This window comes from Protopterus annectens, chromosome 9.part0 (genome assembly GCF_019279795.1).
Source record: "Protopterus annectens isolate FY-2018-M chromosome 9.part0, PAN1.0, whole genome shotgun sequence".
Taxonomy (NCBI): Eukaryota; Metazoa; Chordata; order Ceratodontiformes; family Protopteridae; genus Protopterus; species Protopterus annectens.
The window spans coordinates 1869278307-1869422485 of record NC_056743.1 but is presented as its reverse complement, the minus strand read 5'-3'; the positions used below and the strand labels follow the sequence as shown (position 1 = coordinate 1869422485).

At 40.3% G+C, this 144179-nt stretch overlaps 1 long non-coding RNA gene across 1 annotated transcript; it reads left to right on the top strand.

Annotated features, from left to right (window-relative positions):
* The first annotated feature begins 37065 nt into the window (after window positions 1-37065).
* Window positions 37066-139226, top strand: LOC122812299. Its single transcript, XR_006366379.1, has 4 exons — window positions 37066-37171; window positions 37254-37275; window positions 87301-87373; window positions 136299-139226. It is a non-coding gene; the product is annotated as an uncharacterized LOC122812299 (long non-coding RNA).
* Window positions 139227-144179: the final 4953 nt, after the last annotated feature.

The window sequence follows — 144179 nt, the reverse complement described above, 5'->3', positions numbered from 1 at the left end:
TATTGAAAGATCGTTTATTTAAATACCAATTATTAGAAACATCATACAATGACAATCACCCAACTAAAACTGTTTCAACAAATGTTTTTCCAGGGGGCCAAGCCCCTTTGTACCCTCTGCATCCTCCTTACATAAATATCCTGAATCCTAGGTCACACAGCTGTGTAGAAAAGTGAAAATACCACACAGAGGGAATCACTGCTCAAGTGCAAATAGAAACTACACCAGCAACATTTATATATGGGTAACAACAGTCACCAAATAAAGCATTGGCATATATTTTTGCATGTTTTATTTCTGTTTTCCAGAACTAGGTCTAGTTATGTCACATTCAGTGAAATAGACTTTCATCCAAATGGTCATTTAATTAAAAGGGCCATCAGTCATGTTAAAATACTGAGTTTCCTTTCAATAAAATTATAATTCAACCCAATGAGAGACACCCATATATGAATATACCATAATAATCATTGCCTTGTCCCCATTTTCCACATGGGGTACTCTCTTACCTTCTTTGACTGTCATGTCGTCTCTTACACAATCCATCCATCTTTTTGATGGATGCCTTCATTTCCTCTCGCCTTCTTCCTGTGTGTCCAAAATCTTCTTCATCAAATTCTCTTTGCTTTAATGCACATGTGCCTGAAGCACCATAATCTCTTCTCTTTGACCTTCTCTACAATTGTAGTTACTTGGGCTTCTGCTCTGATGTCCTAATTTATTCCTCTGTCCTACAGTGTGCATTTATTTTATTTATTTATTTATTTTTATTTATTTAACATTTGTTGACCGGGAATGTCCGACTAGGTTCCACAGAGCCTGTTTTCAGCGGAGGCCCGGGGAGAAATGCATGTTATCACCAATCTTAGCCTCTTCATCTCCCCCACCTCTAGCCTCATTAACTGCATTGCCTTCACTGTACAGGCTTAGGCACCACACAGCAGTATGGGTCACACTACTATTTTATACTCATTTTCACTGCCTTGGCATTCATCTGTCACACACCACCCCTGACACTATGTGATGATTGGCTGAATCCCCTTCTTATTTTACCCTTGACCTCCTCTTTCAGACTTCCAACCTCCCTCCGAGATACTTGAAGCTGTTATCCTGTTCCATATTTTCCTTTCCATCTCAGTTCACAGCTTCTTTAGATTTACCTCATTTGTTGTCATTGCAACTGTTTTATCTGTATCTTTTTATCCTGAATCCTTCAGTTTTACATTTTATTCCACCATTGTTTGCTGACATTCTTGTTCAGAGTCTGCTTGCAATGCCATATCATCTGCATTTGGCAACTTTTTCCCCCCTCCAGTATTAACAGCCATGGGCTCAGATTTGAACCCTTATACACACCCACTCTCACTGGGAAACCCTCTGGGAGTCTGAACAGTGTTTCCACTTTTGTCATTGGGTCCTTGTACACAGCCTGTACTATTTCTACCAATGTTTCTGGGACCTTGAACCATCACAGGACTCCCCAGATCAGCTTTTTTGGACCTTGTCATATACTTTCTCCATGTGTAGGAATGACCAACTGGACTCTTTCTTCTTCTCTAGCTTCTTCTCAACAATCTGTTTCACTGCAAACATGAGGTCAGTTGTGCTGCATCCTGATCTGAATCTGAACTGATTATCTCCCATCCTACTTTCTACTGCTCTGTGTACTCATGTATTACATGAGGTCAGTTGTGCTTCATCCTGATCTGAATCTGAACTGATTATCTCCCATCTTACTTTCTACTGCTCTGTGTACTCATGTATTACACGAGGTCAGTTGTGCTGCATCCTGATCTGAATCTGAACTGATTATCTCCCATCCTACTTTCTACTGCTCTGTGTACTCATGTATTACACAAGGTCAGTTGTGCTGCATCCTGATCTGAATCTGAACTGATTATCTCCCATCCTACTTTGTACTGCTCTGTGTACTCATGTATTACACGAGGTCAGTTGTGCTGCATCCTGATCTGAATCTGAACTGATTATCTCCCATCCTACTTTCTACTGCTCTGTGTACTCATGTATTACATGAGGTCAGTTGTGCTGCATCCTGATCTGCACCTGAACTGATTATCTCCCATCTTACTTTCTACTGCTCTGTGTACTCATGTATTACATGAGGTCAGTTGTGCTGCATCCTGATCTGAATCTGAACTGATTATCTTCCATCCTACTTTCTACTGCTCTGTGTACTCATGTATTACACGAGGTCAGTTGTGCTGCATCCTGATCTGAATCTGAACTGATTATCTCCCATCCTACTTTCTACTGCTCTGTGTACTCATGTATTACACGAGGTCAGTTGTGCTGCATCCTGATCTGAATCTGAACTGATTATCTCCCATCTTACTTTCTACTGCTCTGTGTACTCATGTATTACATGAGGTCAGTTGTGCTGCACCCTGATCTGAATCTGAACTGATTATCTCCCATCCTACTTTCTACTGCTCTGTGTACTCAGGTATTACACGAGGTCAGTTGTGCTGCATCCTGATCTGCACCTGAACTGATTATCTTCCATCCTACTTTCTACTGCTCTGTGTACTCATGTATTACACGAGGTCAGTTGTGCTGGATCCTGATCTGAATCTGAACTGATTATCTCCCATCCTACTTTCTACTGCTCTCTGTACTCATGTATTACACGAGGTCAGTTGTGCTGCATCCTGATCTGCACCTGAACTGATTATCTCCCATCCTACTTTCTACTGCTCTGTGTACTCATGTATTACACGAGGTCAGTTGTGCTGCATCCTGATCTGAATCTGAACTGATTATCTCCCATCCTACTTTCTACTGCTCTGTGTACTCATGTATTACACGAGGTCAGTTGTGCTGCACCCTGATCTGCACCTGAACTGATTATCTCCCATCCTACTTTCTACTGCTCTGTGTACTCATGTATTACACGAGGTCAGTTGTGCTGCATCCTGATCTGAATCTGAACTGATTATCTCCCATCCTACTTTCTACCTCTGTGTACTCATGTATTACACGAGTTCAGTTGTGCTGCATCCTGAGCTGCACCTGAACTGATTATCTCCCATCCTACTTTCTACTACTCTGTGTACTCATTTATCAGTCACCCTCTCCAGAACATTCATGCAGAGTGACAGGAGTTTGATACCTCCATACTGCCCACAGTCATGAATGTCCCATTTGTCCTCGAACACTGGCACTAGTATGCTTATTCTCCTAGGACACGCCTTTCTCTCCCTACTGCTATAAGTACCTCTGGAAACATTTCTCCCATACCTCTCCCAGCATCTTGATCATAGCTGCCTTGACCACATCTGAGCCTGCTTCCTTCTCTGACTTCATTTTCCTCAGTACAGCTCTTGCTTATTCTAGGATGTGATTTCCTTCTCCTTCATTCATTGTAGGCCGTGTCTGGGGCAGTATGACTCTCAGTACAGCTCTTGCTTATTCTAGGATGTGATTTCCTTCTCCTTCATTCATTGTAGGCTGTGTCTGGGGCAGTATGTGTCTGGGGCAGTATGTGTCTGGGGCAGTATGACTTCTGTGATTTTGTTTTCATTCAGAAGCTGCTGAAGTACTTCTTCTGTCTGTCTTAGATGTCCTGTGGAGTTATGAGATGGTTGTTGTTGCTGGTATCCCTTATGAAGGGTGTCTGATTACTATCTTCTGTCTTTGCCTTGCAACTTGATAGAGTTTTTTTGTACTATCAGCTAAATCACTTCCAGAAGTTGGTAGAGTATGTCTGATATCTCATTCGTTGGTATTGCAACTGCTCTCTTAACATCTTTTTTAGTCAACCAGTATTCCTTCTTAGTCCAGTCTGTCGTTTCTATCTCCCATTTTTCCCTGCACTGTCTCTTTCTTTTAAAGACTTTCTGAACTTCTGCATTCCACCACCAGCTTTCCTTATGCACCTTATTTCAATACCTGGCTCAGATGCATATCTGATCTGTAGTCCTCACATACACTGCTGTGAGGCACTGCCATTCTTCTTCAACTCACCCTTTGCCTTTTCTTCCTGAGGTAGCTAGAGCCTCAGTATTTCCTTAGAGTCTTGCACTTTCTTTCTAGTCAACTTCCAGGTCTTCAGTCTGGTTTCTCTTGACCTTAGAGCATTTTGTGTCCTGTGTATGCAGGTGATTGTGACAGCCTATGTTTTCTTACTGTGGGCCAGCTGTTTCACTGGGGATGACTTTGAAATAACTGATTCTACCCCACTGCCCTTTTCATGCTAGAAGGAGGTCTACATGAGTTGCATGTTGTTTATTCTTGTATATGTTCTTGTGACTGTCTGTCTTGCTGAAACATGTTTTGGTCACCATCGAGCCATTTGCAAGACAGAAGTCTAGAATGGCCTCTCCTTCTGCATCTCTGTTGCCCCACCCATGTAGACCCTTGCAGTCCTTTGTTCCCTCATTATTTTTAGCTTTGTACAGATTTCTTATGCTAAGAAGTTAAAAGGTATGATGACAACCCTGCTGTGGGACATAGGGTGAGGTTATGAATATTCCCCTATCCTTATACTGGGGTCTGATTGCCATGAGTCTGACATTAGCTCTGATTATATCCATCACTGTCTTCTGTAGCCTCTGTCTCACTACAAATGTCATACCATTTGTAGCCTGTCATCTGTACTCCCCCTGAGTAGCAAACTGTATCCCAAGCCAAGTGATGCTGCATATCTCTATCACTCTCTCTCTTTATATACACATACACTATATTCAGAATATAGTATAATTATATCTGTCTTTCTCTTTCTCTATAAATATAATTTTATATATATATATATATATATATATATATATATATATATATATATATATAGATATATATATATATAAAGACTTTATAATCCCGAAATTCTGAAATATCGAATTTCAGAATCCCGAGATTATAAAGCCAAAAGCTCAAAACTCTAAAATCCCGGACGTGCGAATTTCAAAATCCCAAAGTACGGAGATGATGAAGTAGCGCTTCTGGTGTTGCACTGTGTGAATGGATAGCTGGAAGTTCAGGTAAGTAATTATGTTTAAATGTTTTGGTTAGGGGCGTTAGTGTGTCTGTCAGTGTGTTTTGTTACTGTGTTGTGTGTGTGCGAGGGGAATGTAGCTTGTATGGTGGTGTTTTCATGTGTTTGTCTGTGTAGTGTGACCTTGGAGTTAGTATATTTAAATAGGGGGGTGTGGGGGTGCAGGGAGGCTTGCCCCCCTGCTTGTATGTAGTGTAGGTTTGTGTGTTTGTGTGTGGAGGGAAGGTGTGTGTATGTGTATGTGTGTGGTGTATGGTTAATGTGGGAGTCGTGATTTTGAAATTCGCTCTTCTGGGGTTTTGGGATTTTAAGGTTTCAGCTTTATGATCTCGAGATTCTGAAATTCGATATTTCAGGATTTCATGATTATAAAGTGAATATATATATATATATATATATATATATATATATATATATATATATATATATATATATATATATATATATATATATATATATATATATATATATACACACACACACACACACACACACACACACACACACACACACACACACACACACACACACACACACACACACACACACACACACATACACACACTTGAAATGTGAAAAATTCAAACCAGGGAATCATAAATGGTAGAACAAAAAAGAGAACCAAAAAACACTGAATGGCGTATAAGAGTGAACACTAAATACTTCTCTTCCATTAAAAAAAAAACATTATAAGTAAGTCACAGATACAAAAGTGTCATCTTAGTAATGAAAGTACAGGAAGGGCAGGATTCACGAAGGCTTGCACGGAGTGTAAGAGACGTGTAACACTCCATGCAAGCCTCGCGATCCAGGAACAGCCCTAAACTCCGTGTAAGAGACCAGCAAAAACGTCTCTTACATGGACTGGGCGTGGACATGCTAAATACCTCACTTGCAGCCAAAAGGTATGCAAATGAGGTATATTAGTGATCCACGAAGCAGAAACCAGTCCGTGTAAGAGACGTTTTAGCTGCAGAAATGTACTCAGTTGACAACTGAGTACGTTTCTACAAATTCCACAACGGAGCCATGTCAGCTCCAAATAAAGGGTGCATATGTCTCAGGCAGCATGCCAATGGCCAAATATGTGGCCATTGGCAAGGTAACCCGATGCAAAAATAATAAAAATATATATATTTTTTTTCGTCGATCGCCGATGTTTAAACCCAGCGCAGCCCCGCGAAACGGTCTGCGCTGTATAAAAACATAAAAAAGAAGGTTATAAACCCACAAATGTGGGTTTCATGCAATACATGGAATGACAATGCAGGGACCAGCAGACCAAAAACAACATGGCCACCGTGTAGTGGTTGCTAAGGGGGGAAGCTGAGTCTAAGACATGTAACTAAGCATTAGTAGGCAATCTCATGTAAATGAGGGTTAGGATACTGAATCTCACAGTCACATAGCAAATGAGCACAGTCTGAGTAGTGTAAGAGATACATAAGGGGGAAGAATAGAGTAGGAGATAGGTGACATCACAGCGGGGAATGGTAGAAAGAAATGCAGTTCATTGGAGGTCAGTGTAACATGACAGATAACAGACACAGATCATGGAAAGAGGTGTGCCACTAGATAAGTCAGGGAAAGTCAAGAAATGGAAGGTGTACACTGTTACTTACACCAAAGTTTCTTGCTGGGCGTGCATGCGCACGTGTGCGTGCCATGAAGCATGAGTAGGGCAGTGTGCGCACGTGTAAGGCAGACTGAGCATGTGGGAGCGTGTTGGGAGATGTTTAACACTGTTTGCGCTGGTGTGCGCACGTGTAGGGCAGGCTGAGCATGTTGGAGGCTGTTGGCAGACGTGTAACAGTGTTTGCGTGGGTGTGCGCGCGTTTTAACCCAAATAAGTAGATTCTGAACCATGTAAGCATGTGTGCGCGCGTGTAAGCCACTGTGAGCGTGTTTCTGCTGGTATGCACGTTGCTCCCCCCTGAGGAAACAGAAAGGAAAAAGGAAGCAACAGAATTAATAGGAAGCTAGCAGGGGTAACTGCTGAAGCTAGCAGGTGAAAACAATTACAAGCAGGCAATTACACAGGCAGAATAGTAGCCCAGCCCAGCCCTTAAAACTCTGCAAACAGTAGTGCAGAATGTTTCTCTTAAGAGACACTGCAAGACAGGAGTAAGCTAATAGAAGTGAAAACTGAAAAAGCTTCACTCAGAGCAGAAATGTTAGGGGCTGCCATAGCTGTCATAATGAGACATAGGCGACTTGCTGAGGGTGGTGACAATGCAGATGGTGCCAGACAACCCACAGTGAGCAGACGGAGAAGAGTGTACAGGCCCAGGGTCACCTACCATGGGTTACATGAGCTGGAGATAGTAGAGCACTATAGAGTGGACAGAGAGCTCCTGCAGCAAATTGTTGAGCTGTGCAGGCCATGCCTCACACACAGAACCAACAGAGGGGAACCCATCCAAGTGGAAACCAAGGTATGTGTTGGCCTAAGAATACTAGCAACAGCTACCTTCCAGAGACCAACTGGTGATATGATGGGGATATCACAAGTATCAGCCTCCAGGGTACTGCACCAGTTCCTGGATGCCATGTCAGCACGTCGGTGATCATGTATATTTCCCCAATGCCCGTGAGGTATTGGCCAGCAATATGCGTCTCTTCTAGCAAATAGCAGAATACCCTGAGGTAGTGGGTGCAATAGACTGCACGCACATACACATCAAAGCACCAGGCGGTGAGCAGGGTAAGGGCCTACATTAACCGCAAGGGCTTCCCCTCCATCAACTGCCAGGTCGTGTGTGATGCCCAGGGCATAATAATGAATGTGTGTGCTGGCTTCCCTGGGAGTTACCACGATTCCCACATCTGGCATTTGATGCAGCTGTACCAGACATTTGCCGATGGGGACATCCCACACGGACACCTAGTGGGGGATGAAGGTTATGCACTGGAGCCGTGGCTGATGACACCCATCAGAAACGCACACACACCTGAACAGGAACAGCATAATGAGGCACATGCACAAACATGTAATGTAATAGAGCGTGTGTTTGGGCTGCTCAAGTCATGGTTCCGGTGTCTGGACACATCTGGTGGAGCCTTGCAGTACACACCAACTACATGTACCCAAATTGTCATGGTATGTGCTATGCTACATAATATGATCTTGTGAAAACAGCTGCAGCAGGACCAGCATAGGGCTGGGCCAAACAGCCCCTCACCATTGCCAAGGCCATCACAGGCAGAGCGTGATTCGGAGGAGGAACAACCTGAGCCTGCCCCAGTAGGCAGAAGGAGGCATGCCCAGTATGCCCTGGCCTTGGCAAAGAGGCAACGCATAGCACATACACTGGCTCAGTAGGAACCCTGGGAATGATACCGCCTCTGACTCACTCAAATAATAACATGGATGCCTAAAATGACATGACCTGCTCACAAACATGTACAGGGAAGTGTAATATGCGCATCCAACAGAGGCAGCCCTGCAGCACCACCTGAGGCATGAATGCCATGTGTTAAGTAATGTAACACCATGTACTATATGCACACCTGAGCACCCTGACTAACATCCACCCTCACCAAGCATGAAGCCACAAAATGACGATGGGATGATCAAGTGCAATAACTGGCTGAAGTAATGCAGTTTGTCAAAGGGGAGCCAATGTGTTTCAGGCTGGGAAGACATGCGGAGCATGACATGATGCACCACCTGCTAGGGGTGTCGTGCACCTATCATTCCATGCCCCATGGATACTGGCAAAGGCTGTCAGTACCCACAGCATGCCCTGAATAGGTAAGTCTCAAAACACAAACCCACCTTCATAGGTACCACAAGGGATAGGAACCTAGATGTAATGCTACCCAATGCCAGAAGTCTAAACAGCAAGATGTGTGCAGTGTAAATGCACACAGTATGGAGAATGTAGATACCAGTCCTGTAATAGAGAACTGGGTCAAGTCTCACATCAGCACCCTAACACTACCAGGTCACACCTCATACTGTGCTGTACAGCCGCAAAACATGGAACAAGCTACAAAAGGAGGGTGACTAGCAATAAATGTCAAGGATAACCACACCCCCATGTTGGTACCACAACAAGAAGCAGCATGGATTAGCCATGGTCAAATACCAATGGCTAAAACCACCTCCCAGTGTATATAGCCTGCTGTAGACTACTGTCCTAATACCAGGAACTGCACCTGGCCTATGTTGGAATACATGAATATATCAAGCCCCCCAAACCACATTATATTGCTTGACTGAAAATACCCAGACATACACTGAAAGCATTATACTAGCACCAACACAGTAGGAGAAAAGTTCTCAGAATCCATAAACAAAATGCCCAGGAACAACGTACCACTCCCACAAGAGGGGTAAGCATACTGGATGTGATAATCAGCAACATGTGTACTGGATGGCAAGATGAGAAGTGTATCACTCACTGGTAAGACCAGACCATAGAGTAATCACACTGGATATACACATCCCGACCCCAGTCCCTGGCCAGAATACCACAGTGAAAAACATGTGTAAAGCATAGGTTGCAGCCCTCCAAACTGATGTTGAATCCACGAAAGGCCCTGTGCAAGTGCAGAATATGGGACACACCGCAGCATGTTATACAGGTATTCCATGGACACAGCCAGGAATGCTTTGAGTATGCAATCACAAATAACAACAACACAGAATGCCATACACGCAGGCATCTGGCATGCTGGACTCCAGCCATTACCAAACCATGGAAGAGAATGAGGAAGCTACCACATGATCGAGCAAACATAAAAAGGGAAGTAATCACTGACCAGTAATATGGCAATAACATATGTCCACACATACAATCCACTAAGTCCAGCCACAACAAGTAGAATCTGTGAATCCAGAGGCAATGTGACACCTATCCCAAGAACACAGACAACCACAACACTCCTCAATAAATACAAATGTATGTGATAGATGCAACCATGTATCCAAACCAGAGGTTGAGCTCCACCAACTCAGTACTGTCAAAACTAGTCAGGAGGAGAAGGTAACCACATACACCACAAACCCGGTCCCACATAGACCTACCACAACTGTAAAACAAACACATAAACACAGAAAAATATTCCTGGAGGCCTTAATTACAAACACACCACACCAACAGAAGCCTCCAAAGCAGATCACAAGCAACCACAACCTCCAAACATAGCACATGCAACAAATAGTACACAAAGCTGGTGTGCCAAACAGTCACAGGCCAGAAGGAGAAACAACATGCCTGATACAGTTGTAATAGGTGTCTGTATATGCAGACACACTGCTGTCCCACCCACCAGACTGAACAAGGGAAAGGGTAGAGTAAGCTGCCTGTAGGCTGCCACAAAATGCCACATAACACAAGTACACAGGTCACCCCAAAGCAAGCAGAAATATGATGCACTCAATGTCCATGCTGGTGTGAATGACCTGAGATGTACCTCCCTGGTCTACATGAAAAGAGACATGGATGATCCCTCTGAGTATGTACCCCAGGCCGGTATGACACTGGCTGTGTGCAGCATCAAACCCTCACCAAGAATGATGCCACAGTACAAACACAGAATGATCATGTTTAACAGCTGGCACAGTTACAGCTGTCAGTCCAAGAGGGTCTAATGTCTGTCTGCTTGAGATGTCAAGCATGACAAGCCATGCTGCCATTCCAGGGATGGCTTGCACCTGTTACCCCTGTGCGTCTGGATACTGGATAAGGCCTTTGCCACCTCCATAGAGCCGTATGTAGGCAAGGCCAAAAAGACTACCCACCACCCTAGAAAACATAAGTGGTAGGAAACATAAGGGTAATGCTGACCAATGCCAGATGTGTAAACTGCAATATGCATGCCTCTGAGGCACTTCCCATTATGGAGAACATCGATGTCTGTGCAGTGACAGAAGCCTGCTGCAAGCCTAGTGATAGCACACCAGCACTACTAGGTGATACCACATATCATGTGTTATGGCCCCAACACCTTGACCAAAACATCAAAGGAGGGGGAGTATCCATATGCAGCACAGACACCCATATGGCCAGGTAACTGACAATGCACAAAGCAGTGGAGACCACCCATGTGCACCTAAGTGTAGTCCAAACTGCTGTACAGTCTGTAGCATGCGACAGACCACAGTCTCACACACAAGAACTCCACTCAGACATCCTGAAGACACTGGACAGTATGAATATCCCACCAAATACCAGACAAGGTACACACAAATTACCACAGGGACCTAGGGACACAAGTTGACAGTAATCTATCATGTGACACTCACAATGCCAATGAGGCTCGGAAGATTGCCGATATTGGACACCGTATCATGAAAGGATTCACATCTACATCAACAAAGGTCACTGTGCCACTGTACTGTTCCCTTATCAGACCCATAATCTAGTACAATTACTCATATGGGATGTACCATACGCGACACCTGCAGCGGATCGGAAGACCTCATAGTTACCCTACCAAGAGGATAAAGGGTGTGAAATATATGTCATATGCTGCCTGGCTGTAGACACCCCAGCTGAATGCAGTCACAGACTGCCTACACAGAGGCATTGTATGTCTGTTGTACAAGGCCATGTCCAACACAGGAGTAATGGACATGCTCCACCACAGGAAATCAAAGCCATTGGAGCTGTGAGAGTGACAGATGTCAGCCTCAACACATAGTGAAATAAGATGTGCAGGAGGGACAGATACATAACCCAGAGGCTCCCCACACCCAGAAACAGGATCCCAATCCATGTTAGGCAGAGCCCCTCACTGACACCCCTCAACAGGAATATTGCCAAGTGGATGGATGATCGTACATGTATACTGGGGGTCTTCACTGTGTCACGACCAGACAGAGGCACAGTAAATAAATTCATAAATGGCCATAATAGAAACATAGCAAGGGGTGGCGAAAGACACACACACTCTGGCTAGGCTTACTAATGCCCTAGGGTGGATAGCCTAGTATGAACCCATGAACCTATGAAGATGCAAAATGTACAGGACACTAAGGATAATCACAAGGCTTACCTAACTGATGGTAGGAACCATGTTGGGCATCCACAGATATGCTCCGAATCATACAGATATTACAAACAACATACCAAACACACACATATTGCTAACATACAACCTGACAGGTGCAGTGCAAACACCCCCCCCCCAGAGTGCAAAATATCTATCCCAGAAGACTGCTGGTCTCCTGACATTGCAGATGCTGAGGTAACACCCATCATCTGCAAAGAAAAACACACATCAGCAAAGGTACGTGATGGTGTCCTGGGCTGAGGCCAACATGGACTCCAAGAAAAATGGAATGCCAAATCACACTACTGCCCAATGCCAGCCTTACCACAGGATATGTACCCAAAGACCAGTGTACAACAACAGTGGTCCTTCACAACAAAGGTGATGCCTGAATGGATACTGCAAACTACCACCCCAGGATCCTGACAAGCTTGGTCTGCACAGCTATGGAAAGGATCAGTATGTACCGCAGACAGAAGGTTATTGTGGACCTGTTGATACTGGACCCTACACAGTGTGGCTGTCATAACTGCAGATCCTGCCCCTAAACATGTTTGACCCATTTGAAGCAGTCATTAAGGTCATTGATGAGGGCAATGTGGTCCACACAGCGTAGCTGGACCGTGCACATGCTTCTAGACAAAACCGTATGAGTTCAGTATGGATAAGTTCACCAGCTTAAATATATACACCTATGTCAGTAGAGGGGTTGCAAACCAGACCAAGGACAGAACTGACATGGTCAGACATGCCGCATCCATGTCAGACTACAAAGCAGATATGAGTGGCATCCCACAAGGCCTGGTCCTGCCCCCCCCGTTCTGTATATATGTCCCATAGGTATAGGCCAACATGGAAGGACTGTGACTGAACATGTATGCAGAGGAGTACAAACAGCCCACCATATCCGACCCCCAGCTGACACAAGCAACCCATAAAAGGGCCACCTACAAACAGACAACTGGAGTCATAGCCATGTCAGCAAGCTAATTGCAGAACTGTGTATAGACAACCACCATGGATATACAGTAAGTGCCCACAAATTACCACACAGGTGTTAACCCATGACGTACCTAACATGTAATGTGAGACCTGGGTACAAAAGGTGATAGATATCCTGCACTGGACAAACATGTGGCTGTAGTGTTCGCAGAAACATATACTATATACCCACCCAAACATGAAGGTTGGCAGATGTAGATAAGGGGATGTCACTGTGACTCTGCAGTCATCCTCCATCAGCGTCACAATTGACTACAATAGCCCCTGTAGGATATACCTCAGCAGACACCTCCATCAACTGTAAAGTCCACAACAGTACCCCACCAGGAGTAGCAAAGAGCATGAACAGATGCCATGTGTTGCCTGAGTAAACAAACTGCAGCCCCACACACTGCCATACTGCCCAGCTACAGGCAAGCTGTGCCTGATGTATGAAGCCATGTCCAACCTGGAATCAATGAACATGCTGCACCTTGTACAATCTGAATGGCAGTGAGCTATGCACATGAGAGAACTGAACCCCAGCACTGACATACATAGGACAAGCTGTACAGAATGATCCATAACACAGAAGGCACCCCCATTCTTCAGTAAATTCCTGGTACAGGTCAGCCAGAGAGTCACTTATCGACACCCCTCAAGAGGAATCCTGATGAGTGGATGGGAGATGGTAGGCTAACCCTGGGTATCACTGTTATGTCAGAGGTAGACGGAGGCACAGTATACTAACCATGACATATGTCATGGCAAACTCCAGTTACAATGTGTGTCGAAGGACAAACACACCCTGTGGCTAGCATCAGAAATGGCCTAGGGAACATCGCTAGTGTTTGCCAATGTCCACCCATGTTGTGGAATACACTTCCAATGTTGGACGAGCCTGGTGTAGGTAGTCCATATCTGAACATAATGCAACAAGGTCATATGTGCACAACTGGCCCCTACACAGTCTGTTGTGCTCACTATGAAGATGTCAAGCAGTCATAGGACTAAAGCCCAGGATACTGTCCACCACAGTGAAAGTACTGAACCAGTACACTATACGGTACTACAGTGTTAGGTCATTATGAAAGTATGTTGAGAACTGTCTGCAAAGTATCCCATGCAATCCCTGCAGGCACAGTATAATCCCTGTTGTGGCAGACATGAAGCAGTTGGCCAGTTAGTACACAACATAACACCCAACACACAGCCATAAACGTGAGATATTGTTGAAGTTCACACACACCCAAATATGTGGTGGACTTCAGTGTGCAACATATGGAAAGCTCACACTGGGCATGCTCGCACACTTTGATAAATGAGGCATATGTCAGACAACATCCCATGAAAAGGCTGAACTGGGCATGCTCACACACTTAGGCCATATCTCCGTTTAGCAGTTGGCCACACATATCTGGTATTTGTACGTGTCAGTCCAGGAACCAACCACAACACAGCAATCTGCCCAGTGCACACAGTAAATGACTATAGAGACATAAGTGATATAGTGGATCGTCGTCATATGCAAACATCTTCCACAGATACACAAGTTGGTCATAGGAACAGGGAATGCTATGGCAATAAAGACCGGCAAACAGTAGAATTGAATAGAAATATTGTGCATCCGACAATTGAACATATGGGTGTAGAGGTCAATACTAGGCTTGTTGCCCTAGGGAATGACAGCTCAGCCAGAGTGTGCTTGGCATCTGCATCCCCAGTACAGTAGGCTACTATGCCACTGTAAAGTAGGTCACATAAGGCAACATGTAAGGCTAGTGAGCTGTTTGCTGAGGATCTCTAACAGTAAGTGTCCATCAATAACAGACATTCTGCATTCTCTGACAATTCCACTGTCAACACTGTGTTGTAATGATTATGTGTGAATGAAGTGCCGTGCCGGAACTGTTCACAGATGTCCTCCCTCTGTGGGCTACAGCTCTGCAATGTATTAGCTCACTCTGTCTGTTGTACGGCTCATATATGGCTGGTGTACACCTGACAGGTGTCTTGTTGTGGAGCAGTCATGGGTAAATGTGGGATAGCATGATCAATGCAAACCATACACATGCTCATAGAATGCAATTGTCAAGGATTATGCTGAGTGGCCAGTATAGTCCCCCAGCATGGGTCCTCTGAAGTCGTCCACCCCAGTCTTCACAAGTGTAGAGTCTGCTTGTGCTAAATACAGTTTGTGTGCAGTGACAACCTTGCCTGGGGGTGGAGATGGGATATGGATGTCCAGGGAAAGGTGGGTATGGTCAGATATCAACAATGGTGGTCTACCTCTGGTGTGGAACAGTGATTACCCACGTTGCAGATGGACAGGTGCAATATGTATTCCCCCATGTGGCTGTGGTGTGTGGTTCTGCCATAGCAGATGGACCCACAAATCGTAGTGGCTGTAGGGTAAAGTGGTAGAGGCCTGAGTAGTTCTCACACACAATATGCCTGTACCTGATGTTAACAACTGGAATGGTGTATGTGAAAACCTGCATATCCCGGCACTGTTGTCAGGGAAGCTAAGTGTGTGTCCTGGATGTGGGTGTGGTGTTCTGGACTGGTTGTGTTGTGTGTTACAGGTCCTGTGGTCACAAAGCATGGTATAGAACATAACCTGCCAGTGCGATGTGCATATCTGACCCTGACGTAGGTGGCTGCAAATGCATATATATGCTATCCCCCACCTGACAGGTAGTACTACATGTACATACCTCTGTAGAAATAAAGATGTCAGCACCCTATAAATACTGCAGGTGCAGAACAGATGCCCAGTAATTCGGATAGTGCGCTCTGCTAATGCGTCTCCCTCAAGTGTCATAATATAGTTAGGTAGGGGTTTGAATCCTGCAACTGCTGTGTGTGTGGGTGAGTGGGGTTTGTGTGTGGGAAAGGCTGTGAGAGGGAAATGTCCCTTTTGGCAACTGGGAAAACACACTACAGGATGCACATTCCCCTTTCTAAACACTGATGATGTCGGCACACTATAAGTACAGCAGGAGAAGAGAAACCTCTCAGTAATGTGAATAGCATGCTCCGCTAATGCGTCCGTCTCGAGTGACAAAACATAGTTAGGTAGGGGTTTGAATCCTGCAAATGCTCAGTGTGTTTGGAGGAAGTTAGTGTGTGTTCAAGACTGTATGAAAGAAATATCCCTTTAGGCAACTAGGAGAACACACTACAGGGTGCACATTCCCCTTTCTAAACACTGATGATGTCAGCACCCTATAAGTACAGCAGAAGAAGGGAAACCTCCCAGTAATGCGAATAGCGCACTCTGCTAATGCGTCCGTCTTGAGTGTCATAACATAGTTAAGTAGGGGTTTGAATCCTATGCGCAGTGTGTGTGGAGGGGGTTAGTGTGTGTGTGCAAGTCTGTGTGACAAAGATGTCCCTTTTGGCATCTGTGAAAGCACTCTACAGGATGCACATTCCCCTATCTCAGCACGGATGATGTCAGCACCCTATAAGTACAGCAGGAGAAGAGAAACCTCCCAGTAATTCGAATAGTGCACTCTGCTAATGCGTCTTTCCCGAGTGTCATAATATAGTTAGGTAGGAGTTTGAAACCTGTAAATGGCATGTGTGTGTGTTTGGATGTGAGGACTCTGTGTGTGTGCAATTCTGTATGAAAAATGTGCTTTTTTGAAATCAGGAGATCACACAACATGATGCACATTACCCTTTCCAAACAGTGATGATGACAGCACCCTATACATACAGCTGGAGAAGAGACATCTGCCAGTAATCAGAATAGCGCAACCTGCTACAGCGTCACTTTCAAGTGCCATAACATATTTAGGTAGGGGTTTGAAACCTGCAAGTGTGTGTGTGTTTGGATGTGGGGAGTTTGTGTGTGTGCATTTCTGTATGAAAAACATGTTAGTTTTGGCAATCAGGAGATCACACTACCTGATGCACATTACCCTTTCAAAACACTGATGATGTCAGCACCCTATAAGTACAGCCAGAGAAGAGGAACCATCTAGTAATCCGAATAGTGCGCTTCGCTAATGCGTCTTTCTCACGTGTCGTGACTTAGTTAGGTAGGGATATGAATCCTGCAAATGGCAAGTGTGCATGTGTGTGTGTGGAGGTAGTAAGGTGTGTGTAAGTGTGAGAGAACAGATCCTTTTGGCAAATACTACAATACACCAGATGCTGCATATTCCCCCAGTAAACACAGGGGATGTCACCACACTCTCAGCACAGCCAAACAGGGCTAGTTGGCCAGTAATGCCAATAGTGCGCTCTGCTACTGGGTCTATTATCATTGTCAGAGTACAGATAGGTATGTTTTGGTAACCCACAACTGCCACGTGTGGTTGTGTCACACATTATTACCTTGTGTGGGTCTTTGTGCATAACAATGCATGCCATTGCCTAAACCAGCAATGGCATTACACACATGATGTATGTGTGTGACACATACACATAAATACCTGTGACCTGCAGTAGTTACCATGTCTGACACATGCCTCGAGTGGATAAATGGTATTTGCAATGTATACCAATATGACTGTGTCTTACTGTGCAGGGGGCGCACGCAGTATGTGTCTATACAGTGTGGGTGTATATGGTAAAATACCTACAGCAGGGGATACACATCTGGTCTGGGCCATATAGTTTACATGTAGTCGATGTACAGGTGCTGCATGTTCCCACCTGTTGTGGGAGTGGTAACATGTCAGTCCACTGCAATTCAGTGACCACATGCTGTGAACCCTTCAACTAGTGTGTTGTAGCTACAGTAATGCTCACGCACAATGTTTGGCTGGATGCAGTCCAGCCATATAAAGACAGTTCTTGAGACTGTCATATTGCCAGTGTTGTTATGGAGGATAGGTGGTTTTCCTGTGTATGGGAGGGTTGTGTGTGCCAGGCTATGAACCAGATGGCAGTCCAACACACTGTTAGCTGCACATGATTAGGCCCTGATGCTTTGTGCTGTGCCAACAACCTGGAGGTGTGTGTATCTGTGGTGCCTTGGGATACCACCCCCCTGTCCATGTGTGTTACATGTGTAGGGGACGACAGGCATGGTATGAGGCATAACCTGTCTGTGATGGGTTACACCTGTGAGCCATGAATCAGGACTCTGGTACTGCACAGACATTGCAGTTCACCGTGCTGAGGACAGTGTCCAGTGCATGCATCTTGCGGTGTACACTGCTGGTGTTGTGTAGCAGCACTGTTAGTGTCCTAACCTGTGTGATACCCGTGGAGGTGGCTATGTAATCCGTGTCCTGCAGCATAAGGCAGTATGTGTGTATCAAGGAGCTTCACCAATATACATCGGGCCATGGGTGTCACGTGCAAGCTGACCCTTGCACATCATTGTGGCTTCCCTAGCATGTAAGCACACGTTGACAGCCATCGGATACCCTATGAATGACATTAGAGACTGAGCAGAATGTAGACATACAACACCCTTCCTACATATAGTGGTAGCATACCTGGTGAGGGTATGTTGGCAACCAATATCAGGCTCATACTGGCCCGTGCCACATGCTGAGAGATCCATTCTATGTTCCCTATCATGTAGTCCCGGGAGGTATGTCTCAGGTCATCCATAGTGGCATGGTCAATGAGTGAGTCATATGTGTCCATGCCTCTGACTGACCTGTATGCATGTGTTCTGTGGTGGACCATAGTGCCCCTGAGGCATATCACTGTGACCTTCACCAGATACAGCCTGTTGAGCGGGACCCCAGTGCAGCACCCAAGACAGGTACCTGACACATCTGTAGCAGGTGTGTTGTGTAGCCCTACATGCTGTGAGTGTGTGGCACACGGGATGTGTGTGCCATGTGTGGCATGTGCTCGGTTCCGACGGAACATATGCCTGTGTGCCAGCTGTGGAGGTGTGTGATGCTCAGGCAGGATGCTATTATGAGTCCCCATGTATGCCCCAGTGTGTTCAGCATGCTGTCAGTGCATGTCTATGTCTGACTTGTATTGTAGTCACTGTAATATGACATGCCACCTGACAGGGTATGGCATTACTGGGTTCAGAGAGCTCAGTCCCCAGATTGGCTATGTGGTGGCATCCCACACATGTGTTGTACATTCCAGGCCAAGGGTGATGGCTAACTGCATACATGTGGCAGCTGTGACATTGCCACATGACTCACATAAACCACAACTGGACCATAGAGGTGATTCACAGGTTACCTTTGCACATGCTACCCTAGTAGTGCAATTGCCATGGTGAGTACCAACACATAGGGCCAATGGGGAACAACATACTGAAGGTGTGTTTGTGTGTCTGTACTGCTACTGTTTCATAGCACTGGCATATATGACTGCACACGTGGGTAAATGCCAGGTAAGACATGTGCAATGTGTCACAGGCAGCGTACATGCGAACAGGACGGACAGTGATGTTCTGTCATGTGTAAACTTGACATACGTATCGTACGCTATGCAGATGTCACTAGGAGTCCACAGAAGCACTGTAACTCTGCATCGCAGGTGTAAGCAGTGTTCCAGGGAACCCCAAGCGAACATGCATACAAACAAAGCTACAGTAAGCAGGGCTGGAAGTAGTTCATTGTACAACAAAGAAGGGGTAACACTAACAGTAAGTAACAATGCAAATATGTAGGCACTATCAACATGTACCCAGGAATACACAGCACAGATGCCCATGGTAGAACTGATATTATGTCATAGTTAATTGTGATTTGGATTGCATTGGTACTGCACACATATCAACATGCACAAACATCCACATTGCATAGTCGTTGTGGGCAACTTGACACCATTACTGTACATGTCCACAATTGCATATCACTACTTATGTTAGCTTCCCCCCTGTGCTACCCATGTATGCAGCTATCTGTTGACATCCTTACCACTGGCATGCAATTATGTGCAGCTGTTACACTTTGGTACGTACTATGGGTGCAGATAACAATTCAGGACATTCATACAGTTACTGCATCAGGCATGCTGGGATATACACACAGTCATATCAGCACACTGTACTGTTACCAACATGATACTACTAATACACTTCTATGTAGTCACCCTGTGCATCAGCAACGTGTTTACCTGTTCCCACAATGATGTTGGAGATTGCAGGATGTGGCACAGTGTCATCATATGCACAGGGTGTGAATTAGGTATGCCTGAGTCTGCCACTGATACCACCAATTGACATGTGTGTGTATGTGTGTTGGTGAGGGGCAGCAGTACAGGGTGGGGCACTGTTGGTGCAGTGTGTGCGTGTATGTGGTCACCCTAGGTGTTAACATTTCGCATGTGTGTATGCACACACACAGTTCCACCTCATGGCTGCCATATACAGGGGTTTGTGGACAGCCACAGACTGCACCTGGCAGGTCATACAGATCAGTGTCTGTGGGCACGGACATGGTACCTGTGCCTGGCAGGGGTGCTATGGACCGTATCCAGTACTAAGCCAGACTGGGTACTGTCATCAGAAGCGGGAGTGTGCTGACTGGACACGGGTCCCTGTTGGGACTGTCCAGAGCCACGTGCACGTGGTCTCCTGGGGCGTTCTGATGACAGCACAGACCCAGCATTGCTGGGGCTGCTGCTGGCACAATGGGGGCGTGCGTGGGCCTGTTGTCATCTGCGCTGACTGCCAGCTGCTGCTGCTGTTGCTGGCATACGGCCACATTGATGCCGCAACCACCCACCATTGCCCTGGCTCATGGACATTTGGTTGTGGAACTGCTGTAATATGTCCCCACAACATCTGTCTATGACATCGGTGAAATTACGGATAGCATCTGCGATGTCATGCATGCTGTCAGTCATGGCTGTGCGACATGCTCTCAGCTCCCTCAGACCCTGTCTGGTGTACCTTTCCATACGCGACTGTGCCTGCATGAAAGCCCAAAACATAGCTGAGGTTGACAGACCTCTTTGGGCACATCTGCCAGAGGCAGTACGCCCATGGATGCTCCCACGAGAACCCATGGGCAACTGTCTGTGTGGTACCATCGCAGGACCCTGCCCATGGCTGCTGTGTGGGGAAGCATGTGCCACAGATACCACATTACCCTGGTCAATGCCCACTGTATCCTGTCCATCACCTAGGGACAATGGTGACAAAGGATGTACTGGCAGGATGACTGTGCGCAATGATGGGGTTGACAGCTGTGTACTGTTAATTGGCTGACCAATGGCGGACCCTGACACACCTTCCTGTACCATTACACAGATATCATCATTACCAGTACCTGTGGCACCAGATTCAGGTTCCCTGCTGCAGGACACCAGATCAGCACCAGAACCTGTGGGAGGAAGACAGGAAACACAGTTTACAGTGTCCACACATTGTTACCAGTGATGCACTTATGCACACATGCACACATGCACACATGGACACATGCACGCATGCACACATGGACACAGGCACACATGCACACATGGACACAGGCACACATGCAGACATGCACAGGTGGACACATGCACACAGGCACACATGCACACATGCACACAGACACACATGCACACATGCAGACATGCGCACGTGGACACATGCACACGTGGACACATGCACACATGGGCACATGCACACGTGGACACATGCACACATGCACAAGTGGACACATGCACACATGGACACATGCACACATGCACACGTGGTCATGTGTACACATGCACACATGCACACATGCACACGTGGACACAGGCACACATGCACACATGCACACATGGACACAGGCACACATGCACACATGCACACATGCACATGTGGACACAGGCACACCTGCACACATGCACACATGCGCACATGGGCACAGGCACACATGCACACATGCACACCCTGCAGTATACACACAGAGCACTACTGAGTTACACTAGTGTTACTAGCACTATCAGGACTATTATAGGTATTGTTAAACACACTCACCAGCATGGATGGCCTGCCTTGCTGTAACCCCAGAGGGACCTGCAGAAATGATGAGATTAATGTCAGTGGGCACAACTGTGCCACTGATACTGCATATGATACAGTGCAGTAGTACACCAGTTGCCTTTCACACATCAGCTGCTGATATTGCCAATATCACACATGCACAATTACATACTATGATGACAGCTACATACCACGGACACAACTTACACATGCATAAACTAACAGTGTACAGAACAGTCAAGTGTACATATGGCATATTACCTGCACGCTCCATGTTGTGCTGCTGTGTGGATCCAGCCTCCATCATGATGCAGGTGTATTGCTGTTGCTGTTCCGGGGCTGGAGCCACAACACTTAGGAGTAGCCCCTCCAGTCTGGTGAGGGGGGGTGTGGCCACCCCACCTCCTGTGGCAACCTGTTGCCTGTGGATATCCGACGCACGCTGATGGACATTTCTGATTAAATCACTGCAGTGATGTTGTACCTGCTCATATGTCCTATTATGCATGCCAATGTCATTTACTCTACGGACAAGGTCTTGCCACAGTGCAGCCCTCTCCTGCTGATTCTGACTGGTGCGGGAAAACAGTATGTCATAGTCCCGCACCAGGCTCTGGTGTATCTCCTCATCTTCCGCTGCAGAGTAGGCGGGATTATGCTGATGCGCCATCTCCCTGGAAGAGAACACAAACAGGATATCAGCAGACTATGTCAGCAATATATGGCACACATACTATACATGATACTCATGTGTAGTGATATACTACTACTCCCATATGTTGCATGTGTGTGTCTCGTGGTGGATACACAAGTACATGGCCAGATATCAGTGCTCAGCCAACACCTGTGCAACAATACCTGCCACATTCCACACAACATAGTAGCATGCCCCATTGGTCAGCACACACTGACAGGTCCAATGCACAACCTCACTCTGGGGGTTCATCCCAAGGTACTGTATGTGGGACACCATCCACTAGTGTGATGTGAACACAAGTTACTTGGCCTGGATATACATATCCCACCACCACCACCAGCACAGTAGACTACTTTGATATGTATGTGATTAGACAGTTATTCACTTGTTAGGACTGAGATGGTATCCATGCAGCACACTGGGCCAGTGGAAGCCACAACCCACACTGCTGACCCCTTTGCAAAAGCTTACCACGGACATCCCACAGATTGCATGGAACTTGCACACACATTTCTTTCTTTTTTTTTTTTTTTTTTCAAATAAATTTTTATTTATTTCCCATAATATAAACCATGCATACATATGAAAGTACAAACAGAAAGAATCACTCAAATATTAATTACATAGTGGTTTCAATGTTATTAATAAGACAAAATAAAAACCATGAGAGCAGATTTACATTGAAAGAAAAGACGAGAGTAAACACAACCTAAAGTATGCATAGTACACTAACTAACAACAACAACCTAAAAAATACAATATTTACAATGCCATGACCAAGTATAAACAGTGTCATAGAATAAGAGACCAAAAAATAAACAGCCCCAAATGTGTCAAACAATAGGAGAAAAAACATACCCCTTGAACACGAGTAATGAGTATAAGGGAAATTTTGTGTAAATTAACTTAAATCTTAATCACACATAATTATCTCAAACAAGCCCTTCCAAAGTTTACTGAAGTAAGCTCTCTTCTTAGGTCCACTTATAATGAATTTCTGAGCAGAGATATACCTGATAGCCATATCTTTAAATCCCAGCCAAGACATTTTGGTACGATCTAACCAGTTATAAGTGATGTAAAGTTTTATGAGGGAACATAATGTTATTAGAATATGAAGGTGTAGCTTAGGCAGACTAGGAGGGGGGATGTTTAAAATAGCCATTTCCCATGAAAGGGTAGAATTATAGTATCCCATTTTTTGAGACGCACTTTGAGAGAACACCATAGTTTATGGGAGTGGTTGCAGTGCCACATAATATGTAGTAAATCAGCTCTCACATCAGGACAACATGTGCAAATAGGAGAACAATTAGGATTAAATTTGTTAATTATTACAGGGGTATAATAGGAGTTATTATTTAACATCAGTTGAGTGTACAGGAGTTTTTTGAAGGGAGATAATTCTATAGTAGTTTTTATAGCTAATAGTTTTTGGTCCTCTGAAATAGGAGGGTTTTGATTATCCCAGTATTTGGAGAAAAGACAGTTTCTTTTGTATAGTAATGGGAATAATAATTTGTATGACGAGGAAATTGTTTTTTTATTGTTAGAAACTGCAGTTATAATTAAGTTTAATTTATCAATTGCCTGCGAATCAAGGACAAGACTATTAGTTTGCCAAGTTGTAAGTTCTCTTAGTTGACGGAGAATAACCGTGTATTTTTTATTGACCTTAAGGATTAGTCGTAACTCGACAAGGGATAAAGAATTATGTTTAATAATATCCCATATTTTAAGGTCTTTGATGAGAGGGAATTCAGTGAGATCTATCATCCTGTTGTTGATTTTAAGGTTTGGATTGAGGTGTAGAGGTTGAAGCAGAGGAAGAATATGTTGAAGATTAATGTCTTTAATCAATTTTTGGAATAATTTTATCTTGAATTTCAATAAGGGGGATAATTTTAAGCTATTTAGAGAAGTAGGTGGTAAAAAAGGAATAGCCTTAGGGTTAATTTTATTAGAGAGAATATGTCTGTGACACATCATTAGCCATGCTGGATGGTGGACTTGAGCTTTGCTATTCCAGTTTGTGATGGACCATAATTTATTAGAGCAAATGATCACGTAATAAAGATGAAAATTTGGAAGGCCCACCCCACCCCTCTCCTTGGGTAGACTTAATTTGGAGAAGGAAATCCTAACATTCTTAGGAAACCAAGGGAATTTTGCTAAAACTTTGTCAATTTGTGAAAAAAGATTATTTGAAATAATTATGTTTGTCGCATTAAATTGATACAAAAGTCTGGGTAAAATATTCATTTTCACAATGGCTACTTTTGAGAGAAATGTTAAATTCAGTAGTTTCCATCTTTGTAGATCTTGACAAATGATAGACCATGGTTTTAGCAGATTATTTTGAAGCATGGAGGCTTGATTATGTTCAAAGTTAATGCCAAGGTATTTAAGAGTATATGATATATGGAAGGAAGATTCAGGGAAGAAGAAGGGTTTGTGAGCCTCAGGGTTAATTGGGAGGATGTGAGATTTTTTATTGTTAACTTGATAACCAGAAGCATTAGAAAAAATGCTAATGGCATTTATGATTTTAGGTAAATCTGAGTTAGGAAGTTGAAAGTATAGATTTAAATCATCGGCATAGGCCGATAGTGCTACTTGTGTGTTGAGAATTCTAGGTATAGAGTGGTGCGTATTTTGAATAATGTATAAAAGAAATGGTTCAAGAAATAGATTAAAGAGAAAAGGAGAAAGTGGGCAGCCTTGTCTTGTACCATTAGTAATCAAAATCAATTCAGATCTTTTTTTATTAATATATAAATAGGTGTAAGAATTTGTGTAAAGAGTTCTGATCATATCAGAAAAAATTAAAGGTATATTAAAATGTGATAATGTAGAGAACATAAAGTCCCAATCAACTCTGTCGAATGCTTTCGACGCATCTAAGGTCAGGGCATACAACGGATTTTTCTCTTTTTTAGTGAACTGTATGAGGGTGTCCAGAGTTAGTGTATTATCCCATGTGTGCCTATTGGACATAAACCCAGCTTTATCCGGTGATAATATATATGGTAATACCTGTCTGAGTCTGTTAGCTAAAATAGCTGAAAATATTTTAATATCGACATTTATAAGCGAGATAGGTCTGTAGTTATGTGGATCTGTTTTTTCTAGATTGTTCTTTAGAAGTAAGATTGTTTTTGAAATATTCCAATGTATGTCAGTGATTCCATTTTTTATAATGAAATTAAAAACTTTTAAAAGAATAGGGGCAATTTTTGTACAAAAAGTTTTGAAGAAATTGGTAGTGAATCCATCTGGGCCAGGGGATTTGCCTATTTTAAGATTATTGATAACATTTTGAATCTCTTGAATAGTAAGTGGAGATGATAAGAGAGATACTTGATCAAGATTAAGAGATGGAAAAGTAATAGAATTGAGAAATGTTTCAATCTGTGTTTTTGGGGGGTTGTGGGAGTTCTTGCTATAAATATCCGTATAGAGGTCCTGAAATAGTTGAATTATCTCAGAGTCTGATTTATATATTTTCCCCTTGTATTGAAGAATAGAGATTGTAGGGGCGCCATTATTGTTTTTGAGTATTCTAGAAAGAGTTCTAGAGGGGATTTGTGCCCATTCAGAGTAGGTTGCAATTTGTTTTTGTTCCTGCAGCGAGTAGTTATGTAAGTGAATCTCAAGTAATTCTTTATGGATTGTGTTAATCAATTTCTCTAGCTCAGGGTCAGGATGTATTTTTAGTTTTCTTTCTAAGGAAGCTAATTTTTGGACTAAATTTGTTTCCTTTTCCTTACTAAGTTTATTGTAGTAGGAGGCTTTGCTGATCAGATATCCCCTTAATTCAGCCTTGCAGGCAGCCCATTGTATGTCTGGCGCAATTTGAGATTTTTCAAAGTTAGCATATAATTCAGACAGTGAGTTGTTGATTCTATTTATAATCTCCTTATTTTTTAGTAGGTTGTTGTTGAGGGACCAGTTCATATGGGGAGAGGTAAAACTTGTGAATATGGTCATAAGGGATATTTTAGCATGATCAGATAATAGCCTAGGCTCACATTTTAATGTGTTTTTAAACCTGGAGAAAAACTTGGAGATTAAAAAGAAGTCTAAGCGTGACCATGATTTATGGCAATTAGAGTAAAAAGTGTGCATGTTGTCCCTAGATGAGTCAATATCGAAGGCAATAGTGTCCATAAGGTTGAAGTCAGACATTAATTCCTCAAGGGCTATGGAGGCTTGAGAATTGTATGAGACAGACTTACTAGTGCGATCTAAACTGGGGTTTATCACTGAGTTCCAATCCCCTCCTATTACAAAAAGATGATTCTGAAATGAGCTAAGTATATTATAAATTTCTAAGATGAAGATATGTTGTTGGGTACATGGACCGTATACGTTCAAAAATAAAACTGGTTTAGTAAAATCCGGTAATATAGATGTAAAATAACACCACCTGCCATTTTTGTCTGAATTACATTCATTTATAGCACCCTGAAATTGTTTCTTAATTATAATGGCTACTCCTTTGGAATTTGAGCTGTCTCCACCCGCTATTATGGTCCTAATCCATTTTCTGTTGGATGTTTTTTCCCACCCCTCTTTTGGTAAGTGCGTCTCCTGAAGAAAGCATATATTGGCCTGAGACTTGAAGATAAGATGCAATAATAAATTCTTTTTTACAGCGTTTTGTAGACCTTTAACATTCCAGCAATCTAGAAACCAACCACTGAATTCCCTGGATTAGTTAAAATATAATAAGGTAGTATAAAATTGAGAAATTATTATTATATCTGTATGTAATAATAATTGTTTAAGGGGAGTTACCTTTGGGCTTATAAGAGGAAAAAAAACGCAAGATATCCTTGACACTGTCCTTACAAAGGAATTAACAATGCAAAAAAAGGTAGCATATAACTTCTTCTGACTAACCCCAGTGCCTAACCACCCGTACTCCTTGTATGAAGAAGTATATAAACACACATACATACGCCAAAACATTCCTGTACATATATACAAAAAATAACTCTTCCAAAAAAATATCACCCTAGAAAACTTGCAAAAGCACCCACTGAGCTACCATAGTTAGATAGAGTTTAAATATCTTGTGGCATGTTCCTGTATTAAATTAGATCCATAAGGAATGTAAAAAATATGTACATGCCTATTCGGAGGTGTACCCTCGGGACGTCTAGGTCTAAACAAAGATTTTAAAGTAGCTAATTTATTGAATGCAATGAGTATACTTCTAAATAGGTGTGCTAGTAGTTAATAAGTTCCTATTCTAATCGAAAAGGTTTTGGCTTAACAATAATAAAAGTCATAGTCAACTTTTAACTGAAAGACAAACTAATGTATAATAACATTACATCTGGCCCTCAGCTGAACATTTTAACATCAAAAACACAACTGCCATTACATAAAAGACCCATCAGATTGATTTAACATGCTATATAAATCAACTAATAACCCTCTACTAATACGCTATGTGACACAAAGATCATTAAAATTGCATGGAATATAACAAATTTCACTAGACTTAGAGCCTAGCAATTTAGGGATGTTTAACATACATTCCTAGAATACAGTGAAAAATGATAGGACTATACCAAAACCAGCGATGTGATCAGACATGTACCAGTTAGGACATACAATGAAAATTGCCTAATGGTGTAGCACGTAATACATCACATCAGTAACATAAAAGGTCAGACTACAATACTCATATAATTATATGAGATATAGCTATTATAATAGATAGGCCAGTAGAAAAAGTAACTGAAACATTAGCGACTAATGTTGACTAGCAAGTACTGCTCAATAAGAAATGTGCCCTTCTAGTGACATGTTCAGACAAGACAACATAAAGTGAGGTTGGTTTACATAATATGTAAAATATGCCTTGCAACCCTGTAGCTGTTAATATGGTGAGAGAAAAATCAAAACAGTTCTAGACCTCTAGTAAAATCAGATTATGAAGCTTTGCTGTGTAAATAAACCTGATTAAGAGCAGTAATAGGAATCTTAAACAAATATTATAAAAATATGTGACTAGTAAAGTCCAAACATTAGCTCTGCACACCACCTAGTTAGTGATGGTCTCAACAACAAAAAACTCAAAGAGCTGACTGACAGAACAAATATCGGGCATATTTTTATCTTCGTGCCTCTTAGGGAACTGTACATGACCTGCAAGCAATTTTACAATAAAGGGATCCGCATTTGCAGAGGCGTGCGTACATATACGCGTTACTGTAGTAGAGTCAACAGCTAATCCCAGCGTTTGAATGAAACTTGTACTGCAGTTACCTTTCGAGCGTGAGAGTTCCAGTCAACATTTCTGTGGGGAGCGCAGTCTAAGCGCCAACATCCGAAAGAGTTGTTTGTCGTGATAACTTAAGGGAAAGTATTGAAGCATTATCTTGAAATACGCACACTATGCGCCATTTTTAATGACCAGAGGATATTACCTTTAAACCAGAGTGTTGCAGCATACTAGGACCCTCTTGTGAACAGCATGTGAGAAAAGAGTTCCTCCCATCACGGAGTCGGCGCAATACAATTAATAAAAAAAGCTTTTTGGATTATTTGGATTATTTTTAAGAGCAGGTAAGGGCATAAACATCTTGATGAGAATTGACATTCATGTTTTCGAAAACGAAGATATAAGCAGAATGAACGTAGCCACAAACAGCTTAACAAACTTGTTTAATATTAGACTTGATGACAGTATTAGCTTATCAGGAGGCTGGTGATTTGTTAAAAGCCTTGATGAAGGCTATTTTTGCTTCATTTTGCGTGTTAGCTGAATATCTAACCTCATTTATGTAAAAGATCAGATTGTTGGGATAGCGCATTTGAAACCGGATGTTTCTTTGTGGCCAGTGGAAGCCACAACCCACACTGCTGACCCCTTTGTGAATGCTTCCCACGGACATCCCACAGATTGCATGGAACTTGCACACACATTTCTAACCCAGACCCTATGCACAAAGGTTAGGCATCCTGTCTGGTGGACCCCAGACAGAGGCAGATTGTATAACAATAGCAGGAGGCTACTGCAGGACAGAACAGATTCACATTAAGGGAAGGCATCTGTGGTCAGCACTGGTACTACGCTACGGTCTCTCATAACAATGGCCACGGCCTACTCTGGGAGGGAAATGGCCACAAACACTATGGATAACCACAAGGCCTTCTTCAGTTATGTTACACATATGGACCAAATGCCTCAGATATGCTCTGCGTTAATACACACCTACTTAACATTCACCAGACACACAGATATTGGCAACATTCTTGCAGACAGGTTCAGTGCACGTATCCCCCCTCCTTCTCCCCCACCAGTTGAAATACTTATCACAGCTGTATGTAACCTCCCTATCATCTCACATGTCCAGGTGAGGGCCGCCCTCAGCAAAGCAGAACACACAGCATCACTGTGACCTGATGGTATCCCTGGATGTGTGCTACATGCACTTCAAGAGGACATACAACTGCATATAAGACTGATAATTAATCTTGGCCGTACTACAGGATATGTACCTGGACACTAGCATACAGCAACAGTGGTCCCACACCACTAAGGAGGCACCTCTACTGACCCTGGGAACTACCACATCATATGCATAACCGGCCTAGTCTGCAAGCTATGGAATTATTCAGTATGAGATGCATATGCAGTGATATCGGGTACCTGCAGACACTTGTTCCCAGCCAGTTTGCCTTTGTGATGGGCTGATCCTACCTTTTGAACCTGGCTGACCTTTCAAAACAGTCACTACAGCCATTGCTGTGGGCAACGCACAGACAACTGCTGCCAGGATCATGGCCTAACACTGATTGACATGTAATGTATAGTCATCCCCTTTTGGTGGAACTACATACACACAACATATCACATGGACATACCTATGGATACAGACCTATGACACATTTGGAGGGTTCGCAGTATGCAGACTATTAACCTGCTACTTTGCATTACCTGTGTTTGTCGCAACTGGTTGTGTTACCACTGCTTCTGCTTCCTGCTGCTACTGTCACTGCTGACAGCTTAGAGTCACAGTGTGTAGCGTGTGTTTTTTTTTCTCTCTGTCTCTGTCTGTCTCTCTCCCTCTGTCTGCTTCCAGACAGTGCAATGAACGTATTGCATGTGTGGAGTGCTAGTACAGGATGCTTTTGTAGGTATCTGCATAGGTCCATGTGATGGCCTCTGCACCAATTGTAAGCCAGCATTTGCTAATTGCATGCAGCCAGTTGTGTACTGATTGCAGTTCTCACTTTGATTTCAGGACAGTGCTATAAAAGGGTATGTGAGATAGGCGTTGCCCTTTCAGATTGTAAGGGCGGGGACCATGCTGGTATGCTGTGGACACTGTTCTGTGAGTATAAAGGTTAGTATCTCTCTCATGATTCAGGCTGTGCTGTAGATTCACATTTCTCCACTCCTCTCTCCTGTTCCCTGTAGTAAGTGTGTATGCACAATGACACCTACAACTATATATAGATCTATATTTATATATATATATATGTATATATATATATATATATATATATATATATATATATGTAAATATACATACATTTATATATGTACATTAACTGACATTATTACCTACAAGCTACCAACTAGCATGGCTGTTTCTGTTCACACACTACTATTACGGGAATCCAGTAGTTTTGACAGTAATTCTAAATGACATGCTTTGTGTACTACACATCCTATATTCCCTTTACATTCATCCCTACTATTACATGTTATATTTATTTTAGCACAATGTTCTTGCATAAGAGTCAGGGCTTAGTGGTAGGTCATACAGACTACTGTTTCCAAGGTCCTGGGTTCGGGAATGACAGTAGGATTTTATTTTGCTTTTGAACTGACTACAGGACCTGTCAATCAGAGTGACTAAGGCACTTTTAAGCAGTTGTAACCGGGTTAGCGCTGGTTTGCGCGGAGCTCATGCATGCGCACTGGCGTTTAGCTCCACGCTCACACACGCACACCCGCTTACAACTGCTTAACAGTGCTTACTCTGGCGCACACCCGTGCCATTTTCTTTGAAAGAAATGAAAATGGGGAGACAGGAAAGTGGTGAAAAAGGGGTCACAAAGAGGGTAAGACAGTAGGGAAACAAGCTTGGGATTTGCAGGAGGGATGTAGGTAAGGCCCATAGCTGCCCATTTCTTCATCAGCAACAGCTGTGCATATGTATGTAATTTGGTGTGACATTTGAAACCTTCCACCCCTGAGAGAGGTGTCAGGACAACAATAATACTTGTTGTACAGCCAATTGTAATTGATAGTTTCCATGTCCAGCAGACATGTGTGCGGAATGGGCAGCTATGTATGGGGCGTAATTTTTTTGTGGGTACAGAGTGCCCTTTTTTTTTTTTTTCCAGGTGAGAGTGGTATGTCAGGTGAAGGAAGTCGGTATAGCTGGGGAGGTAGGTTGGGTAGGTAAACAGACAAGACAAACAAGACGCATACAGGGGTGGTGTATGACACGTGTGGGGGGGGTTACACAATTGACGGGGACGGAGGTTTGGATATCCAGAGCCCATGAGCCCACAGATGGCAACAGTGGAACTGATATCCCCACCCATAGGCAGTTGCCACTGTTCCTTCACTGCCCAGGATGGGGCTGTGCTGGGGGCTGTGTAGGCCGGGCAACAGGCATGCCCGTAAGTTGTGCCACCTGTGCCTCAAGCTGGCGTATGGGCTCGAGAACAGAGTCCAGGATCTCCCTACGCACCACAGTCTGGACACTATGGAGGGTGAGTGGTGGTTCTCCTCTGGCCATGCTTGCAGAGGGGGGACGAGCCCCATCCCCTGCAGTGCTTCCACCCGCAGGTGGCACAGGGCCACCGGAGGAGGGTCCAGACTGGGCACTAGTGCCAGGTGCACTCGCCAGCTGAGGTGGGAGAGGTGGGTCCGCTGGAACCCGCCTTCCCTGTCATCCTATGTTTTGCATTATGTCATGACAGTTTGGGTTAGTGACATATAATACCATTTACAATTAGTTGTAACGGCATGCATTAGTATTCCCATTAACCAAACACCCAGATATTCACACCATTGAACAGCGAGCATAACACATGCATAATTTGAACAGCAATACACAGTCCAACAACATGCAGGGTTGATTGATGGCAACAGGCTATCAGGTTTGGATGTATGAACAGGGCAGATGCATCAACGGACATGCAAATATATATGACCCAACAGGACATATGTCCAGGGGTGTTAATTGTGATTGCACATACCATTTTCACGTGGAATGGGTTATATGTGGTTATAGGGTGGGGTGAAGAAAATAATATTAACACCTTCGAATACCAATACATATGCTGTACATTTCTAATAGCTGCACATATATACACACTACTGTTCTAACTACAGTTTCCAATATGATAACTACTTCAACTTGGTGATAGGACTGTTACTGCAACATCAGTATACATTTTATTGTTCTTCATACACATTCATATCTAGCTTTGTTCAGCTACATCATCCTGCTACATTTGCTTTATTTAGCTATAGACAAGTGTGGATGTTTGGTATATCAGACAATCATACTATCTGCATATTGCAGACTGAGAGTAACATATCCAGATTTTGGGATACACATTCCAGATGCAGCAACACTTTGAACAGATTTTGCTGTTTGGTTTTCATTCTCACATGCATTTCATTCTGTACTGACTGCAGTATACTTTATTTAGGGATTATTACTACTGTATTGCTGGATTCATGACACTTTCTCACACTCTCTCACTTGTTTTCATTTTACTATTCAGGATGGTACTTACTTCTAGGCTTTATTGACATGTTTTACCTGTAGTTATTACAATCCTTTCCAGCAGTCTCACTTCTGTCATGTTTCAGTATTTCAACAGGGATATATTTCACACATGTGATTTCATCATCTTCTGCAGCTATACTTTTCAGCCTGCTGCAGGTTGTGTACTATTTTCTTACAGGTGGGGCATCTTTATTTCAGAATTTATGTCAGACATTTTCATTTTTCTGTTTGGATTACAGACTGCAACACACTTTTGTAATCAAGCAATACTTGCAAACACATTTACACTGTTACTTGCACATTTTATTACTTAGTGACTACACTGCACTCTTTTGCTAACTGTCATACTTTTATATTTCTTTACAGTTACTGGTAGTGGATTACTGACCTGCCTGGTGGTGCAACCGCACCAGCCTATCGCCATAGGCTCTGCGGTTCGCAGAATGAACACCTGCAGCTGTAATATAAATGAAGTAATATTGGAATACACATCTCCATAATATCAGCTAGTTTAATTTCTTACATACATAATTAAATGTAACTTACTCAGTAGTGGGGCGTTGGGCATTTGCCAGGCCTCCTAGATCCAAAGGTTCAATTGGTCCTGCTTGCATCACTTCAGGTCCGCATGGTGGTGACGGACCTGCTCACCAGCCCTTGGAATCCCTGTGGCACTGGTGAGATCATGAGCCAACCGGTCCCACGCCTCAGCCCTATATGCTCCCCACAGGACCTGGCCCTGCATGAGTTGGGCCTCATGATTGTGGACTAGGAGCCAGGCCATGTACCTGGACTCCTCAACGCCCCACCTCTGTGCTCGAAAGCAACTACCCTCACCTACTCCTGTCATTCTGGCTGCAAGTCAGTTCTACAATCGTTTATGCTGTGTATTCCCACCTATGGGGCTTATATAGTCCGTTTTTCCCACACATATCTGTGATTTGCCATTTTGGAATTGTATCAACTTCACTAAATCTGCATTGTCATGCTCCAGTTTGTATTCATTCCTATATATTTGCTATTATTGCATTTATAGGTACTGCTGTCATGGCTTAGTGGTTCAGTACCTTGACTATGGTGTATAGTATCCTGGGTTCGAACCTGGCCACTACTTTTTATTTTTTATGACTGTCTAGACAAGCTGAGGGGTGTGTCTGTGTAAAGGCAGTTTTGATACGGCTTGCTCAACGTTGCCCGTCGGTTAGCTTGTTTGCACGGTGTGCAGCTCTGCGCAAATGGGGTACGCTGGTTTAAGCCTCATTTGGCTATCAGCACGCATATTACACTCAGCTCAGCTAGGGGCACATAGATTCAGCGTGTTAAACCACTGCTCAGCTACAGGCACTCATTTTGCACCAGTTAAACCACTGCTCACCTACGGGCAGATGCACTCACCCTGTTAAACTGTAGCTCAGCTATGGGCACATCTGGCATTTTTTTTCTTTTGTTACCTCACATTTCTTCAATATAAATGGGCTATTTCATTACATTTTACATAAAATGTGATTTTATGTGTACATATTTGTCAGGGACTTGTTTCGTGCTTATTTTGCTAAAAATAAAAATTGGTGTTGTGGGGGCTCAAACCATGAATGCCAGCTCTTCAACCAACATCTCTACCACTACGCTATTGCTTCTTGGCTTACTTTGCATATTTAGTTCTTATATGCTTTCCCACTGACTGCTAACTGTGGCTGCGCTACGGGCACGCCCGCACAAACGGGTGCACTCACGGTTAAACATCTTTACAATTTAAAAAAAAATATGAGATGTTCATTTGTACATTTTATGTTCATAGTCTGTGGGGGCATGTGTTGTGTTGTGTTTATTCACATTTCCATGGACTCTGTTGTGGGTGTTTACTTTGGGCACTTTTACTCTTCTGGGGGCGTGTCCGCTTACAGGGCTCGGCCTACGGACACGCCCCCTACTGTCTTACACGGACCGTGTTAGCCTTAGGTGTGATTCAGCATGCTCTCATGAATATGCAGAGCATGCTGACATCACTCCGTTTAACTGCAGCCTCCGTGTATGAGTTATAACTCTTACACGGAGGCTTCCTGAATCCTGCCCGAAGTGTTTTTAAAATGCTATGAATAGGGGAAGAAGTGGGGTTAGGATTGCAGTTAGGGTTAGCACACGAGTAAGTCAGGCAGTTTTATTTCTACCTATGAACATTTGCATTTTCATTAGGTAATCGTTATTTATTATCTCCATAAGCATCTTTCTAAACCTCACTGCAAGCATAGGAAAAAATAAATAATCTGTAAATTTTTCATGAGTTTATTTAAGTGCTTATAAAATATCACATAAAAGTCAAAGCTCAGTTTTGCAGATTTTGCAGACAAAGGACCATAAAATATAAGGAGTGGTTCAATGCAAGAGAAGTGCTGAAAAACATGTCTGTAGAAATTTGAAGGTACACCAATGGTGCATTTTGCAAGGACAGAAGAAAAGAAGTGTCACAGAAAAGTATATTTATTGCACTGAAATGTACTTTTAATGTCTACTCATACCTGAAAAAAGGTTGTGAACAGTACAATGATAAGCACTGTTTATATTTTACAAATCAACCTGATGTAAAATGTAAACCTAGTGAATTTTGCAAGTTTATTTAGTTCTGAATACTCACCTGGAAAATTACACCCTTGTTCATCTGTTATAAAAGGCAACATTTTTATGATACATTGATCTAGAAAGATTAAAGCACAAAATAATAAAAAAACAAACAAAAATAAAATGCTTCTTTATGCAGAGGGCAAACCCCCCACACCCTACTAATTATATATACCAACTCTAATATTACACAAGTGGGAAAAGGGTGAATTCCCACTCTGTGCTGTACCTCAATAAGCACCACAGCAGCCAGCATTAAGAGTAAAAAAAAAGAGATTTTCATATCTTAATTAAGCTAAAAAACAAAAAAAAAAGTTCTTCCTTTTGAACATTTGTTCTGATTAATGGTAACTCAAATAATATCCTCGGGTAAATAAGTTGTGCAGCCTCAAAGCTGTACTAATTCAGATGCAGGGGGTGTGGAGATGAGTGAAGCAGCACACCTTGAAAATCTATAACTCTTTTCATATATGGTTTGTCTTTTTTTTACAGGATTTATTTACTTGGCATTTTCCAAGCTGTTTGTTCAGTTTTAGTTCAGTTCACCAATTCATTTCAGTTTTGTAATCTTTCAGTGATTTGTCCTTCAGTTCAACATTATGTTCCCATTATGACTCATTATTCTGAGAGACATGCAAAGATTTTATGTGATTTAAGCTGTATTATACCACCAAAATAATCATCTACAAGGTGTGAACAGCATACAGAAATAAGGGAAAGAAATATTTGGTAGGAGGATCCTGCTGGGAAACACAAAGAGGTCTACTATTCCAGGGAAAAAATACTAAGTTTTTCAGATATAACATCTGAAAATTTTATTTAGGCAGAAATAGCAGATACATAATAGTTCATATCAAAGCAGGTGATCCTTAACCACTATAAGAAAAATCCTGTACCTCTTACTGGTTGCATTATTTGTAAACTGTATGATTAGAGATGGCTTTGAAACTCCAAGAGATTAACAAGTGTTACATCCTAATAACTTTCTTCTATCTGTTATCTATTATGATTTAAAAATGTCTGCAATTTGGAAATTTCTTCAATATTTATTCATTTATTCATTTTTGTTCTTTTAAAAGCTTCCAATCCTGCACATCCATCCACAGCTATTATAGTTGTCATTATATGTGGCGCTGTAGCTGTTTGTGCCCTTTTGGTTATTTTTCTTTGTCAGAAAAGAAGAAAAGGTTTGTCTGCAACTTTTACTACAATAAACTATACATTTCATTTTCTTTATTTAATTTACTAATAACTATTTATCTTTTCTAGGGACACCTGCTACTCAAAATAGGTATGTACTAAAATATTTTAATATTAATTACTTGCATTGTATTTCAGCATCTACATTGGCATCATGTATATTAATAATATTGCTGGGACATGAGTGCAGCAAATCTGAGGTAATACTGTAGGACACTAGTACTCCTGTATTTGACTTTTACAATTAAATTGTTAATTAATTTTATCCCATGAGTCTAGGATAGTGATATGCCCACTGAATAAAAACATTTGCAGAAAGCTCATCCTAGTACTATGGGGAATGGCATTTGTTCACAAAGCAGTAAGCATGGTTATTAGAATTTGTTGCTAACATTTTTGCTATTAGACATAAGTAAATGAATGGTTAGGTCTAATTAAAAGTCACTACCATTCAGAATCTATGAGATAAATATTCCTAAGTGCATATAATATGATTTGGTTTTTTGCTACAAGTCTTGCTTAGTATAACAGATATGTGAAGAGCTACCTGGGGGACTGAATCATACTATTTATGAAAATATTTATCTAGAATGTCATGATCACCATTTCAGACTCCAGACTGTAAAACGATTAAGTATTAGCTGATTTTTGGTACAGAAAATAATAAATACATGCACAGGTCTTCAAGGCTCAGTCAGTTCAAAGTTAAATCAACAAATTGTATCAGAAATAGGAAATGCATAGGCATCATTGTTACTTTATCTTAGGATATTCCATGTAATCTAGAAGACGTCTGCATAATATAAAATGGATTGGTATAATAAGACATAAGATGCATTCTTGACTACTCCAGTGTGAGTGAGTGTGGTTAGTCAACAAAGAAATAAATATGTTCATATGTAAATGCACACAGACATAGAAACATGGACAGATGCATAAATAAACACAATCACATGCATTAACAGATTGAAAGCAACACTTCAAAACAAAATTACCTATAGACATAGCCCATTTTTTAGAACATAGTCCTCAATATCAACAAAGAAAGAAAGAAAGAGAGACAGAGAGCAAGTAAACTTTTATTAGAAAGCATAATATATTTTCAGCAAATCTCAGACTATTTAGACTTGGAATCTGTTATCATAACAGGTGAAACTTTAAGTGTAGAGAAAAAGAGATTTCAGATATGCTGCCCCCAAAAAATGAAACAATTTCTTTGAAAATAGCACCATGCACTACAAAGTAAGCTTTTCTGTGCATCACAAAATGAATGACTGAATTACAAAAGAATGGGGCATGTGGAGCAATCATGACACTGAGAAGAAGCAGTTACTCCAGGCTGCTGGAGTCAGCAAACCCTGAATGTACATAAGTTAGTATGAGAGACATGATGTGCAGAACTTGTATATAGATGGGTCAAACCCTGACTGTACATGAGTTAGTAGGAGGGGCATGATGTGCTGATGTTGTATACTGAGACGGGTCAAACCCTGACTGTACATGAGCTAGTAGGAGGGGCATGATGTGCTGACATTGTATACAGAGATGGGTCAAACCTTGATTGTACATGAGTTAGTAGGAGGAGCATGATGTGATGACATTGTATACTGAAAAGGGTCAAACCCTGACTGTACGTGAGTTAGTAGGAGGGGCATGATGTGCTGATGTTGCATACTGAGATGAGTCAAACCCCGACTATACATGACTTAGTGGGAGGGTCCTGGGCCCTCTACTGTTTGGCATCTACTTTTCAAACGTCCAGGCCAACACAGAAGGACAGTGGCTGACCAAGTTTGCAAGTCATGCAGACATCCTACAAAAGGGCCTCTCTAAGACCAATGACTGGTGTCAGAACCATGGCCTGAAGCTTAATGCCAAAAAATGCATTATCATCCCCTTTGGAAAAAACTCAGTTCCCATGAATTACCACATTGATGTGACCCCACTGAATACTGAAGTGATACCTAAGTGATCTGGGCACCCAGATCAACAGCCACCTCACCTTCGAACACCACATTGCCACTGTGGTGAGATAGTCCTTCTGCGTAGCACATCTTATAACCAAAGGTTTTGCATTCAGGAAGAAAGAGGTCATCATCCCTCTCTACTCATCCCTCATTAGACCAATCTTTGAATATAATGCCTTGTTTGGCATGTACCTGACCAGACACCTTCAACAGCTGGAGAGGCCACAAAAATACCTCACAAAAAAGGATCCTAGGCCTTAAACACAAGTCTTACATGGACAGACTCAAGAAACTTCAGCTGTTCTCAGTCTCTTATGATCTACTTCGAGGTGATCTCTGCTTCACTTACAAAGCCATGTCCAACCTAGACCTACTTGAAATGCTACACCTAAAGAAATCCCCCCATGCCACATGCGCCAGAGATCACAACTTCATTACCACAATTAACAGAACATGCTGGAGGGACAGGTTCATCTCCAAAAAACTGTCCATACTCTGAAATAAGCTTCCCATTCATGTCAAGCAGAGCACCTTGCTGGCCCTCTTCAACAGAAATCTTGGTGAGTGGTTGGGTAACAGAAAGTTCACTCCAGGGATCATTCCAGTTGCCCTACTGGATAGGGTTACTGTGAACTAACATTGGGTGGCATGGTGCTTGGGCAATTTTTGGGGGGTTAGGCTTCTAAAGGCTCCAGGGCCATTAGCCTAGTACACACCTATGAACCTATGAAGCTGTATATAGAGATGGGTCAAATCTTGACCGTACATGAGTTAGTAGGAGGGGCATGATGAGCTGAAGTTGTATACAGAGATCTGGAATTGCTGTGCATTTTCAATGTGGACAGAGTGGTACAACCACAAATACTACATAACTCCAATATACACAGAGCAGAACAACTACAACCCCTGTGTAACTCTGATATACACATGCAACTCCAATGCACACAGAGTGGAACAATCACAACTCCTTTGTAACTCCAATATACAAAGAGCTGATGACCTGAAACCATTATGATAACTCCAATATATACAGACCCAATTAACAGGAATCATGGTGTAGCTGCCATATACAAAGAGCCAATTATCTGGAATCACTATGCATATTCAAAGTGCACTAAGAAAAACAACCAAACTGTGTAACTTCAATACAAACATAGAGGAACAAGCACAAACACTGTGCAATTTTAATATACAGAGCTGAACAACCACAATCCCAGTGTAAATCCAGTAAACACAGAACCAATTGTCTGGAACCCATGTCTAACTGCAATATAAATAGAGCCAATTATCTGGTATCAATCTGTAATGCCACTATACAGAGATCCGACTATCTGGAAACACCGTGAGCTCCAGTATATACAGAACCAATTACCTAGAATCACTGTGTAACTCCACTATACACAGAGCTGATTATTTGGATCACTGTGCTCCTCCAATGTACAAGGGGCTTATTGCATGGAGTTACTGTGCATCTTCAATGTCCATAGAGTGGAACATTCACAAACACTGTGTAACTCCAATATACACAGATATCTGGAATCACTTTGTAACTCCACTATACACAGAACCAATTACCTGTAATCATTGTGCAACTCCAAGATACACAGAGCCAATAATTTGGAATTACTCGGGAACTCTAAAATACATAGATCCATTATCTAGAATTACTGTGTAACTCCAACATACACTGAGCTGATTATTGGGAATCACTGTGTAACTCCAAAATACAAAGAACTATTTACCCGGAATCACTCTGTAACTCCAATATACACAGAACTGATTTCCTGGAATCACTGTGTAGCTTCAATATATGCAGAGCCAGTCATCTGGAATGACTGTGCATCTTCAATGGACACAGAGTGGAACAACACACACACGCACTGTGTAACTCCAATATACACAGAGATGATTATATGGAGTCAATGTGTAACTCCACTATACACAGAAACAATTATCAGGAATCACTGTTCAACTCCGATATACACAAAGCTGATTACCTGGAATCATTATGTAACTCCAATATACACAGAGACAATTATCTGAAATCGATGTGTAACTATAATATACATAGAGCCGATTATCTAGAATCACTGGTAACTCCAATTTACAAAGAACCAGTTACCTGGAATCACTCTCTAACTCCAGTATACACCAAGCTGATTATCTGGAATCACAGTGTAACTCCAATATAGATAGTGCCAATTATCTGAAATTACTGTTTAACTCCAATATACATACAGCTGACTATCTGGAATCACTGTGTGACTCCAATATACACAGATTCAGTTACCTGAAGTTACTGAGTAATGCCAATATACACAGAGCTGATTATCTGGAATTAATTTGCATCTTCAATCCATGTAGACCAGAAAACCACAAACATTGTTCACCTCCAATATACACAAAGCCGATTACCTTGAATCACTCTGTAAATCCAATATACACAGAGCCAATTGTCTAAAACTACTGTGTAACTCCAACATACACAGAGCAAATTATCTGTAATCAGTGTATATCTATAATATGCACACAGCCGATTATCTGGAATCACTGGTAACTCCAATTTACAAAGAACCAATTACCTGGAATCACTGTCTAACTCCAATATATTTAGAGCTGATTATCTGGAATCACGCTGTAACTCCAACATAGATAGCTACAATTATTTGAAATTACTGTTTAACTCCAATATATGTACAGCTGACTGTCTGGAATCACTGTGTGGCTCCAATATACACAGAGCCAATTATCAGAAATTACTGAGTAATGCCAATATACACAGAGCTAATTATCTGAAATCAATGTGCATCTTCAATGCACATAGAGTGGAACAACCACAAACATTCTGTAACTCCAATATACACTGAGACAATTGTCTGGAATCACTGAGAAACTGCAATATACACAGAGCTCACTATTCAGAATCACAGTATAATCTAATATACCCACAACCGATTACCTGGAATCACTGTGTAACTCCAATATAAACATAGCCAATATTCTGGAATCACTGTGTAACTCCAATATAGATAAGAGCCCATTATCTGAAATTACTGAGTAATGCCAATATACACAGAGCCAATTATATGGAGTCAATATGCATCTTCAATGCACACAGAGTGGAAAAACGACAAACTCTGTAACTCCAATATATACACAGAACCGATTACCTGGAATTAATGTGTGACTCCAATTTACACAGATCCAATTATCTGAAATTACTGAGTAAAGCCAATATACATAAAGCCCGTTATGTGGAATCAAGGTGCATCTTCGATGCACAGAGAGAGAAAAAAAAACACCAACACTGTGTAACTCCAGTATACACAGAGCTATATATTTGGAATTACTGTGTAACTTCAATATACACAGAACTGATTATCTGAAATAACTGTGTAACTCCAACATACTAAAAAAGATTACCCAGAAGTACTCTGTAACTTCAATATATACACAGAACCAATTGTCTGAAATCTCTCTGTAACTCCAATATACACAAATTCAGTTATCTGAAATCATTCTGTAATGCCAATAAAATCACTCTGTAACTCCAATACAGACAGAGTCCATCATCTGGAATCACTGTGTTACTCCACTATACACAGAACCAATTACCTGTAATTATTAAAAACAACAAAATAACAAAAAAAAAAAACAGAAAATGGAACTTGCAATATTTAACCACACAAATATATAAATGACTAAGCACTTTCACCCTTACAACAAAGGGAGTTCTTGAGAGTCTGAAGAAGCCTGTTTGTTATAAGGGTAAAAGCACTTATTCATATATTTCTGTATATTTGTGTGATTAAACATTGGAAGTTCCATTTTCTGCCACTGGTCGTGTTTTTTTTTTTTTTTTTATGTTACTTTTTGTTTTTAGTAGTTTTTGTTTTGGCTATTAACCATCTATTATGATTACCTGTAATTATTGTGTAACTCCATTATATACAGAGCCAGTTATCTGGAATCAATCTGTAACTCCAAAATACACAGACACCATTATCTAGAATTACTGTGTAACTCCAATAAACACAGAGCTGATTATGTAAAATTACTGTGCAACTCTGATATACACAAAGCAGATTATTAGGAATCACTCTGTAACTCCAATATACAAAGAACCAATTACCCGGAATCAGTATGTAACTCCATCATACACAGATCCGATTATCTGGTATCACTCTGTGAGTCCAATATACACAGATCCAATTATTTGAAATGACTGAGTAATGCATGCAATATACACAGAGCTGATTAGAGGGAATCAATGTGCATCATCAATGTGCATGGAGCAGAATATCCACAAACACTGTGCAATTCCAATATAACATAGCCAGTTATCTGGAATCACTGGGTAACTCCACTATACATAGAAACATATAACTGGAATCACTGTGTAACTCCAGTATACACAAAGTTGATTATCTAAAATTACTGTGTAAATCCAATATATATATATAGACAATTATCTGGAATCATTGTGTAACTCCAATATGTAAAGAACCAATTACCTGGAATCACTCTCTAACTCAATATACAAACAGCTGATTATCAGGAATCACTCTGTAACTCCAATATAGATTGAGACATTTATTACTGTGTAACTTCAATATACACAGAGCCAACTATCTGAAATCACTATTTGACTCCAATATACACATATCCAGTTATCTGAAATTACTGAGTAATGCCAATATACACAGAGTTGATTATATGGAATCAAAGTGCATCTTCGGTGTGCATAAAGCAGAAAAACTACAGACACTATGCAACTCCAATACACAAAGAACCAATTACCTGGAATCACTGTGTAACTCCAATATATACAGAGCTGATTATCTGGAATAACTGTGTAACTCCAATATACAAAAAAAAAATGACTACCTGGAATTACACGGTAAGGCCAATATATACACAGAACCGATTATCTGGAATCACTCTGTAACTCCAATATACACATAGCCAGTTATCTGGAATCATTCCCTAACACCAATATAAACAGAGATGATTATCTGAAATCACTCTATATCTCCAAAATAGACACAGCCCATTATCTGGAGTCACTGTGTAACTCCTCTATACACAGAACTAATTACCTATAATTATTGTGTAACTTCAGTAGATATAGAGCAAATTATCTGGAATCAATCTGTAACTCCAAAATATACAAACATTATTATCTAGAATTATGGCTACAACTCCAATAAACACAGAAATGATTATCTGGAATCACAGTGTAACTCCAATATACACAAAGCCCATTATCTGGAATCACTTCACTGTTTAGCTCCAATATACACAAACCCAGTTATGTGGAATCAATGTGCATGTTCAATGTGCAGAAAGTGGAACAACACAAACACTGTGTAATTCCAATATACACAGAGACAATAGCTAAAATCACTGTGTAACTCCACTATACACAAAAACAATTACCTCAAATCACAGTCTAACTCCAATATACACAGAGCCAATTATCTGAATTCAGTGTGTAACTCCCATATACACAGAACCGATTATCTGGAACCACTGTACAACTTCAATATGTACAGATCCAATTTCCTGGAATTACTGAGTAACTGCAATATGCACAGAGCCAATTATCTGCAATCAATGTGCATCTTCTATGTGCATAAAGTGGAAAAAAAACACAAAAACTTTGTAACTCCAAGACACACAGAGCCACGTCCATAGAATTACTGTGTAACTTCAACATAAACAGAGCAAACTATTTGGAATCACTGTGCAACTCCAATATACAAAGAACCAATTGACTGGGATCACTCTGTAACCCCAATATACACAGAGCTGATTATCTGGAATCACTCTGTAACCCCAATATACACAGAGCTGATTATCTGGAATCACTTTGTAACTCCAATATAAACAAAGCTGATTATCTGGAATCACTCTGTAATTCCAATATACACAGAGCTGATTATCTGGAATCACTCTGTAACCCCATATACACAGAGCAGATTATCTGGAATCACTCTGTAACTCCAATATACACAGAACTGATTGTTTGGAATCACTGAGGAACTCCAATATACACAGAGCTGATTATCTGGAATCACTGTGTAACTCCAATATACACAGAGCTAATTATCTGGAATCACTCTGTAACTCCAATATAAACAGAGCTGATTATCTGGAATCACTCTGTAACTCCAATATAAACAGAGCTGATTATCTGGAATCACTCTGTAACTCCAATATAAACAGAGCTGATTATCTAAAATGACTGAATAATGCCAATATGCATAAGGATGATTATCTGGGATCAAAGTGCATCTTCAATGTGCACAGAGCAGAGCAACAAAGAACACTGTGTAACTCAAATATACACAGAACTGATTGTTTGGAATCACCGAGGAACTCCAATATACACAGAGCTGATTATCTAGAATCACTGTGTAACTTCAATATACATATTAACAGTTACCTGGAATCCCTGTGTAACTCCAATATACACAGATCACATTATCTGGAATCATTGCGCATCTTTAATGTGCACAGAAGGGAACAACACAAACATTGTATAATTCTAATATACATAGAGGCAACTATCTGGAATCACTGCGTAACTCAACAATATACAGAAACAATTACTTGGAATTACTGTGTAACTCCAACATACATAGAGTCGATTATCTGGAATCACACAGAAACTCTAATAAAGACACAGATGGTTATCTGGAATAACTGTGCAACTCCAATAAATACAGAACAATTACCCAGAATATCTATGTAACTCCAATATACAGAGTTAATTACCTGGAATCACTCTGTAACTCCAATGTACACAGTGGCATTTATCTAAAATTACTGTGTAACTCCAGTAAACACAGAGCTGATTATGCGGAATCAATGTGTAACTTAAATATTCACAGAGCTATTCATCTGGAATCATTGTGTAACACCAATATATAAAGAAGTGATTACCTGAAATCACTCTGTAACTCCAATATACGCAGAGACAATTGTCTGTAATTACTCTGTAACTCCAATAAGGAGAGTGCTGGTTATCTGAAATTACTGAGTAATGCCAAAACACATAGGCCAAATTATCTGGAATCAATGTCCATCTTTGATGTGTACAAAGTGGAACAATCACAAACACTGTTTAACTCCAAAATACACAGAGTAGATTGTAATCACTGAGAAACTCCAATACACACAGAGGCAATTATTTGCAATCAGTGTGTAACTACAATATACACAGAACCCATTATCTGGAATCATTCTGTAACTGCAATATAGATAGAACTGATTATCTGGAATTACTGTCAAATTCCATTATATACAGAGCTGATTATCCAGAGTGGAGGTGCTGCGGTAGTGTTGTTGCCTCACAGTAAGACGCTGTCTGGTTCGATTCTCAGCTAGAGCGTCTTCTGTGTGGAAACATGCATGAATGGGCATACCTTCATTGAAGGTTGTGCATTAGGGCTGGTAACTTGGCATGTAAAAATCAACTACCAATTATTAGTGGACCGGAGTTCCGCTGTGGCGACCCCTAACCGGGAAAAGCCGAAAGACACAACAATGTCTAACTGCAATATTTACAGGCATGATTATCTGGAATCACTGTGTACCTCCATTTTACAAAGAATTGATAACTTGGAATCACCCTATTACTCTAATACACACAGAGATGATTATCTAGAATCACCTTGTAACTTCAATACAGACAGAGCTGATTATCTGGAAATAATGTGTAATTCCAATATCCAAAGAACCAATTAGCCTGAAAAACTGTGTAAATCCAATATACACAGAGCTGATTACCTACAATTATTGAGTACCTCACATATACACACAACCAATTGTCTGGAATCACTGTACAGCTCACTTATACACACAGCAAATTACCTGGAATCACAGTGCAACTCCAATGAACTCTGAGCCAATTATCTGGAATCAATGTGCATCTTCAATGTGCACAAAGTGGAGCAGCAACAAACACTGTGTGACTCCAATATACAGCTCCAAACCCACAGATGGTAGCAAATAATTTTAATGAACAAGCAGGATAAGCGCTTTTGTCTTGTGTAAATTTTAATTGAAACTAATTGAAATGGGTATAAATTAAATGTAATGTAACTTTGAGGCATCTGATGAAGTCTTGTACACAAGACGAAAGCGCTTATCCTGCTTGTTCATTAAAATTATTTGCTACCATCTGTGGGTTTGGACCTCTGCTTTACGTATTTGCTGAGTACTCTACAATTATATTCTTCGTTTCCAGTATACACAGAGCCAGTTACCTGGAATCACTGAGCATCTTCAATGTGCTGATTCAAGAACTGATTACCTGGAATTGCACTGTAACTCCAAAATATATGCAGAGCCGATTATCTGGAATAACTCTGTAACTCCAATGTAGACAAAGTTGATTATCTGGAATCACTCTGTACCTCCAATATAGACAGAGCTATTTATCTAGAATTACTGTCTAACTCCAGTATACACAGAGCTGATTATCTGGAATCACCTTTTAACTTCAATATAGACAGACCTGATTATCTGGAATTAATGTGTAACTCCAATATCCACAGGACTAATTATCCTGTAAAACTGTGTAAATCCAGTATACATTGACCTGATTCCTGCAATTACTGAGTGCATCTAATCTACACAGAGCCAGTTATCTGGAAGCCCTGTTCATCTTTAAAGCATGTAGAGCTGAACAACCACAAACACTGGGTAACTCTAATATACACAAAACCATTATCTGGAATCACTCTGCAACTCCAATAAACACAGAGCCAATTACCTCGAATCATTGTGTAACTTGAATATATACAGAGTCAGTTATCTGGAATCACTGGGTAACTCCAATATATGCAGAGTTGATTACCTGGAGTCACTGTGTAACTTCAATATACTTATATATATATTTTTCTGATATCACTCTGTAACTTCAACAAACAACAAACACAGAATGATTGTCTGGAACTAATGCAGATTTTGTTAAATGCCATGGCACCACCAGGTATTAATGAATATATTTCAATAAAACCTATATTGCAAGCTAAGGTGTGATTTTAGTTTTAAAATAATCTTAAACATTTAGTTTATAACTTGTATGCAATAATATATTGTTAATAGTAGTTATTTCAAAGTAATTTGCTTGTATGAGTGAGGTTTTGTAGTATTAAGTTGTGAATGAGTAGAACTAGTATTTTGACGGCATATTAAGGAACTTTTTTGTGCAAGAGGAGACTTGTTCAAGGGATTGTTGGATTTGAAATGAGCTGTTGCCTATTTAAAGTGTTTGTAATATTTTACTATGGTTCTGATGAAGTCTAGTTATATTAGATGAAAGCACTTAACCGTTTTTATTCAAACTATTGTTTTTACAATAAATATAGTTTTTACTTTTGTATATTCAGTCTACTTTTTGTTGCTACAACCCAGCCAGTAGATTCCTGGTGAACTCGTATTTTAGCAGTTTTGTTAACTCCAAAATACACAGAACAGATTGTCTGTAATCACTGAGAAACTCCAATGCACACAGAGGCAATTATTTGGAATCAGTATGTAAATGCAATATACACAGAACCAATTACCTGGAATCACTGTGTAACTCTAATATATACAGACCCCAGTATCTGGAATCATTCTGTAACTCCAATATAGAAGAGCTGATTATCTAGAATTAGTGTCTAGCTGTAATATTTAAAGACATGATTATCTGAAATCACTGTGTAACTCCATTTTACAAAGAACCGATAACCTGGAATCACACTGTTACTCCAATACACACAGAGCTGATTATCTGGAATCACCTTGTAACTTCAATGTAGACAGACCCGATTATCTGGAATTAATGTGTAACTCCAATATCCACAGGACTAATTATTCTGAAAACTGTGTAAATCCAGTATACACAGACCTGATTACCTGCATTTATTGAGTGTATCAAATATACACAGAGCCAGTTATCTGGAATCCCTGTGCATCTTTAATACACAGAGAGCTGAACAACCAGAAACACTGTGTAACTCTAATATACACAGAACTGTTTATCTGGAAGCACTTTGCAACTCCAATATACACAGAGCCAAATACCTGGAATCATTGTGTAACTCCAATATGCACAGAATCAATTTTCTGGAATCACTGTGCAACTCCAATATGTGCAGAGTTGATCAACTGGAATCATTGTGTAAGTCCAATATACTCAGAGCCATTTTTCTCATATCAATCTGTAACTTCAACAAACACAGAGATGATTGTCTGGAATTATAGTTAACTCCAATATACACAGAGTCAATTATCTGGAATCACTATACATCTTAAAGGTGCACAAAGCGGAACAGAACAAATACCATATAATGCCAATATACAGAGAGCTGATTGTCCAAAATCACTGTGGAACACCAGTATACATGGAACTAATTACCTGGACTTACTCTGTTAATCCAATATACACAGAGCCAGTTATCTGGAATTATTGTATAACTCCAATATACACAGAGCAGATTATCTGGAATCACTCTGTAACTCCAATAAGGACAGTTCCGATTAACTGGATTTACTGGGTAATGCCAAAATACATAGGCCAAATTATCCAGAATCAGTGTCTATCTTTGATGTGCACAAAGTGGAACAATCACAAACACTCTTTAACTCCAAAATATACGGAGCAGATTGTCTCTAATCACTGAGAAACTCTAATACACACAGAGGCAATTATTTGGAATCAGTATGTAAATGCAATATACACAGAACCAATTACCTGGAATCACTGTGTAACTCTAATATATACAGAACCCAGTATCTGGAATCATTCTGTACCTCCAATATATATAGTGCTGATTATCTGGAATTACTGTCTAATTCCAATATACACATAACTGATTATCTGGAATTAATGTCTAACTGTGATATTTACAGACATGATTATCTGAAATCATTGTGTAACTCCATTTTACAAATAATCAATAACTTGTAATCACCCTGTTACTCCAATACACACAGAGATGATTATCTGGGATCACCTTGTAACGTCAATATAGACAGAGCTGATTATCTGGAATTAATGTGCAACTCCAATATCCACAGGACCAATTATCCTGAAAATCTGTGTAAAACCAGTATACACAGAGCTGATTACCTGCAATTATCGAGTACCTCAAATATACACACAGCCAATTATCTGGAATCACTGTGCAGCTCCAATATACACACAGCAAATTATCTGCAATCACTGTGTAACTCCAATATACATGGAACCAGATTCCTGGAATCTTTGTGCAGGTTCAATGAACTCTGAGCCAATTATCTGGAATCAATGTGCATCTTCAATGTGCACAAAGTTGAGCAGCAACAAGCACTGTGTAACTCCAATATACACAGAGCCATTACCTGGAATCATTGTGTAACTTCAATATACACAGAGCCATTACCTGGAATCATTGTGTAACTTCAATATACTTAGAGCCATTCTTCTGATATCACTCTGTAACTCCCATAAACACAGATGAGATTGTCTGGAATTATTAACTCTAATATACAGAAAGTTGATTATCTAGAATTACAGGGCATCTTAAATGTGCAAAAAATGGAACAGCACAAATGCTGTTTACCTCCAATATACAGAGAGCTGATTGTCTGTAATCACTGTGTAACACCACTATACAGAGAACCAATTAACTGGACTCACTGTGTAACTCCAATATACACAGAGCCAGTTACCTGGAATCACTGAGCATCTTCAATGTGCATAAAATGGAACAATCACAAACACTATGTAATGCCAGTATACACGGTGATGGTTATCTGGAATCACTGTGTAACTCCAATATACACAGAGCCAGTTACCTGGAATCACTGAGCATCTTCAATGTGCATAAAATGGAACAATCACAAACACTATGTAATGCCAGTATACACGGTGATGGTTATCTGGAATCACTGTGTAACTCCAATACACACAGAGCCAGTTACTTGGAATCACTGAGCATCTTCAATGTGCATAAAATGGAAATATCACAAACACTATGTAATGCCAGTATACACAGTGAGGATTATCTGGAATCACTATATAACTCCAGTATACACAGAACTAATTCTCTGCAATCACTGTGTAACTCCAATATACACAGAGCTGATTACCTGGAATTGTTGGACATCCTCTGAGCATAGAGTGGAAAAAACACAAACACTGGCTAACCCCAGTATATAGAGGGCCAATTACCTGGACTCACTGTGTAACTCCAACATACAAAGAGCTGATTACCTGGAATTGCATTGTAACTTCAATTTATAAGCAGAGCCGATTATCTGGAATCACTCTGTAACTCCAATGTACCCAAAGTTGATTATTTGGAATCACTCTGTAACTCCAATAAAGACAGAGAAGATTATCTGAAATTACAGAGAAATTCCAATACACAAATACAGAGCCAATTATCTGGAAACAATGTCCATCATCGATGTGCATGAAGTGGAACAATCACAAACACTGTTTAACTCCAAAATACACAGAGAAGATTGTCTGGAATCACTGAGAAACTTCAATATACACAGAGGTAATTATCTGGAATCACTGTATAACTATAATTTACACAGAACCGATTACCTGGAATCACTGTGTAACTCCACTATACACATAGTCCATTATCTGGAATCACTTTGTACCTCCAATATAGACAGAGCTAATTATCTAGAATTACTGTCTAACTCCAATATACACAGACCTGATTATCTCGAATTAATGTGTAACTGTAATATTCACAGACTTGATAGTCTGGAATCACTGTGTATCCCCATTTTACAAAGAACTGATGACCTGGAATCACTCTGTTACTCCAATATACACTGAGCTGATTATCTGGAATCACCTTGCAACTTCAATATAGACAGACCCGGTTATCTGCAATTAATATGTAACTCCAATAAACACAGGACTAATTATCCCGTAAAACTGTGTAAATCCAGTATATGCAGACCTGATTCCTGCAATTATTGAGTGCATCAGATATACACAGAGCCAATTATCTGGAATCCCTGTGCATCTTTAATGCACATAGAGCTGAACAACCACAAGCACTGATATACACAGAACCATTATCTGGAAGCACTCTGCAACTGCAATATACACATGACCAATTACTTGGAATCATTCTGTAACTTCAATATACACAGAGTCAATTATCTGGAATCACTGTGTAACTCCAATATATGCAGAGCTGATTGCCTGGAATCAATGTGTAACTTCAATATACTCAGATCCATTTATCTGATATTACTCTGTTACATCAACAAACACAGAGATGATTGTCTGGAATTATTGTTTAACTTCAATATACACAGAGCTGATTATCTGGAATCACTGAGTATCCTCAGTGAACATGGAGTCTGACTTGAAACAAAGCCAATTTTCATTGGAGGCCTGGGGAGAAATGCTCGAGATGCATGTGTTTGTAACGTGGGAGGAAACTGGATCACTGGTAGGAAACCCACACAAATGCAGGGAGGACATGCAGACTACACACAGAAGGCACCCCAGTGAGAATTGAACAGGGAACCATTTTCTGTGAGGTGACCATGCAACCACTGCACCACTGCACCGTCCATCCTTTGAATCTCTGTGAAACTCCAATATACACATTGTTGATTATCTGGAATCACTGAGACAGTCCAATATCCATGAAGGCAATTATCTGGAATCACTCTGTACCTCCAATGTACACAGAGCTGATTATCTGGAATTAATGTGTAACCCTTATATTCACAGACCTGATTATCTGGAATCACTGTGTGCCTCCACTTTATAAATAACTGATAACCTGGAATCACTCTGTAACTCCAATATTCACAGAGATGATTATCTGGAATCACCTTGTTAACCCCAATATATTCAGAGCCTATTATCTGGAATTAATGTGGAACTCCAATATTTGCAGGACCAAATTTCCTGAAAAAATGAATAATTCCAGTATAGAAAAAGCTGATTACCTGCAATTTTTGAGTACCTTCAATATACACAAAGCCAATTATCTGGAATCACTCTGCATCTTTAAGGCACATAGAATGGAACAACCACAAACACTGTGTAACTGTAATATAAACAGAACCAATTATCTGGAATCACTCTGTAACTTCAATATTCACAGAGATGATTATCAGGAATCACCTTGTTAACCCCAATATATTCAGAGCCTATTATCTGGAATTAATGTGGAACTCCAATATTTGCAGGACCAAATTTCCTGAAAAAATGAATAATTCCAGTATAGAAAAAGCTGATTACCTGCAATTATTGAGTACCTTCAATATACACAAAGCCAATTATCTGGAATCACTCTGCATCTTTAAGGCACATAGAATGGAACAACCACAAACACTGTGTAACTGTAATATAAACAGAACCAATTATCTGGAATCACTCTGTAACTCCAATATACAAAGAGCCAATTACCTGGAATAATACTAAGAACCATTTATCTGATATCACTCTGAGCTTCAATAAACACAGAGGCAGTTGTCTGTAATTACTGTTTAACTCCAATATACACAGAACCAATAATCTGGAATCACTGAGAATCTGAAAGGTGCACAGAACTGAGCAGCTATGCTTTTTAATGCCAATATAGAGAGAGCTGATTGCCTGGAATCACTGTGCACCACTATACACAGAATAAATTATCTGGACTTACTATGTGACTCCAATATACACAGAGCCAGTTATGTGGAATTATTGTGTAACTCCAATATACACAGATCTGATTGCCTGGAATCCCTGAGCATCTTCAATGTGCATAGAGTGGAAAAATCACAAACATTATGTAACTCCAATATACACATTGCTGATTATCTGGAATCACTGAGAAAATGCAATATATACAGACCCAATTTTCTGGAATCACTGTGCAACTCCAAAGTACACAGAACTGATTATCTGGAATCATTGAGTATCCCCAATGCGCATAGTATGGAAAAAACGCAAACACTGTATAAGTCCAATGTACACAGAACCAATTACTGGGAATCACTGTGCAACTCAAATATACATAGAGCTAATTATTTGGAATCACTGTGTAACTCCAACATACAAAGACTTGATTACCTGTAATCACACCATAACTCCAATATATACACAGAGGTAATTATCTGGAATCACTATGTAAGTCCAATGTACACAGAGCTGATTATCTGGAATCAGTCTGCAACTCCAATAAGTACAGTGCCAATTATCAGAAATTACTGAGTAATGCCAATATACATAGGCCAAATTATCTGCAATGTCCATCTTTGATGTGCACAGACTAGAACAATAACAAATAGTGTTTAACTCCAAAATACACAGAGCTGATTGTCTGTAATCACTAAGAAACTCCAGTACACACAGAGGTAATTATTTTGGAATCAGAGTGTAACTACAATATACACAGAACCAAGTTCCTGGAATCACTGTGTAACTCTAATATATACAGACCCCAGTATATGGAATCATTCTGTAACTCCAATATAGATAGAGCTGATTATCTGGAATTAAAGTCTAACTGTAATATTTACAGACATGATGATTTGGAATCACTGTGTAACTCCATTTTACAAAGAACAGATAACCTAGAATCACCATGTTACTCTAATACACACAGGGCTTATTATCTGGAATTAATGTCTAACTGTAATATTTACAGGCATGATTTTCTGGAATCCCTGTGTAACTCCATTTTACAAAGAACAGATAACCTAGAATCACCCTGTTACTCCAATACACACAGAGCTGATTATCTTAAATCACCTTGTAACTTCAATGCAGACAGAGCTGATTATCTGGAATTAATGTGTAACTCCAATATCCACAGGACCAATTATCCTGAAAACTGTGTAAATCCAGTATACACAGAGCTGATTACCTGCAATTATTGAGTACCTCATGTATACACACAGCCAATTATCTGGAATCACTGTGCAGCTCCAATTTGCACACAGCAAATTACCTGAAATCACTGTGTAACTCCAATATACATGCAACCAAATTCCTGGAATCATTGTGCAGCTCCAATGAATTCTGAGCAAATTATCTGGAATCAATGTGCATCTTCAATGTGCACAACGTGGAGCAGCAACAAACACTGTGAAACTCCAATATACAAAGAGCCAATTACCTGGAATCATTGTGTAACTTCAATATACTCAGAGCCATTCTTCTGATATCACTCTGTAACTTTGACATTGTGATCTGTAGTGAGAGTAGGGAAGAGGTGGATGAGACCCTGGAGAGATGGAGATATGCTCTAGATAGAAGAGGAATGAAGGTCTGCAGGACTAAGACAGAATATATGTGTGTGAATGAGAGGGAGAATAGAGGAATGGTGAGGATGCAAGGAGTAGAGATGGTGAAGGTGGATGAGTTTAAATACTTAGGATCAATAGTTCAGAATAATGGTGAGAGTGGAAGAGAGTTGACGAAGAGAGCACAGGCAGGATGGAGTGAGTGGAGAAGAGTGTCAGGAGTGATTTGTGACAGACGAGTACCAGTAAGAGTGAAAGGGAAGGTTTACAAGAGGGTAGTGAGACCAGCTATGTTATATGGGTTGGAGACAGTGGCATTGACAAAAAGGAAGGAGTTAGAGCTGGATGTGGCAGAGTTAAAGATGTTAAGATTAGCACTGGGTGTGACGAGGGTGGTCAGGATTAAGAATAAGTATATTAGAGGGTCAGCCCAGATTGGAAGGTTTGGAGACAAAGCCAGAGAGGCAAGGTTATGTTGGTTTGGACATGTGTTGAGGAGGGATGCTGAGTACATTGGAAAAAAAGATGCTAAGGATGAAGCTATAGGTATCAGGAAAAGAGAAAGGCCTAAGATAAGGTTTGTGGATGTGGTGAGAGAGGACATGCATGTGGTTGGTGTGACAGAGCAAGATTCAGAGGACAGGAAGAAATGGAAACAGACAGCCCACTGTGGCGACCCCTAATGGGAACAGCCGAAAGAAGATGATGACGACTCTGTAACTCCAATAAACACAGATGAGATTGTCTGGAATTATTGTTTAACTCCATTATACAGAAAGTCGATTATCTGGAATTACAGGGCACCTTAAATGTGCACAAAATGGAACAGTAGAAATGCTGTTTACCTCCAATCTACAGAGAGCTGATTGTCTGTAATCACTGTGTAACACCACTATACAGAGAACCGATTAACTGGACTCGCTCTGTAACTCCAAAATACACAGAGCCAGTTACCTGGAATTACTGAGCATCTTCATGTGCAGAAAATGGAACAATCACAAACATTATGTAATGCCAGTATACATGGTGATGGTTATCTGGAATCACTGTGTAACTCCAGTATACACAGAGCCAGTTACCTGGAATCACTGAGTATCGTCAATGTGCATAAAATGGAACGATCACAAACACTATGTAATGCCAGTATACTCGGTGATGGTTACCTAGAATCACTGTGTAACTCCAATATACACAGAGCCAGTTACATGGAATCACTGAGCATCTTCAATGTGCATAAAATGGAACAATCACAAACACTATGTAATGGCAGTATACACAGTGATGGTTTTCTGGAATCACTGTATAACTCCAGTATACACAGATCAAATTCTCTGCAATCACTGTGTAACTCCAATATACACAGAGCTGATTATCTGGAATTGTTGAGCATCCTCTGAGCATAGAGTGGAAAAAACACCAACACTGGCTAACTCCACTATATAGAGGGCCAATTACATAGAATCACTGTGTAACTCCAACATACAAAGAACCGATTACCTGGAATTGCACTGTAACGGCGATATATATACGCAGAGTCAATTATCTGAAATCACTCTGTAACTCCAATGTACACAAAGTTGATTATCTGGAATCACTCTATAATTATAATAAAGACAGAGAAGATTATCTGAAAGTACAAAAAAATTCCAATACCCAAATACAGAGCCAATTATCTGGAAACAATGTCGATCTTCGATGTGCACAAAGTGGAACAATCACAAACACTGATTACTCAAAAATACACAGAGCAGATTATCTGCAATCACTGAGAAACTCAAATATACACAGAGGCAATTATTTGGAATCACTGTGTAACTACAATATATACAGAACCGATTACCTGGAATTACTGTGTAACTCCAATATACACAGAGACCATTACTGGAATCGCTCTGTACCTCCAATATAGACAGAGCTTATTATCTAGAATTACTGTCTAACTCCAATATGCACAGAGCTGATTATCTGGAATTAATGTGTAACTGTAATATTCACAGACCTGATTATCTGGAATCACTGTGTAACCCCATTTTACAAAGAACCTGGAATCACTCTGTTACTCCAATATACACAAAGCTGATTATCTAGAATCACCTTGTAACGTCAATAAAGACAGACCCAATTATCTGGAATTAATATGTAACTCCAATATCCACAGAACTAATTATCCTGTAAAACTGTGTAAATCCAGTATATGTAGACTTGATTACTGCAATTATTGAGTGCATCAAATATACACAGAGCCTATAATCTGGAATCCCTGTGCATCTTTAATGCACATAAAGCTGAACAACCACAAGCACTGTGTAGCTCTAATATACACAGAACCATTATCTGGAAGCACTCTGCAACTGCAATATACACAGAGCCAATTACCTGGAATCAGTGTGTAACTTCAATATACTCAGAGCCATTTATCTGATATCACTCTGTAACTTCAAGAAACACAGAGATGATTTTCTTGAATTATTGTTTAACTCCAATAAACACAGAGCCAGTTATCTGGAATTACACTGTAATTCCAATACACACAGAACCAATTACCTGGAATCACTGAGCACCTTCAATATGCATAGAATGGAACAATCGCAAACACTATGTAATTCCAATATACACATTGCCAAATATCTGGAATCACTGTATAGCTCCAATATATGTGGATCCAATTGTCTGGAATCACTGTGTAACTTCCATATACACAGAGCTACTTATCTGGAATCAGTGAGTATCCTAAATGCACATGGGGTGGGAAAATGCAAGCACCGTGTAACTCCAAGATACACAGAGGCAATTACCTAGAATTTGTTTTTAATTATTTATTTAGCATTTATTTACCAGGAAAGTCCGATTTGAAACAAAGCCAATTTTCAGTGGAGGCCCATGGAGAAATGCTCGAGATGCATGTCTTTGTAACGTGGGAGGAAACTGGATCACTGGGAAGAAACCCACACAAACGCGAGGAGGACATGCAGACTCTACATAGAAGGCACCCTAGCTGAGAATCAAACCAGGAACTACTTGCTGTGAGGTGGCAGTTAGACTGCTGCACCACTGCACCGTTCATCCTTTGAATCTCTGTGTAACTCCAATATACACACTGCTGATTATATGGAATCCCTGAGATACTCCAATATATACAAAGGCAATTATCTGGAATCACTCTGTAACTCCAATATACACAGAACCGATTACCTGGAATTACTGTGTAACTCCAATATACACAGACCCCATTATCTGGAATCACTCTGTAGCTCCAATATACACAAGCTGATTATATAGCATTACTGTCTAATTCCAATATACACAGAGCTGATTATCTGGAATTAATGTGTAACCCTTATATTCACAGACATGATTATCTGGAATCACTGTGTGACTCCATTTTATAAAGAACTTATAGCCTGGAATCACTCTGTAACTCCAATATTCACAGAGATGATTATCTGGAATCATCTTGTAACTCCAATACAGACACAGCCTATTATCTGGAATTAATGGGGAACTCAAATATTCACAGGACCAGTTATCCTGAAAAACTGAGTAATTCCAGTATAAAAACAGCAGATTACCTGCAATTACTGAGTACCTTCAATATACACAGAGCCAATTATCTGGAATCACTCTGCATCTTTAATCCACATAGATTGGAACAACCACAACCACTGTGTAACTTTAGTATGAAAGAAGCAATTATCTGGAATCACTCTACAATTCCAATATACACAGAGCCAATTACATTGAATCATTGTGTAACTCCAATATACACAGAGCCAATTATCTGGAATCACTGTGCAACACCACTATACACATAACTAATTACCTGGGCTCACTCTGTTAGGCCAATATACACAGAGCCAGTTATCTTGAATTACAGTGTAATTCCAATACACACAGAGCTGATTACCTGGAATCACTGAGCATCTTCAAGATGCATATAGTTGAACAATCGCAAACACTATGTAATTCAAATATACACAGAGCCGGTTATCTGGAATTACAGTGTAATTCCAATACACACAGAGCCGATTACCTGGAATCACTGAGCATCTTCAATATGCATAGAATGGAACAATCGTAAACACTATGTACTTCCAATACACATATTGCCAAATATCTGGAATCACTGTATAGCTCCAATATACGTGCATCCAATTTTCTGGAATCACTGTGTAACTTCAATATACACAGAGCTGAATATCCGGAATCATTAAGTATCCTCAATGCACATGGAGTGGAAAAAATGCAACCACTGTGTAACTCCAAGATACACAGAGGCAATCACCTAGATTTTTTTTTTAATTATTTATTTAACATTTGATTACCAGGAAAGTCCAACTGAAACAAAGCCAATTTTCAGTGGAGGCCTGGGGAGAAATGCTCAAGATGCATGTCATTGTAACGTGGGAGGAAGCTGGATCACTGTGAAGAAACCCACACAAATGCAGGGAGGACATGCAGACTCTACACAGAAGGCACCCTAGCTGAGAATCGAACCAGATACCACTTGCTGTGAGGTGACAATTAGACCGCTGCACCACTGCGCCGTTCATCCTTTGACTCTCTGTGTAACTCCAATATACACATTGCTAATTATATGGAATCCCTGAGACACTCCAATATACACAAAGGCAATTATCGGGAATCACTCTGTAACTCCAATATACACAGAACCAATTACCTGGAATCACTGTGTAACTCCAATATACACAGAGCTGATTATCTAGAATTACTGTCTGACTCCAATATCCACAGAGCTGATTATTTGGAATTAATGTGTAACCCTTATATTCACAGACCTGATTATCTGGAATCACTGTGTGACTCCATTTTATAAAGAACTTATAGCCTGGAATCACTCTGTAACTCCAATATTCACAGAGATGATAATCTGGAATCACCTTGTAACTCCAATATAGACACAGCCTATTATCAGGAATTAATGTGGAACTCCAATATTCACAGGCACGATTATCCTGAAAAACTAAGTAATTCCAGTATAAAAAGAACTGATTACCTGCAGTTACTGAGTACCTTCAATATACACAGAGCCAATTATCTGGAATCACTCTGCATCTTTAATCCACATAGATTGGAACAACCACAAACACTGTGTAACTTTAATATAAAAAGAACCAATTATCTGGAATCACTCTACAATTTCATGTCCGGTTCGATTCTCAGCTAGAGCATCTTCTGCGTGAGACATGCGTGAATGGGCTTACCTTCGTTGAAGGTTGTGTGTCAGGCCTGGCAAGCCGGTATGTAAAAATCAACTGCCAATCATTAACGGACCGGAGTTCCATTGTGACGACCCCTAACCGGGAAAAAGCCGAAAGACACAAACAAACAAACAAACTCTACAATTCCAATATACACAGAGCCAATTACATGGAATCATTGTGTAACTCCAGTATACACAGAGCCAGTTATCTGGAATCACTGTGTAACTCCAATATAAACAGAGCTGATTACCTGGAGTCAGTGTGCAACTCCAATATACACAGAGACATTTATCTGATATCACTCTGAGCTTCAACAAACACAGAGACAATTGTCTGAAATTACAGTTTAACTCCAATATACACAGAGCCAATTATCTGGAATCGCTGAGAATCAGAAAGGTGCACAGAACGGAGCTGCACAAATACTATTTAATGCCACTATAGAAAGAGCTGATTGCCTGGAATCATTGTGTACTACTATACACAGAACTAATTACCTGGACTTACTCTGTGACTCCATACACACAGAGCCAGTTATCTGGAATTATTGTGTAACTCCAATATACACAGAACCGATTGCCTGGAATCCCAGAGCATCTTCAGTGTGCATAGAGAGGAACAATCACAAACACTATGTAACTCCAATATACACATTGCTGATTATCTGGAATCACTGAGAAACTCCAAAATACACAGAACTGATTATATGGAATCACTGAGTATCCTCAATGTGCATAGACTGGAAAAAACACAAACACTGTATAACTCCACTATACACAGAGCCGATTACTAGGAATCACTGTGCAACTCCAATATACATAGAGCTAATTATTTGGAATCACTGTGTAACTCCAACATACAAAGAGCCGATTACCTGTAATCACACCATAACTCCAATATATACACAGAGGCAATTATCTGGAATCACTCTGTAAGTCCAATGTACACAGAGCTGATCATCGGGAATCAGTCTGTAACTCCAATAAGCACAGTGCCAATTATCTGACATTACTGAGTAATGGCAATATACATAGGCCAAATTATCTGCAATCAATGTCCATCTTCGATGTGCACAGACTGGAGCAATTACAAACACTGTTTAACTCCAAAATACATAGAGCAGATTGTAATCACTGAGAAACTCCAATACACACAGAGGCAATTATTTGGAATCAGTGTGTAACTACAATATGCACAGAACCAATTACCTGGAATCACTGTGCTGCTCCAACATACACACAGAAAATTACCTGAAATCACTGTGTAATTCCAATATACATGGAACCAGATTCCTGGAATCATTGTGCAACTCCAATGAACTCTGAGCCAATTATCTGGAATCAGTGTGCATCTTCAATGTGCACAAAGTGGAGCAGCAGCAAACACTGTGTAACTCCAGTATACACAGAGCCATTACCTGGAATCATTGTGTAACTTCAATATACACAGAGCCAATTACCTGGAATCATTGTGCAACTTCAATATACTTAGAACCATTTATATGATATCACTCTGTAACTCCCATAAACACAGATGAGATTGTCTGGAATTATTGTTTAACTCCAATATACAGAAAGTCAATTATCTGGAATTACGGGGCATCTTAAATGTGGACATAATGGAACAGCACAAATGCTGTTTACTTCCAATATACAACGTGCTGATTGTCTGTAATCACTGTGTAACACCATTATACAGAGAACCAATTAATTAGACTCACTCTGTAACTCCAATATACACAGAGCCAGTTAAATGTAATCACTGAGCATCTTCAATGTGCATAAAATGCAACAATCACAAACACTATGTAATGCCAGTATACACGGTGATGGTTATCTGGAATCACTGTGTAACTCCAATATACACAGAGCCAGTTACCTGTAATCACTGAGCATCTTCAATGTGCATAAAATGGAACAATCACAAACACTATGTAATGCCAGTATACACGGTGATGGTTATCTGGAATCACTGTGTAACTCTGATATACACAGAGCCAGTTACCTGGAATCACTGAGCATCTTCAATGTGCATAAAATGGAACAATCACAAACACTATGTAATGCCAGTATACACGGTGATGATTATCTGGAATCACTGTATACCTCCAGTACACAGATCCAATTCTCTGGAATCACTGTGTAACTCCAATATGCACAGAGCTGATTATCTGGAATTATTGAGCATCTACTGTGCATAGAGTGGAAAAAAACACAAAAAACAGCTAACTCCAATATATAGAGGACCAATTACCTGGAATCAATGTGTAACTCCAACATACAAAAAGTGATTACCTGGAATTGCACTGTAACTCCAATATATACGCAAAACCGATTATCTGGAATCACTCTGTAGTTCCAATGTGCACAAAGTTGATTATCTGGGAATCACTCTGTAACTCCAATAAAAACAGAGAAGATTATCTGAAAATACAGAGAAATTCCAATACACATATACAGAGTCAATTATCTGGAAACAATGTCCATCTTCAATGTGCACAGAGTGGAGCAATCACAAACACTGTTTAACTCCAAAATACACAGATCAGATTGTCTGGAATAACTGAGAAACTCCAATATACACAGAGGTAATTATCTGGAATCACTGTGTAACCCCAATATAAACAGAGCCCATTATCTGGAATCACTCTGTACCTCCAATATAGACAGAGCTAATTATCTAGAATTACTGTCTAACTCCAATATACACAGAGATGATTAGCTGTAATTAATGTGTAACTGTAATACTCACAGACCTGATTATCTGGAATCACTGTGTAACCCTATTTTAAAAGCACTGATAACCTGGAATCACTCTGTTACTTCAATATACACAGAGCTATTTATCTGGTATCACCTTGTAACTTCAATATAGACAGACCCGATTACCTGGAATTAATGTGTAACTTCAATATCCACAGGACTAATTATCCTGAAAAACTGTGTAAATCCATGATGCATAGACCTAATTACCTGCAATTATTGAATATGTCAAGTATACACAGAGCCAATTATTTGGAATCACTGTGCATCTTTAATGCCCATAGAGCTGAACAGCCACAAACACTGTGTAACTCTAATATACACAGACCTGATTATCTGGAAGCACTCTTCAACTCCAATATACACAGAGCCAATTGCCTGGAATTGTTGTGTAACTCCAATATACACTGAGTCAATTATCTAGGATCACTGTGTAACTCCAATATACTCAGAGTTGATTACCTGGAATCACTGTGTAACTCCAATATACTCAGAGCCATTTATCTGATATCAGTCTGTAATTTCAACAAATACAGAGATGATTGTCTGGAATTATTGTTTAACTCCAATTTACACAGAGCCAATTATCTGCAATCACTGTACATCTTAATGGTGCAAAAAGTGGAACAGCACAAATGCTGTTCAAGGCCTATATACAGAGAGCTGATTGTCTGGAATCACTGTGCAACACCACTATACACAGAACTAATTACCTGGGCTCACTCAGTTATGCCAATATACACAGAGCCAGTTATATGGAATTACTGTGTAATTCCAATACACACAGAGCCGATTACCTGGAATCACTGAGCATCTTCAATATGCATAGAGTGGAACAATCATAATCACTATGTAATTCCAATATACACATTGCCAATTATCTGGAATCACTGTATAGCTCCAATATACATGGATCTAATTGTCTGGAATCACTATGTAACTCCAATATACACAGAGCTGATTATCTGCAATCATTGAGTATCCTCAATGTACATGGAGTGGAAAAAATGCAAGCACTGTGTAACTCCAAGATGCACAGAGCCCATTACCTAGAATTTTGTTATTTATGTATTATTTGTTTATTGGGAAAGTCCAACTTGGAACACAGCCAATTTTCAGTGGAGGCCTAGTGAGAAATGCTCCAGATGCATGTCTTTGTAACGTGGGAGGAAACTGGAGCACTGGAGAAAACCCACAAAAATGCAGGGAGGACATGCTGACTCGATACAGGAGGCACCCCAGCCGAGAAACAAACCGGAGAACCTCTTGCTGTAAGATGACAATGCAACCACTGCACCACTGCGCTGTCCAAACTTCAAATCACTGTGTAACTCCAATATACACATTGCTGATTATCTGGATTCACTGAGATACTCCAATATGTGCAAAGGCAATTATCTGGAATCACTGTGTAACTCCAATATACATAGAACCGATTATCTGGAATCACTGTGTAACTCCAATATACACAAAGCCAATTATCTGGAATCACTCTGTAGCACCAATATACACAGAGATTATTATCTAGAATTACTGTCTAACTCCAATATTCACAGAGCTGATTATCTGGAATTAATGCGTAACGCTTATATTCCCAGACCTGATTATCTGGAATCACTGTTTGACTCCATTTTATAAAGAACCAATAACCTGGAATCAGTCTGTAATTCCAATATTCACAGAGATGATTATCTGGAATCACCTTGTAACTCCAATATAGACAGAGCCAATTATCTGGAATTAATGTGGAACTCCAATATTCGCAGTACCAATTATCCTGAAAAGCTGTGTAATTCCAGTATACAAAGAGCTGATTACCTGCAGTTACTGAGTACCTTCAATATACACAGAGCCAATTATCTGGAATCACTCTGCATCTTTAATCCACATAGATTGGAACAACCACAAACACTGTGTAACGTTAATATAAAAAGAACCAATTATCTGGAATCACTCTACATTTCCAGTATACACAGAGCCAATTACATGGAATCATTGTGTAACTCCAATATACACAGAGCCAATTATCTGGAATCACTGTGTAACTCCAATATACACAGAGTTGATTACCTGGAATCAGTGTGTAACTCCAATATACTCAGAGACATTAATCTGATATCACTATGAGCTTCAACAAACACAGAGACAATTGTCTGAAATTACTGTCTAACTCCAATATACACAGAGCCAATAATTTGGAATCACTGAGAATCTAAAAGGTGCACAGAACAGAGCTGCACAAATACTATTTAATGCCACTATAGAAAGAGCTGATTGCCTGGAATCATTGTGTAAAACTATACACAGAACTAATTACCTGGACTTACTCTGTGACTCCATACACACAGAGCCAGTTATCTGGAATTATTGTATAATTCCAATATACACAGAACCGATTGCCTGGAATCCCAGAGCATCTTCAATGTGCATAGAGTGGAACAATCACAAACACTATGTAACTCCAATATACACATTGCTGATTATCTGGAATCACTGAGAAACTCCAAAATACACAGAACTGATTATATGGAATCACTGAGTATCCTCAATGTGCATAGACTGGAAAAAATGCAAACACTGTATAACTCCACTATACACAGAGCCGATTACTAGGAATCACTGTGCAACTCCAATATACATAGAGCTAATTATTTGGAATCACTGTGTAACTCCAACATACAAAGAGCCGATTACCTGTAATCACACCATAACTCCAATATATACACAGAGGCAATTATCTGGAATCACTCTGTAAGTCCAATGTACACAGAGTTGATCATCGGGAATTAGTCTGTATTTCCAATAAGCACAGTGCCAATTATCTGACATTACTGAGTAATGGCAATATACATAGGCCAAATTATCTGCAATCAATGTCCATCTTCGATGTGCACAAACTGGAACAATTACAAACACTGTTTAACTCCAAAATACATAGAGCAGATTGTAATCACTGAGAAACTCCAATACACACAGAGGTAATTATTTGGAATCAGTGTGTAACTACAATATACACAGAACCAATTACCTGGAATCACTGTGTAACTCTAATATATACAGACCCCAGTATCTGGAAACATTCTGTAACTCCAATATAGATAGAGCTGATTATCTGGAATTAATGTCTAACTGTAATATTTACAGACATGATTTTCTGGAATCACTGTGTAACTCCATTTTACAAAGAACCAATAACTTGGAATCACCATGTTACTCTAATGCACACAGGGCTTATTATCTGGAATTAATGTCTAACTGTAATATTTACAGACATGATTTTCTGGAATCACTGTGTAATTCCAGTATACAAAGAGCTGATTACCTGCAATCACTGACTACCTCCAGTATACCCAGTGCCAGTTGTCTGGAATCACTCTGCATCTTTAATTCACATAGAGCAGAACAACCACAAACACTGTGCAACTCCAATATACACAGAACCAATTACCTGGAATCACTCTGCAACTCCAATATGCACATAGCCAATTACCTGGAATCATTGTCTAACTCCAATATTCACAGAGCCAATTATCTGGAATCGCTGTGTAACTCCAATATAAGCAGAGTTGATTATTTGGAATCATTATATAACTCCAATATATTCAGATCCAGTTATCTGATATCACTCTGTAACTTCAACAGAGACAGAGACGGTTGTCTGGAATTGCTGTTTAACTCCAATATACACACAGCCAATTATCTAGAATCACTGTACATCTTAATAGTGCAAAAAGTCTAACAGCACAAATGCTGTTCAAGGCCTATATACAGAGAGCTGATTGTCTGGAATCACTGTGCAACACCACTATACACAGAACTAATTACCTGGGCTCACTCTGTTATGCCAATATACACAGAGCCAGTTATCTGGAATCACCGTGCAACTCCAATATAAGCAGAGTTGATTATTTGGAATCATTGTATAACTCCAATATACTCAGATCCAGTTATCTGATATCACTCTGTAACTTCAACAGAGACAGAGGCGATTGTCTGGAATTGCTGTTTAACTCCAATATACAAAGAGCCAACTATCTGGAATCACTCTGAATTTTAAAGGTGCATAAAATAGAACAGCACAAATACTGTTTAATGCCAATATACAGAGAGCTGATTGTCTGGAATTACTGTGTAACACCACTGTACACAGACCTAATTACCTGAAATTACTCTGTAACTCCAATATACACAGAGCCAGTTATCTGGAATGACCGTGTGACTCCAATATACACAGAGCTAATTATTTGGCATCACTGTGTAACTCCAACATATAAAGAACTGATTACCTGGAATTGCACAGTAACTCCAATATATACATAGAGGCAATTATCTGGAATCATTCTCTAACTTTAATGTACACAGAGCTGATTATCTGGAATCACTCTGTAATGCCAATAAGGACAGTGTTAATTATGTGAAATTACTGAGTAATGCCAATATACACCGGCCCAATTATCTGGAATCAATGTGCTTCTTTGATTTGCACAGTGAAACTAGCACAAATACTGTGCAACTCCAATATGCACAGATCTGATTGTCTGGAATCACCAAAAAAAAATCCAATATTCACAGACCCCATTATCTGGAAACACTGTATAGCTCTAATATGCACAGAGCCAATTATCTGAATTCACTGTGCACGTTCAATGTGCACAGTGTGGAACAACAGAAGCAGTGTGTAATTCTAATATACACAGAGGCAATTATCCAGAATCGCTGTGCAACTCGACTATACACAGAAGACATTACCTAGAATCATTGTGTACCTTCAATGTACAAGGCACTAATTACCGGGAATAAATGTGTAATTCCAGTATACACAGAGCCCATCATCTTGAATCACTGTGTAACTCCAACATACAAAGAACCGATTACCTGGAATCACACTGTAAATCCTATATACTCAGAGTCGATTATCTGGAATCCCCGTGTAACTCCAACATACACAGAGCTAATTATTCAGAATCACTGAGCATCTTTGATGTGCATAGAGTGGAACAATCACAAACACTATGTAACTCCAATAAGCATATTGCCAATTGTCTGGAATCACTGTATAATTTCAATATTCACAGAGTCAATTTCCTGTAATCACTGTGTAACTTCGATAAACATGGAACCAATTTTCTGGAATCACAGTGTAATTCCAATGTACACAGAGTCACAAAGACAATTATCTGGAATCAATGTGTATCTTCAATGTGCACAGAGTGGAGCAGGCACAAACACTGTAACTCCAATATACACAGAGACACTTATCTGGAATCACTGTGCACTCCAATATAGACAGAGCCAATTATCTCAAATAACTCTGTATCTCTAATATATGCTGAGATAATTATCTGGGATTACTGTGTAACTCCAGTATACACAAAGACAATTATCTGAAATCATTGTGTATCTCCACTATACACAGATTAGATTATCTGGAATCACTGTACATCCTCAATGTGCACAGAGCGGAATAACACAAACACTGTGCAACTCCTATATACACAGAGCCGATTATCTGGAATTACTCTGTAACTCCAATGTACAGAGACCCGATTATCTGGACTTACTGTGTAACTCCAATATACAAGGGGATGATTATCTGGAATCACTGTGCAACTCTAATATTCATGTTACCAGTTATCAGGAATCATTCTATATCTGTAATATACACAGAGAAGTTTATCTCTGAAAGAACAAGCAAAAACGAAAACAGACTGGTAATCCAAAAAGCCCAATACTGATGGAAGAAAACCGCCACTCGTTGTCTTAACGCTCAGTTTATTGTTGCACAAAACACATCCAAGAGAAAACAAATAGCAAGACAGCGCTAATAATAACATGCCCAGTCGTGAATAAATGCGGGATTAATTTAATAAAAAAGTTTAAAAAGGAATTTAAAAATGAACCAAGTATTTAAAAATATATTACATTATGCTTGAATGTTGGACATCAACATATTCCATTACATAAAATAGAAAGAAAGAAAGAACACATACTAATGCGCTAACAAAATAACAGTAGTTAGTTGTCCTGTAATGGAAACAAAATCCCAATATTAGACTTCTCAATGGATTAAAAGGACAGTCTATTAGGGAACTGTCAAGCATACTTATACAATATCAAGTATGTACAAAACAAGAAAGTATGAAAATAAAAAATACATACCTTATCACTAAACTAACACGTATCAACTCAAAATAAATTAAAAGCTCTATTTTTGAGTGTGAAAAGTATGTGTACTTGACCTAAAGAAATTTACCAAGGAACAACTCCAAATGGGGTATACTCCTATAAGGAAAGAACCTCAAGGAACAATGAAAGCCAAAATCACCTCATATACGATTTTAATTTCAAAAATGGTGTGATATTGCAGCTATCATTTAAGCCTGGATTTTTGAAGGCATTCATTTTAAGTTGCCAAAGAAGTTCACGAACCTCCAAACTTAAAGAAAGGGGGCCACCTCTATGTGATTCAGGTAGGTGATCAATACCCATAAATACAAACGAATGGCCTGGGAATGAAACAATATGTTTCGCTAATGCATTTTCAATGTTCTTAGTTCGAATAGCATAATTGTGCTGGTATATCCTGTCCCGAAACCTTCTATCAGTCTTCCCAATATAGAAGGCGGCTACATAAACAATTGATTTGGTGTTGCAGTCAATCCTATGTGAAATGAAGAACTTTTTATTGCAACTACCTACAGAACAGAAACTGCCTGTTTTGATGTAAATGCAATATTTACAAAAGCCACATGAGAAAGAACCTTTTGATCTGGTTGAGTTAATATTAGCAGTGCTGGCTTGCAAGAGATCTTTAATGTTTTGTCCTCTCCTGAAGACGAAACGTGGTTTTTCCCCAAGTTTTTCTAATAGAAAACTATTAGTGGTTATACACGACCAGTTCTTATTTAAAATATCACAAATCTGGCCACTGTTAACATTAAATGTGCTAATAAAGCTATAGGCTAAGTTGTTATTGGGGACTTCAGTAGTGTTACCAACACTGGTTCCTGAATTTTCAACAGGTGGTAACTCTTCACAAGAAAGTAGCTGAATAGGTGACAAAAGGGGTTTGTAAAAACCACTAGACCTTTTATGTGCAACTTCACTAGTCAAGTCATCTATCAGAGAACTTGGGTAGCCCTTATTTAGAAAGAAATCTTTGAGATTCTCACATTCAAAAGTGAAGTCTTCAAGTTATCAGCTCTAACGAGCTGTCCTTTGACAATTGGAAAAGTGAAGAAATGAATTGATATAAGTGTCTTTCCTATATATAACTGAACTGAAAAAATCATTTTCCTTATTTTTTGACAATTTGACATCAAGAAAATTGATTACATCAGTGTTGAAATTGTAGGTAAACTTCAGGAAGGTAGTAGTACTGTTTAAGTAAGTTACAAAATTATCAGCTTCACTGGCATTACCCTTAAACAACAAAAACATATCATCGTAAGAGATTTTGTTACTCCATTCCAAGTTGTTAATTACATACTTCCTCTCCAAAAGCCATTACTATTTGGCTACTGAGCACCACAAAGGGGAGCCCATCACCCTTTTTTCTGGATGTAAACTTCATTTTCAAACAAGAAAAAATTAGACGTCAAAATTATGTCTAAAATTTCTGTGACATTATCAATTTCGTTAGGAAAAGCACCTAAATCAATCAGAAGAAGCTCAATCCAAATAGATGTATATAAATCAACCACATCTATTGTTAATAAGTTGTTACCTTTTACTTCCCCAAAGTTGTTAATATCCGTCAAAACAAATGGTTGGTATTTGGTCAACATACTTTCTTAAAACGGAATCTATGTATTTGGAACATGAATAAGTCACAGAGGCCCGTCCATCAATGAGGGCTCTCATAGGTGGGTCCCCAAGGTTTTTATGAACCTTGGGGATACCAAACATCAATGGTGTTCTAGGGAATAGTGTATCTATGTATTTAAAGGTGTCCTCATCAATCCTACCATTAATGAATAGATCACGAAAGTAACCTCTAATTCTTTTCGAGGCCACATTCATCTCGTTAATGGAAGATTTATTGTAAGATGGATCACAATAATCTTGTTTCTCAAAAATGACCAACCCTCCACCCTTGTCAGGTTTTATAACCCTAACACCTGCAAACCGTAAGGAGTTTAAGGCTGACAGTTGTTCTTTAGTAATATTGAACTTGTTGAAGTTGGTCCTACTAGTTTCCACCATATGTCTTATGTCGAGCTCACACATGTGCTCAAAAATTTTTAATGTGAGATTTAATGGGGGGTTAAACACACTAGGGGCTCTCAATCTATTATCTTGGGGAAGTTCTGTACCACTAAATAAGAGTTTCAGATTTAACTTTCTCGTGTAGCATTTTAGGTCGAGAAGCACCTTGGCTACATCACATTTTTAGAAATAGCTCTACAAGTTCAGGTTCCAAGTCAAGTTCTGAAAAGTTATAAATAAGGAAATCTCCTTTACTATTTGAGACAATTTTAGGGTAACCAGTTGGAGGGTTGTAACAAATACGACTCTCTACTTCCAGTTCTTGTTCCCTTTGTGTTGTCTCTGTTTGTTCTTGTTCCCTAAAAAATTACCCTGTTCGTGGAAGTTGTCTCCACCACCATCATTAGATGGTCCAGGATTTTCTGTATGAGTACTAGCAGCTTTATTCTGTCCTCTATTCACATTTCTATTACTTCTACGTAGGGGTTGAGATGACTGGGGGTTGTCAGAGTTGTTAACCACAATATCATTCCCCTCCATACACTCAACCTCTGTTTGTTCTGTTCCCCTAACCCTATTCTTAGCTGTCCTAGCTATTAGATTAGGAAATGCATCATCTTTTGAATAAGTGAGCCTATCCCTGTAAAGCTTCTTAGATTTGTTCACCTTTAACTTGACCATATACGAGTCAATACTGGAGAAAATACGCGAATGGTCAAATTTAATTTTAACAAATGCTACATCACTCTTGATTTCAGCATCAAGTAAACAAATCTCATCTGTAAGACATTTAACAGTCTCCTCGTAATGTTTAACAAGCAGTTCCATTAACTGCATTCCTTGAATCTGGAACAAATTTTTCAAATCAGTCAAAAAAGCATCACTGTTAATGATGGAAGACGGGGAAAAGTTCGATCTCAACCCCTTGGGAATAATGCCATCCGAAATGCATTGTCTGAAATACGACACTTCCAATTGGAGTTTACGTAATTTCAAAGTTTTAACATCCAGCAATTTTAACTTTTCAGATAAGGAAACAGTTGGTTCTGCAGCCATTCCGACATTCTGCACCGACGAAGAGTCAATATTAGATTTATTAAAAAAGAAAAAGTCACCTGTGATGTTTATCCAGTCTTTGATTGTCCCCTCGCCAATAAGTGCCTCGTTGTTTCCAGCTGGACTGTTGTCTGCAAGTCCTTGGATACCGGCCACAGATGAGTTGTTATTTGCCGAGATAAATCCTGTGGTTCTATACGGTTGACCTGGTAGTATAGAACCTTGAGTGTCTGTTGCTGCAATGTTCAACGTCTCACGATTACAGACGCTGCTTATGTTAGACCTTCTATGTGGAAAACAAATGTCCTCAAGGTTTTGGAAGCGACTGTTTAGTGCCTCAATCTTCTGTGTAATTTGCACTAGTAGTAAAGAAACATCGGCTGTCTCAGCGTTTGTGTTACCAAACACAGCCGGCGTGGCAGGGCTCTCCATGAGTGCTGGGACGACAAATAGTAAACCACTGAAAGAACAAGCAAAAACGAAAACAGACTGGTAATCCAAAAAGCCCAATACTGATGGAAGAAACAACTGCTGTCTTAACGCTCAGTTTATTGTTGCACAAAACACATCCAGCTTAGTAAGGAAGCTTCTTCAGAGAAAAAACCAAATAGCGCGAGACAGCGCTTTAAATACAACATGCCCAGTACGTTGTCCTCTCCATCTTATAATAAATCTTCCATTAATGAGATGAATGACCTATTCATTAATGGTAGGATTGATGAGGACACCTTTAAATACATAGATACACTATTCCCTAGAACACCATTGATGTTTGGTATCCCCAAGGTTCATAAAAACCTTGGGGACCCACCTATGAGAGCCCTTATTGATGGACGGGCCTCTGTTACTTATTCATGTTCCAAATATTTAGATTCTGTTTTAAGAAAGTATGTTGACCAAATACCAACTGTTTGTAAAGACTCGTGGTCGTTTTTGACGGATATTAACAACTTTGGGGAAGTAAAAGGTAACAACTTATTAACAATAGATGTTGTTGATTTATACACTTCTATTCCCCATCTAGAGGCCTGTGAATGGATTGAGCTTCTTCTGATTGATTTAGGTGCTTTTCCTAACGAAATTGATAATGTCACATATGTAATTAACAACTTGGAATGGAGTAACAAAATCTCTTACTACACCCGTTTTCTGGATGATATGTTTTTGTTGTTTAAGGGTAATGCCAGTGAAGCTGATAATTTTGTAACTTACTTAAACAGTACTACTACCTTCCTGAAGTTTACCTACAATTTCAACACTGATGTAATCAATTTTCTTGATGTCAAATTGTCAAAAAATAAGGAAAATGATTTTTTCAGTTCAGTTATATATAGGAAAGACACTTATATCAATTCATTTCTTCACTTTTCCAGCTCGCATCCTATGAGACAAAAAAGAGCTATTGTCAAAGGACAGCTCGTTAGAGCTGTACGTATGTGTAGTTTACTTGAAGACTTCACTTTTGAATGTGAGAATCTCAAAGATTTCTTTCTAAATAAGGGCTACCCAAGTTCTCTGATAGATGACTTGACTAGTGAAGTTGCACATAAAAGGTCTAGTGGTTTTTACAAACCCCTTTTGTCACCTATTCAGCTACTTTCTTGTGAAGAGTTACCACCTGTTGAAAATTCAGGAACCAGTGTTGGTAACACTACTGAAGTCCCCAATAACAACTTAGCCTATAGCTTTATTAGCACATTTAATGTTAACAGTGGCCAGATTTGTGATATTTTAAATAAGAACTGGTCGTGTATAACCACTAATAGTTTTCTATTAGAAAAACTTGGGCCGTTCGTCTTCAGGAGAGGACAAAACATTAAAGATCTCTTGCAAGCCAGCACTGCTAATATTAACTCAACCAGATCAAAAGGTTCTTTCTCATGTGGCTTTTGTAAATATTGCATTTACATCAAAACAGGCAGTTTCTGTTCTGTAGGTAGTTGCAATAAAAAGTTCTTCATTTCACATAGGATTGACTGCAACACCAAATCAATTGTTTATGTAGCATATTGTGCTTGCTGTCCCGCCTTCTATATTGGGAAGACTGATAGAAGGTTTCGGGACAGGATATACCAGCACAATTATGCTATTCGAACTAAGAACATTGAAAATGCATTGGCGAAACATATTGTTTCATTTCCAGGTCACTCGTTTGTATTTATGGGTATTGATCACCTACCTGAATCACATAGAGGTGGCCCCCTTTCTTTAAGTTTGGAGGTTCGTGAACTTCTTTGGCAACTCAAAATGGATGCCTTCAGAAATCCAGGCTTAAATGATAGCTGCAACATTACACCATTTTTGAAATTAAAATCATATATGAAGTGATTTTGGCTTTCATTGTCCCTTGAGGTTCTTTCCTTATAGGAGTATACCCCATTTGGAGTTGTTCCTTGGTAAATTTCTTTAGGTCAAGTACACATACTTTTCACACTCAAAAATAGAGCTTTTAATTTATTTTGAGTTGATACGTGTTAGTTTAGTGATAAGGTATGTATTTTTTATTTTCATACTTTCTTGTTTTGTACATACTTGATATTGTATAAGTATGCTTGACAGTTCCCTAATAGACTGTCCTTTTAATCCATTGAGAAGTCTAATATTGGGATTTTGTTTCCCATTACTCCCACTACCGTCATTATACTTAAGGACAACTAACTACTGTTATTTTTGTTAGCGCATTAGTATGGCGCCTGTATAGTCTATTCACGTAGCGCCTTCTATGTGTTCTTTCTTTCTTTCTATTTTATGTAATGGAATATGTTGATGTCCAACATTCAAGCATAATGTAATATATTTTTAAATACTTGGTTCATTTTTAAATTCCTTTTTAAACTTTTTTATTAAATTAATCCCGTACGATTCACGTACTGGGCATGTTGTATTTAAAGCGCTGTCTCGCGCTATTTGTTTTTTTCTCTGAAGAAGCTTCCTTACTAAGGACGCTGGATGTGTTTTGTGCAACAATAAACTGAGCGTTAAGACAACGAGTGGCGGTTTTCTTCCATCAGTATTGGGCTTTTTGGATTACCAGAGAAGTTTATCTGGAATGATTGTGTAACTCCAATATACACAGAGCCAGTTATCTGGAATTACTGTGTAACTCCAATATACACACAACTAATTACCTGGACTTACTCTGTAACTCCAATATACACAGAGCCATTTATCTGGAATTACTGTGTAACTCCAATATACACAGAGCCATTTATCTGGAATTACTGTGTAACTCCAATATACACAGAGCCAGTTATCTGGAATTACTGTGTAACTCCAATATACACAGAACCATTTATCTGGAATTACTGTGTAACTCCAATATACACAGATCTGATTACCTGGAATCACTGAGCATCTTCAATGTTCATAGAGTGAGAGAATTACAAACACTATGTAATTCCAAAATACACATTGCTGTTATCACCAGTCACTGTATAACTCCAATATACACAGAGCCATTTATCTGGAATTACTGTGTAACTCCAATATACACAGAGCCATTTATCTGGAATTACTGTGTAACTCCAATATACACAGAGCCATTTATCTGGAATTACTGTGTAACTCCAATATACACAGATCCGATTACCTGGAATCACTGAGCATCTTCAATGTTCATAGAGTGGGAGAATCACAAACATGATGTAATTCCAGTGTACACATTGCTGTTATCACCAGTCACTGTATAACTCCAATATACACAGAGCCAATTACCTGGGATCACTTTGTAACTCCAATATACACAGAGTCGACTATCTAGAATCAATGTGCATCTTCAATGTACATAGATCGGAAAAACTACAAACACTGTATAACTCCAATCTACACAGATCTGATTATCTGGAATCACTGTATAACTCCAATATACACAGAGCCAATTACCTGGGATCACTCTGTAACTCCAATATACACAGAGCCAATTATCTGGAATCACTGAGAAACTCCAATATATATATATATATATATATATATATATATATATAGACCCAACTGCCTGGAATCACTGTGTAACTCCAATATACACATAGCTGTTTAGCTAGTCTAGTGTAGTGCCAGTATACACAGAGCCAATTATCTGGAATCACTGTGTAACTCCACTATACACAGAACCAATTACTTGAAATCAGTGTGTAACTCCAATGTACAGAGAGCCACTTGCATGGAACCCTTCTGTAACTCCCATGTACACAGAGCCAATTATCTAGAATCACTGCGTAACTCGATTGTACACAGAACCATTTACCTGGAATCACTGTGTAATATGAAAATACTCAGAGCTGATTATCTTTAATTAACGTGTAACTCCAGTATACAAGGAGCTGATTATATGGAATAACTTTGTAACTAATATACACAGATGCAGTTATCTGGAATCACTGCGTAACTCGATTGTACACAGAACCAATTACCTGGAATCACTGTGTAACATGAAAATACTCAGAGCTGATTATCTTTAATTATCCTGTAACTCCAGTATACAAGGAGCTGATTATATGGAATAACTTTGTAACTAATATACACAGATGCAGTTATCTGGAATCACGATTGTACACAGAACCAATTACCTGGTATCACTGTGTAACATGAAAATACTCAGAGCTGATTATCTTTAATTGTCGTGTAACTCCAGTATACAAGGAGCTGATTATATGGAATAACTTTGTAACTAATATACACAGATGCAGTTATCTGGAATCACTGTGCATCTTCAATGTGCACAGATTGGAATAACCACAAACACTGTATATCTCCAACTTGCAGATGGTTGGATCTATGACTTCTAACCACCGCTTTGATCCATTTTCATTCTTATCCTTTTAGTATCTAGTAACGTTGATAAAGTCTTTGTACCATTATCATACGTGTCTGGATCCAGTAAGGGGCTGTCAGAGACTCTACTGAATATTGTAGCAAATCTGCATTCAGCTACAGTAGTGTCTATACCTACTGGCCCAGATTTGGATACTTCCAGTGAAACAACTACCATACTATTGCACCCTCTTATGATGTTGCTATTAAAACTATGATGAGCTGAAACAGAGCGCTGATATTATATATGTTGTGATAAGTTAAAGTAGAATCTACTCTGATATCAGCATTGTATATAGATACAATTAAGCAATTAAAGTTGACTTTAATGTTTTTCTATCACATCTGATAATTCCATGAATTTATTCATTATCATCATAATCATCATCATCATCATCATCATCATTATCAACCAGTTTCCCATTTTCCACATGGAGTCGGAGTGTCTTGCCAGCTGTCACCATGCTCAATTCAATGCCACTCTCCTACCTCCTTTGACAGTCATGTCTGACTATTGTAGACCTTCTTTCACACCATCTGTCCACTTTTTTACTGGATACCCTTGCTTATTCTTGCCTTCTTTCTTTCTGTCCCAAATCATCTTCACTAGATTGTCTTCTGTTTTTCTGTACATGTAGCTGAACCACCATAATCTGTGTTCTTTGACCTTCTCTGCAATTGCAACTATTTTGGCTTCTGCTTTGATATCCACATGACTTCATCTGTCCCACAGTGTGCATCTGACCACCTATCTCAGGCACTTTGTCTCCACCTCCTCCAGCTTCTTCAACTGCTCTACCCAGGTTTCTGTACCGTACAGTAGTACTCGCTGCAGCACTGTTTTGTGCACCTTACTTTTCAGCTTCTTTGGCATTCTTCTCTCATACACTATCCCTGACACTCTTTGTCAGTTAGCTTTAGACCCTCTTATTCTAGCATTGTCCTTCTAAGTCAGACTTCCTTTCTCCTCAACCACCTCTCTCAGATACTTGAAGCTGTTAAGCTGTTCTTCCATTTTTCCTTCTATCTGAATTCTCAGCTTTTTCTGACTTCCCCTATTTGTTGCCATTACAACTGTTTTATCTGTACTCAGTTTTAACCTATTCAGTTGTGCATTCCATTCCCCTATCCTTTGCTGAAGATTTTGTTTAGTCTGCTTATAATACCACATCATTTGCATACACCAACTTTGTTGATCCGTCCCCTCTGACCTGTTTCCTAATGTAGTCCATCACCAGTATGAACAGTAGTTGGTTCAGAGCTGAGCACTGATGCACACTTACTCCCACTGGTAACCTCTCTGTGAGACTGAAAACTGTTCATATTTGTGGAATTGTACGTAGCCTGCACTAATTCTAATAATATTTCTGGGATTTTGAACCACTGCAGGAATGCCTAAATCATCTTTCCATGAATTTAGTTGGAATTAAATTATTAAACCTGACCTCAATTGGTTTTCTTTAGCATGTAATAGCTCCATGAATCATAGGTTCATAGGTTCATAGGATGATACTAGGCTATCTGCCCTAGGGCATTTATAAGCCTAGCCAGATTGTGTTTGGCTTTCACCATCCTTTTAGATTAGTTGACTGTACCTCTGTATAGTAGGTCACAGAAGATAGCCCTTTTGAGATTAGTTTACTGTGCCTCTGTCTAGTAGGGACACAGAAGAGATCCCAGAGGTAAACCTACGATCTCCCATCCACTCGTCAAGATTTCTCTTGAAGAGGGTCATTGAGGGACTCTGCCTAACATGGATTGGGATTTTGTTCCAGAGTGAGGGGAGCCCCTGGGATATGAATCTGTCCCTCCAACATGTCCTATTTATTTCTGTGCTGAGGTTTAAGTCCCTGGAGGGTGCAGCTCTAAGTGATTTGGATTTCCTGAGGTGGAGCATGTCCATTAATTCTGGGTTGGACATGGCTTTATACGTCAGGCACAGATCGCCTCTGTGTAGGCGGTAAGCAACTGGGTAGAGCTGGAGTTTCTTTAGCCTAACTGCGTACGGCATCTGTTTGAGTCACTTGATCCTCTTGGTGAGGTACTTTTGGGGTCTTTCCAGTTGCTGCAGGTGTCGGGTAAGGTACATTCCAAATGGGGCATTGTATTCAATTATAGGCCTGATGAGTGATGAGTAGAGGGGCACAATGACCTCTCTTGATCTAGATGTGAACCCTTTTGTGATAAGGTGGGCTATATAGAAGGTCTTTCTAACCACTTTGGCAATGTGATTGTCAAAGGAGAGATTGCTATCTACTTGGGTCCCCAAATCCCTAATTACTTCTTCCCTACTTAATGGATTACCACCTATGTGGTAATTTGTGGGAACTGTGTTTTTCCCAAAGGGGGATCTAGACCCAATCCAGTAGCTATAGCTACAAAGACAGGTTTATTAAAGCAAATGTATAGTTATATAGGAATATAGGAGGTAATAATATTTCTGGGATTTTGAACCACTGCAGGAATGCCTAAATCATCTTTCCATGAATTTAGTTGGAATTAAAAAGGCCCCATAGGTGATTAGTAGGCTGACAACTCCATGGGGCCTTTTTAAGCTTAGCCACGTTTCCCAAATGTGTTTGACATGTTTTGATACTCTAGTACTATTTTAAGGGGCATATGCAGGCTTAGGCATGGGTGGTCAAGCATTCATAGACTGCCTCTGTCTACAAGGGAGATAGGTGGCAGACCGGGAGTAAATTTCTGACCCTCCATCCACTGGTGCAAGTTATGCTTGAATTGGTTTAGGGAAGATCTCTTTTTCCCATGGATGGAAAGCCTGTTCCAGATAAGAGGTAGTCACTAAGACACATACCTATCCTGAAAACATATCTTATTTATGTTGCAGATGATGTTTAGGTCCCTAGAGCAGATACTTCTGATGTTATTTGTTTTGATGATGTGTAACAAATCACAAAACCAAACTGATTGTGATCTAGACCCATTATGTTGCCTGCATATGCATAAATACATTTTGCTATGATACATTCCATGGCTTTGCATATAAGACTGATGTGGCTGATGGAACTATAAATGTCTTGCTTTGTAAAGGGGACACCCTTGTGTAGGAGAGTCACAGTGGCTGTTCTCCAGGCATCAAGCACAGACACAGTGGACAGGCAGAGGTAGACACTGTGATAGTATGCACTGCACACTGATGAGAATGCAGCCTGGTGTCTTTTCTGGTTCCATAGCAGTATTACTTTTAGTCTTTGGCACAAATTTTTGGAATTGTACCAAGATGATCATGGAGAGACTAAACTTTCAGAGATATTAGGAGCAGCAATGTGGGTAGATTGGGTAAAGTTATTGGTAAATTTGTCTGCTTGTATATTGACTGTATCCTTACAATTGGAATATGTGTTATCATTATAGAAGAGCTCAGAGTATTTTGGACATTATTCCTGAATTTCTGACATAACTGAAGAAAGATTTGTAGTTTCCTTTAGTATCTGTAGTGACCTTAAGCTCATTCTGCTTTACATGTTCTTATAGTACTCTAAAGTTCATTACTGACATGTTTCATTGTGGTTCTTAGATAAGGGGATGAGGATTTCTTACATCTTAATTTTCCATTTTTTGTTATGCAGTTTATCAATGCATGAGTTCCACCAGAGAAGTTTTTTCCTGAATTAAGCATTATATTTAGGGATGATAGCTGGTGACTTATTTATGCAGCTGTTTAGGTGTTGACAAAAGTTAGAAGTGAATGTGGCAGTGGTATCAGATGTGTTCCTTTGCAGGGGATTGTTGACTATGTGTGTAGATCTTCAAAACACTGATGTAAGATTGCCCTGGTAAAGTCCATAAAGACAGGTTCATTTGGTGGTGTGGTGGTACCACTAGACCTGACTGTGAAGATGACTGACTTGTGGTCAGATTTAACTAGGGGTGGGGAAATGTGGGTTGGAGGACAGACCGGGATTAGGTTGGTTAGGATCAGATCAAGTATATGAAAACTTATTGTGGGTAGCTGTACAACTTGCTCAGGAATATTGACATTAACAAGTCCTAAACTGAGCATGGGCTCAGCTGAGCATATCCATTTTAGAGGTATAAGTGTGCCAGTTAATGCTAGAGTAATTGAAATTCCCTAACAAGATGGTATTTGGTTTGATATTTAATTCTTCAGCAGTGTAAAGGTAATATCTATGATCCTTGGGATACACTGATGGGGATCTGTAGCTAGCAATGAAATAATAGTTGGATTAGTTAATCTTGATTTGAATCTCTCAGTGCTCCAAGTTAGGACTGGGGTAATTTGACATGAAGGGAAGCCATTTATGACAAATACAGATACTCCTCCACAGTTACCCAAGGACCTGAAGGAATGATGCAAAATATCTTATTTATTTTTTGCTTTTGTTACTGGTAAAATCCACATGGGAACTGAAATTCTCATTGTCAGCACAGGTCACAGGAGAAAAATGTCAAAACAAGGATAGAAATAAATTAGTAATTTTTTTTGACAATTCAGAAAAGAAACAGTCAACAAACACTATTTAGAAAGTATTTCAAAGCAAATGGTCAACACACATTATTTACAAAGAAAATCAGATTAAGGAAATACATGTTTTCAAGATATTGTGAGTAAAATCAAAAATACTATATTATACCATGATCCCCCCCAAAACGCGCACGCTGATTGGCCAGCGTGCCCGTTGTAAATCGAGTTATACTAATGGAAAAGGTCCGTCGCCGGACTTTTTCCATTAGTATAACTCGATTTAAACACTGTCTCGCTATGTTAAATGGGTTTAACATGGCGAGACAGTTTTAAAATAAGCAACAGTGACCTCCGTTGCTTATTTTAAAGCTGTCTCGCCATGTTAAACCCATTTAACATAGCAAGACAGTGTTTTAAAAATGGAGAAAGCAAGATCTCCGTTGCTTTTTTAGCTATGTTAAATGAGTTTAGCATATGAGACAGTTTAAAATAAGCAACGGATGTCCGTTGCTTATTTTAAAACTGTCTCGCTATGTTAAACTCATTTAACATAGCGAAACTAAAAAGCAACGGAGATTTTGCTTTCTCCGTGCTTTGCCACAGCTCTGATGTACTGCACAGGCGCGCAGTACATCAGAACTGCCTGATGCCAGACACCTGCGGAAGGGCAGTAAACAGGCATTATACTATGCCATTATTTAAGAAAAGTAATAGTTTCTTTTCTTAAATAATGTCATAATAGCAATAACCATTCTGGTGTGGGTAATGCTAAATTTACCCACGGTTGGCTTTGTTTGGTCCTCGCCTCGTGACCAAACCACGCCAACCGTGGGTAAATTTAGCATTACCCACACCCAGGCGTGGGTTATTGCTATACTAATACACCTGTGCATGTTTGGTCCATGCCATTGGATGATATTTGACAGTGAGGATGTTTGAAGTGGATGGTGACATATTTTCTGTGCTATGAGTAGCTTGGAAAGGGTAATGTGTTGTGGAATTTTTCATGACATTTGAAGGTACTGAGAGCTGTGCATTGGTGGGAGGAGTTTGGGAGGCTGTAGGTGAATTTGCTAATGTTGCTGGATGTGCTTTCTATTTTCTGTTTGGTGGAAGAGTTGGGATTTGTGAATATTGTTGAGGTATATTGGAGGGTAGGAAGGAGAAAGGAAGTGGCAGATATTATTTTTTTACTATGATCACTTTGCAGGTGCTTTGCTCTGTAAGGAGAGTTTCGTTTGTAGAATATCTTTTTATGTCAGTGTCAATATGCAGATCAAATTTTAGCTTATCAATAATAACTCCACGTAATTTTGTATAGCTGATGTTTTCAATTTTTGTGCTGTTTGAGGAGATAATATTAAGGTCAGTTGTGTTCTGACTGATTTTTTTTAGAAGAAAATGATTAATTTGGTATTGTTGGAGCTTAAAAGCAATTGAGATTTATTTAGCCAGTTTTCTATAGAGGTGAAAGTTTTCTGTGTGGTGAATTTTAATATGGAAAGATCTGAGGCTGAGCAAACTAAACCATAACTCTCAACCTACCATCCCCAAAATGAGGAACACTAACCCTCATAATGTGGAACAAATAGGCAAAATGTGGAACACATAGTAATGGTTTACTAACAACTTCAACTAGGAAGGTCACAGGATGGTTAAAATATGCTGGTTTTACTTATAAAAAAGATCTTTTAATGAATTAATATGATTAATTTCTATTTACAATGGATTTCACTTAAAAGAATTCCTAACGCTGAATGTGTGACAGAGTCTTTCAATGTGGAACTTTTGAGGAACTTCGAGGAACGTGAACTTTTTAAGACCCCAAATGAGGTACGTTCCTCGTAATGAGGTACACTTGAGAGATATGAGACATCAACATATTCTATTATGGTAGTGAGTTTTGATTCCTTATGCATGTCATTAATGAGGATATTGAAAAGTATTGGTCCAAGTATCAAGCCTTGGGGGACTCTTGTAGTGATTGGAAGGAATGTGGAGTGGGAGTCATTCCATGTTACATACTGAATGTGATTGTTTAGGTGGCTAGTGGGCCAGCTAATTGAGGGAGTTGTGAAGTATATAAAATGTTGTCTTTGAAAGAGTAGTTGATGTGAGACAGTGTCAAAGGCTTTAGAGAAGCCCAAGAAAAGACTGGAGACAATATTACCTGAATCTTTACTTTGATTAATGGTATCTAGCAAATGTAGTAGGATAGGTTTGGTGCTGTGGTGGCGACGAATGCCATGCTAGGTAGGAGAAAGTAATTGGTTATCAAAAATAATGGGTAGGAGCTGCTGATGTATGCATTTTTCAATTACTTTGGAGAGAGGAGGAAAGATTGTTATAGGGTGATAGTTTGACCATTCAGTGGATATGCCACCTTTGTGTAGTGGGATTATGAAAGAAACTTTCTATAGGACTGGGGTATAGTTTTTTGTAATGGATCTATTAATTGGGATAGATAGAGGGTAGCAAATGGTATCAGCAGCTATACGTGAAGTATTCAAATGGCAGGTTGTCAAGAGCTAGTGTTGTGGGTTTCAGTTTTTAATGTATTTTTCATGGTATTTGTCCAGATGGTTGTTAGGTTGAGTTGGGGTGTGGAATTATGGTCAGGGGGTTGTTTGGGGTAGGGTATCCATTAAAGTAGTGGATATGAAGTGTTTGTTGAATATGTCTACAATGGTCCTGCTGGTTTGAAATGGAAAAAGACTTGGTGGTTGGCTAATTTTTTTTGGGGGTGGGGTGTATGTGTGGTCTGGTTAGTGGAGAAGTAGTCTTTATCATAACAAACTTGTGCATTTGTGCAGTTTCTTATGCAACAATATGTATCTAGGTAGGATTGGATCTTAATTGTGTGCCATTGTTTTCAGCATTGTCTCTGTCTCTCATGAGTTGTTTAGTTTGATGGGTTAGCCATGGGGCAGAATTTATTTTTACTCTTTTATGTCTATGTGGGGCATATTTTAGTATAGTTAAAAATAAATTATTGAAGTGACAGAGAGCTACACCTAGAAGCACACATTTGAGTGGTTCTCAATCACACTGTTTAAGTCTGCCTTTAAATATGGATTTATCAAAATTGGTTAAGTTTCTCACAGAGTTGAAGTGTAGGGTTTATTTGGGGGGGTTTATGGTATTCCCTGTTGATATAGGTGGGTTGATTATCACTGAGAGAGTCTAGGGGGGTGCTGGATAGCTTAATTTTTTTCATGGTTGGTTGAGAGCAGTCTAGTATAGATGTTTCTGTATATTTTGTTAAATCAGGTGTGTTGCTGGATCAGCTAAGTGGAATGATAGAGGTTAACATTATGTGGAGTAAATTTAGGTTTGCTAGAGGTCCAGTATATATTAATTTCAACAAATAGGATGATTTCTTGAATGAAAGTATATGATAAATAGCTAAGTATGTTTTCGGTAGTCTTGACATTTTTGAGAGAAGGTAGGATATAGGCGGTTACAATGATTATGGATTTCAGATTGTTTAGGTGGAGTCTGGCTATTAGTATACCTTCATTGCTTTACTGTAGAATATTTGGGAGGTGAGTATGAATTTGTAAGGTGGCTTGAAAAATGATGACCACAACTCCAGCTTATTTAGCTATTCAGTCTTTCCTAATGATGGTATAACCAGGAGGAATGACTTCTGCATTCTTAATTTCAGGTCTTATCCTGGTTTCACTGATAACTAGGATGTGGGGTTGATGGAATTCAATCCATGCATGAAGGTCAGATATCTTACTGCAGATGATGCAGGCATTGAAGTGATATATTTGTAGGCAGGAGGATGAAACTGTGATTTGTTGTGTTCTAGAAGATTGTTGAGAAAGGGAGTTTTCATTTACAGGGTTTGGTGGGTTGGGTGTTGGGTCATGGCTGGGGTGTTCATCTCCGCTCTCTATTAGTTTATTCAGGTTAATGGCATTTTTGAGATTATGGAGAAGAAGTTTTGGTACTTTTTTTGCACTGGTGTGTGGGGTTTTGTATTTGGTGTGGGTTAGTCATGTTGTTTTTTGAGTAGAATTTTGTCTGTGCTGAAGATGGATGGACAGATTAGGAAGCTGTATCTGTAGACAGGAGCTAAGTATTTTTTGCGGAGGACTTGACTTGAGTGTAGATAGGGCATGATTCATAAGTAGTTAATAAACTTAGAATGGTTAAAGTATCTATTAGAGGAAGTATCTGCATGTTGGGAGATGTGAAATTGCTGTATAGCAGAGTATAGAGAGGAAATAGGAGGAAGAAAACTACATAATTTATTGGGTTGATAAGAAAAGGATGGTGGGAAATGGTTGCTGTTTTCTGAATTGTAATTAATTGGTTATTTTATGTACATAAGTAGGATATAATGACAGAAAAAGGGAACTGACAGGTTGTAATGTACAGGGGGATTATTTTCACATTTTTTTAACCTGAAAATGCAGCAGATGGTGTCTCTCTGGTAGCAGAGAGAAATAATGCCCGGATTATGACCTAGGCAATCCAGATTCAATTAGCATCTCAGGCAATTGACAGAGTGGAAGGGAAGAATGGGCATTCCCATCCGGGGGGGGATGGTATGTGGGCATCTCTTGAAGATGATTCCTAGTAGAGGTTGGGGATATTGCAAGTGGAGGCATGGTCAACAGGTAGCGGTAGGCCTGGCGGAGCTGCTGCAGTGACAGAGCAATACACCACATGCCTATATTACATGTTTACCCTGGACCACACCACAAAGATGCAAAGGGAGAAATGACATAGGCCCAAGTAAGACCACACACTTGTAGAAGTTCAAATGTGCAGTGTCCCATTACCTTTGACCTGTGATTGACTCAAGCAATTGTTACAATAATTCCATGGGGCCATGGAGTAGCTTGAAGACCTAGCAGATGAGGCATGAGGGCCATTGATATGCAGGAAGGGAGAAAATGTAAAAAAAATAAATAAATTCCGAAGATGGCAGGTAGAGGTAAAAATCTAGCTTGCTATGGAAATCACAAATATTACAGGAAGTACTGCTTTGGAAATGATGAAATAACTACATTTTGGTGACAGCTTATGTAATGAGGCTTATTGGCAAATTCCACCTAGATTACTTTCTGTTTGACATAGTATTCTAATAGATCACATAGTTAGGCTACTGCAAGTGCATCTTTGTCACTACCTCAAGGCATTAGAAATTTCAGGCCAGTTACAGTATAATGCATTTTAATGATCCTTCTGCTTTGTTTCATTTGCTGTCTGTTCTATAAGATACCCTGTATCACTGATGTTCTTCCTATCACTGATGTGGAAAAAATGTAAGACCTTGTTTGAAGTGCAGTATGTTTAAAATGAACCATTTTATAAAAAGAAGATAAGTTGTGGTGGAAGAGTATTGTAATTATTGTTTATATATTACAGATCAGTTACCTCAAATGTTGAAACAGAACAAGAAAGACATATTACCTCAAATGTTGATGAAGAGTGGGAAAAGGTAAAACACATTTAATATCAGTCTTTATAAACTCTCTTGCAGCAGGTGATTTGTTGGTGTTTTATGCACAATATCCATAACATACCAGGAGAGCTGGCTTATTCCTACTGGCCAAGGAATGGGGCTTTGTACCTATGTAAGGCAGTCTCTTTACTGTAACAGTTCCATATTGTAATGTGCTATTTCTTTGCTAAATATATGAAGTTGTTTATGTTAAAATTGTCTAAACTGTGAGCAGCTGACAAGTTTGACTTCTTTTATACAATGCATTTTCAAACCGTAAAGGACAGGTTATCACCACTAACCCAAAAGAGTGAACATGCAGAATTCTCCAAAAATAATGTTTCAATTTATACTTAACTTGTTTTCTACCTACAATCACAGTACTACTATTCTTTGTATCCTATCTAAACTATATGATTTTATCAGTAAAAAGTATAATACATATTTTCATTTTGTATTTGTCTCTGAGATTGAATCAATATTGGTATCTGTATGTTGCATATGTATCTTATGGTTATTTATAAATGTGGAGCTTTTCTCCCCAGGCCTCCACTGAAAATGAACACTTTGTCCTATTAGACTTTCCTAGTGCACAAATGTAAAATAAAATAAAATAAATAAATAAATGTGTTTATGCTTTTGTTACATGATAAGTCAGTTAAAGCTCAAGGTTATCAAACATACTGTATAAAAATCCTAATTAATATGTGGTGCATAGAACACCTCGATTTTGTTCAACCATCAGGAAATATGCTTAAGCAGTCTTCTGACATCAGAACATTGTTTAACAAGTTTATATTAAGCACCTCTAAGTGCAGCTAAGTCCTAGTTTTGTGCTAGAACACATTAGTGGTCAGTTTTACCCAACTCAGAACAGCAGTGAGAAGCTGAAACAGCTTTCAAAGCTGTTAGGTACTTTGTTGTGTCTCTTTTTAAACCAAACGTGTGGCAAATCAGTGTCTAACACCTTTCAGAGTTGCTTTTCCTAAGGACACTTTGCTTCTGCCCCCTGTCTGTGTGACAGAGGTAGAGTTATAGAACATTTTACACTCCTACACTGTTAATATGTAACTGGTAGTACATAGAAGCAGATAAAGCTTCATACACTACAAAGAATTATGATGCACACTCTTCAGTTATAACTCAATTGTTATGTGTTCTCAACATAAATGTCAAGATTCACTTTGAGAGCAGAGTGAAGCAAAACTCTCTTGGTGAATTTATTTGTCATATCTTGGCCACATAACAACTTGAGAAAGATTGGAGATACGATCATAGTCCTCTATATAATGATGATATAGCTACATAGTGCTCATGTTTACTATATCATCATTTAACATAGGAATCTATAATGGCCATATTTACTATGTTTAGTATATCATCATTTAACATAGGAATATATCATGACCATATTTACTATGTTTATTACATCATCATTTAACATAGGAATATATAATGACCATATTAACTATGTTTATTATATCATCATTTAACATAGGAAGCATAGGCCGCTCTACTACCACTAAGACACAGAAGTACATCTTTAGCATCTGGGAGACTGTTCCCCAGACAAACGCTAGCCATTTTCAGGATGGTCCTATAGGAATTTCAAGATGCTACTATTTTAGTGCAAAAACATCAAAACAATTGTGTAATTCCACACATGCAGCACAAAAGTTAGAAACGTGCTGTTAGAGATTAAAAGCATTTTTGCTGTGCGCAAGCACAATGCACCCCTCTAATATTGTGGGAGGTGTACTCTCATATTCTGCTACCTATACATGCTTATACCTTTACACCAACATTGCTCTATATTACAGAGAAAGTCATTCTATGAGAGATAATATTTTTGACCAACCATATATTTCCCCTTAATAGCACTTATTTTCTCAGAGTTTGGGACTTGCTCATACAACAGGAACCCATTTTTCAGGTTTCCTTTTTCACACTTGCCTCCATCTATTCCAGTCTCACTCATAGTCCGTTCAAAGCAGTGACTATGCATACACCCTAGAAGACTAGTTATTACCACATTCAAATGCACCAGTAGAATTTTTATTTACTTATTTTGTTATCACTTTGTTAATTGGGTAGAACACAAATCCACATGGACCATTTTCAAGATGACCCCAGAAGGTTACAGAGAGTCAAGAAATGTGAAAATACAATGTCAAGTATAACACACAAAAAAACAGAAGTTTATCATTTTTAGTTATACAGTATACAGTTAGTAGTAATTATGTAGTTAATTACATATGGGTGTAGTTAAAAAATACTTAGATATATTAATTAATTTAAATAGACAGATATATTTATAAATCACCGTTACTGTGTTGATGTGTCATTTTGTCAATAGAGTGCAGTGTGTATGTGTGATGTCAGAAGGGGAAGTTTGGTTGGGAAAGTTAATTCTTTGTTTGTGATTTGCAAGGAGAGAGCTTTTAATCTCTCACAGTAGCAAAGTGTACTAAGACCTGAGATCTTTTTAGTGAAGAAACATTGAGGTCTCTCAGGCTAATTCAGATGTTTAGTGAGGTATATGCAGAAGGTGCATTATATTCAATGATGGGACTAGTAATAGATGAATAATTTGGGACTATAACTTCTTTGAACCTTAAGGAGATGCTACAAAGAATAAGCTCTACAAGACAAAGATGTGTTAGTAAACAGAGCGTCTGTTATCAACATATGCAGCCAAGAACCTGATGTTTGAGCCAGATATAACTGGAATGTTTTCATTAGGGTAAGCAGTAGTAATGCCAGATGTATCAAAGGAAACTATGTTGTATTTCTTGGTGTTAACCCGTGATGACTACAACAAGATAGTTTGAGTATCAGAATGGAATTTGAAAACCACCCCAGTTCAGTTCTGATGGAGACATTCTCTCTGGTCTTTAACTTTTACAGCATTCACATGTTGTGGAAACACATTATTTCACATTTTGCAGACTCTTGCAAAATGGTTACAACTTTATAAAACTCTGAAGCATTCTTGAATGTTCTGTAAAATGTTTTTATATGTTTATACCCACACTGTTAGCATTTTTTGTATAGTTGTTGTCAATGTATTTTTTCCAAGTGCTATCTCAGATACCATACAGTTGCTAACATTTGATTTTATATAGGATCATAGGTTCATAGGTTCATACTAGGCTATCTGCCCTAGGGCATTTATAAGCCTAGCCAGAGTGTGTTTGGCTTTCGCCACCCATTTTAAATTAATTTTGCTATGCCCTTTTTCGAGATTAGTATACTGGGCCTCTGTCTAACTGTGACACAGAAGTGATACCCGGGATAAACCTAAGATCTCCAATCCACTCATCAAGATTCCTCTTGAAGAGAGTCAATGAGGGACTCTGCCTAACCTGGACTGGGATTTTATTCCAGAGTGAAGGGAGCCTCTGGGTTATGAATCTGTCCCTCCAGCATGTCCTATTTATTTCAGTGCTGAGGTTCAAGTCTCTCAAGCTCGTAGCTCGATGGGATTTGGATTTTCTGAGGTGCAGCATGTCCATTAATTCCAGGTTGGACATGGCTTTATACGTCAGGCACAGATCGCCTCTGAGTAGGCAGTATGTCACTGAGTAGAGCTGGAGTTTCTTTAACCGGGCAGCATATGGCATCTGTTTGAGCCCTTTGATCCTCTTGGTGAGGTACTTTTGGGGTCTTTCCAGTTGCTGCAGGTGTCTGGTAAGGTACATCCCAAAAGGGGCATTGTACTCAACTATTGGCCTGATGAGGGATGAGTAAAGAGGCACGATGACCTCCCCTGATCAAGATGTGAATCCCTTCATGATTAGGTGGGCTATATAAAATGTTTTTCTAACCACTTTGGCCACGTGGTTGTTGAATGAGAGATTGCTATCAACTTGGGTCCACAAGTCCCTAATTACTTCTTCCGTACTTAATGGATTACCACCTATGTGGTAATTTGTGGGCACTTTGTTTTTGACAAAGGGGATGACTATACACTTTTTGGCATTTAGCTTGAGGCCATGGCTCTGGCACCAGTTGTCTGTTTCTATGAGGCCCTTTTGGAGGATGCTTGTGTCGGCTGGAGAGTCGATTATGGCACCCAGTTTGCAGTCATCTGCGAACTTGGTCAGCCACAGTCCTTCCGTGTTGGCCTGTTCCTTTCAGAAATATATACCGAACAAGAGAGGTCCCAGGACTGAACCTTGTGGGACGCCACTTGTAACTGGTTTGGAGTCTGACATGGCTCCAGCAATTCTAACCATGTGGGTTCTGTGCTTGAGCCAGTTTGAAACCCATCTAGTGACATAGGGGTTTATATTTAAGCTGGTGAGCTTATCTATAATGCCCAAGTGGGGTATGTATCGAAGGCTTTTGCGAGGTCCAGGTAGGCTGTGTGGACCACCTTCCCCTCGTCAATGGCCTTGGTGACTGTTTCAAAGAAATTGACCAGGTTTAAGAGGCAGGATCTGCCCTTAACAAAGCCAAACTGGGTAGGAACCAGTGTCTGTAGGTCCCCAATATTTTTATTTATGAGGTCCATGATGATCCTTTCCATAGCTTTGCAGACCAAGCTAGTCAGGCTTATGGGGCAATAGTTTCCGGGATCCATTGAGGCACCACCTTTGTGGAGAGGGACCACTGTTGCTGTACGCCACTCTTTGGGTACATATCCTGTAGTAAGGCTGAGATTGAACAATAATTTTATGTTTGGGTTTAGCTCTTAGTGGAGTTCATGTAGGACGCAGCTCGGGACACCGTCTGGTCCCATTGATGCTGTGTTTTTTGCTTTGGAGAGGGCGGCTCTTACCTGAGCATCTGAGATGTCAGGGGGGCAGCACTCTGCTGGGATAGATATTTGCCCTTTTGGTGGGGATGGGGGGAGAAGTTTGTGCTGAACCTGTCAGCTAGGATGTTGGCAATGTCTGTGGGTTTGGTGTATTTTTTGTCATTTTGGACTAATTCTGATCATATCTGGGAATTTCCACCCAGGTTCCTAACATAACTAAAGAAAGCCTTGTGATTACCCTTAGTGTCCTGTGCAATTTTTTCTCTCTAAGCTGGCCTTAGACGATTTTATGAGTGCCCGTAGTTTTTTGCTAATACTGATCAGAGATGCCTTCCCTTTTTGGGATTTTGTTCTATCATGTAGTAGCTTCCTCCTTCTATTGTATAGTTTGTTTATGGCTGGGGTCCACCAGACAGGACGTCTGGCTTTGGAGGATTGGGTCTTGGTTTTATTTGGGATTGCATGATCCATGCATTCCTGAGGGTGTTCATAGAATGTGTTTATAAAGGATTCTGCGGTCTGGGCCATATTTTCCACAGGCCTGGGGGCTTTGAAGGATTCCACCTCAGTTTTGAGGAGTGTGAAATTTGCTTTAGAGAAGTTTTTCACTGTGGTTTTCTGGGCAGGGGGTGGGGTCGGGATGTGAATATCCAGTGAGATTAGTTTATGGTCTGATCTTACCAGTGAGGGATACACTTCTGGTCTGGAGCATAGAGTCCCCATGTTGGTGATGATCAGGTCCAGTATGTTTTTCCCTCTTGTGGGAGTGGTAACAAGTTGTTCCATAGCATTTGAGTTTATAAATTCTAGGAACCTTTGGGCTAGGGTGTTGGAGCTAGAGTAATGCTCCCAGTCTATGTTTGGGTAGTTGAAGTCACCCAATATAATGGTGTTTGGTGAGACCTTCATATTTTCCAGTGTTCTCAGGAAGGCTGAGTGGGGTTCCTGGGTTTGGGAGGGTGGTCTGTAGCAGGCTATAAACTGGAAGGCAGTTTTACCCACTGTTAGTTGCACATAGATAGTCTCTGATGCTTCGTGCTGTTCCACCAACCTGGAGGTGTGGGTATCTTTGACGAATATTGATACTGCCCCTCCTTTTGTGGTTCGGTCAAAGTTTTGGGGCAAAAAGCATGGTATGAGGTATAACCTGGTAGTGCCGGGGTGCTCTCGGGAGCCTTGAACCAGGTTTCTGTTACTGCACAGATATCGATGTTCTCCATGCTAAGGAGAGTTTTGAGTGCATGCATCTTGAGGTTTAGACTTCTGACATTGAGTAGCATTACTCTTAATTTCTTATCCCTTGTGATACCTATGGAGGGGGTGGTTTGTCTTTTGAGCCTTGCCTAAAAAAGGCACTATGGGGGTGGCAAGAGCCTTTGCCAATATCTGAAAGCCCAGGGGTGACAGGTGCAAGTCGTCCCTAGTGAAGCATCGTGGGTTGTCAAGCATGTCATCCCAGGCTGACAGGCATTGGATCCCCTTTGAATGACACCAATACTTAAGCCAATTGTTGAAATTGATCATCTTGTCTTCATATTGTGGCATCATTCTTGGTGAGGGTAAGATGCTACTCAAGGTCAGGGTCATACCGGCCTGGTCTACATGCTCAGAGAGCTCCTCCATGTCTCTTTTCATGTAGTCCAGGGAGGTACATCTCAGGTCATTCACACCAGCATGGACAATGACTGAGTCATATTTGTACTTGCCTTGGAGTGACCTGAGTGCTTGTGTTATGTGCGGATCCTAGCACCCGACAGGCAGCTCACCGTGACCTTCTCCTTGTTCAGCCTGGTGAGCGGGACATCAGTGTGCCTGATGATAGAGTCACCTATTACAAGTGTATCAGGTATGTTGTTTAGCCTTAAGGGCCATGACTGTTCGGCACACTGGCTTTGTGAGCTATGTGTTGCATGTGTTTTGTTTTGGGGTAGTGGTTGCTTGGGTGCCTGCTTTGGAGATCTCTGCTGCTTAGGCAGATTTTTATTTAGAGCCTCCAAGTATGTTTTTGTGTGTTTATGTGTTTGGTTTGCTGTCGTGGTAGGTCTATGTGAGACTGGAATTGTAGTGAGTGTGGTTTCCTTCTCCTCCTGACTGGTTATGCCAGTACTGAGTTGAGAGAGCTTAGCCTCCAGTTTGGCTATATGGTTGCATCTGTCACATGTGTTGGAATTTGTTGGGAGGAGGAGAGGGTTGTCTGTGTACATGAGGCAGTTGTAACATTGCCTCAAGATTCCCAGATTCACCAGCTGGACCAGAGAGGAGATTGACAACTGACCTTTGGACATGCTAGAATAGTATTGGGATTTCCTTTATAATTGAAAAAAAGGGCCAATGGGGAACAAGGTACTGAAGGGGAGTTTTTGAGGGTGTAGTGCTTTTAATTTTGTAGCGCTGACTTATATAATTGCTTTAGTGAACAAGTGCCAGGCTTTAGAGTAGGAATAGGGTGTTTATTATGAGAACTGGATCAGTTCTAAAGGAAAAAGTGAAAAGCAGACTTTGTGGAGCCGAGAGTGGTTTAAACCCAATTAAGGGGCGCTGCCCGATGCTACGCTATATAGTTAATAGATCTAATGTTTTAGTATTTCTTGGCTTTGTTTTGGTCTCTTTCTCATTCATTTGCTTTAGATTACACATTTCCAAAGCCCTCAGTCATTGCTTTAAACTGAATGCTTAACACCCACTCTGTGCAAATAAATCACTTTTTCATGTGTCAGCTCCATGGAGATCAGGGCTCTGATGCAAATAAAATAAAATGCAATAAAATAAAATAAAACAAAATAAACTCTGCTTCTTTAAAATACACTTCTGACTGACTTGATATGTTCTGGTTCCACACAGAATTCCTTCACTTTTTAAAGAAGGATATATGGTGCCATTCTCACAGTCTTACACTCTACTTCAGATCAATTACATAAGTATCAATAGATATCAGAACCCCTTGATTTCTACTGAAGAATACATGTCTTAATATTCTTGTTTGCTTCTTGGTATGCTTCAGATTTATTTGTCAAGACAGACCCCTGGATTCACAAAAGCTTGCATGGAGTGCAAGATTGGTGCAGGAGCCCAGGCAGGCAATATGTCTGCCGTGCGAGCCAAGAACAGCCTGCAGGGGCATGCACGAGCATGCCCACACTAATCTTGCACGGACTAAGCCCTGGTATGCAAATCACCCCATTTTCAGGAGACATCCATGCAAATGAGGTGATTTTGCAATCCAGGAAGCTTGCAACAGTCCGTGCAAGACTAGTGCTATCTGCAGAAATGTACTCGGTTGGTAACTGAGTACATTTCTGCAAAAGCCAAAACAGAGGTATGCCAGCTCCAAATAAAGGATGCTTATCATTGAGGAAGCATTCCAATGGCCAAGTATAATGCCATTGGCATTGCAAACAATACAAAAAAAAAAAAATCAACTTTAATTTTTTTTTGCCGATCTCGGCTGTTTAAGCATAGGGCAGCGGCGCGCAAACGGGATGTGGGGAAATAAGAAAATAAACCTAAAATAAGCATTCTAACTAAAATCAGCATTTTGTCATGCAAGTCAACGGCAGGCAGAGGGCAACCTGGACAGTGAGTAGTGGTTGCTAAGGGGAGAGGCTCAGTGTGAGATATGTAACTATGCATTAGCAGGCAATCCTATGCAAATGAGGGGAAGGAAAGTGAATCCCAGTCTTCCCCAGCATGTGAGGCAGGTCCCAACAGTGTAAGAGTATGAATAGCTGGGTGCAAGACTAGGAGGTAGGTGACATTATGAGGGGCTGGTGTCAGGCATACTGTAAGCAGATTGGAGGCCTGTGGTTCGGGTTTGCTTCTAGCTGAGCACAGCTAAGCTAGGGGGTGTGTCTAAACCTGCTTAGCACTCTTTACAAAGTGTAAGCGAGTGTGAGCACCATGCACCAGGTTTTACAGGAAGAAAAAAGAAGTTAAAACAGGAAATAGCAGCAGTGTGCACATTTGAGCACTCTGTTTGCACAACGTGTACATATGCCTAAACAGGGAGGCAATGGGAAGGGAAAACAGCAGTAGGAAGATATTCAAGGAGAACTAGTGTAGCTGGCAGGTGAAATGTATCAGAATCAGCCAGTTACACAGGCAGCAGACAAGCCCAGCCCAGAACACTACTATAACCTAAGCAAACACCTTCCCCTCTAGTTTTTCCCACACTCTACACCACCGGTGTATACAAGTGGAGAAATTTTAACAAACAAACCTACAAAATGAGAAGGGCTGCAGCAGGCAACATAGAACAACATGTGCAAGAGGCTGAGGATGGTGAGAATGTGAATGCTGCTGAACAACCCACAGTGAGGAGACCGAGAAGAGTGTACAGACCCAGGGTAACCTACCAGGGGCTACATGAGCTGGAGATAGTGGAGCACTATAGGGTGGAAAGAGATCTCCTACAGCAAATTGTTGAGTTGTGCCAGCCACACCTGACACACCAAATAGACCGAGGGGAACCTATCCCATTGGATACCAAGGTATGTGTAGGCCTAGGTGTACTAGCCACAGGTACCTTGCAAAGCAGAACTGGGGATATCATGGGGATCTCACAGGCATCAGCATCCACAGTATTCCACCAGTTCCTGGATGCCATGTCAGCACATGCCAGTGAGCACATATATTTTCTCAACACCCATGAGGTGTTGACTAGCAATATGCGTCTCTTCCACCAAATGGCAGAATACCCTGGGGTAGTGGGTGTTATAGACTGCATGCACATACACATCAAAGCACCATCCAGTGAGCAGGTTAGGGCCTACATCAACCACAGGGGCATCCCCTCCATCAACTGCCAGGTCGTATGTGATGCTCAGGGCATTATAATGAATGTGTGTGCTGGCTCCCCTAAGCTATGACAATTCCCACATATGGCATCTGACGCAGCTGTACCAGAGATTTGCAACTTCCCCTACGGTCACCTAGTGGGGGATGTTGGGTACACACTGGAGCCGTGGCTGATGACACGCATTAGAAATGCACACACCTGAACAACAATGCGGTAATGAGGTACACAGGCCAAACATATAATAGAGTGTGTGTTTGGGATGATCAGGTCACGGTTCCGATGTTTGGACACATCCAGTGGAGCCTTGCAGTATTCACCAGCTACATGTACCCAAATTGTTATGGTATGTGCTATGCTACACAATATGATCCTGCAGAATCAGCTGCAGCAGAAACGGCATGGGGCAGGGCCACACAGCCCCCCTAAGGTGCCAAGGCCTTCACAGGCACAGAGTGATCCAGAAGAGGAACAACCAGAGCCTACTCCAGTAGGCAGAAGGAGGCATGCCCAGTAAGCCCTGACCATGGCAAATGGGCAACGCATAGCACATGCACTGACACAGTAGGGACCCAGGGAATGACACATCTCTCTGACTCGAACATACAGTAAAAGGGATGCCAAATATGACACTGCCTGTGCTCAGCCATGTATAGGGAGTGTACTATGTGCATCCAACATAGGCAGCCCTCCAGCACCATCCGCAAGTCTGGCACACCCTCAAGGTAAGTCAATCAACCTACCAATAGCCAAATGGAGTAGAATGTATTGTCACCTGTAGCTATGGTATGGATGTGAGCATGCAAGGGAATTGGGTGGCTGAATGTTATGGCAGCAGGCAGTAGACACTCATAGTGGCACCATGACATCTGTAACACATACTGGAGTCACCATAGTAGCCAGCACTACACAGGGTGACAAAACCCACTGCAGGAAATGTGCTGAATGACATGTGTGTCCATATGACCCACACATGCCAGTCAGGACAGTTCACATACCCAACAACAGGTGTAGACAAACCCAAACAGAGCCTGTGCCATGGCCTCAGAATGATGGCTATGGTTAGCCTCCCCCAGGCCTACACAGACAGACCACAGCAGGGCAGGCAGTGGGATGTAAGTACTGAAGTGTAGGAAGTCAGACAATAATATGTAGGGCAACCAAAGCCATGATCTGTAGCACACTGGTATGCCTCTAGTCAGCATAATAGTTAGCAATACAGAATGAAATGGAGTACCTGACATACCAGTACAGTCATAGCAAATATGTACAAGTTTCATGTGTGCCCCCCACATCCTACATAGTAATGTAATAACAGTCAGGTGTGCCCCCCAACCCTGTGTAGAAATGTAGAAATAGTCAGGTGTGCCCCCCATCCTACATAGTAATGTAATAACAGTCAGGTGCCCCCCCCACCCCTGTGTAAAAATGTAGAAACAATCAGGTGTGCCCCCCCTGCTATCCAGAAATGTAGTAACAGTCAAAGCCAAATGATCAATGGATACCCTGCAGAGACAGCATGCTACCTGTCAGAGTACAACACAAAGGTCAGCACTGCAGCACAAACTATCTGGACACAATCCACACATTTAGTACAGACGGCCATACTGGGCATGCTCACACACTTACAGAAATGAAGGAAATGTCAGTCAACAACATACTGAAAGGTCATACTGGGCATGCTCACACACTTAAACACATAAAGGTCATGACTGCAAACACCAGTGGACCAGACATATCTGTCAGATGCAGTTGTTAGTGCAGACACTCGTCAGTATGCACCACTCATGACTTGCACACACAGTGGATAGGAATACAGATATATATGTCAAGGCAACACACTATAATAACTCAAAGGTAGACGTACATAGATGTGTGGAAGAGGGTGACAGTGACAAGGAGCCATCAAGGCCTGTCCCACCCAGCACACAGCCAAAGGACTCCAAACACATGAGGTGCAGATGTCACTCACTGCAGATACTAGCCACCAGTATCTGTCAGCATTACAGACTATGTTGTGCATGTGCCAGCTGTGCAACATGACTGTACAAGGAAGTAGTCATCTAGCAGCTGTATACATGTACCTGTGACATTTGACCCCGTGTGTGCACACATGTAGTGTGTCAACCCCTAGATGAATGGGTTATGGGCCATGCATACACTACCTCCCCATAGCCCTACTATGACAAACCTGCTGAGGTCATCCAATGTGAAATACACCTTTGGGAGATCACTAATTTCTGTGGCATGACCCATAACCATGTACTGCTGTAGTGATATAAACTAGTTAGGTAGGAGTTCTAACCCCAGTCTTGGCAACTGTGTGTGGGAGTGTGTGTGTGTTTTTGACTGTGTAGAGAGCAATACTTTTTAGAGTAGTCACACTCCTTACAATTCATATACTAAACTTTGGCAAGGCTGCTGATATCATCCACCTAGAAATACACCTCTGGGAAGGGTGTAGCCCAGTAATTTCTGTAGTGTGTCCTGTAACTGTGTACTGCTGTAGTGTGATAAAGTAATTAAGTAGGAGTTCTAACCCTAGACTTGGCAAATGTGTGTGTGTGTGTGTGTGTGTGTGTGTGTGTGTGTGTGTGTGTGTGTGTGTGTGTGTGTGTGTGTGTGTGTGTGTGCATGTCTGTCTCTGTGTAGAAAGCAATGCTTTTTAGGGTACTCACACTCCTTACAATTCATATACTCAACTTTGGCAAGGCTGCTGATGTCACCCACCTAGAAATATACCTCTGAGAAGGTTGTAGCCCATTAAACTCCATAGTGCGTCCTGTAACTGTATACTGCTGTAGTGTGATAAAATAGGTAGGAGTTCTAACCCTAGACTTGGCAACTGTGTGCATGTGTGTCTGTTTCTGACTGTGTAGAGATCAATGCTTTTTATGGTACTCACACTCCTTACAATTCATATATTCAACTTTGGCAAGGCTGCTGATGTCACCCACCTAGAAATACACCTCTGGGAAGGTTGTAGCTCAGTAATCTTCATAGTGTGTCCTCTAACTGCGTACTGCTATAGTGTGCTGAAGTAGTTAGGTAGGAGTTCTAACCCCAGACTTGACAAGTGTGTGTTTGTGTGCTTGCATGTCTGTCTGACCTTGTCTGTGTAGAGAGCAATGCTTTGTAGGGTACTCACACTCCTTATAATTCATATGCTCAGCTTTGGCAAGGCTCTGGGAAGATTATAGCCCAGCGATCTCCGTAGCATGTCCTGTCACTGCATACTGCTGTAGTGTGATTAAGTAATTGTTCCAATCCCAGACATGGCAAGTGTGCCTGTTTGTGTGGAGAGCAGTGCTTTTTAGGGTACTTGCACGCCTTACAATTCATATACTCAACTCTGGCAAGGCTGCTGATGTCACCCACCTAGACATACACCTCTGAGAAGGTTGTAGCCCAATAATCTCTGTAGCATGTCCTGTAACTGGGTACTGCTGTAGTGTGATGTAGAACTGTGGTAGGGTTCTTTCCCCACCCATGGCAGTTCCTGATGTTTTTGTGTGTGTTTCAATGTCTGTGTATGGAACAATGCATTATAGGCTAGTTACACTCACTACATTTCAAATGGCCTACTTTGGCAATCCTGCTGATGTCATTCATTGTGAAATACACCTTTGGAGGAGTTTTCTAGTAATCCCTGTGGTGCGTCCTATAACAGTTCCATGCTGTAGTGTGATGTAGACCTCTGTTAGGGGTTCTATACCCACACATGTCAGTTTTTTGTGTGTGTCTCACTGTCTGTAGGGAGCAATGCATTTTAGGCTAGTCACACACAGCACATTTAAAATGGCCTGCTTTGGCAATCCTGCTGATGTCATTCATTGTAAAATACACCTTTGGAAAAGGAGTTCCCCAGTAATACCCATGGTGTGTCCTATAACAGCTCCTTGCTGTAGTGTTCTATAGACCTTTGTTAGGAGTTCTATACCCACACATGTCAGTTGTGGATGTTTTGTGTGTGTCTCACTGTCTGTGTAGGGAGCAATGCATTTTAGGCTAGTCGCACACAGCACATTTAAAATGACCTACTTTGGCAATCCTGCTGATGTCATTCATTGTGAAATTCACTTTTGGGGAAAGAGTTCTCTAGTAATCCCCATGGTGCATCCTGTAACAGCTCTATGTAGTGTGATATAGACCTCTGTTAGGGGATCTATACCCACACATGTCGGTTGTGGATGTTTTTCTGTGTGCGTCACTGTCTGTATAGGGAGCAATGCATTTTAGACTAGTCACACTCACTACAATTCAAATGTCCTACTTTGGCAATCCTGCTGATGTCATCCAATGTGAGATACACCTTTGGGGAAGGCATACTTCAGTAATCTCTGTGGTGCATACTATAACTGCATAGTGCTGCAATGTAATAAACTAGTTAGGTAGGGGTTCTATTCCCAGACATGACAGGTGCGTGTGCATGTGTTTGTAACACGTATCCTGTGTGGAGGTGGTTGTCAGTGTGTGACATCAGTGGCCAATGTGGAGTGGATTTTGCATATTTATTATATGATGGCTGTACTATATATATCACAATGTCCACTGTACAGGGATAACAGATGTGAAATAGCTGAGAGGCTGGGGTGCAAATCCATACCCATACATGTGACATCAAGGCCAAGCAATTACAGTTAGCAACCCCAGTATTACCCAGACCACACTCTCAACCCATGTCTCATACAAACACACATGCCTAGACAACAGCCAATATGTGGGTAGTACACTGCATATTGGCCAATGATCATAACTATGGGATGATAGCAGTGGGCTACAGAGGGCATGGCACCCTGTCCATCTGTCCAATATGCATGTACATGCAGACAGTGCACCTTTACCCTTGTTACCCAATGGACACCTAAAACAACTGTGGTGCCATCACATGTGACCCACAAAGGACATACCATGCCTGACAACATGCTCTGTATTGACAGATGCCACTGATACCAGGGAATGCCATTAGCATGCTATCAATTTAGGTGCATGGTAAACCTGTTGCCCATTACCAGTTCCCGCCACATGTGGGCAAGACTGGCACATCTGATGATAATCTATGTTCACACCATGGGCCAGACACCCCAGGTACAGTTCCAGATGTCACTGTACATGCATGGAGGTGTGCACATCCCAGACACCATCCATGTCATGGACTAAGGAACACATACATGGCAAAGTTGGGAGGGTGGCCTAATGGTTAAGGTGTTTGCCTTACAAACACAAGGTGCAGGGTTTGAGTCTCAGAAGGGATACTTGGCTAAGCTTGAAATGGCTCACAAGGGCAATTAGCTTAGTACTAATCTATGAATCTATGAAAGCGATGCACAGCATTGGCTACGCACAATAGTCACCCAGGTGACTGGATGGGGATACAATACCCACCTGTGTGGGCAAATGCAGACACTACAGCCCTGAGCCACAATGCAGACCATCATCATGTGGCCTAATGCCAAGGTATACCCATCACCTAGCCTTGTACAGCCATCTGGCACAGTCAACCACCACACATCCATGCTGACATGTACCCATGCATGTCAGTACTGGCACCTTGTGTGTTTGTGTGTATGCTGTATTGTGTGTATATTCACATCCACACTCCCTACAACTCTCATGGGCATACTGAAGCATGGTGTCTGATGTCAGATACCTCCCCATACCCTTTGTCCATACAACCCCCATATGACCCATGTGGTGCATGTGATACCTGCACAGTGATGTGTTGTGGCAATCCCACTACTGATGAGTTCTAATCCGGACCCAGCTGAGTGTGTCACTGTATGTATGTCCCTGTGGTAGTGTGGCTGTGTTGATGCTGGCACCTGTTCATGTAGACAGGCACGTGTACGTCACGTACCATATAGCTACCATATCCCTGTTGCAGATGTCAGTCATCATCACATATATGTTCTGAGGGTTCCACAACAGGTAACCCATGTGGCGCATCCAATAACTGTGTAGAACTGTGATAACACTACATAGTCATCAAGGGTTTTATACCCTGTGCTGGTAGGTGTGTGACACAAACATACTTAGGTTTTACTCTCCCACCACTCCCTGACTTGTCTTTGCCTCTGTCTGCCTCTCCCACTCCCTCTCTGGTGGATGTTGAGACCTACACCTGCTTTGCTTGGCAGCAGCATGTGTATTTTAAGTAATGCTCATGATCAGCCGATGGGCTTTGCACGAATTGCACCCTTCCTCTAGCTGATTGCATGTGGAACAGCTGTGGTAACATTCCCATAGCCAATTGCATGGAAACACACTCCAATATCTAGGAACATCATGTTAGTGTTGGACCTTTTCATTCACTGTGAGAAGGAACTAGATCTGTTGTTTGGCAAACAGCATCTCAGATGGATTGGGGATTTAACTCTAACAACATACACTGTGGAAAAAGGGCAACACACAGGAGGGGGATGTGTCTGACCTGACTACAGACTGTAAGTGCTGCTATACTGCATTTGGAGTACTGTTGGTTTAACAGTGTGTGTGTGGATATGACTGTCCTAAATGTCTCAATACTTGCCATGTCTGTTCCATGTTTTTGAGGAATCCCCATCTGCAGGGTCATCTGCAGACAAGGCAGTGTGTTGTGCCTTTGGTTTCATGATTTACCAATGGAGCATCTATCTGTGGACTGCAGAAGGTAGTATGAGAATTGCAATCTGTAGATGGTGAAAGCTGTGACAGTTATTGGCTTCTTATCCCTCATAGGACATATGTTGCAACAAACCCTGTTACAACAGCAAATGTATGAGGTTATCACAGCAACATGTCATTATTGGCCCTGTGTATGTGCTTCCAGCCACAACTCTGTCAACCTGTGTACATATGTCGTGCATGAAGTGGTGCATATGTGCTGTACACCATAATTATTGTCATCATATCTGATAACAAGCAAGTGAGATAAACTGCTACACATGTTATGTACAGTAGGGGTTATATTTGATGACATAACCTGGACATTCTGTGGATGTTTGTACACTAGCGAAGTCTGTGTACTTATGGTGAATGTCAACAGTGTGTGTATTATTAATATGTACTTTAGCCTGTGTACAGACTGTGGTAGATGTTATTCTTCTAGGTCCCTTCCTATCTGATGTTACATGCTGCTCCACTGTATGGTACTGTATTGGTGCACATGTTTGTAGGGCCATACACTCACATGCTCCATACCACAGACATCCGTCAGACCAAACTGTGTAGCAGCCCAGTATATGTAGGGTCAGTCTGTGAGTGGCACATATGAGGATGGTGTTGAACAGATAGTCCATATACTGTTATATTATGCTACCTTAACATATGTGTCTGTGGCTGTGTTTACATTGGTTGTGGTTATGCACTTTCTCACAGGTGTATCTTACCCTGTGCTGTGACATGCCTGTAGAGCCTGCTGTATATGCAGCTACAATGTGCATTCCTCCATAGGAGATGTAGGCCAGTGCTGAGCCAGTCCGCCTGTAGCCTGCACAGTGCATTGTTACATGCCTAGCAGCTTAGTGTACTTACCCATTGAGATGTCATGTGCAGATACTTGCCAGATTTACTGCTGTAGGGCCTCCCTTAACAGTCATGTATGACAGACAGAGCAGTGGGATGCTACACCGATGTATGTTAATATCTAGTGGGTGGTATGTGGCCATGGCACCCCTGTACCAGCGGTTATTATGTGTCAGGCCAGACAGGGGTGTGTGAATGCATAACCTATGGTGGCAAATGTATTCCAGTCGTTATGTGTTATACCCATTTACATGGCTGTCTACATCCATATCGTCAGGTATGGTACACATGTTTAGCACTAAGGGGCTATGTGCACATCTCTGAACTGTAAAGAGTGTGTCAGAATGTCCACATACATTGGGCAATATCTCTGCTGCAGTCCACAGGGACATTACATGCTAGCAGCAGTACTTTACTATGATGTCCTTAGGATGTCTGTCAGTAGCCAATGGCACACATGTTATAAGCAGATGTGACCTCCAACACACACCATGTCTGTGAAGACAATCCCAGTGATAGTAGGAATAGTCTACTAATATACCTGCTATACATACCTGACATCCCCTTGCACTATGACTGTGGGACTATAGAGGCTGGGGTAGGGCTACACTCCATGTCCAGGACATATGGTGGAAATATATGTACATATTATTATCCTGATAGCCATATATATATGTTTACACATGCGTAGTACTTCCAATCACCACTGTCATGGCAACCACCTACTCTAACCCCCTACATTATGTGGGCATGGCCCCTTTACATTGCCTATGTGATGGACATCCTTCCTGTGTGTGAGCATCAGTGTTACAGACAGCAGGTAGCAATACCTCTTACAGGAGAACTGGCACACTCAGGGCAGCTACATATTTGTAGGAGGTTCAGGAACTACAGACAGAGTGTGAGTAGAGTGGTGTTATGCTTTGTATAGTACTGGTGTTACAGGGTGTGTGTGTACATACTACTTTACCTTGGAATGCAGTCTGTCTGCATAGCTCTCAACTGTGGGCCTATCCTCTTGGTGGTAAGAGGTTTGCCTATCATGTGTTGTCTGTCCACCACACAGGTCCTGCATCAGATATTTCACTGGTAGTGTGTGTGTGTTGAGTGCTATCAGTACATGGCTACATCAGTTTCTGTTTCTAACCTCAATTCCCTGACTAAGGGTATGTTGCAGGCTATCCTGTAACACCAGCAACTTGCTTAGTGTATAGCGACATTTCTTCACATTTGTGCTTGCATTCCAGCCTCTGTCCTCCACCTACATACCAAGCTTTGCACATATGTCAGGCTGTCAGGGGTTGTTCCATAGTGGGCTGAAAGTATATCACACTGCCATTGCTGCCATCAGTACACTGCTGTTGTATCCCCCACACATACGGTGGGGCTGGGTCCATATATGTGTGGGCATTACCTACACAATACATGTGTGCTCTTATGCACTTCAGAGGTCAGTGTATGTAACAGTGGTATATGGCCCTGTATTATTCAGTCTGGGGGAAGCACCATAAATGACCTAGGCTGTTAAAAAATGTGGGGGTATCAGGGGTGAGCTGCCTTAAGGTATCTGGATGTACAGTATCATATACTTCACCTATATTTACATTACTTACATAAATTGGGTTAATGCAAGCCTACTGCCACCTGCCATACAGACTGTTCTGTTTGTCAGTGTGCATGTGATGGTGTCAGTTATGCCTTGTTATGTAACAGTTACAACCCATTTGGTCACATGACGTCTTTACCTCCTAGTGATTTTGTACAGAGTATAGATAGAGGCTACTGAACTATACACCTGAATTACATATTGTTGATTGTTTGGTATCCTGTGGGCGAGTCTGTCCACACTATTGTATAATTTGAAGGGCTGGGCCTGGACAGCAACAGTTGTGAACCTTTCCAGACTACTGTATCAGTATAACTGTTCACAGTTGTGTTATTCTGTTTATATGGATGTCAGTGTCTGAACAGCTATATGACATGGCATATAGAACTGTAATAGTACGCAATTAAAGCTATTCCATTTCTGCAAACCTGTGTGTGGTGTTTTCCCTATGACCTCTCTGTGGGTATATGTTGCAGGCAATGATTATAATTTGTATGGCTGGCCCATACAGTGTCCAGTTATTCAGGTGTTAACTGTAGGCATAGTGGCTGTTCCATATTGTGTGCACCTTCTACATATGTATCTTACTGTATATATATCTGCGTGTGTATGTGTAGTCACATGTGTATCTATCTATTTATATATATATATATATATATATATATATATATATATATATATATATATAGATAGATACATATATATATATATATATATATATATATATATATATATATATATATATATATATATATATATATATATATATATATATATATATATATATAAAAATGTATTTGCATATCTGTGTCTGTGTATCTGTATCCTGGGGATGTTGATGGCTTCCACGTTTTATATTTCCTATGGGAGGCAGACTGTACTGCATGATACCAATACCAGCCTGACATCATACAGATGGGATGTAGTACTGTTAACATCTTGGGCTCATGTCATGTCAGGTCCTGGTTATGGGATCTGCAACACTTGGTAGTGTATTGCAGGGTGGATGTGTTTGGCTGTGGGTGTGGGATGCCTATTTATACAAGACGTATAGTGTGTGGGGCCTCTCAACCCCATTAACAGTGCATGTGGACTTATGTGTTTTTGTTAATCTGCCATTGCTATCTACAGATGTATGGCCATATATATATATATATATATATATATATATATATATATATATATATATATCTGCTTACATATATATATATATATATATATATATATATATATATATATATATATATGTATATACGGAGCATATAGGTGTAGACATATATATGTGTGGATGTAGGCATCTACATGTATATATGTTCATATATATTAATATACTATGTATATAGTTTTAGAAATATATATATATATATATATATATATATATATATATATATATATATATATATATATAGATATGTAGATTTGTTTAGATATTAATATATTTACACACACATACATCTAGATGTTGATATACATTCTCTGTACTGTTGCATGACTGGACTGGATGATATGTTTCTGAAAATATCAGATTTATTTGTATCTGGCATCGCTTAGTGGTAAATCACTTTGTCTATGGTGTGCAGGGTCCTGGGTTTGAGCCTTGCAAGAGCTATTTATTTTGTTGCTGGGCAGAACATGGGCCATTTGATACAGAGAGATTAAGGCACTTTAAAGCAGTTGTAAGTGGGTTAGCAAGGGTTTGCGCAGAGGCAAGCACTGCTATCTTCTGGTTACAGTTTCTTATACTCAGTTAGCTTCTACATTGCTTAACCTGTGTGGGCAGTGCTTACCCCTGTGCATACAGGCTTAAATCCACTTACTGCTGCTTAAAACTGCTTACTCATGCTTAGCCCCACGCTCATTTCTTTAAAAGAAAAGAAAGACAGTTGATAGGAAATTGGTAAAAAAAAGGGGCACAAAGAGGGAAAGACAGTAGGGAAAATAGCTAGGGACATGCAGGAAGGATGTAGGGAAGGTCCATAGCTGCCCATTTCTTCTACAACAACAGCTGTGCATATACACTGAGTTTGGAGGTAGGTTTCGACACTCAAATCCCTGGGATAGGGGTGAGGACAACAACAAATTGTTGTGATGCCAATTAGACCAGATTACATGTGTCCAGTGGACACATGTGTGAAATGGACAGCTATGTATGGGGCAAGATTTTTTTTTAGGAACAGATTGCCCTTTTATTTTTTTTCAGGTGAGAGTGGGATGTTGGGGAGGGGTAGTAGGTATATTTGGAGAGGTAGGTTGGGTTGGTTAACAGACGAGACACACAAGATGCATACAGGGGCGGTATATGACATATGAGGGGGGTAAACATCTTGATGGGGAGGGGTGTTGGGATATTGGAAGCCCACAAGCCCCCTAGTGGTAACAGTGGGACTGAGGTCCCCACACATGGGCAGTCACCACTGCAACTTCACAGCCCCGAAGGTGACTGTGCTGGGGGCTGAGCCGTAGAGCCAGGCTGACTCTCTAATCACAACAAGCAGCCCTCAAGCTGGCATAGAATATCACCAACCTGGTCGTTGATCGCTCTACGCACCATGACCCCGACCTGGTGATGGGTGACAGATGCCTGCCGATGCCCACTCCCGGGGGGGCGAGCCCCATCTCCTGAGGCAGTTCCACCCAAAGGTGGTGCAGAGGGTGGTGCGGGGTTGGGCCCCAGACATGCTGGTGCCCAGTGCCTCAGCCAGCTGAGGTGGGACAGATGGGTCCACTGGGACTGGCCTTCCCAAGCGTGCTATAGTGTTTAGATTTCAACATCGAACTGCTGGAAAGCTGATAGATTTGCTGTGAGCTGTAGAATTGGAATCTATTCGAAACTAAGTACACGTTTTGCAACTTAATTTGCACTGTGCTGTATTTATCCACTTGCCTATTATTTATAGTGGTGCTGTATTGTTTCTGTCTCTTGTTGTCTCCACTGTGTGTTTTTTCTCAGGGTAGCTCAAGCTAGTTTCAGGGAGGGGATTGTTGAGCCATCCTAGCTGTTAGTCATTGCCTGAGGTGTATCTCATTGCTGTAATTCCAGTACAGACTGCATTTCTGTGAACTGTTGGAAAGCTGATAGATTTGCTGTGAGCTGCAGAATTGGAATCTATTCCAAACTGATAAGTACACTTTTTGCAACTTAATTTGCACTGTGCTGTATTTATACACTAGCCTATTATTTATAGTGGTGCTGTATTGTTTCTGTCTCTTGTCTCCACTGTGATTTTTTCTCAGGGTAGCTCAAGCTAGTTTCAGGGAGGGGGTTGTTGAGACAGCCCACATCCTAGCTGTTAGTCACTGCCTGAGGTGTATCTTATTGCTGTAATTCCAATATAAACTGCATTTCTGTGAACTGCTGGAAAGCTGATAGATTTCCTATGAGCTGCAGAATTGTAATCTATTCCAAACTGATAAGTACACTTTTTGCAACTTAATTTGCACTGTGCTGTATTTATACACTTGCCTATTATTTATAGTGGTGCTGTATTGTTTCTGTCTCTTGTTGTCACCACTGTGTTTTCTTCCTCAGGGTAGCTCAAGCTACTTTCAGGGAGGGGGTTGTTGAGCCATCCTAGCTATTAGTCATTGCCTGAGGTGTATATCATTGTGTAATTCCAGTACAGACTGCATTTCTGTCAACTGTTGGAAAGCTGATAGATTTGCTGTGAGCTGCAGAATTGGAATCTATTCCAAACTGATAAGTACACTTTTTGCAACTTAATTTGCACTGTGCTGTATTTATACACTTGCCTATTATTTATAGTGGTGCTGTATTGTTTCTGACTCTTGTTGTCGCCACTGTGGTTTTTTCTCAGGGTAGCTCAAGCTAGTTTCAGGGAGGGGGTTGTTGAGCCATCCTAGCTGTTAGCCATTGCCTGAGGTGTATCTCATTGCTGTAATTCCAATACAGACTGCATTTCTGTGAACTGCTGGAAAGCTGATAGATTTGCTGTGAGCTGCAGAATTGGAATCTATTCCAAACTGATAAGTACACTTTTTGCAACTTAATTTGCACTGTGCTGTATGTATACACTTGCCTATTATTTATAGTGGTGCTGTATTGCTTCTGTCTCTTCTTGTCTCCACTGTGTTTCCCCCACCCTCCCTGTTCTTGTCTTGGTGTTAATCTTGGTGGCTTTGAAACTGCATGCCCCTCTTGTAAGTTTGTATTTGGATACTCCTTCTGGGCCTATCTCATTTGCTCACTCAACTGAGATCATATTCTGATTTCAGGCACTCCTACTGTGTACAAAGAGAGCATTTGAGAAGGACAACCACTGTAGCCTCTTAATCCTGCTGTGTTCCCTCCCTCAGGAAACACACACACATATATATATATATATATATATATATATATATATATATATATATATATATATATATATATATTCAGCTGCTCTTACTGTAACTGTCTTAGTTGCTGCTCTGTGGGCTATCTGTTCAGTTGTTCTTACTCTGCACTTATTACTGCTTGTTAGTAGCCTTCTAATTTAATGCCTTCTGCACTTGTTTTTTAATCATTTGTTAATTTAATTGCATTTAATTAAACTGTATTTGCCGTAATATTGATACATGTGTGCTAGCCTGCACTGCATTTGAATTATATTTATTGCTGTTTTAGCTGCTTTTATGTAAAAAAAATATCCTAGCTTGTTTCCTGCCTTTCCTGTAACTTGTCTAGACCAGATACAGATTTGCCGTATCCAGGACTGTTTGTAAGCTTCTGAGCCTCCCAAGCCTTTCTATGTTGGAGGGAAGCCTTCTAGCTTATCAGTGGGAGTAGTAAGCACTAGGTAGCCTATCTACCACAGGAGGAGAGGTTTCTGGCCCAGAAATTATAGTTTATTGGCCGTTTGGGAATCTCTTCCATCTCTTTCAACCTTCTGATTCAAAAGCCTGTGTTTGTGCTTGTTTCCTGCCTTTCCTGTTACTAGTTTAGTCCAGGTACATATTTGCTGTATCCAGGACTCTTTCTAAGCTTCTGAGCCCCCCCCCCAAGGCTTTCTGTGTTTGAGGGAAGCCTTCTAGCTTATCAGTGGGAGTGATAAGCATTAGGTAGCCTATCTACCACAAGATGAGTGGTTTCTGGCCCAGAAATTGTAGCTACTGGCCGTTTGGGCAGTTTTTTCCCATCTCTTTCAACTTTCTGGTTTAAAAGCCGCACTTGCACTGTATCCCACCTTTCCTGTTACTAGCCTAGTCCAGATACAGAGTCGCTGTATCCAGGACTGTTGGTAAGCTTCTGAGCCCCGCAGGCCTTTCTGTGTTGGAGGGAAGCCTTCTAGCTTATCAGTGGGAGTAGTAAGCCCTAGGCAGCCTATCTACCACAAGAGAAGTGGTTCTGGCCCAGAAAATGTAGTTTATTGGCCGTTTGGGCTGTTTTTTCCATCTCTCTCAACTTTCTGGTTTTAAAGCCCATGTTTGCACTTGATCCCCACCTTTCCCGTAACTAGTCTAGTCCAGGTACAGATTTGCTGTATCCAGGACTGCTTCTAAGTTTCTGAGCCCCCCAAGCCTTTGTGTTGGAGTGTAGCCTTCTAGCTTATCAGTGGGAGTGGTAAGTACTAGTTAGCCTGTCTACCACAAGACGAGTGGTTCTTGGCCCAGGAATTGTAGTTTATTGATCATTCGGGAAGTTGTCCATCTCTTTCAACTTTCTGGTTTAAAAGACCACATCTGCGCTTGTTTCCCATCTTTCCTGTAACTAACCTACTGGAAAGCACTAGAAAGCCTTAAACTGATACAAACCTTCTAGCTTAAAAGAGAGACTTTGGAGTGATTGAGTATCATTTTTCTGTATTTTCTTGCTGTACTTAGCTATTTTCTGCCTAAACACTGATTTTTCCAGCACTTATTGTGATTTAAAAGTTTGTTTTTTTCACATATTGTATTTATTTGACTGCCTGCACTTTTAAAAAAAGTTGTTTTTTATTTAAATAAATTGTTTAACTGTTGTAGGCTACACACTAAAGTGTGATATCCTTTTCTGATCGCTTGTAGTCATTTAAAGCTGCTTTAAGTGTACTTTTTACTGTTTTTGCCTTATCTTTAAAAAAAAAATTCTTCTTTCCCGCCTTTCTAAGCTAGTATAGTACAGTTTTGAGGCTAGTGTTGAATTCAGGGCTGTGTTACAAGTTTCTGAGTTGCCCATACCTTACTTGGATAGAGGGAAGTTTCTCTGTTTACCTGTGAGAGAGGGAAACTTTGTGCAGCCATCTGTCCCTGGAGGAATGGTTCCAGCCCAAAAGTTAGTAGTTTAAAAACCGCATTTGCACAGTTTTGTGCATCGGGCAGCACCGGTTAGCTAGGGTTAAATTATTCCCAGCTCCGCTAAGTCTCCTCTTCAGTTTTTCACTTGAAACTAGACTAACTCTCAACCTAAGCACTCAAAAAGCATCCTACAGTCCAGCACTTGCTCAGACTTAACAGCAAGCACTAATATACCCCGACACTTGACTACCAAGGCTCTTTATCCACCCCTCACCAACCAAGTGACTAAGCAGCTCACCCTACTATTCAGGAATGACCAAAGGGCAACTTTAGGTGTACTCTCCAGTCCAGCTGGTGAATCTGGGTATCTTGAGGTAATGTTACAACTGCCTCATGTACACAGACAGCCCTCTCCTCCTACCACAAAAGACTAACATATGTGAGGGATGCAATTATACAGCCAAACTGGAGGCTAAGGTCTCTCCACCCGAGACTGGAACAGACAGTCATGAGGAAAAGGTTAACACTTGCACCACACCACCAGCCTCATATAGACCTACTAAACCAGCACTGGCAAAAAATACACATAAATACACAAAATCATACTCGGAGGCTCTAAATAAAAACCTGCAAAAGCAACAGATAGCTCCAAAGCAGACACCCACACAACCTGCACCTCCCGTCACAAACCAGACAACACACAAAACACAAAATCAATATGCCGCACAATCACAGCCCTTAAGGTGAAATAACATACCTAACACACTAGTAATAGGTGACTCAATAGTCAGGCACACTGATGCCCCACTCACTAGGCTGGCCAAGGAGAAGGTTACTGTTAGCTGTCTATCGGGAGCCAGAATCCGCCACAACACAAGCATTCAGGTCACTCCAGAACAAGTACAAATATGACTCTGTCATCATTCATGTTGGTGTGAATGACCTAAGACGTACCTCCCTGGACTACATGAAAAGAGACATGGAAGAGCTCTCTGATCATGTAGCCCAGGCGGGTATGACCCTGACCCTGAGTAGCAGCCTGCCCTCACCAAGAATGATACCTCAGTATAAAGAAAAAAATGATCAATTTCAACAATTGGCTAAGCTTCTGGTGTCATTCAAAGGGGATCCAGTGTCTGTCAGCCTGGGATGATATGCTCGACAAGCTGCGTTGCTTCGCAAGAGACGGATTGCACCTGTAACCCCTTGGCTTTTGAATACTGGCCAAGGCTCTTGCTGCCCTGATAGTGCCTTTTTTAGGCAAGGCTCAAAATTGAAACCCACCACCGTAAACAGCACAAGTAAAAAAATGAGGGTTATGCTACTCAATGCCAGGAGTTTAAATCTCAAAATGCATGCGCTCGAAGCACTCCTAAGTATGGAGAACATCGACATCTGTGCAGTAACTGAAACCTGGTTCAAGGCTCCAGAGAGCACTCCAGCACTACTGGCTACAACTCGTACCACACATTTCGGCCACAGAACACAGACCAAAACACAAAAGGAGGGGGTGTATCCATATTCATTAAGGATACTCACACCTCCAGGTTAGTGGTGCAGCATGATACCTCTGAGATCATCCATGTGCAACTAACATCGGGCAAATCTGCAATGCAAATTGTGACCTGCTACAGATCACCCTCCATGACCCAGGGCCACCACTCTGCCTTTCTGGAGACACTGGAAAACATGAAGGTCCTACCGAACATCCTGATATTGGGGGATTTCAATTACCCTAACATTAGCTGGGAAAACTACTTGAGTACAAACTCCCAGGCTCAGTGCTTCCTGGAATTTATCAATTCAAATGCCCTGGATCAGCTGGTAAACTCCCCTACCAGAGGCCACAACATATTGGACCTGGTCATCACCAACATGGGCGACAGGTGTTCCATACTGGAGGTCAACCCGTCACTGGTTAGATCAGACCATAAACTAATCACCCTGGATGTCCACACCCCACCACCACCCCCAACCAAGGAAACCACAGTGAACAACTTTTCTAAAGCAAACTTCACCTTACTTAAGGCAGAGGTGATAAGTTTCACAGCCCCCATCCTAAAGGATAACACTGCCCAAGATGCAGAATCCTTTACAATTGCACCCTATGAGCACCTACAAGGATGCATGGATCATGCCTTCCCTAGCAAAACCAAGACTCACTCCCATAAGAGAAGGAAACCAGTCTGGTGGGCCCCTGCCATAAACAGGTTATACAACAGAAGGAGGAAACTAGTTCAGAAAAAAAGCAAATCCCAAGAAGGAAAGACATCCCTGATCAGTATCAGTAAGAAACTAAGGTCCCTCATAAAATCATCCAAGGCTAACTTTGAAAGAAAAATAGCCAAGGATTCAAAAGATAACCACCACACCTTCTTTAGCTATGTCAAGAATCTAAGTAGCAACTTGCAGTTATGCTCTGAGCTAGTGCAAAATAGCACAAAATATACTGAACCTACTCATATTGCCAACATCCTGGCAGATAGATTCAGTGCAAACTTCACCGCCCTCTCCCCTTCAAAGGGCCCACAACAATACTGGAAAAGTGTAGTGTCCCAGAAATCACAGAGGCACAGGTGAAAACAGCCCTCTCAAAAGCCAAAAACACAGCATCAATGGGACCAGATGGTGTTCCAGGCTGTGTCTTGCACAAACTACAGAACGAACTAACCTCCCACCTAAACACACTGTTCAACCTTAGCCTCTCCACAGGCTACATGCCCATAGAATGGTGAACAGCAATGGTTATTCCGCTCCGCAAAGGAGGGGCCCCAACTGACCCTGGTAACTATCACCCCATAAGCCTGACTGGCTTGGTCTTCAAGGCTATGGAGCGCATCATCATGGAACTCATTAACAAAGACATTGGGAACCTCCAAACACTTGACCCGACCCACGGCTTTGTTAAGGGCAGATCATGCCTACTAAACCTGGTTGACTTCTTTGAGACAGTCACCAAGGCCATAGATGAGGGAAAGGTGGTTCACACAGCCTACCTTGATCTCGCCAAGGTGTTTGACACCATTCCTCACTCGGGTATTATAGAAAAACTCACCAGCCTGAACAAAAACTCCTACGCCACAAGATGGGTTGTCAGCTGGCTTACAGACAGAGCTCACACAGTAAGAATAGCGGGCTCCAGGTCTGACTCTAAACCAGTCACAATGGTGTCCTGCAAGAGTCAGTTCTGGTACCCCTACTTTTCGGCATATATTTCTCAGAAGTACAGGCAAACACAGGAGGACTATGGCTAACCAAGTTCGCCGATGACTGCAAACTGGGAGCCATAACTAACTCTCCAGCTGACACGGACATCCTTCAAAGAGGCCTTACTGAGACAGACACCTGGTGTCAGAGTCATGGCCTCAAGCTAAATGCCAAAAAATGCATAGTCATCCCATTTGGGAAAAACAAAACACCCATGAATTACCACATAGGTGGCAGCCCCCTTAATACAGAAGAGGTAATAAGAGATGTGGGGACCCAGGTAGATAGTAATCTCTCCTTTGACAATCATATTTCCAAAGTAGTTAGGAAATCCTTCTATGTGGACCATCTAATTACTAAGGGGTTCGCATCTAGAAATAAAGAGGTTATAGTGCCCTTCTACTCGTCACTCATCAGACCCATCATAGAGTGCAATGTCCCATTTGGGATGTACCTCACAAGACACTTCCAACAGCTGGAAAGACCACAAAAGCACCTCACCAAGAGGATTACTGGCCTCAAACATATGTCCTATGCAACCCAACTGAAAAAACTCTGCTGCACTGAGTGGCATATCGCTTACTCAGAGGTGATCTCTGCCTAACTTACAAAGCTATGTTCAACTCAGAATTGATGGACATGCTCCACCTAAAGAAATCCAAGTCACTACGACACACGCGCTCTAGTGAGCTAAACCTCACCACATCAATAAATAGCACATGCTGGAGGGATAAATTCCTGTCACAGAGACTCCCCATGCTTTGGAACAAAATTTCTAACTACATTAGGCAGAGCCCCTCACTAACACTCTTCAAGAGAAGCCTTGACGAGTGGATGGGTAACAGAAAATACACCCCTGGGATCACTTCATTGACTCTGCTTGACAGAGGCTCAGTTAATTAATCAATGGGGTGGCGAAAGCCGACACACTCTGGCTAGGCTTATAAATGCCCTCAGGCAGATAGCCTAGTACCTACCTATGAACCTATATATGGGTTAGTAATAGGCAACACATTCCAGGGTTAGGTATAACAGCATGCATAGATATTCCCATTAACCCAAACACCAGATACAGAACAGTTGGATAGCAAACAGAACACATGCACATATGAGACCACAGTGGTAATAAGAACAGCACGCAGGTACATTGATGGCACCATGCCAGCAATGTTGGAATAATTCAATATGGCACATGCAGGGGAACCATTAGAATATTTATCAAATGATTGGCCATTATCAGAGTCAGAACATACCAGTTGGGGTGGGTATGTTGATTATTGTTGGAGATAAGGTGGGGGGAGAGAAAGAAGTCAATTAACAAGTAGCATATTCCTGTACTCAACATTACATTCCAAGTCAGTGCTGTTATCTGTACCTTACAAGTCTTACTACACTACCCTATACACCTATATTGGACACTGATATGGCTGTCAACATCATTACACATGAACCAGTTTTACCTGCAGTATACACCTCTTACCTGGTATACCTGTGGAGGGAATGTTTGTTAACACTGACTTAACTGTTTGTACACATACAGCTGGATTCCGGGTTGATGTTTTGCACTATGCTATCCAACTCTTTCTGCACAGATTCTGGCCATGTATTAAACACATGCTGGTATGCCTGGACATATCTAGAATATTAACCTCTTCCACCTTTAATGACCTGAAACACACATATACATGCTTTTCTACACAGTTAGATTATGTAGCACAGTATGGGCGACAGTGACTAGTGATACTTTATTATTTAGAGAAACTGCAACACTCACAATCTCGTACAATACCAGGGTGGACGGTACCAGTACAGGTCATATTGGTCTATATTTCACAGCACAGTGTTTGTATCCAACGTACCTGTGGGAGCAATGTTTGTTAGCACTACCTGACTGTTGCCACACAAGGTTCCCGATTACACATTAGTATTATGCACATACATCTCACTCTGTTACTGTACACACTCTGACCACAACCTAACAGGTTGGGGTGTAAATGGGACATACATGGCTTTTTAGTCACATAAGGTATTGGGGAGTTCCTAGTGTTCCAGGTTTGTTGTCATAGAAGTGTGTCAATCAGTTGTATTTCCTGTTTGCTGCCTATACGTCTGGGATCATCCCACTGATTTCCCAGGGGGACAGGTTGATAGGCATTAGGTATGGGCCACTTTAATATACAGTCTGGACATATCTTACAGTTGTGGTGTATAATTCTTTATGCAGACTACAACCACTAGCAGGATTCAAACCGTGGCTGTGTGTGCTAATAAAACAACAGTTCACATCTCAGTTGCATGTGCTATTTGGGTTTTGTTATCTGTGCTTCCCCTATTTACTGTCTATGTGTCTCTCAGTTGTACTAAATGGCCTCTGGGGGTTACACCTGTCATATACAGGCATTCCTACACATTCATGTTATGGTGCATGGTGTGGGTAACAGTGCTTAATACTACAGTACTATTACATGACTGCAAATCTACATTACCATATGATACCAGAATATACACATACAGTCCAGCAGTTAGACCTGTTTTGTCAGGGTATTACACTTGTATTGCCATACTAACAATATGAGACTCTTCCAGCCATATTCTCTAGTGTATGCAGTACTTGTCTTGAAGAATACAGGTTTTATACTAGCAATTACTTTACTACTACTTTTATTTTTATTTCCTATGACAGTAAAAGCATGAGTATTACTAACCTGCCTTGCATCATAACTGCGCCAGGTGGCAGATGTGGGCCTCCTGGTTCACAGGCCCACTCCATTGCAGTTGTGGGGGACTTAAGAGGAATATTTAGTCATACCTATCCATGATAAACCTGAGCTGGCAATTATTAAACAGGTAGTGGACTGATACTTAAACACGGCTGGGTCATCCCCTGATGCTCTTGCCTCTTGGAGCCACTCCTCCAAGAGGTCCCCCTTCCACCGCTTCAGGTCAACATAGTGGTGCCTGACCTACTCACCAGTTTGGGGTACGCCATTGGCACTGCTGAGGTCACGGGCGAGAAAGTCTCAGGCCTCCGCCTTATATTGGGAGCCCTGTTACTGGCCCTGCAGCAGTCTCTGTGCATGGTCTTTAACTAGGAGTCCAGCCATGACCTTGGACTCCTGGATGCACCAGTGCTGCACCCAGAAGGGCGCTCCTTCTCCCCTTACTGCCATAGTGCCTGCAAGGGGAAGCTACAACCAGTTATGAGCTGTATTCCCACCTCTTGGGTTTAAGTAGTGCTGATTTCCCGCACTTTTCCATGATTGTCTGGTTTTGAAAAGGCTAAGCTATGGGCAAACCTGCTTACCTAAAGTTGGCATTGTTTAAAGGGGTATACCACTGAGCACAAAGAGTTAGCTGGTGTACACATTGCTCACACCTCCTAAGCTGGCCTGTGCAATGCTTGTTGTTGCCTACAGTAGACATTCATTATAATGCCTTTTTGGCATTGTGTTATTATTCATTACACCTTATATGTATGCATAGTATCCCTGATTGATGTGTACGTACACTCTGTGGGGTCCTTGTGTTTTATTGGGGACTTTAACACTCTGTTACAAGTACACCTCACTTCTGGGCTTACTGCTGTACTCTAGTTCACATATTTATGCTATGTAGTCGGTTATGGCACATAAGACTGTATACTGATGCCTTTCACAGGTTCAGTTTGGTTATACTACTACCTCATTCTTCCATACTTCTGTGATGGCTTGGTGGATAGCTACTGGGACTAGGGTATATAGGGTTCTGGGTTCGAGACCTCCATGGCTGTTTATTTTGTTGCTGTGCTGACAAAGGCCTGTTGGATACAGAGTGATTAAGGCACTTTAAAGCAGTTGTAAGCGGGTTTGCATGGGTTTGCACGGTGGTAAGCACTGCTTATTTCAGGTTATAGTTTCTTACACTCAGTTAGCTCCTACTTTGCTTAATCTGTGTAGGCAATGCTTACCCCATGCAAGTGCACTTAAACACACTTACTTGTGCTTATATATGCTTACTACTGCTTATTTGTGCTTACACCTCCTTACTACTGCCTTATTCATTATGACACTGGACTCTTCACATGTGCATTTCCGGCAGTACTTCAGTTCATAAATATATGTTATTTAGTGGGTTTTGCACTAAAAAATATTGGTTATGCCATGCTTTTCCATGTAAAATAGATTGTGCTGCAGTGGGACTCGAACCGGGAATGCCTGCTCTGCCCACTACACTATTGCTGTGCTGCTTCATTTGCATATATCTTCCTTGTTATCCTCTTCAGGCTTTTAAAATGCTTTAACAGTAGCTAGGCAATGGGCACACCCGCGCACCTACAGTTAGCTGTACTCAGATTTTTAAAAGGGTTTCTTCTTTTGATTTTTATGTCCTATTGCTGTTGTACACATGGGGGACTGTTGGTGGGGATATGCGGACACCTATGAGCGGTCTAACTCATTTGTTTCCACTTTCTGCTATTCTACATTGCAGGGGTGTGTTTATTTTGAGAGCTCTGCTCTCAGACACGTCCCCTGCACTCATACACACTCCATGTATGTCTGGGAGGTCGGGCAGCACGCCTTCATTAATATGTATGGCGCGCTGCCATCCTCCTCCTACATGGGCGAGGTCGGGCAGTATGCCTTCATTAGTATGCATGGCGTGCTGCCATCCTCCTCCTACATGAGCGAGGTCGGGCAGCATGCCTTCATTAATATGCATGGTGTGCTGCCATCCTCCTCCTACATGGGTGCTTCCATGCAGGACTATGCTAGTCCTACACAGAAGATTAGTGAATCCGGGGGAGAATGTTTCCTTCTTCTTCCTCCTTAAAGTTAAATACGCTGGATACTTTAATGAATTCCTGAACTGATACATGAAAAAATGTGACACTCTGTATAATCTTTGGTTTTAAGGTAAATTTAGTCATAGTGAAATGCAGTTCAAAACAATGAATTCAAAGCTTCTACCTGAGTTGCTTAATGACTCAAAGCCATGTTAGTTCAGATGAAGTACCCTCACTGAAAGGACCTCACCTGATAAGTCCTCTACTCGCGCCCAATTGGCCCGTGGGGGGAGGCATTCATGACCTACAAAAGATCCTTATGATTCATTTGTTTCTGCCTGAAAAGCCCTATCAACCCATCTATTCCCCAATAGCAAAACTACACAGTAGGAAATGGGTCAGCTGGCCGGTCCTGTATGAGGGCCTACCTTTTACTCAGGTAGAGAACCACCCTTCCCTTTGGTGGCTCACCCTCTGATGGGAGTATGTCTCTCTGCATGCAGAGTCCCCACACCTCACAGATGTGTCCCCATACTCAATGGATGTAACACCTAGTGCTCCAGTTACATATCACCAAAGTGGTGGGCCTGAGTCACCGTACTCACTTCAAAATGGGGGAGTTGTCAGCAACCAATAAATCCCATGCTCCTACAGGCACCTGCTAATCAAGCTCAGAGTACTGGTACTGTATAACGGACTTGATGTATCTGGTGAAATCCTCGTGAATCAAACATTGAAAAACAACTTGCAGCTGAGAATGATGGCGAGTCAGTAGAGCATGAAAAATGAACTGTGTTTTTGAGTGAGTTGTGAGTCACTAATGTATAGAAATAAGTTGACCATGTGAGAAAATTCAAAAATTCAAAGCAGGAAATGATGAATATCTTTAACAAAAACTTCTGTGGTTTATAGATGTGATATAATAGAAACTTCTGTGGTATACCCATAAAAAGGAGAAATGTTTCATCTTTCAACATTTCAAATAGCCAGACTAGCTATCAAAATGAAAATGCAGCTTCAGGTATCAAATACGTTTAATTCTAACACCATGTAGTATATGTGTACTTAGCAGTGTAAACACTGTTAACAATTATAGAATAGAAGGCTAAAGCACAGACATTCACGCAAAGAAGCTTTGCTTTAGACTGACTTTTCATGCTTTGAGATCTAGTTCCCCATCATGCCAAGAACAAAGTACTTTTCTGAGCTTGATTCACATCAGTGATGTGCTAAATAAAGCTCCATGATTAAAGAAAATTCCATATTTTGTAGATTTCTAATTCAGTGGTGGAAAAGTACACAAGATGGCCATTTGATATTTTTCACCACCTGAAGTGTGTCATAGAGCTTTGCATGGATAATCATGAGTCTGAATGTGTTGTTAATATTACTGATGACAAATTAAAGTATAATAATGTGAGACTGATTTATTGGAAAGGCTGAAACAGAATAATGTCAAGGTGACCAAAAGTAAGCATACAGTCCGAGTTACAGAGCTGAAATATGCTAGCCATGTCTGAAAACAAGAAAATTTACAAAAGGCACAGAGAAAAGGTAAGCCTTGTGCACGTCTAAAAAATGGGTAAATGAGTTTCATTGATATTTTTCAGAATGGTGAAGTGTATTTCAATGTTCATTCCAATTATATCATGTCTGTGTTTCCCATTAAAGAAATTATTAGAACATAATGTGGAATGTTACTGCAGCACAGAGAAAGAAATAACGCTTTAAAATTCATAGGCAAATAATCAAAAAGGTGCCTATAATCAAGTATTTTGATCTATTGTAAGAAAATGCATGCCAGAATGCTACTGGTGCAATGATTCATCAAAAAGGAATACTAGCCACTTATTGTTTAAGATCCATTGTGAGCATCCTTTAAGGAATATTAAATGAGATGTGCTCAAAAAGAAAAAGGATTGGTAGCCATAGTTTTGGATACATAATGTCCCAGGAGTATATTTATGTGGTATTTGGGCTAGCAGAAAGAGACAGTAAAGAGTTGCAGGGTATATTAAGATGTCCATGTTCAAGATACTTCCAGTACACCAAAGAATGCTGCTGAAAGTGCAAATGTATGACATGAGAATGAAGTGCGAGCTACGAAAAGGATATCAAGCACCTTTTCTAGCTACTGGATGAAAAACAGGGTGTACTGGGAAAGAAGTATAAGTGATCTACAAAATACAACAGTACCCATGAAGTGGTAATGGACCTGAGATAACAAGTTGACCTTGACCTTAACTTTGACCACCACATGTCTACTGTTGCATGGAAAGCTTTCCACGTAACTCACTTGATTAATAAAGGCATCGCTTCAAGAGCAAAAGAAGTTAGAACTCCCCTATACTCAGCACTTATCCATCTCATAATTGAGTATAAAACCCCATTCAGTATGTACCATACTAAACATCTACAGCAATTAGAGAGACTTCAGAGGTTTCTAACAAAGAAGATCAAGGTCTCCAGCATGTGCCTTACATGGACCGACTAAAATCCCTGTCACTATACTCTGTATTGTATAGATTCTTAGGGGAGACTTAGGCCTGGCCTACAGAGCAACCCAAGACCCAAACCTAATGAACTTACTGCATATCTGTAAATCAAATTCGTCTAAGGCTACTCATTCCAGGGACTTAAATATGGTCTGTGACTTAAATAGGACATGCTGGAGGGACAGATTTATCTTCCAGCGACTTCCATATCTTTGGAAGAGGCTTTCAATTTATGTGAAACAGAGCAATTCTATGACATTGTTCAAGAGGAACCTGGATGAGTGAATGGGGTACTATAAATTCTTACTGGAGATGGTTCCCACAGCCTTCCTGGACATGCGCAGTCACCACTAAATACAATCTTGGGTATTTACTAGTACCTCTACGGTATTACATTTGCTTGAAATGGCTAGGCTTAAAATGACCTCCAGGTCGATAGCCTAGTACTCTCCTATGATCCTATGAACCTATGACCAATAAGAATCAGATACTAACACTGAGCTCAAAATTTTCCAAGCATGATCCAGTACTCCGATATGACACAATGAATGTCTGTGCAAAGCAAACTGTCTCCTACAAAGAAATAAGTGCAACCCATATTGTTGATCACAGAAGTCCTAAGCTGTACTCAGGTATGATGTTTAAAGCAGATAAAGTAACAGAGCCGAATCCACTAAAGGAAAGAAATACTGACAAAAACACAAAAGACACATTTAAGAATTCTAAGTGTAAAGAAAATGAGATGTGTTATATCAACCAGATGTCCTAATGCGAGTTGATTAAAGAGTCTATGCACTGTGCAATGCATACCATGTCAATAACATAAGACAAAATTAATTCTTACAAAAATAAGGAAGACCACAGAGTAAACAGATTTGTTTCATTTTGGACACTGTGTGAATGTAAATGTGTTGATTATTATTCATTTTTTTTAGAGTTCATGAAGATAATAGACATTACCAATGCTCTTTTATCGATATCCTTAAAACTGTTTTATGATATCAGATACCCGATATAGCTGTCTTAGGTTATGGTCCACAACATACAAATATTGAATTTGTACATTGTTAGGAGAAGTGGGTATTTCAGATTTTATCAGTAGTCCAAATGATATACTGTTCAATGGTCAAGTAGGGTGAATAATTCAACCTGTGCAAAGCCTAATAACTAAAGCTCAGAGTATTAAGAGTGTTACATAACATGGCAGCTAGTCTAGAAATACAAACTTGCAAGGCATGAATTTATGATCATTTCAGCTATGAAAGAGTTGTAAACTAAACAGTAAATAGGTGCATCTACATACTTCTTCCTGAAAATCCTGAAAAATGTAAATTGAGTCCAGTGAAAACAAGTCTACCAAAATATTTGGTTTGGCAAAGTAAAATGGCCATGTTTAATTATTGCATGCAGGCAGGGGTCTATATCATATAATCAAATGTTCAACTCTGTAAACCTCCATTCATCAAGATGAAAACAGGGAACTTTCACTTCAGTGAACATGAACTTCAGTGAATTTCTAAAACAGGGAATGGCATAAGCTGGCTAACATTGTGACCATCAGGCAAACTGCAGTATGTCAAACCCCCACCCCCACAGCCACCCACACCCCCCTAACTATATGTACCAACTCCAAGATCACATTACAGTGGGAAAAGGGCAAATTTCTTGTTGTTGGCCAACTAATGCCATCCCCTATTTTAGAAATTTGCTCATGTTCACTTTCGCTGAAGTGCACGTTCACTGTTTTCCACTCAATTAATGCATGTTCACAGAGTTTAATGTTCGATTATATGAAATAGACCCTGCAGGCAGAGGCTGGACTGGAGTAGCATATCTACAAGTCATACTACCAATAACAACAGTGCACCATTTCTGAGATAAAATCGGAGGTACGCATGCTGTGGGTTCATATTATTATATTTTGAGTTGTGTTTTAGGTTTGGGCTATACTTTTATGTTTAGTCATGGGGTTTTAGGGTTTCAGTTAAGCACAAAGATTTAATGTAAGTTACAGAGTTTTAGGGTTAAGGAGTTGGTTTTCGGATTAGATTTAGGGATGAAACTGCAGGGTTAGGGTGAAGGCTTTAGTTTTACAACTACACCTACAGATGGAGGTTTCAAGAGTTTTAGGAATAGGGTTAGGGATATAATTTTATCATTAGGAATGGAATCTTAAGATAATGGTTAAGGATAGATTTTAGGGTTAAGTTTTAGGATTAGGAAAAATACAACAAAATGGCATCAGTTACTAACAGTGAGTGGCAACAACCCACATTCACATTCCAGGATGTAAAGCACATAATTAAGTTACACCTAAATGCTATAAGTAACTATTAATGGGAGCAAGAACTTTATTGTCATTGAAAGACAAGCCAATAAAAGTGCAGTAAAGTTAACAGAAAAGCAAACAGGTATGGTTGTGAAGAAGTGTTAGCAGCCAAGGTATTTTGTTGCCCAGTTTGAAAATCGAAAGTTGCAATAAGAAAATCAGAAACTGGCTTAAAATGAATATGTCCTAAAGCGACTCTGAGTTTGAGAAGCCATCATCTGAGACATGACTCCAGAAGTGCCTACACAGATATCTGAAAAGGTAACTAAAGACATTAGCAGGAGCAGTAGTGAATTAGACATGAAGGGTTCATCTTAATCCAAGATGTCCTGATAGGTTGTCTAGAGGGAAAATTCCTGCTTCTATTTCTAGTGTATCAGTAGAGAAGGATGTTCCAAACACTTTCCCAAATATGTGAAACATGACTGTATAAAAACTCAACAAGGCAGACAGTGGTAGTGACTTAAAAAGTATTTAGTTACTTATAAACATTATACTAATAATGTATTTTGGTTTTGAACTTGAAACACTGAATGAAATGAAAGTAAAAGAGATATACTGATATGTCCTTGCATACCAAAAAAAAAGGAAAATAGAAAACTGTATTTCATTTTGAAAGGGTGACATGCTGAATGCTATAATGCTTTGCAAACAATGCAATGCCCTGAAGTGCATAGTGAATAACAAAAGTATAAGGTTTTGAAAGTCTAAGTTTGTATTTAAATATTCTAACTCATAAAGTGTCATAAAACTATAGTGTGCAAGACTACAGCTTCAAGGAATTGATGCATTTTGTCCATATATCTATAGAAAGGATGTATGTCACATGGTCTGCTACAGTGGTACAGCCTGAAGTACTTGCTGCTGCTGATGGACCGTGGCTGGTCTTCATCTCATTCTTTCAGCTGCCCTGATATGCCAACTGTTACATTACAAAGTGCTCAGAAGGTTATGGTACACAAAGTAGCAGGATTAGATGGCACTCAGATATGTTTCAGGCTGCGTCCATTGTATCTGAGAAAGGCTTCCTAGCACTGCTGTTTAGGAGTTCTCAGGAAATACATGAGGGGAGATCTAAGGAGATACATAAATTAAGATCTGAAGAAATACATGAGGGGAGATCTAAGGAGATACATGAAGTGAGATCACAAGAGATGCATGAGGTGAGATCGCAGGAGATACATGAAGGGAAATCTCAGGAAATACATGAGGAGAGATCTCAGGAAATACATGAGGAGAGATCTCAGGAGATGCATGAGGGAATATCTCAGGAGATACATGACGTGAAATCTCAGGAAATACACAAGGGGAGATCTAAGGAGATACATGAAGTGAGATCTCAAGAGATACATGAGGTGATATCTCCTGAGATACATGAGGGGAGATCTCAGAAAATACCTCAGGTGAGATCTCAGGAGTTGCATGAGGGGAGATCTCATGAGATACATGAGCAGAGATTTCAGGAGATACTTGAGAGGTTCTGATGCTTCTTCTTGAACAAGGGTGGATGGTTAATGTCTATTAGGTAAGATGAAATGCAAGAGTATGTTAACTGTGAAAAGACTGTATAGTTTAAAGTATTGTAGGAAGCTTGGTAAAGGAAATAGCCACAAATAGCTCCCTCTGGATTCAGGAACACAGTAGACCATGGAGGGAACAATCAATTGCAAAGACTGCTAGAGTGGTACTGGAGTTTGACATAAACTCAGGTTTTGCCTGTATTAATAACTTTGATCCATATCTGAGGCATGGACAGTATTCAGAGTGCAAACCAAAACATTTGGTAGTACAGCACAATGAAAGGGCCTTGGCAAAAGCAGAAGAAATGAATGCATGCAATGCATGAAAAAGGAGTGAGTGCACAGTAATTTCTGTGCAGGTGAGCAGGTTACAGTCAGATAACTAGTGCAGCATAGATAATATTAAGGGTACGAGGAAATAACATTTAGACTGCTGTAATCTCACCCACTTGGTATGTCTCACACATGAATGGATATTTACAAATAGACATGCAGGCAGGCATGCTCTCACACACCAAATGCATATACACATGCACACACACACACACACACACACACACACACACACACACACACACACACACACACACACACACACACACACACACACATATATATGCAAACTCAAACACAGACATGCACTCAAATACATGAACACAGAAATATGCTCACATGCACACAAATATGCACAAATACACAGCCATGCACTCAAATGCACATACATGCACGCATACACATGCACATGTGCATACACACATATAAACATGTAACACACACACACGCACACACACACACACACACACACACACACACACACACACACACACACATATATATGCAAACTCAAACACAGACATGCAGTCAAATACATGAACACAGAAATATGCTCACATGCACACAAATATGCACAAATACACAGACATGCACTCAAATGCACATACATGCACACACACACACACACACACACACACACACACACACACACACACACACACACACACACACACACACACACACACACACACACACACATTACACTATAGAGGCACATGTTACAAAGCATTTTCCCAGAGGTGCCCTTCAAACAATTTTGCGTTGACTGCTGTACTTTGTTATCATGTTAAAAAGAAGGAGAATAAATAGCTGCTACTACCATAAGACTGACATTACTAATAGTATTTCAGTTAATGCATTTGCATCAGTGGTGTACAGACACCAATGGTTCATAGGTTCATAGGTAGGTACTAGGCTATCGGCCCTAGGGCCTATAGAAATCTAGCCAAAAAGGTACCCCAAAGAAAATTATTTTCTTGTACCACTGTCGAGCAGAGCCACAGAGGTGATCCCTGGGGTGAATTTCCTATTTCCCATCCAGTCATCAAGATTTTTCTTGAAGAGTGCTAATGAGGAGCTTTGTTTGATATAGATAGGTAGTTTGTCTCTGGGATAGGAATCTATCCCTCCAGCATGTTCTATTTATTGTGGTGACAAGATTTAGGTCCCTAGAGGGTGTAGCTTGGAGGGACTGGGATTTCTTTAAGTGGAGCATGTCCAACAACTCTGGGTTTGACATAGCTTTGTATGTTAGGCAGAGATCACCTCTGAGTAGACGATATGTGATGGCGTAAAGCTGGATTTTTTTGAGACGGTCTGCGTAGGGCATCGGTTTGAGGCCAGTAATTCTCATTGTGAGGCATTTCTGTGGCCTTTCCAGTTGTTGTAGATGTCTTGTGAGGTACATACCAAAAGGGGTATTGTACTCTATAACGGGTCTAATAAGGGGAACAATGACCTCTTTTTTCCTGGATGAGAAACCTTTTGTGATGAGGTGTGCCACGTAGAAGGATTTCCTGACTACTGTGGCGATGTGATTATCAAAGGAAAGACTACTGTCCACCTGTGTCCCAAGGTCTCTTATCACACTTTCAGTGTTAAGTAGACTACCACCTATGTGGTAGCTCACGGGTACAGAGTTTTTACCAAAGGGGATGACAATGCACTTTTTGGCATTGAGCTTAAGGCCATGGCTTTGACAACAGGCAACTGTCTCAGTGAGGCTTTTTTGTAGGATGTTCACATCGTTAGGAGTTTCATTATGGCTCCTAGTTTGCAGTCATCTGTGAACTTAGTTAGCCAAAGACCTTCTGTGTTAGCTTGTACTTCAGAAAAGTAGATACCAAACAGGAGAGGACAAAGGACTGAACCCTGTGGTACTCCACTTGTCACTGGTCTGAAGTCAGATTTGGAGTCTGCTACTTTCACAGTGTGGGTTCTATCAGTGAGCCACTTGGCAACCCATCTTGTGACATAGGGATTTATACATAGTTTAGTGAGTTTATCTATAATTCCAGAGTGGGGGATGGTGTCAAAAGTCTTGGTGAGATCTAGATAGGCTGTGTGAACCACCTTACCCTCATCAACGGCTTTGGTGACTGCTTCAAAGAAGTCAACCAGGTTTTGGAGACATGATCTGCCTTTTATACACCTGAACTGGGTGGGGTCCAGAGTTCAGAGATTACCAATGTCTCTGTTTATATGTTCCATGATGACATGTTCCATGGCCTTGCAGACCAGGCTTGTTAGGCTAATGGGGTGGTAGTTCCCGGGGTCCATAGTGGCTCCCCCTTTGTGGAGTGGGGTAACCGTCACTGTGCATGATTCAGTGAGCACAAAGCCTGAGGTGAGGCTATGATTGAACATGGTGCTTAGGTGGGGTGCCAGTTCGTTCTGTAGTTCATGGAGAACACAGCCTGGGATGTTGTCAGGTCCCATGGATGCTGTGTTATTGGCTTTGGAGAGTGTGTTTTTTACCTGTGAAGCCGTGATTACAGGAACTTTGCATTCTTCTGGTATAGAGATGGGCCCTATAGGGGGTGAGCGGATATAAAGTTTGCACTGAACCTATCTGCCAGAATGTTGGCAATATCAGTTGGTTCTGTATATTTATTGCCATTGTGCTGTAACTCAGAGCAGACCTGAGTGCTGCCATTGAGATTCTTGATATAGCTATAGAATGCTTTGTGGTTGTATTTAGAATCAGTGGCAATTTTGTTTTCATAACTAGCTTTGGAGGATTTTATGAGGGATCTCAGCTTCTTACTGAGGCTGACCAGGGAGTTCTTTCAGTCATGGGATTTTACTCTTTTTTGCAACAGTTTCTTTGTTCTGTTGTAGAGTTTGTTTATGGCAGGGGACCACCAGATTGGCTTCCTTTTTTTGGAGGATAGCATCTTGGTTCTGTTAGGGATAGCACAACCCATGCACTCGTGTAAGTGCTTATAAAGTGCATTTGTGTAGGATTCAGCAGTCGTACCTCTATTGTCCATCTGCATGGGTGTTGTGAAGTTTGTTACTTCTGTCTTAAGAAGCGTGAAGTTGGCTTTGAAACATTTTTTACAGCGGTTTCCCTAATGGGGTGTGGGGGCGGGATGTGGATGTCTAGGCTGATTAGCTTGTGGTCAGATCTGACCAACCACGAACTGACCTCTGGTGTGGAACACCGGTCGCCCATGTTGGTAATGACTAGGTCTAGGATATTGCTGCCCCTGGTGGGGGTGTGGATAAGTTGATCCAAGGCGTTGGAATTTATGAATTCCAGAAAACATTGAGCAAAAGAGTTGGTACATGAGTACTTTTCCCAGGTAATGGTGGGGTAGTTGAAATAGCCCATTATTAGGGTGTTGGGTTGTACCCTAATATTTTCCAGTGTATCATGAAATGAGGAGTGGGAATCCTGGGGCATGGTGGGGGATCTCTAGCAAGTTACAATTTGGATTGCAGTCTTGCCCAGAGTTAGTTTCACTTGGATAATCTCGGATGCATTATGCTGAGCAACTAGCCTGGAGGTGTGAATATCCTTAATGAATATGGACACGCCTCCACCTTTAGTGTTTCGGTCCAGGTTAGGTGGCCGAAAGATGTGGCATGAATTATAGCCTGGTAATGCAGGTGTGCTCTCTGGAGCCTTGAACCAGGTCTCTGTCACTGCACAAATGTCGATGTTCTCCATTTTAAGGAGTGCCTCGAGTGAATGCATTCTGAGGTTTAGAATTCTAGCATTGAGTAATATTACCCTCAGATTTTGCTTGCTTGTACCTGTTACGGTGGTGAATTTGTCATTTGAATGTTGCCTAAAAAAGACACTATAGGGGTGACAAGAGCCTTAGCCAGTATCCGGAATCCCAATGGCGACAGGTGCAGGCCATCTCTGCAAAGCATTGCGGTCTGTCGTTCATGTCATCCCAGGCAGACAGATACTGGATCCCCTTAAAATGACACCAGAAGCTTAGCCAATTTTTGAAGTCAATCATTTTTGTCCTTGTACTGTGGTATAATTCTGTGTGATGGCAGAATGTTACTCAGGGCTAGGGTCATACCTGCCTGGGCTACAAGATCTGAGAGCTCCTCCATGTCTCTTTTCATGTAGTCCAGGGAGGTACGGTTCAGGTCAAAATGACAGTGATATTTGTACTTTTTGTGGAGTGACGTGAGTGCGTGCATTATATGGTAGATCCTGGCACCTGACAGGCAGCTGACAGTAACTTTCACCTTGTTTAGCCTGGTGAGTGGGACATAAGTGTGCCTGACTATAGATCACCTATGACTAGAGTGTTGGGTACGTTGTTATGCCTTGTGGGCTATGGTTGAGTGGCACACTGAGTTTGTGAGCTATGTGTCATTTGGGTTGTGTTGGGGTGGAGGTTGCATGCATTTCTGCTTTGGAGGCCTCTGTTTCTTGAACAGATCTTTTATTGAGAGCCTCCGTGAATGTAGGTTTGTGTTTTGTTTTGCTATGTGTGTGTTTTGGTGGTGTAGGTTTTGAGGGACTATATAATGAGTGTGGTGTGGTGTGGTGCAAGTGTTTACCTTCTCCTCTTGACTATCTAGTCCAGTCTTGGGTGAAGAGAGTTTTGCTTCCAGTTTGCCTATATAAGTGCATCTCTCACAGGTTGTAGTTTTGTGTGGTAGGAGGAGAGGGTTGTCTGTGTACATGAGGCAATTGCTGCATTCCCCCAAGATGCCCAGATTCATCAGGTAGACAGGAGAAAACACCTGAAGCTGACCCTTAGACATGCCTGGATATGTGCTTATTTATTAAGTACTAAAAACTGTTTTCTTCTAGACAAATGAGGAAAGTTGAGTGCTGTAGTAATTTGTAGCTTATTTAGTGCTTACAACGAGTTCTGAACAAGTGCTGAGCTCGAGGAAACATATTTCAGTGCTAAAACTAAAAAAAATGACCATTTCTTAGGGAAGATTTAAAGAGCAGACTTTATGGGGCCAGGAATAGTTTAACCCTAGCTAGGCAGCGATGCATAAAGTGTTTTTTTTTATTTTTATATAACTGTAGCAAATGAGCAAACTGATTTAAACAAATTAACCAATAAAAAGCAAAAACCTGAGCTCGTTCCAGCAGTCTTCAATCAGACAAGTTCTAACTGCACACTCCTGCTACTGGGCTGCATGTGAACCTTCTCCAAAAAAAGATGGTCTGCATTAGTGCTCAAGTTATACAAACAAAGCTAGATTCAGCAGGTCTGATTTTAGTCTATGCTACAGCAAACAAGGCATACCAATTTCAGAAAGAAACAGTTCAAATAAGCAAGCACAATAAGCCTTTAACCAGAAACTCTCAGCTCAGAAGGGCAGAATCTACCCTCCCCTTCCACAAGAGTGCAGACTACACCGTCTTAATGTAAAATAACTGGCCCAAAGCCCAAGTGCTTAAACAAGAACTAATACACTCTTAGAATAACAGACACTAAGCCTTCAATCAGCAACTCCCAATTTAGAAGGATGTAAGCAACCTGTCCTGCCACAACAGTGCAGACCACAAACTTTCTTAATGCAAAACAACTGGTCTGAAGCCCAAGTTTGTCAACCAAAGGCTTAGAATAACAATTACAATTTAATCAGGCTACTAACAAGCAGTAATAAATACAGCAGAATAAATGCAGTAAAGTAGGAAGAAACACAAATACAGTAAAAGCAGATGAATAAAGTGTAATTTTTTTATATAACAATAGAAAACGAGCAAACTGATTTAAACAAATTACCCAGTTAACCAGTAAAAAAAGCTCAAAATTTAGCCCTGTTCCAGCAGTCTTCAATCAGACAAGTTCTAACTGCACACTCCTTCCACTAGGGTGCAGGGGAACCATCAATTCCCAGCTCAGAAGGCCAGAATCTAACCTCTCCTCCCACAAGAGTGCAGATCACAAACCTTCTTAATGTAAAATAACTGGCCTGAAGCCCAAGTGCTTAAACCAGAACTAATACACTTTTAGAATAACAGACACTGAGCCTTCAATCAGCAATTCCCAATTTAGAAGGATGTAAGCTACCTGTCCTGCCACATCAGTGCAGACCACAAACCTTCTTCATGTAAAACAATTGGTCTGAAGCCCAAGTGCTTAAACTGAAAGGCTTAGAATAACAGTTACAATTTACTCAGGCTACTACCAAGCAGTAATAAATGCAGCAGAATAAATACAATTGAGTACTTTTAAAAAGAGAAAAAAGCAAAATAAAGTGCAAATAATTTTTATTTATTTTTTTAGTAAAGTACAAGGAGAGAGGAAGAGAGGAAGGAAGAGCAGAGGTTAAGAACCTAAGTGGGCTGGCCTTCTCAAATGTTCTCTCTGTATTAAGTAGAGTGAACACCAGACTGGGAGGAGTGTCCCAGATCAAATTTACAGTAGGGGCGGGCAACTGCAAAACCACCAACTATAACAACACCACAAGAACAGAGTAGGGGGAGGGGGGAAACAGTTTCAGGACAGATGAGAACAGAAAACAATGCCAGAAAATATATAAAACAATCCAGTCAGGCAAAATTAAGACATTGCAGAACTCTGAAAGCTTAAAATTATGAAATATACTTATCAATCAGCGGTATATTTCCAGATTGTTTTAGAATCACACTAGACAGAACCCAGGAGTTTCCAACAGTGAATGCAAGAATTTACAAATAGAAAATATTTTTAAATCAGCAAGCCTTGAAGCAATTAGATAACACAGAAGCTGTTAGACCAGTTTTATAAACTCCACCTCAGAAATAAGGGGTAAGCAGTTTCAGGACAGATGAGAACAGAAAACAATGCCAGAAAATATATAAAACAATTCAGTCAGGCAAAATTAAGACATTGCAGAACTCTGAAAGGTTAAAATGCCAACAAATATACTTATCAATCAGCAATCTATTTCCAGATTGTTTGAGAATCACACTAGCCAGAACTCAGGAGTTTCCAACAGTGAATGGTGGTGTGTAATACAATGGAAAGCTTACTAAAATCACTATATCAAAGCAGTAAAAAGGCGGCACAGTGGGTAATGCTAGCACTGGATTTTTCTGTAAAAGTAATAATGAATAAAATAAAAGTACATTTAAAACTACAGGTAAGACATATATTCACAATGAAGTGAAGTGGTGGATAAATAACATAAGACACTGGCATCCTGTTTATTGGCAGTGTTGTTTATGAGTCTATTTAAATTAGTTAAGCAATTTCTCTGTATATGGCATAACTTTCCTCCATAGTCTTTCTGATTTGCCTTATTTGTGTTGTTTGTTGCATACATTTGCTTGATTGTATTATTACTGCTATATAATGTAGAGAAACTCACATGTATTAGGAGCACAGCCAGAAACCACATCTTTACCAAGAAGGGACTGAACATAACCTGACCATACAATGGACACAGACTGAACATAAAATGACCATAGCATGAGGATAGCATTAACATAAAGCAAGCATAGACTAATTGACATAGATTGAACATTGAATGACCATGGCATGAGGATAGCCTTAGTATAAGCTGAGCATAACCTAAATATATAATGGGCATAGACCGATCCTTAAGTGACCATAGCATGAGGATAGTCTTAGCATAAACCAAACATAACCCAAATAATGTAATGGACATAGACTGAACATTGAATGACCATAGCACGAGGATAGCCTTAGCATAAACTGAGCATAGCCTGAGCATAGACTGAAACAGACTGAACTTTGACTAAACAATGAATGTCTGGTACTGATGTGACCAATAACTTTATATGCTGGTATAGCTTATTGCACTGCAGAGATTGTCTTCCTTGAATTTCCCTGAAAACACACTCCTAGTGTGATAGTCTCATTTAACAAGCATAGATAATAATTAACAACATTATAACAGAGACGTCCCAGAGAAAGCAGTTTGCAATACACTGGATGTCAGAGACATCATATGACACAGCAGAATGGTATTATAGAAGTAAAAGTGGGCCAACAATGGATATTTCCACAGGCAAAAGAAAGGAAGGTCTCGAGGTAGAGATCAGAGTGCAGTACATAACAATGCAAGTGTCAGAGGCCGACAGTGTGTTATTAAAACCCAAGTTCCAGTCTACACTGAATGTAACATACTAATAGAGGAAGGAGTGCCCAAAGCAGAATCAAGCCAAGAACTTTTGAAGCCACTCCAATTTTCCAAACTACAGGGGCAAAACTTGTTCAGGGAAAGATCACTACAGGAAAAAGAGACAGAAGAGGAGAAAGTGGTTGTGGCTGGGGAATAGCAACAGCCTAGCTTTTCTGCTATGGTAGCATTATACTGGAAAATAGAGGGGGTAGGCTTTAGGAACTTGGCCAAAACTGATTTCTCTGGAAAAGCAGAGAAACAGAAAAGTTTAAAGGATATAAAAGGAGATCAGAAATAGCCACTGATAAATCAAGAATGATTAGCTGGGTGTTAGAGACCAATGAATATCTTAAAGCAGTGGTTAACAGTGCATTCAGAAAGGCCTGGAAACAATACTCAGGCCTTCAATTTTTAGCAGCATTACAGTGCATTTGTCATGTTCTGTAACATATGCATAGTCAGTTTTCAGTACTCACTTTAGCATTCAGATTTCTCTGTCTTTAGGGGACCTGGGGCTAACACCTGTATAACAGACCATGGTTAAAAAGAAATAAACAGAGTCTTAAGGAGCAAAAGAAAACCCATCATTCAGAGTGCTGTTTTTAGAGGCAATTATAGGTTATGGTTTCCAACTTGACACCGAAAGACAGGCTCTAAAGTGCTAAATCATGAGCCCCGACTCGCATGTCTTTAGGCAAGAGATTGTCAGTCTTCAGTCCTGTGTCTTTAAGAGGTGGGGTACACCAGGGGCAGTATTTGTATAGCAGACTATAATACTTAGCCTGACACTAAAATGCTGATTCTAAAGGGAGATGCTGCTACCTGGAACCATGTGTCTTTCACTCGGAAAGAAAAAAGGAAATAGCTCTATAACAGGCCATGTTTCCTTACTTTGTCCTGAGTGACAGGATCTTGAGAGAGCGAGAGAGAGAGAGAGAGAGAGAGACTGTCAAATGGTAGGGCAGTTAATCACCATTTGAGTGGATGTTTTGTTTGTAGGGTACATTTGCTACCCATAGACATAATCAGTATGATAATCATTTCAATTTACAAGTAACAAAAAGCAAAGATTTAGAAAATTCACTAAATTCCACAAAATAGGTTCATAGGTTCATAGATTATATAGACAATATAGATTGTGAATCATAATTTGTCATGCTATCAGAGTTTAGCTCAGTCAAAAAATCTTTCTGCAAAACAACAAACTGATATATGTGTTATTAAAGTGGGTTATATTTCAAATTATTACCAACTTTAGAAGAATACTGATTAACAAAAGAACAGCGATGGTTTCTTTCATGTTTTCTTTTTGCATATTCCTTTCTTTATCTAGGATAAGAAGGATGACAGGATTACATATGCAACACTACAGCCACATCAAGTTGGTTCTCGGCTCAAGAACGTTGTTCAGGAAAATTCAACAGAGTACGCCGCTGTCTGTCTCAAGAGTGTGCCAGATAATGATATCACCTACGTTACTGTGAACACTGCCAAGTGACGTACAAATGCTAAAATACCAATGTATTATATAGAGGGCCACGGTACAGAATATGCTGCAATTACAAGGCAAAACAAAAAGATTAAGAAGCAAAGACATTAATCCATGTTTGCTGCAGACTGCCCTTATACTGGCTATTAACTAACCATATATCAAGTGTATAAAACATGGCAATAAAGTATGTTTATCGTGTGTCAGCATTTTTTATTATGACAAATTACATTTTTTTCTCTCTTCAAAATGCCAATAACCAACTGAATAAGAAAAGGGTCAGGAAGAAGGACCATCTTAATGAAGTGAAGCTAAACAACAGAATTAGGAAGTCAGGAACAAAAAGCTGGATTAGCAGGCAGCTAAAGTAGTAAGGGACAGAGCTGAGGAACAGAGACGGGGCTCTTTGTCATCTATACTTTTAAATCTTCCAGTGTTTGTAATAGACAGAATGCAGGAGAGCTCTCAGGCTAGACGTCTATACCTGCAGCAGAAGATGACCCTGGTCAATACTGGATTCCCAGCCATTTTGGCCTTGTGTATCTGTGGGGTCATATCACCCTCATATTGAGTCAAGACTATGACAAATCTGAAAACATTTGAGGGGCATTATGCTTTAAAAGAATGGTGAGGCATGTAAAGAGTTTGGGGTAGGTGGGACAGGATGTCTAAAGATTACAAAGGTTTGAATGAAAATTACTGATGGACTTCACCTGCCTGCTAATGTTGGCACTTCAGACAGATAATAGATTACATATGCATCACTAATACAATGAGTACTATGCTGCAATGAATGAACACAATTTATGAAAAAATGTGGGAAAACCTTTTCTTGATTGCCCACAGTGGTGTGCTTTGACTGTCAAATTGCAGACTATGTGCAGTCTAATCACTCTGCAAGTAAGATATACTTTTTTATTTCCCTTATCAGTGGGAAAGGGGGTGTCTGAGTTCAAAGTGTCTTTAAAATGTTCGACAAAGATTGACAGTTGGCGAATAAGATTAAGGCTGTGAGTTGTTAATGAACAAGTTTCTGTACAGGGTTTGGTTCCCTCAACCGGCATTTGCCTATTCTATGATCTTGAGCAGGTCACTTAACCATACAGCACTTTGGGAAAATTAGGAATTTGGCCCAGGCCCATTATTTGTCTCCTGGATGGTATGCCGAGTGCCTACCTTTGAACCTAAGAACAAGAAAACTGCTGCTGGACTGGAATCATGAATCCAGGAGGCAGGATGCTGGACAGCAGTATATTTCCAAGAAATGTACAGTTTTAAATAATTCTTATGGCACAATGCTATGGGAATTAGAGGGACAAAAGTAGAAACAATATTCCAACATATAACTGAAGTTTTAGACCTCATGTCAAATCATTAATAACCCTGTTCCAGAAAATTGTGCTTCCTTCACATCTGAAAACCTAAAAGTATCATAAAAAATGATTGAAGAACATTAACCTAGCTTGTAATATAAATAAAAAATGTTTCAGGGACAGTTGTGTGTCTCAGAGACTACCCCTACTATGGAATAGACTTCCCATTCATGTGAACCCAGGTTCAACCCTGACCCTACTCAAATGAAAATTTGATCAATGAATTGGGAATCAGAATTTTTCCTCTGGGCCAGCACCTATGGCAGCTTGTAAATGCTATTGTTACCTTAACATAATTATATGTATCCAGTAATATATCCTGCTATGTATCAATGGAAAAATATGGCCAGCCCAAACTATTTATTAAGAGGAACCTCAGGGAGCTTGAACTGTCATCTATCATTTTGAAGAAGTGCTAGGGAACATTTCTCACCATAAATAAAATCTAAAATAAAGACAAAAAAGTTAAGATCCCATATAGCTTTTCTGATGAAAGAATATATTATTTTATGATTTTGTGGTTCAGCAGAATGAGGTTTAGAGTTTGTGGGTGTAAAGGCCAATTTTGTTGTGGAAAAATACATTTAAAAGCTGGGAAAATATGGTTAGGTTTAAAAAGAACTCTTAGGGTCATTAGCCTAGGAATTTCCTATGTACCTATGAACCTATGATGGTTCTGGTATGTTTGATCAAAAGCAAGATTTTTTTTTTAAATATGGAAAGGAGGGAGTGGTTCTTTTCCTCTGTTTCAAGAAGAACAATTGATAATGTAATTGTAATATTAATAATGCAAAAGGTGAAGAGCAATTGAGAAAGAATGCAAAATGAAAGGAAAGAGATGTTGAGATTTTGATAAAGCAGGAATTTGTTGAAAAGTATGGGAGAAGGGGATTAGAATAGTACAGCCCAAGACATTGCACAGATAACTTTCCATGCAGTATTGAAACGGGGAAGCGGTTGGTTGTAGGAGATAAGGTGAGTAGGTAGAGAAAGGCAACAGGAAGGTGAGGTTGGACATATGACTCCATAAAGAGAGAGAGTCCTGGGAAGTACCAGAGTAGATGTTGGTAAATGGGGTGGTAGGATAGTGGTTGACTCAGATATTGGGGGAACAGAAGGAAGTATTCTTCTAGGAGAATAATTGGGACAATAACAGAGTAGTGTATTGTTGCAATGCCACAAATCCTGCATGGCTACAAGTTGAACAGATTTTTATAATGTTAGAAGAGTTGCAAGCACCTAAGTGAATTGTACATGCATGACATTAGCTTTTTACTGTAATTTCTCAATGCAATGTATAAAAATACCAGAAACAATTTTACAAATCCAAATAAGATGTGCAATAAAGTTACTCTTTAAAGACAGACCATATGTTAATAAAGTCACTTGGCATTTTTAATCATGTCTTTTTTATTGTTATTTATTTATTTACATGCACCTAGTATAGAATACCATATGTCTATGACTTTTTAGTTAGATATTTTCCAAATGCAACACAAACTATAACAAGAACCTCAGGGAGCTTGTATTATTATCAGTAAATGCTGAGTCTAAAGCCTTGCTGAACATGTGAGTAATTGCTTTACTTTTAGTAAGTGCTAAGGAGCATTTCTCTGAATAAGTATAATGTAAATTAAACCAGACAAAAATGTTGAGCTTCTGTCTGCATGTGCAGGTCAAAGAATATGTGATAGTTTTATCTGGACACCAGCAATGTTGATGGCCCAGTAGAATGACATTTGGAGTTAAGGGTTGTAAAGGACAATTGTTTGTGGAAAAATACATTTAAAAGTGGATATGTTTGGACAATTGTTTTGCTGAACATTCACTTTGTTGCAGTTGATCACTGCATTTCTTCAGACTGCAGAATTCACTGCATAACACACCATTACTGTATTCATAAAGCCGATTATGTAGCTTTGTAAACTGCATACATTAATTTATTTTCTGTTTTCTGTCATATGCTGCTTAACCAGTTGCATTAAAAAAGATTTAACTGAGTATTTCTGACAGACAGATTTGATGTATTAGGGCCGCAAAAACTGGCAGTATCTCTAGAAAATCTTAATTGTTGAAAGTAATCTGTGATGGAAAAACACTAACTCTTTTTAACACTTAGGGAATAAAATGCAAATAAAAAAGTCTGCATAAAGAAATTATCAAAAAGCAAGGTGTGTGGGCACCCACCAACATGGCAGCAGTGTACACTCACAGATTCTGAGTGAATAGGGTTAGAAGACATTTAAAATGTCATCATGGAAAAGGAAATGGATTCAATTTAAAGAATACTTCACTTTTTTATTTATTTATTTATTTATTTTTGTGGGACTGCCCCTGGTAGTGAGATAAGTAGAAGGTTACCATTGATCTACAGTGAAGTTCCAGGAAAAATGTCAGAAACTGAAACTGTAGATGTTTTCTAAAAATATGAAGAAGATAAAGACATGCAAAAATCAATAACATGCAAAACAAATTAAAGGGATGTATGTGAGAATTCTAAGTGTTCTTGCACATATTTCATAGAGAAAAGAAAGACTTTGAAAAATTTATGACAGAAGAGATGCACTTACAGCAATATTTAAGTCCATATATTGTGAGGCAACAAAGAGTTGGATTACCTCATAAATCAACACCCCCAACACATGTAGTTATGAAAAAACAGTCAGTAAGAAATAAAGACTGACTTATTTACAGCAGCAAACATTGAGTCATTGGAAATACAGCCCAACTGTGTTTTGCCAACATTTACACCTTGGTAGTACCCACCTGTAATTGAACCCCCTCCTCGAGAATGACCAGGCCAGTCAAGCCAGGGGTAAATCTATGAATAACCATCCAGTCCTCACGTTCTTGTTTGAAGGAAGACAATTTAACAAATGGCTTAATTTACAGTGGCATTCTATTCCTCAGATGTGGAAGGAGATGTGTAATGAGCCTCTCTCTCTACCTCATTTTATTTATCTGTTGATGATTTAGATCCTTTGTTCTGGTATTTCTGGGACAATTCAATTTGTGAAGATACAAAAGACCTAGGACCACTGGGTCCTTAATGGTTGAGAAGACAAGGCCTAGATCTTGCCTCAAGCACCTGTAAGATACTGAATGCAGGGACAGTGTTTCCAGTCTTTTCCAATAGCGTAGCATTGTTAAGCCATTGATTTCCTTAGGTAGGAACCTCTTGGGCCTTTCCAGTTGTTTATATCTAGTGAGGTCTATCTCAAAGAGGGCATGTTATTCAGTTATTTGCCTAATCAATGCTGAATATTATAAGACAATAACTTCTTTGGCTCTGGATGATATTCCTTTGGTAATCAGCTGCACCAAGTAGAATGGATTTCTGACTACTGTGGTGACATGATGATCAAAGTAGATGATATTATTAACCCAAGTTCCAAGATCTCTAACAACATTCTCATTTTGAAGTGTAGTATCGTCTATCTCATATATATAATACCTAGCTAACTATCTATAGCGATCTATTTTTAATGCATTTAGCCTGCTACATATGCTAATATGGTCTATTGTGTCAAATGTTTTGGTAAGGTAAAGTATGCCATGTGGATAGCATAACCACTTTCAAAAGCTTGTGCTATACTTTCAAGGAAGTCAACCAGATTCATTAGAGATTATGTACCTTTCAAAAAGACAAACTGCTGTGGATGTAGCCTGATGAAATCGTTAATGTCATAGGTTATACAATCACCAAAAGCTGGTACTGAAGGCAAAACGCAAAAACTCCACGGCTTGGACAGAAACAAATTTATTGCAAACCAGCAATGTAAAACGAATAAACTGCACTAAAACACACAATTGCAGTTAAGCGCTTTCATCTGACACAAAGCAGACTTCATCAGAACAACAGCAAGGGGATGCATACATCTTTAAAAGTTTTAATTAGAATGCTATTTGGCACCTAAAAGTTTATTTAAATGATTTAGTTTTAATTGCTGTTGTTCTGATGAAGTCTGCTTTGTGTCAGATGAAAGCGCTTAACTGCAATTGTGTGTTTTAGTGGAGTTTATTCATTTTACATTGCTGGTTTGCAATAAATTTGTTTCTGTCCAAGCCGTGGAATTTTCGCGTTTTGCCTTCAGTACCAGCTTTTGGTGATTGTATAGTCGCTGGAGTTCTTTGTTTGTTTAATGTCATAGGTTATCAGGTCAGCATGCCTCTCAACCTCTTAGAACAAAATATCTGGACAAAGCCTAAAATGATGGGAGGACAAATAGGAACAGATTTTAAATATTGCTCTTACAAGCTTAGAAAGTTGCTAGAATAATATGTTTTGCATTAGTATGAATTTTCTGAAGGATGTGGATTGAGTCTTAAACTCAAATATTTGTCATTATTTAATGACTTCAATCCTCAGCTATTTGCCAGAAAGAGGAACACACCAAAAATATGAAGCAAAAACCTTGACATTCTGTGAAAATCTGTACAGTTGAGAGGTATGCAGGTCATTTATAATAAGTTCCATGGCTTTGCAAATAAGACTAGTCTTAATGATGGACCTATAATTCCTAGGGTCAGAGGTAGGACCACTCTTGTGTAGTGGCATCAGTACTGCTGCACACCAAATTTCAGGACAAAGCCCATTGCTAAATTCAGGTTACACATTTAAAGGATCGGCTCTGCCAGGACTTGTTTAGAGATGTTTATTTAATAGCCAGGAATATTATCAGGCCCCATGGAGGAAGTATTTTTATTCTTGAAGAGCACCTTCAGTACATTATATTAAGTGAAGACAGGGTAGCTTCAGTACAAGTGAGCTGTGGATAGCCATTTCTGGGTAGAAGGTTGCACTGAGTTTATTTGCTGGTGTTGGGGTAATACCTACTTTGTCAGAGTAGATGGCACTATTTTGTACAAACTCAGTAAAAGCATAGCTGATTAAACTAGTGCCCTGAGCTGGTACTATGAACCAGTGCCCACCACCTCAATTTTTCAAGTGAAGAGTAAAAAAAAAAAAAAAACACAAAAAAAACATAAGCTCACTGTAATAAACTAGTTGCTACATTGTTAGTGATTAGCGTATTACAGTTAGATGTAGCTCCCCCCCCCCAAGCTCTTCCATTGAAGAGAAATGAAAAGGAATCTAAACAAAAAAAATGAAAAAAGAAAAACAGACATTTCTTCCACTGGCACATCAACCAGGTGGCCAGATGCATAACAAACACACAGCCTTCTTCTTGCCCCAGATATTCAGATCCTGTTTCTGTACAATGGCCTCAAACCTCTTTTAACATATTTTATTACAAAACATGCTTTTTTTAAACTGTAGCAAATTGTATGCTACAACTATAGCAAACAGTTGCTAGAGTGTATACCCAGCCTGCATGGGGCACTACATTGTTCATGTTTTAGTCTTTAAAAAAATTTCTTTCTTTTTTTTAACTATAGAAAACTATTGCTACAGTTTAGACCCCACACAGAGTGCTACAGCACTCTGGTCTGACCACAAATGTAATACTGACTTTTAAAAGCTGGTATTGCATTAAAGAAAGATCAGGATATGCAGTTGTACCTCTCACCCCACCCTAGCTATTCTACTAAAGCTCAGAGCAATACTGGATGTTATTTCTTAGTACCCTAATTAGAGTAAAGAAGAAGAAGTTGTAGTTGTCCCTACCTTCAAATGCTAACCTGAGTTCATGGACTGCCTTAGTAATCCTTATAGTATTTATCAGGTTTTTACTCAAATCCTTGATGTTCTTCTTGATTTGAGTGCCTTTTAATTAGCTGCATATTCTATGGAGTTTTTTTCTTTTGTTGTATTGTTTATTTTTTCTTGATGGACCATCAGCATGGTTCACTTTTAAAGTTCACATTAAATTTAGATTTGGGAGGTACTGCCAGTTCTACACATTTATCTAAGTGAGCAAAAAACTTATTAGTGAAGCTAACTCCTATGGCTATGTCTGGTGTTATGCTGGTGTCAGTGGATTTTGAAACTTCATTATAAAATTTTGTATTTTATATATGAAATCCTTTAATTCTGAGATATTATATGCAGATTTAGAGATTTTAAAGGTGAAGACCCCTCAGTTGTGATCTGATCTGACAAGAGAAAGAGGCATTAGAGGAATAGTACATGAAGAAACTATATTTGTAAGGATCAGTTCAAGAAAAGTAGGTCCTTTAGGTGGTTTGTTAACAAACTTATCCAGAGGACATTTGTTTGTGAAATTAAAGAACTTTAGGGCATATGCTACATTTCAGGTATAGGTGCTAAAGTTTGTTAATGAGTATCATAGTATCATAGTATTAGACTGGGCTATTGACTCCAAGGGACCTATTTAAGCCTAGCCACACTTTCCAATAAAATTTGATGGGTACTGGCTCCCAAGGGTTT